The sequence below is a fragment of the Ctenopharyngodon idella genome, chromosome 2 (genome assembly GCF_019924925.1).
Source record: "Ctenopharyngodon idella isolate HZGC_01 chromosome 2, HZGC01, whole genome shotgun sequence".
In the NCBI taxonomy this organism is placed as follows: domain Eukaryota; kingdom Metazoa; phylum Chordata; class Actinopteri; order Cypriniformes; family Xenocyprididae; genus Ctenopharyngodon; species Ctenopharyngodon idella.
The window spans coordinates 23,598,868-23,743,046 of NC_067221.1; the positions used below are offsets into that span (position 1 = coordinate 23,598,868).

The window sequence follows — 144,179 nt, forward strand, 5'->3', positions numbered from 1 at the left end:
GTAAATACCCAATCATGCCACTTAAGCTTTCACTCATGACTGAATTTCTGTGGGTCTATAAGCCAGCATGTGGCAATAAATGAAACAATTTACTTACAACAATTTATGGGATTTTAACAATTTATTATAATATTTCATTTCAGTTATTCTAGTCATTAATAGTATATAGTAAGTATAATTATAAAGATATAATTAGTGGTGTTTTGTTGAGGAATGAATCAGAGTTTGTGAACGAATCGTAGGCATAAGTGAACGAATTATTCCACGTCCACTGGTTTTTGTAATTTGGCATGTACTACACGTGACTCAGACACCGGCTCATGCTAAAGGCGTTCCCATAGCGTCAACACCATGACGCAGCATTGATGTTCCCTCAAAAGGGAACTGAAGTGCCATGTTGGAATTTGCACTAGGTTTATGTTAACAGTAAAACTCGCCTTCTTTGATTTGATTGGCCATCTCAGTCATTTTGACATTGACGAGTACTGTTAGACGGCTAAAGCAGACCAGCCTAAAAAATGTTTTAAAAGTTTTTGTCAAATATTATATTGTTGAGACAATTTGGCCATTTCTAGTAATTGGAGGGGATTTGTCCTCCTCAATGGTTATGGTGGTTACGGCCCTGGTATATTGGGGTCTTTTCATATAGTAGTAAAAATATTGATCATTAAATTCCTATTTAATTGTTTTATTATTATTATTGAACAGCAGTGGCGACTTCTTCTGTATGATCTATATCATGATTGCTGTCAATCAAAGTCCCCTAAATGCTGAAGAGTTAATGAGGAACCAGCATGATCTGCTCCACCCACCCCATCACTGACCCCCTAGTGCCCTAAACCTCTCTAGCCTCTAAACTCTCTCCATTACCCCCCCCTTGCCAGGCTTTGAGGCCTAATTGTTTTGATAGGCTGATGCATAGACATGGTCGCATCGGAGATTCATGTTTGGAGAGAACAAAAGCACAACAAGATGCAAACTGAATAAGGAGTCTGGAAAGAAGCAGGGGTTCTCTAAACCTCCGATAAAGAGATTTCAAAAACAAGATATGCATCGATAATATACAGTAGGAGACAACCAGAGGTGTCTTATCTACTTTGTTGTGACCTGCACTGGCCTCAATAATTCAAACTGATATGCTAAAAAAAAGGAGGGGAAAAAAAGATTATACGTCATCTTGGACATTTATCTAATCATGAGTGGAAATGTTTTGATATGATTTAGACTTTTTAAAATAGGATACATAAGGCACATTCAGCAAATGTTGGATAGGGTCACATAGGATGACTGTTCAAAAATGCTCAGTGCACACTACAATGTGTCTATTAGTGCTGGGTAGTAACTGATTACATGTAATCTGGATTACGTAATCAGATTAAAAAAATTAGGTACTTGTAATTAGATTATATTACATTTTAACCCTTTCACACTTTTAAATATACTTTAAGTAGCATTAGTAAACTTTGAGTACACAATTAGTTTACAACACAACTAGTAAACAACTAGTTTAAGTTTTTCGTTTTTACTGCAACTATACTACAAGTGAACGTATAGGTATACTGATAGTTTACTAGTCAAATACTTGTAGCACATTTATGAAAGTACACTTTGAAGTATACTCTCAGTATACTTTATTAGTTTTATACTGCAAGTATACTCGTAAGTTTTTTTTAAGCGAACATAACATCATACTTATAGTTTACTATTTATATATTATTTTTGTACTTTACTACTATGTTCCTATTTAGGTTTTTTTTTTTTTTTTTTTTTACTTGAAATGTACCTTTAACTGTACTTTAACTCTTTCCACTTTAAAAACGTTATTCTAGCTTAATGTTGTCACAGTGTTAAGCAGGAAGACGAAGACGAACAGATCAGGATCAATAATATTCAAAGTTTAATTATAAAGCTCCAGGCAAGCAGATAAGCAGGGTAAACACAATCAAACATAACGGTGATCGGATAAGGACTGAATGAATGGGAGGAACTTAAGTAGCAGACATAGATGAGGATAATTAATAGAACACAGCTGATATAAATGAACTAATAATAAGGAGCAGGAAAACAGAACAAAGAAACACATGATGAGAATGACAACAAACTAAAAGTCCATGATAATGAAACTAAACAGAACATAACTGAGACATAACGCCCCCTCCCGCAAGGTGCGACCTCGCACCATAACAGGACGAAGGTAAGGCAGCTGAAGGAGGACTGGAGGAGGCTTTGGAGGAGGACGATGTGAAAGTGAGGAACAGTTGAGAGGCTGAGGTGACGTGAAGGTGGTGCTAGGATGATGATCCCCTGGCGGTGACGGTGGATATGGACCACTGGCACAGACCCAGAGCTCCCCAGTGCTGACAGCCTGCAGCGGAGATGAGAGAGAGAGGAGTCCAGGTGGTAATGAGGCTGGCAACAGCTGGGGGACAACCAACGGAGGCATGGCCGATGGATCCGCAGGTGCAGACGGAGAGCCGATGGGAATGAGTGACATCGCTGGTACTGGAGACCCAGGCGATGCCGTGGCGATGACCATTGAAGGCAGGCCAGAGTACCCAAGGGCTGAGGTGGATCAGGTGTGATCGAGGACAGAGGCAATGCCAAGGGGAAGGAGGAACCCGCTGCAGTCGTAGAGGTGGAAGGACGGAGTGCAGCGGACAGACCGCAAGTCCATGACGGAAGTCATGTGACGACTGAGCAAGGGGGAGTCAGCAGGACGAGGGAACCCGGAGGGGCTGCAAGTCCGAGGGTCTCCGGTGGAGCCGAAGGTGGGAGGAGCCAAGACGGAGCCAACAGGTCGACAGGCCGAGATGGAGCGAAGAGTTCAGAGGCCAAGCCACAGGATCCTCTCGCGCTGACGCTGCAGGTGGTAACACGACCTGCGGCTCGACATCAGAGCAGGGCTCCCGCAGAGATGGCGAAGGGCTGTGGGTGGTGTGGCTGGAGGACTGGCTGAGCTCTGGAGTGATAGAGGTGGTGAGGATCTCAACAGAATGACGGTGAGTAAGACACGTTCCATACAGTCATTAGTATTGTTCAGAAACAGTGATGATGATGAAGATACCGGGTGGGATAGGGTGGGATAGGGTGGGAGTTGGTAATTCCTCACTGAAGTTGATCAGCCAGTCCTCATTCATCGTCGTGACTCCCTCGTCTGCTGATGTCACTGGCTCACACCCCTGGTCAGACTTGCGATGGAGCTACACTTCCAGGGCGAAGGTCAGCTCTGTCCTCTTCTCCTCAGGCTCTGGCTGACGCGTTGCGGCGGGTGGTAGCTCTCCATCTGAGGGGGGCACACGTGAGTACTCCGCGGTCGAGAGTGTAGATACGTGGCTCTGGGTCTGGTTGTGTTCCAGATCGGGATGCGACGATCTCCAGACACCGAATGACAGTTTCTCTCCAGTTCAGTCCAGTGGTGTCTGGGAGGTCGAGATGGTGGTGGAACGTTGCCCCGATCCTGAACAGGGTCTTAAGGGTCTCATCGTCTAGGGAGCTGGTGACGGCCAAACAAATAAAGTCCTTCACAAAAGAAAAAAGGTTATGGCTCTGCTGAGCCAGGACGATCGTTCTAGCCCTATCGTCCATTACTGGTGGTCCGATCATCTGTCACGGTGTGTTAGGCAGGAAGACGAAGACGAACAGATCAATAATATTTTAAAAGTTTAATTGTAAAGCTCCAGGCAGGCAGATAAGCAGGGTAAAGACAACAAAACATAACAGTGTTCGGACGAGGAATGAGTGAACGGGAGGAACTTAAGTAGCAGACATAGATGAGGATAATGAACAGAACACAGCTGATATAAATGAACTAATAATGAGGAGCGGGAAAACAGAACAAAGGAACACATGATGAGAATGACAAACTAAAAGTCCATGATAATGAAACAGAACATAACTGTGACACGTATCCTTTTTTATAAACACTTGAATGTGGCAAGTTTCATAAAAAAATAAATAAAAAAAAAAGCTACATTTTAAATTCTGAGTTGTCAGAATTGCGAGAAACAAATTTGCAATTGTGAGGTTATATCACACATTTCTGAGAAAAAAAAAATGTAGAGATATAAACTTGCAATTGCAAAATATATAGTCAGGGATAAGAGATAAAAAGTCGCAATTACCTTTTTATTTTTTATTCAGTGGCGGGAACAAGCTTCCATACTAATCAGCTCCTGGATAAAAAAAAACTTATTTTCTTTTTGATGTTTATACAGACAGTGGATGAGAGATGAGAGGGAAAACAGGATTAGGAAATCTAACTAGTCAGAATCGAACTTGCATCACCCACATGAGCACCATAGCTCAATCAATGTGTCAGCGCATGAACTGCTATCCCACAGCTCCAACATTTAACTGCATGTGTTTTGGTATAAACCATTATTTGCGTGTACTTTCATAATCATGATATCATCTGAACCAAAATGGAACATGAATTGGAACCCTAATGACCTAAGTGCTTTTTTTTTGTTATCGAAGATGGATCACACAATCCTGTTCTCCCTTAACCTTTAAAAGTTGATAGAGCTGAATTGTTCTAAGTTGTTGACAAAGAAAAACAGCATTGACCAGCCATTCTCACCTTGCTCACTTCAAACATCATCTCTAGGAACAAATGGCCTGCTTGTAGCGAGCAGTAGTTCCGCGTACATGTGTTTACCTTTGGTCTGCAAGCCAAGCCAACAGTGGAATTCAAAGGGCACGAGCACTGGAGTGCTCACTCTCCCTGTTACCATTGTGTAAAGCAAACCCCCCTTCCACAAGACAAAGGGCTCACTGGATAAGCAAATGTAATTCTCACCCCAAGCAACCTGAGAAAACAATATGTGTTACTGCCATAGTCTTTCAGTACGTACGTTGAAATCTGTCATGTTTGAATCACCCTCAATCAAACATTTATGGAACTGGAATTTCTTTGCAAGTATCACTATTACTCAATGTTAAATGCCCTTATGCTAAAATGCTGTCAAATTTATTTAAATTTATAATTTTTTTACAAGTAAAAATTATGAATTACCATATTATATTTTACATAATTTAGCTTCTTCTCATTTTGTTATCAGTTATCACATGTATGTTAGGATTTCCTGTGTTACATTTGATGTTATTTAGTTAATTATTTTATATTTTATATTTAATTATTGTTATTTAATTTATGATGAACTATGTTTAACATGTGGATTTGTTTTTTTCCACCTGTATTATTATGGTGGTTATCAGTACATTTTAAAAGAAAAGCAGATTTTGCTACATTAAATATACAATAATAATATACCCACACACAGGCACCAATATGACATCCCATAATACCTGAAATATTCACTATATGTCACTATATGTTTTTCAGTAAATTTCTGCCAACTACAGCTGCCTCTTTTTTTTATTTTTTTACCATAAATTGTATTTAATTTTGTTGTCCTGTTCTTAGATCTGTGGATGCGAGTTACAGCTAATTATCAACCATAAAAAGTATATTCATTGAAATATGATGAATAAATAATAATGAAATCTATTTTAGTTCTATATAAATAATCATATGGTACAAATAGTATATTTAAATAATGAATATTCAGGAATGGTATTTAAGAATAGCCAGGCTCAATAAATAAATACTAATACACAAAACTGGAAAAATGTATGTTTATTTCATTAAAATTTTTCTCCTGTTGAAAAGACAAGGTGATGGGCATGGGGAATGTTCAAAGTTTAAATTTGTTGCTAAGAAGTAATTTACTCATATAATGTTGAAAATATGTAAACAAGTTTAAATTTCAACATCACCCATATGCTTTCAATAAAATGGGTTTAAAAATCCTATATAACTACATATCATGGAGGTATGCAAGCCATATTTAGAACCAGAATATTATAAAGACTTGGAGGTGTGCTCTTTTGACTTGGACCAGTAAGTAACCTAGAAACTATCTACAACATTAGCAATGCACTGACAACCGCTCAGAATGTCCTGGCATTTTGTGGGCAAATTTTGCATGTACAATTGCCACTCACATTTTCTTTAGAAAAAAAATGGCTCCATTTGCTGCCATCTGGTTCCATAATGAATGATGAAAAAAAGTATCACATTCATAAAAATAAACACAATGTATCGCATACCAGTTCTGTCCCTTGAAAATCTAATATCAAAATAAAATCCAGTGGTGCATGATATTTTGTGGAAAACCTTTTTATAGGATGTGGAGGGAGAAACACAGCTGTGAAGAGGCTGCGCAAAATCAAGGGATTTAAGGAGTCACAACGGATGCTCTCAAGACGTGAAATATTCTCTATGGATAAGACAACACCTGTAGAGGACAAGGCCTGGCATCTCTCACGAACATGAGGTGTCAATCAGTAACGTGGTTATATGGGCTTGTTAATAGTTAACGCAGACCCTAGATTTGCGGCCCCCTTAACAGAGTTGAATTGACACGGATTTGCTGGTGGTGATTGCGGAGTGGTCCATCAGAAAAAAAAAAAAAAAGTATTCATAAAGGTAAACATAAACGTAGAGTGAATCTGAGTTTGTTGAGGGCGGGGATGTTTGACGACAACGGATATGGAATTTTCAGACAGGGAGTGGAGATTTTATTGGTATAAATAAGGCTTTTACGAGTATTCAGTTGCAACTGTTGCTCATTTAACCAAAAGTTATGCCACTCCTGCAACTATTGTCATTTAAAACTAATTCGTTCACTCAAAACTCTCAAATGCTAACATGCCTCCCTCCCTCGCCAGGGTCAGGGAAACATGATTAAAGACTATCTATCTCCCCTGCTCCCCCATAATGGCCTTGTGGCTCCAGGCAGCGGGTGAGCAGCGCCATCCTTGACAGACACCTTCAGTAAGCTCTTTCACCCCCCTACCAACAGCCTCGTGCCCCCCTGCTTGCCTGCCTGCGTGACTCCTGCCTCATGCTTTGATAAACACTGCCAGCGGGGCTCAAACACGGGTCAGGATAACCTCCTGATGACCCAAAGGCTCCGTCTCCTGTTGAGACACACACACACACACACACACCGCTGACCAGGTCATCTCTACCTGACGAGCCACTTCACTGTCCTTATCAACATTCTCAATTCAGCAGTGGAGCACTTTGTTTGAAAATTCCACCATGGGGTTGCTAATTGGTGGAAGATCCCAGTTAACAAGGAACGCTCTCAGAACTTTGGCTAACATTCTGGCAATGTTCTCTCAAAGTTATGAACAAATTTTCGTCCAGTATCATTAATAGAACATTCGTTCAAAGTTATGTGATCTTTAATATAGTTATCAAAATGTTAGCACAAAAACGTTATTTATACGTTGTTCATGGAACATTCTTGTGAAACATTTTGGCTTGTCTAATGTTTTTACTACTTGTTTCAGATGGTTCAGAGAACATTCAAACAGAATGTTCCAGTAACGTTTTCTTTAACGTTCACATAACCAACAAAAAATGTTTTTTAAAAGTTTAAAAAACGGGTGCTTTGAATGTTCTTAGAACATACGGTAATAATTTCATAACTGGGATCATCAGCAAAACATTCTTAGAACATATTTTGTTAGCCAGGATGGCTTTTACTAGCAGTTGATTTGTGGGCTTGACTTACAACTATGTTTCATTTTAATTTGTTACAATTCTTAAAAAAAGGGATATTTCACCAAAAAAAAAAAATGTATCCAGGGTGCATTTCCCATACAACGACGTAACTCGCTGCTTCACTACCATAGTACGATGCATCGTTGAACAAATCAACTAGCCAGTCACGACTGTTTCCCGAAACCGTATTGTCGCAAACCTGTCGTTCAAACACGTTGGTTAATGATGTCATGCAGGTGGTGGAGTAATAACTTCTTTAAATGAGTCCTTTTGAGATCGAATTAATGCTAGATTTTTTTGCTATAAATTACGGACATGGCATCAGAGGACTAATTCTCATTTTCCTCGGTTATTTTGCTTTATTTCCAGATTTAATCATATGCTTGTTCTTACGTACTAGAGGACGTACGCACATGCGCACTCTTCAAAAAAATGCTTAAAATCTATTGACAAACTAAAATATGTAAATGACATTTGTATATATTCGAAATAAAAGATATACATTGTACTTAATGTCAGCTTGCTTATTTTGCTCAAGATAACGATTTTTTAAGTCCACATGTCCTAAAAATAAGAAACTATGCTTCTAACCACAGCTCGAGAGCTGTCGTTCCAACCACATAAGTTTGCGATGCAGTTTGCGAATGTGTGTTTGAACTATGGTTTCGGGAAACACCAAATTGCTGAAGTATGTTTGTAACAACGGAAATTGCGATGTTAGTTGGCTACGATGCACCCCTGGTTGACTTTCTTTCTTCTGTGATACATATGCTAAAGAATGTTTCAACTGTATTTGTCCATACAATGAAATTCAGTGGGGTACAAAACAATATTGAACCTTACTGACTTTCATTGTATGATAGAACACATTTGGAAAATTCTTCAAAATTTCTTTTTATGTGTACTTCGAAACAAAAAAAGACAATCAGGTTTGGAATGACCTGAGGGTGAGTGAGGGTAAACTATACCCCAAAAGGTTGAATTCTTTAAATGTGTTCTAATGAGGTGAATAATGAGTCTGAAAATAATGACAACAGTCTAGAAGTGTTGCCTGAATGTAGTGGATCTCAAAACAACATATGGACATGTATGCACAGTGTAAACAGAACCCTACAGGACTGCATCATGGGGAAAAAATCTGCTGGAGTAACTGTCCTCAGCCATAACTGGTTATTGATAACTGAAACTCGGTCCTGGAGGGCCACTGTCCTGCAGAGTTTAGCTCAAACTTGCCTCAACACACCTGCCTGGAAGTTTCTAGTATGCCTAATTAGACCTTGATTAGCTGGTTCAGATGTTTAATTGGGGTTGGAGCTTAAATCTGCAGGACAGTGGCCCTCCAGGACCAAGTTTGGAGACCCCTGATTTAGACTGTTTTAAATCTCTTTAAACTTCCACCGTTCCAAAGTTAAAAACTGAATATGTATAAATTGACACTGGCAAAACAATGTAACATTTTTGTGAATTGCATAAAAGAGAGAGAATGGTTACAACAGCAGAATTGTTACAGATTAAACATTAAGCTCTGATTAAATCACATTGTGTCTGGAAAACTATGACAAAAGCCTATAAAGTAAAGTACACAATACATAAACTGTAATACAGAATTACAATGCTGTAGTCACTTGGATGTGTATCAGATACTTAGATGGTTCAGTTAAGCGGGATGCACAACAAGAATATGCTCAAATCCACCTTGTTGTAAATTACATAATAGTGTTAATGAGATTAGAGAGAAATTTGGGTTATATGTCTTTTTTCTCTTGTGGTTCAACTCATTGCCTCTTTAAAGCAAAAGAATAACACACATATATGAGAAGAAAAATTAACATTTCCTCAAATAAACATATATAATAAATAAATATAAATAATAATAATAAAAAAATACAAAGTCAATATATGAAGTACATTTAGAAAGAAAATGTGTCATTGTGAATGAACCTCAGCTCATGTCTCACAACATGCTAAAAAAAAAAATAGTCTTATAGTTTCACAGTGCTGAAATTTTCATGGTGAGTGTGAAGAACCATATCTGTCTTCTCTGAGATGTGTTTTTTTACTGGTTAAATTACTGGTTATGGTCCCCATACCGAATGTTTTATAGACATATTGATTTTTATACTGTACAAACTGTAGATTATATTCTGCCATCTTTGTGGGGATGTACAGTTTACCATAATGTACAGTTTACCAGGACCACACACACACACACAATGCAGTAGCTTCATTTCCTTATCAGCTATCATGAGCTCAAACACAGTGAATTACGGTTACAGTTTCAGCAGTTCATTCATTCATTTACATACAGTATATCTGCTGTCAAACACATACGATCATTGTTCAACATTAACACGCCACAGTGTTAACACAAACTAGTGCAACTCAACACAAGGCTAAATCAATTTAGATATGGTTTCTTTTCTTGTATGGAAAAAATTAGGCATTTCTGAAGGACAGATTGTAAAAGTAACAGAAAGGACTCAAGAGCAACATCCGTAGATGACAGCTGGATTCTCAACAATCTTACCAGCAGGCAGCACAGAAACCAGAAACACTGTGACCAGGTGTTTCATTCCCAGGCTGTGCAATAACCTTGATGTTAGTACCAAATTTCCTAACCTTCTCATGAATCACCAATGAACTATACCACTACACTCTTGTTTAGAAAGAAAGAAATTATAACTGACAGCAAAAGAAACCAATAGCTTGATTTTTTTAAATTAAATGCAAATTATGTGAAATGAAAAATGTGGAGTTCCTGTGTAATTCCAGATATTTTATTTAAGTATAGTCAAGTCAGATTTATTGGTAAACCTTTACAATAAGGTTCATTAGTTAACTACATTAGTTAACATGAACTAATAATGAACTGCACTTACACAACATTTACTAATCTTTGTTAATGTTAATTTCAACATTTACTAATACATTATTAAAATCTTGTTAACATTAGTTAATGCACTGTGAACTAACATGAACAAACAATGAACAACTGTATTTTCATTAACTAACGTTAATGAAGATTAGTAAATACATTAACAAATGTATTGCTCATGGTTAGTTCATTTTAGTTAATTAATGTTTAACTAATGAACCTTATTGTAAAGTGTTACTGATTTATTTATATAGCGCTTTATACAAAACAGATTGTGTAAACGCAGCTTAAATAACAGTGTCAATGTATAGCAAAATTAATCAATTATGAAACAAATTCAATTTTAGCTGCTCTACAGAAGACAATAGTGTGATTATTATAACTTAAGTCAGTTTAATGTTGATACAGTTCAGTTCAATAACAAGTTCAGAGGCGGAAGCCATCATAGTTTGATAAAATGGTGAACGGAAAATGACGGAAACGGATTGAATATCAAGGCAATGCAACAGAAAGTAAATCTTTGCTAGATTCACAATGTTAATAACTGTGGAAACACATCATCACAGTGTATGTAAAGGGTTCAATATGAAACAAATTCAGCTATAAACATCTCTACAGAAGAAAATAGTTTCATTATTCAGCTCAGTTTAGTTAATTGTTGATTCAATTCAGTTCAAAGTTAGTGTTATCCAGTTTAATTCAGTTCAAATTTTGTTCTCATCCAATAATGTCAGTGTAGTTTGATTGATATTACTGAATATTTTAACATATTTAATTGTTCACTAATTATAATTAAAATAAAAAATACTTATTAATAATTAGTTTTATCATTTCAACTACATTAATATAATGAATAAGAATTAAATATTAGTCACTTCGTTTAATGACTGAAGTGACACAAGCTTAAAGCGTTAACCTCAGTTCTACATAATATTTTCCCACTTGAAACATTTAGTTGTTAAACTTCTAGAAGATACTCTGTACAAGGTCTCTTTACACAAAAGAGGGTTCAAAAAGAAAACAAAGACCCTTTAGACAAGTCTGCATCTGTCAGGTGTTGCTAGCCAAACGCCAGCAACCTTGAAGGGAGTCGACCGGAATGCAGGGGCATTATCTCTTGCGGCAGAAATAAAACTTAAAGCCAAGTTTTCTTATTTTCTTCTCTCTTAGGGTGAGAGAATGGGTAGAGTAAAAATCAATATTCCAGAGTCCATCCATTTTTTCCTCTTCTTTTTTGTGGACCTATGTGAAACTTGCAGAGTGACCCCTGACAGAAGTTAATGGCTAACTGCGTTATCTCTCTTTACAGCCCGGGGTTGAACCCCAAATCAATAGATGATGCACAAATATTCCAGCGCTCAGCATTGTTCATACTCTCACCACATTTTAGATCATAGAATTCTACTGTGTTTAAGAAATTCTGCTATGATTATGCTGCAATGGAGTGGTGCAGGGATGACGTCGAAACATGGAAGACTAATTCGCCACTGGTTCCCTTTAAGATTTTCCTATGGGTTTTTTAAAAAAAATTACGAGTCAAATAAGGTCTAAGGTAAACTTGATGATACTTGGACATAATGTACTACAATGTAAATTACACACCCCAAACGTTCTTCTCTAATTACTTAATAGAAACATACTTTTTAAAAAAAATAAAAATAACAGCTTCAAAATTCACATTTGTTCACAGTTGTTTACCAGAGACCATATTTTACTCATAAATTGAAAAACCCGACAGGAAAATCTCAAGGGAACCAGTGGCGAATTAGTCTCCCGTGTTTTGACGTCATCCGTGCAGTACTCTATTAAAGGGTTAGTTCACCCAGAAATGAAAATTATGTAATTTATTACTCACCCTCATGTTGTTCTACACTCGTAAGACCTTTGGAACACAAATTAAGATATTTTTGATAAAATCCGATGGCTCAGTGAGGCCTGCATATCCAGCAAGTTAATTTACACTTTCAGATGCCCAGAAAGGTACTAAAAACATATTTAAAACAGTTCATGTGAATACAGTGCTTCAACCTTAATATTATAAAGTGACGAGAATACTTTTTGTGCGCCAAAAAAACAAAATAACGACTTTTCAACAATATCTAGTGATGGCCAATTTCAAAACACTGCTTCGAATCTTTTCAAATCAGTGATTCAGAGCGCCAAAGTCACGTGATTTCAGCAGTTTGGCGTGTGATCCGAACCGCTGATTCGAAACAAAAGATTAGAAGCAGTGTTTTGAAATCTGCCATCACTAAATATTGTTGAAAAGTCATTATTTTGTTTTTTTTGGCACACAAAAAGTATTCTCGTCGCTTTATAATATTAAGGTAGAACCACTGTATTTACATGAACTGTTTTAAATATGATTTTTGTACCTTTCTGGGCACTGAAAGTGTAAATTAACTTGCTGGCAATAGAGGCCTCACTGAGCCATTGGATTTCATCAAAAATATCTTAATTTGTGTTCTGAAGATGAACAAAGCTCTTACGGGTGTGGAACAACATGAGGGTGAGTAATAAATGACATAATTTTCATTTTTGGGTGAACTATATACTATATTAAAGTATTAAAATGTTCAAATAAAATAGGCAAAAGATGATGTCTTGACAAATTAAATCCCTTGAAAAAATCTAACCATTATGGAATGACCATTCCAACCCCAAATCCATAAATACTAAGTCTGTGAGATGTCACAAGAGTGTTAAAGCATTTGCTAGTGCACAAAGCATGTGATTGACACTAAATATATCTTATTGAGTCACTACTATCACAGCTTATCACTGACTTAAGTATTGTCTACGTGATTACAGTATGTACACTGAGGTGAAAAACGGAGTAGAGTTGAGAGGAAGTTTTGATGAATGACATGCTGTTCAGTGAACAAACAAGTATCGTCTCCAATCAAGAAATCAAAAGTACTTCCACCAGTTTACTACCCAGGCAAAGGTTGAGCTCAAGGAGGTTTTATAGAATTATTAAGTAAGCAATTATGATAACCCAGCGTTTTAAAGATAATAGAATGATAAGATTCTGCTAGAGGAGCATTATCGCTCACCCCCTCGCGTCAGAAGTCAATATGTTTTTCTTGTTTTGCTTTTGTTTTTCCAATTTCTTGCATCAAATCAGCAAATGTTATGTCTGCAGGGAAAATTTGTCTTTATTTGTGGCGAACATCAGAAGCTCATGGGGACCACAGTGGAACTGAGGGAGGGTTAGCATGACCCTGCTAAGCTAGTGGTATTTTTTATCAAAGCTCATAAACCTTGAATGACTATATATTGATAAAGACTGTTTAAAGTGTCACTGGAACGATAACATTTGCACTGTAAATGTGGCCCAGAGGCTCCAGCTCCAGTCGAGGCCTATTGATAAGCACACTGGCTTGATTCCTCATGGCATCCCCGGCGACAACAACATCCAAACGTCTATCCGTGTTCATCTACTCCGTTCACTCTGTGATTCTGGAATTGCTCGAGATGCTTACTGTGCGAAGGCAATTCCATGGTAAAAACACTAATACACTGAAATGCTTTTTTCCACAGAATATTTATAGTGGAAGTGGAGTTAGATGCTATACTGGCATATGAAAACTGGCACTGCCAATTTTTTGGGTGATTGAAAAAAAAAATACGATAAAATAAAATACAATTTTGTGTGCATGGAGAGTAGGCTATGGGTGTGGGGAGTGACTATTCTTTTGCAAACAAATACTTATGAGACAGAGGAAAAGTCATTTGAAAAATATGCAAATAATTGAGTGGTGTCAATTTGTAAGCTTTTTGGCTTGCTTTCGGTCAAGTCATATTTCATAGAAACAATGAATTATGTAACATACTCCCGATTACCTCAGAAGTGTAGCAGAATTTGTGAATGTCCAGGATGAAGGTACACTACTTCACCTCGCCTCCCTCAACAACTCACTGCTATCGAATTGAGCAGTTATCTGAGATGGCAAAAATTAAACCTTCAGATGAAATAGTAACAAAAATGGGGCCAATATAAACAGCTTCAGCTTTTAGAATAATACCAAATATTTTTATATTCCATATTTTACTTACTGAGGGGAAATAAAGCAAGTCTTATGAAAAGACTTTTTGAACAGGTTGATTCAAACTCCAGAAAAAAAACAAAAACAAATCATGGGCCAAATCATTAGTTTACAGATCTTGAAAAAAAAAAAAAGTAAGGTACTTTTTTTTTTTTTTTTTTTTAAGTTATTAATTTCATCACAGTATTACAAGTGAAAAATAAATTGCAGTATGACTATTTACCTGTAAAATATGCAAAAAAAAAGAAAAAAAAAGAAAAAGAAATACATACACTGGTCTTGTAGACATTTTTCACTTTGCCTTTTAACCTGAAAAAAGATACAAAACAATAACATATTAAATATTAACATTGTGTTGCCAAAAAAAAAGTAAATTATTTAGGTAAAGACAGCAAACACTGCATCAAATTGGGGGGGAAAAAATAATAAAAATTTAAATATATTGATTTTAGGCATTCTTTGCCTTTTTACCTGCAAAACAAAAGATGCAAACAATAATGTACTTAAATATGAACTAGATACAAGATTTCAAAGGAACGTTGGACAAATTCACGAGACGGGTCCTTCCTGAAACTTTGGCACGAGTGCATCTGTTGAAGGTGTTTGTGCATGTGGGTGAAAGCGAGGTGCTTGCGAAATAGAGATCAAACTGTGAACGGGGAACAGTGGACAGTTGCATAAACTGCTTACAATTTATTCATCGGATTCAAGATTTGACATAACTTTTTTAAAGTAAGACTGATTAGCTCTAATTAACTTGGTCAGACTAGTTCTTAAGACAGACTTAAGTTAGCGGCTGTTTATGCAACTGGCTCCAGGTCAGCAGTACTACTATACAGCATGTTTAATCAGCCTATCTCTTTGGCTATTTAATTTTTTTCTGCAGCGTGTCTTGAGCAGAGGTGAGGCAGACACTTTTGTCCAACCTGTACCTTCAAAACAAATTGCAGAATCAGAGACCTGAGATGGCAAAGGGAGGAGAAAACATGGCCTCTTTATGACTTAACAATGAGTTGGGTGGCGTCTGTAGGGTCCGAACTCCAGAGCCCTGTGGCCTACACACTCTCAGCACTCCCAGAAGAGCCTGTCCAGACCTAACGGCCTTTGCCCATGCCTGTCATTAACACCAGGCCATAAATATCCCCTGCTGCCATGAGCGAGGTGACGTGTGAGGACCTTCAGACACAAGGATCAATGTCTTCCAACACACAGGCACAAAATGAAGCAGGTGTGGCATCTGAAACGTGTGCTTGACATGTTCTCAGGTAGATGAGTTTATTGGCAGCTGATGTATTGGTTCGTTCAGTCCAAATAAGGATCTTTTTATAAACTTTTTTTTTTCTTAAAAGAAACTTTGTGTGTGTGTGTGTGTGTGTGTGAAGAATACTTTAATAGTCTAAAGAAAGAACCTTTTGAGCAATGGAAAGGCTTAATGTTAAAGGTTCTTCATGGAACGATTTATGCTGATATAGAACCTTTATTTTTATAAGTGTAGGCCTACATTACCATTCAAAAGTTTGGGGTCAGTTTTTTTTTTTTTTTTGAAAGAAATTAATATTTTTACTCTGCAAGGATGCATTACATTGATCAAAAGTAACAGTAAAGACATTTAAAATTGTTACAAAACATTTTAATTTTTCTATTCATCAAAGAATCCTGAAAAAAGTACCTCAGTTTCCACAAAAATATTTCGCAGCACAACTTTCAACATTGATAATAAGATATGTTTCTTGAGCACTGAATCATCATATTAGGTTTTTATCTCGAAGTTTAATCAAACTATGGCTGCATCTGAAATCGCATACTTCCCTATTATATAGTAGAAAAAACAGTATGTGACAAAAGAAGTATGTCCGATTTCACAGAAAAATTTACCTGGATGACGTACTACCTCCGGTGAGATCCTGAAGTGTGCATAAGATGGACACTTTACTATCCTATGAGGCCACAGGAGACGATTTGTGAATGGCAGTGAAGCGACGCAACTGATGCTGGTAAGTCACATGACAGTGACAACATGGCGGATATAGTACGTCCATATTACATTCATACTATAAAGAACATACTATTTTAGCGGTCCTGATGTAATTATTAAAAATAAGTAACAACTCGAGAGTATTTCAGATGCAGCCCAAATGTTACACAATGTCATTCTCCTCAGGCAGTGGCTCTGATATGTGTCAAGAGTAGGCACTGCCCCCTTGTGGTGATTCCTGATACTTTCACTTTGGGATCACAATCAATCACACCAACACCTCTCTCTGTAATAGCTGTCTATAGCAGGCAGCCAAGCAGAGGTGTGATCTCTGTAAAGATAAAGTGAGGGGCCCGAATCCCCCCTGAAGCCGTTAGTCATCTATCTGGCTCTCGTACCCCACAGTCTGGTGTCAGTCACTCTCAGCGGGAGACTCCGTCTGTGTCTGATACCCAAGGAGAGAGTGACGGGCCCCAGCGTTCACTCCGTCTCCCTCAGTCACTCTTTCACAAACTGAAGGCCTGTAACCACTGAGAAGATAATTGCTTCCTAAATCTTCTAATCTACACTGTCTCTGCTAACACACAACACTGAAATGTAGGGAAGAGTGGAGAAATATGTGCCGCCCCCTTAATCTGGGAAAGTGCAGCACAATACCCATGTATTCAGAGTGGGGACATCATATACAGTGGCCTGTGATTGAGACACGCATGAGAAAATTGGGAAAGACTGTATTTAAAAAAAATCTTTTCACCCCCAAACTTTTGTACAGTAGTGTATGTTCAGATTAAATGCCACCTCAGAGGTGTCAATACAATCCTAACACATCCTAAACAAAACAGACACTACTCTGTGGTGCAGTGACCACGGGCTTGCAGTCAGGATGACAGATGGCCAACTAAATGTCAGCAGATTCCACCAAGGCCCATTTCACTAATCAGCTCTATTAAGCTCTTTTCTCAGTCCAAAACACTCTGACGACTTGTTCGCTGATGCAGCGCAGCTCAAAACACACTTGTGCAGCAAGTGGGATATTAACAAGAAGATGAGAGCCAAGAATGAAATTTCAGATGTTACAAATCACCATTAAAGTACTGTGCCAGAATCAAGGATCTGCAGGTTTTTGGACGAAAGATCAGAGCTAGCTGAGTGGCTTGGATCTTCCTCAGTAAGAGGCCGCTCTGTTATCAGAAGAGAAGCCATGGTTATGAATGAATCGGTTGATAGGTGGGATGTAAAAGCTCTCAGTAACGACCATATCAAGGCTCAAGAGATGTGTCGTGCTGCCTTTTCCCATTACATCTTTCTCTACGGATGAGTTAAGTTTAATCTTCTAATGTTTTCAAGCATGACCACACTGGCCTTACATGGATCATTTTGTCTAATTGGATTATTTCAAATGCACAAGACCCCAGTCAACCCACACAGCAGACTACCTGCCATTTTTCTATTTTCTTGTGAAGGATCATCTCTGGGAATAGAGGGTATGCACATGACGTCAATGTCGACCGTTATGACTGCGGTTACACCCACTGAGTGGCAAAAGACTGAGTGACAGCATTGGTTTTCAGCGTGAATGCCACGAAAAACACACAAAACACATCCAAAACGGGAAAAACCTTTGCGATTGACTGTACAAGCAGCTTTGACACAAAATCTGAGGTATATTTTTACAGACTGCTGAAAGCTACAGAAAAAAGAAGCAAATAGGTTGCTGCAATTCACAGAAACAGCTGGACTCCAGGCAAAGAAACATGTTTTGCAGTTATCATTTTGTGTCAAAATGTTGGATTTTGGAGTAAAATCATACCCTATATATACATGTCATAAGGAACACTATCAAGCCCAACCTTTAGTTGTAATCGTTTGTTTTACTTGCGTTTTCGCAGTTTCCCCTATTAAATCCAATCATGCAGCAGGTTCTTTTGCCACTCAGTCCAGCTGAGGGAGCGCGTTCCGGCGGGAAATTGACGTCTATGCCCTCTATTGTAATGATATCTAATGATGAAAATCCAACATTAAAGGTAAAATATGTAACTTTTGGCCCTCTAGTGGTTAAAAAAACTAAACTCAATGCATTTTTATTTTTTGCGGAAGAACATTGTTTTGGTTGTGCTTAGGCTCTGTGTGACTGCGTGGATGAATATGGTTTGTGGCAAATGGATGGAAATCCAAAAATGATGAGCATGTAAGTGCAATATTTATGCTGTTATGACTAATTGGAAATGCTGATATATATATATTTTTTAAATGATGTTACAAAATTGATTATCCTACTGCTCATAAAACATTTAGGGGAGTGCGGGGCACAAGCTAACGCGGGGTTAGTTGTAACACACATGGTTTAAATACTTCCACACACGCTAGCATGAAGAAACTTAGCATATTTACTAGTTGCCATATCTACAATATATAGAGAAAAAAATTGTGCCAAAATTCAAAAATCTTTGGAAGATATCACTGAACATTTATTTAACAATAGCAAAAGTAAATTTCTTACTTAAGCTCATTTTTCATCTATATTTTTTGTTTTTATTTAAAATTAGACAAATCTGATAATATTTTAATCTCCTATCTGTTGTTTAGCAGTTTGGGTAGTTCTTTAATGCTTTACTAATTAGCAGAAGACACTAACCAGGTTTAAATTTCAGTTGCGCAGAGAGGGTTCGTTGTAACACCGCGTTACAATGTGCCCCGCTACTAGAACTATACTATTCTATACAGTTGCGATATAACTGGCATAATTAACTTTTATGAATTTCTGTTGATAAACTACGGGGGGAAAATGAATAAAGACTGAGAGGAAGAACCTGAACATCCAGAAAATATTATTTCAAGAAATGTTCAGCATTTGTACTGGCTCGTCTATTTATCTCATGTTCTGTAAGAGCTGAGTGGAGGGAGAGGAGTGTTTTGTTCAGCACTGTGTTTTTCTGAATGTCTGAATATGTTTCTTCATCTTTTTGCCTGTATTGTTTTGACCAGTGCTGTATAGCTGTGTTTTGCAGTGTTCATTGTCAAACTTCAAAATTATTTAAATTTTAATTTCTAAAAAAATGCTATTAATTTATATGAAAAAAATAATTATTGTCTTTTATTGACAAAATATTATTGTTTGTCATGTATATTTTTTTTAATGAAGTCTTAAATTTTTAGCTGTCATATGGTCATGTTACAATGTGCCCTACCTATGGGGCATGTTGTCACATTTCACTTCCCTTCTTTCGGAGTAAATAAAGAAAAAAGTATACACTGTATTAATGAAACAAAGCCACATATTTGTACTAGACGTGTGAAATTAATGTGGAACAAAAGAAATTCTCTGAACCCTAAGTACATTTACACAAACTGAAAAAGTAAAAAAAGCGTTAGGTTGTGCCCCGCTCTCCCCTACTACAAGATTTAAGATGTATAACCTTTTTAGATGGAAAGGATCTCAAAAGACTAGATGGAGACGTTACTGTATACCCATTAATAGACACAGCACTTTCTTTAAAATAATTTCTAGCACAGCGCTACAACAACCATATAATGACCCACAATATATAATGCTTTACAATGAACTCTGTTAGAGAGTTACATACAGCAATTTATCTGTTCAATAAAATACCTTACTCACCCCTTGAGTAATAAAAAGGCTGAGTCACTTTTACAACGTTTCAAATCCCTCAGTTCTCGCCATCTCCGAAAAGCCAAGACAATGTTGATTCTTGTTTTATTACGAGCTCTGTCACGTTCTCTTTTTGCCAGCAGACTCTCCTGTTCAAGGTTGTGTTGTTGCAAAGTGCCAGACAAGCAGAAAATGGCAGTATAACGGAAACATTTGAATTGGAGACGATGGAGACGACAGCATGGAATAAAGCCACTCATACCAGCCTCCTATGGTTCTGCTGCAGCCTAAGGCTACGTTTAGACTTTCGGTCCAAATCCAAATCCGAGAAAAAAAAATCACATGAAATGCACTTTTTACAAATCCGTTTCGAGCTACATTCATATGTGGTTTGAAATCCTATTCAAATCGCATTTCTGGAAATCCGTTTCAGTCTGACTGCTCTGATCGGAATTCGCATGGTTTATTGTGACTTTTTCACACCATGTCAAACATCAGATGTTGTTAAAGGAAATATGCTGAAAGTCGCTGCAGAAACAAGGTTGTGTTGTTGCAAAGTGCCGGACAAGCAGAATATGACAATATAGCTGAGATACGTTTTGAAACCGGTGGAGACGACAACACGGAATAAAGCTGCTCATTCCAGCCTCCTACGTTTCTGCCACATCCTTATAAGACACAGTAGTCCAGCGCAGCGGCTACATATTGTCATGTTGTAAATAAGACAACATCTGTATTGCAAACCCCTCCATGTTGCGGTTGTTGGTTTTGGCACAGCCTATGCCTACCAACACAACATCATTGCCATAGAAACCAATGCAGATATTCCGGAAAACGAAAGAGCGGCATGGACACACAAATCAGATCTGAACAGTTGAGATACACAATGTGGACAGTCAATAATTTTAGATCAGATTCCAATCAGATACACAAATAATCGGATTTGGACAGGACTGACAGTGTGAACGTAGCCTTAGAGAATTGAGATGTCCTTCAAGATAGGCTGAGTTCCATCGGTTTCCGGGTTACGGGCTGGAGGACGTAAGAGCGAGTGAAGAAACATCAATTTGGCTCCGTCTGAAATCGCATACTCAGGTACTTATTATGAAGAAGTAATTACTTCACTACCACTAAAAAAAGTATGTTCTATATAGTATGAATGTAATCCGGACGTACTACATTCGCCATGTTGTCATTATCATGTGACCTACCAGCATCAGTTACATTGCCATTCATAAATACTCTCCCATGGCCTCATGGGATAGTAAACTGTCCATCGTATGCACACTTCAGAATCTCAACTAGGTCATCCGGGTAATTTTTGCCTACTATGAGTACTGCGAATTCGGACATTCTTCTTTTGTCACAGTGTGTTTTTCGCCTACTATATAGACCTTATTTACCAGAGAAACAAGTGTGCCGCCATCTTTAGAATATTGTCTTTGAACTTCGGTTTTTGCGGTAGATCTGTATATTTCTATGGCATCGCTGTTGAAGAATAATTAGCTGGTGAAGTGGATTTACCTGTTGTAGAGTTAATGAAAGTTATCATGAGCATTGTTATGTTTAAAGCAGATGTCTTAACAAATGTCAGTCGACCGGGAAGATTTTAAAATGAGCAGTTCTTTCATAAATACGTAAGATCGCTGTGGAGATACAAGCCGGGAGTCAAAAGACAACGAGCGCAGCACTGAAAAGGGGCGGGGCTACATAAGGTCTATAGCAGGGGAAGTACACGATTTCGGATGCAGCCTTTGATTCTCAAGAAACACCCTGTGGCACTCCCACACCATACACTCGTCAAAGTATAAACTTTTCTCGATTTACGTACGTGACGAGAGATGCACAGGCGAGTGACGTATTTACGCAATTTCCAGCGTAAATCATCCCCACAGGTCTAAAATATAAACACTTATCAGGGTAAGGAAAAAACATGTTTTGGAAGAAGGATTTATGATGTATTTAAATTTTGAACAAAGTTACATAGTGTACCTTTAAATTCTTTTTTTTTTTTTTCCTTCATTTTGATCATTTTATGGTGACATCTGAAGTGACTTTTAGAGTCTTGTAGAAGTCAAAATTAAAGATGAGAATGCAATATCTTTTGCAAAGTACTGTGCTCCATTTTGTTAGATCTTTATTCGGCAATACATATTCAAAGCAAAATTCAATACAATACAGGGCAAAAGGAATTTCTCCTATGATAAATGTTGTACATCATACATCAAACATTCATTCATTCATTAAAAAAAAAAAAAAAAAAAAAAGTATCAATGTTTTTCTTAAACCAGGGCAGTTTTTTGTGTACTGAAAATAAGGTACAAAACAGACTGTTTGAGTAACCATGACAATATATTTCTACCATTAAGGTATATTAGTGCATCTAGTTTTTAATGTTAAAATGACAAAAAGACTGATACTCAGAAAAAAAAATAAAAAATGATGTGAAAAATGATACAAATCTTTAAAAGGTAAAGTATGAAACTACTTTTGCTTCCAGTAAAAATGTCTGCTTCACAATGTTGAGTCACACTGAAATGAAACATGCCATCAAACAACAGTGGAAGTAACTTTAGACCTCATCCATGATGGGAACAGGCCACACGGGGGAAAAAAATACAGGTCTTCATAATATATTTTGACAAGCACAGAAAGATGCCAAATTGTTAATGAAAGACTATTTTGATGAACAGTCCCCAGCTACAAATTCTTTTTGGTCAGGCTTTCTTGTGGCCTAATTAATGTAAGGCCCCAGTTAACAATTATAGCTGACAGGTGATATTCTATAGTATATTCCAAGTCATTCAGATTCAGCTGAAAAAGGTAAAAATACATAAATTAACTAGTAAGGAAAATGATAAACAGCATCTTATTCCCAAAAGGTAATGAAATGTTTTCATGTTTTTGGAACAATGGCACAAGACCAGCAGTTTCTATTCAAATCCTTTTTGTATTAAATATCTGGCAGACAATATGGTGCATAAAGTAGGACTGCTGGAGAACAATCCAATAATGATGCTTGTTATGTAAATGAATATCCGTTTAGAGACAACAGGGATCAGTTGCATGGAAAGCATGCACTTTTCAGCATTGATCAGATGACGAGCCAATCACCACCATGGGTGTGACAATAATACTCTGTGTATATACTGTAGTACAGCAGCAATTCAAGAGAGGAACATGCAATGTTATACTAACAGTACTGCTAAAAGGTGAATGTTTTTTATTTCACTGTTTGGACAGGACAAACTTTAGTCTGACAGTAAATGCAGACGCTTTACATTACACGTTATTTGGAACCGAACGCTACATCACACAAAATGAGACTTCAAAATGAATTTCCAAAGCTTCAGCGGGACTCTTTTAGTTCAGTCATGTCCTAAATTCACCATGCTGTATCATAACCTACACAGATACTGTAGATACAACTGTTTGCATCAGGATATATAAGCATAATACAATGACATAATAAAATATGAAACATTAGCAGACCCTGACAGTGTCAGTTCATGTCTTGTAGGTGGTGCTGAACTACTCACGGCAGAAAAAAGTGGGCACCTGCATGAATAAAATGGCAAGATGGAGTAGTTAAGCAAGTTTCTTCCTCCTTGCGGTGAACATAATCCAAGCAAACAGAAAACTGAAGGTAACCGGACAAATATTGAGCCTAAGAGATAAAATAAAGATGGATGGTGTAACACTGATGTCTCTTATAGCTTAGCGTGAGACACGGAGAACCTTGCGGATACAGAAAGGTGCTTATGAGAGCAGCAGCACACACTGTGGCTGAAAAACAGGAGGTTGCGATGGCCTGGCGCTCTAGTAAAGCAGGATGCGACGTTCGATGGCCTTCCGGCAGATGGGGCACTCGCTCATTCGGTCTCCGCAGAGCTGACAAGTGCCGTGACCGCACATGAAGATCATATTTTTTAGGCGATCCAGACACACGGGGCACATGGTCTGAGTGGAAGGCAAATACGTTAAATGAGTCATTACTGCATTTAAAAAAAAAAAATTGCATATTTCTGAACACTAGGAGTGTGAATCTTTGGGTAGACAGCGAATCAATTAGATTCACAGGTTTTCGACTCGTTTCAAGAACAATTTATGCAAATTCACAATTTGATTTCAATTAATGATACAATTCTGTATTTTTAAGTGCATTCATAGCAAGGGTGGGTGATATGACCAAAAAGTTATTAGTAATTTTATTTCATTTTAACTATTTTTGCTATAAAACATTGAAAACACAGAAAATAAAATTGTAACTTTAGATTTTAATTTTACAACTGAAATTGAATAATCAAACGCAAATTAAAACTGTTTTTCTTTTGTTGTTTGATTAACATTAAGAACAGACAGTAGCAGGCCATTAGGCTGCTGTCATTTTAAGACCTAACACACATTATGCTCACTTAAGACAAACTGTTAACGTGAAAACTTGTAATAGACCATGAACAACGCCACACTAAGGTTTCATTAATTAGCACATCTAACTAATTTAATGTTCATATACTTAAAAGACTGAATGATACCGAATTGTGATTCATTAAAGGCAGCAGCTATTTGCACTAAGTGCAAATAGCGACAGATGCTATTTACACTAAGTAAAAATAGCATATTTTCTTAGTCATAGATGCTATTTACACTAAGTGAAAATAGCATATTTTCTTAGCGATAGATGCTATTTACGCTAAGTGAAAATAGCAATATATTCTATTTACACTAAGTGACGATAGCAGCATTTTCTTAGCGATATGCTATTTACACTAGGTGAAAATAGCGATAGATTCTATTTACACCATGTAAAAGTATCAGTTCTTTGCAATAAGAGTAAATAGTAATTAGATGCTATCTATACTTTAGTATTTTTGTACATTAACAGGATGCAATAATATCGAAGATTGTAAATGATTTATATTTATTAAAATTATTAAATGGATGCTGCCTTATTGGGAGAATAAAAACCCTCCCTACATCTTCCCCTAACCCTACCCAATAAATACTTTTAATATTATTAAACACTTGTTAGGCAGTTTATTTCCACTTTTAGAACATTATTTTCATTTTTTATTGAAAATAAATGCCTTTCTGGTGTGATGTGTGATGGGAAAATGGAGAAGAGTGAGCTTGGCAAAAGGCAGATTCGAACGAGTGTCGATCGCGTTAAAAGGCAGGTCTGCTGTGCCACTGAAGACGTTGAATTATGCGCGTCCTTTTTAAAACTTGAGTGGCCCACTTAGTGTAAATAGACACTCTGTTCATTAAATTTTTAGCATTTTAAATCTTTTTTTTTTTTTTTTTTTGAATTGTGAAAATTCACAATTAAAAAATGTAATGTTTTAAGATTGGCAGGGTTTGTTGTCAATGCATCAAGAAAATGAGTGAATCGCTACAAATGGCGACGCCCACCTGCTCTTTGATATCCTGCAGTTGCTGCTGTAACTTCTGTACATCTGCATTGACATTTGTGTTGTCTTTGTCCCTCTGCAAGGCTGGGATATTTCCACTGGCTGAAAAACAAAGCAGAGGTCATTGAGAAAAGTTTCAGCGGGTCAGCAGCCAATCATACAGTTGGTGAAAGTGGACCCCTGGGCCTCTGCATTTGCAGACCCCAGAGTCTTCTAACTTTGCAAATTTTACAGAGGAATAACTTGATTCTAGAAGTTTTGTGCCTGTTCTGACACTTTACATAGCTTATATGGGGCACTGGGGTATGAAATCAACTAACAGCACTGAAACGCAGCAGGCCGCAAGCAGGCTTATGGTCCCACTTGCCGGCCTCTCCTATTCGTAAAGTGTAGGCCAGAGAGAATAACGTATGCTGGGGTGGAGATATGGACTTTGAGCCCAAAGGAGCAGGAAGAAGTTGAGGCAGGAAGAACTTGGGGTGATGAATAAAATACTTACACCAACTTAGTGCCAGATTGTTGGGCTGGAGAAGATCCTGCGACCCCCCTGCCATTGAGTTAGAGCTCCCTGCTGAGAAGCAACCAGTCACAGTGTTACGTAATGCATGTACCCCTGCTGTTGGCTCAGGGGCCAATTCAGCCTGGCCTGTGGCATATGCTAGTTATAAATATTCATTAAAGGGAGCAAAGGGAAGAGCAGGTTAACGCAAGTATTTGACACATGGGAGGCCTTGTTCATCAAGGTATCCAATTATGGCTAAAGGACTATCCTCAAAGAAAGGTTTTAAGAAGGGATGCACTGATATTTAAAATTTGCCTGATATTGATATGTCGAAAATTACTTTCATATTATGAGGATACTCCACTCAAAAATGAAAATTCTCTTAATTTACTGACCCTCGTGCTATCCCAGATGAATATGACTTGCATTCCTCAGATGAACACACAGATTTTTAGAAAAATAATCCATCTCTGCGAGTCCTTATAATACAAGTGGATGGAACAGTCAAAACTGATGCTTCAAAAACACATATCGAACACGACTGTAATCCATATGACAGATGAATGAATGTTTTCTAAAACAAAATGATAGGTGTATGTTAGAAAATTTGGTAACACTTTAGTATAGGGAACATGTTTTCACTATTAACTACAATACATTTCCCTCAATATACTCTTAATTTACTGCTTATTAATAGTTAATAAGGTAGTTGTTAAGTTTAGGTATTGGGTAGGATTAAGAATATAGAATAAGGTCATGCAGAATTAATATGGCATAAATTAAGACATTAATATGTAACTAGTTAAAAAACCCTAAAATAAAGTGTTACCGAAAATTCTAATATTTTAAAAACTTTTAAAGCATCACTTGGCTTGCACAAGAAGTGACCCAGAAGCACAGAGGACAGTTGATTGGAAGTGATGGCGTATAGTTTAAATAGTTTAAAATATTAATATTAGTATTCTTCGTTTCACTTCAGAAAACATTGATTCATCCACTGGGGTCATATGGGTTACCACTGTGTTTGTTTTTTATGGTTTCTTAAGTGTCAAGATTGAGGGTCCCATCCACTTGCGTTGTATGGATTCAAAGAGATGGATTATTTTTCTAAAAATCTTTAGGTTACACTTTATATTAGGTGTCTAAAACTACTATGTACTTACATAAAAAACACTTAATTTTACATTGTCCGTTACATACGTTACATGTACTTACTGTAGTAATAATAGTAAATTATGTATAATTACATGTAACTAATCCTAAATCAAACCCTATCCCTAACCCTACCCTAAGGTAAGTACATGTAGTTAATGAATATTACTTAAATGTATAATTACACTGTAACAAGGACACTAAAAATAAAGTTAACAAAAAAGACAATTGTTAGGTACAATGTACTTATTGTGTTCATGTTGTATTGCAAAACACTTGCAGTTATTGAGGTGAGATACGGGTAAGGTTAGGGACAGGTTTGGTGGTATGAGTAGGTTTAAGGGTGGCTTAAGGTGTAAGGGAAGAGTCAACAGTGTAATTATAGATGCAATTACAGAAATTAATTACAGAAGTAATTGCACGCAGGTATTTTAAAATATAAGTACAATGTAAAAACATGTATTTACCCAATAAGTGCATTTGATCAATTTATTAATTTAAATGTTAGTAAAAAATGTTAGCAGTTAAAGATACGTAATATAAAGTGGGAACAATCTTTGTGTTCCACAGAGGAAAGTAAGTCATACATCTGGGACTAGAATTTTCCTCAAGACCCAATAATAATCAATAAATGGAAAATTCTACACCAGTGGTTCAATCCTGGTCCTGGGGACCCACCGTTCTGCACATTTTGTACATCTTTCTTATCTGACACATTCATTTCAGTTCATGGAACTCTTACCCAATAAGTTGATGATCTGAATCAGGTATATTAAATAAGGGAGACGGGTCACCAATAACACGATTGAAAACCACTGTTCTACACAATTTAAATAAAACACCAAACAAAAAATTAATCATTTACATGTATTATAATGTACAGTATGGATATTTATTTAGAGATTTGCTGAAGATTACATTTAACAGCGTTACTAAATTATTTTAAAGTGAGCTTTATAAAATGCCAAAAGGTAATCTGTGTAAAAACAGGGTAAATGAGCATGCACATTTAAATGTCTAATATCGTCCAATATATATATATACACAATATTGAAATTTAAACATCTCTAATAACAGCCAATGAGGAATATGGTATCGTGCATCCCTAATTTTATGGTTTTCATTCAGTGGGGAGAAAAAAAACATTTATAGCAAAGGTTTTAGAGACCATGGGTGTTGAGAGGCCTGAAAGGGAGATTTTTATGATGGATTAGTGTGAAAGAAGACAGACTGGTTAATTTTGAGCCCGACAAGTTGGAAAAAATTAGATGGATATTCACTAAACGGGAAATTAATGGTGGCATACTGAGAAACATTTCTTGGCTTCAGGGGTCGGCTAACAACACTTGATCATATCCACTGGGTCATTTCACAGTCCCCCACTCTTATTTCAAAAATGATGTAGAATCTGTCTAACAGCATGATTAGTGGATTTTTCCTGTGTTCATATTCGAGTTCTCTTCAGTGGAAATTAAAGTTCTTGGCACATGTGATTGACCACAGCCTTCAGATGTCAGTTTATCACGTCCTTTTTTTAAAGCGAGGAGCCTCTTGTATATGGGGACTGAAGTGCTTAGTCTTCAAAGTGACTGAAGCAGGAGAGAATCCCATCTATGGTGGCATTTCTCTTCTACATGGAGAGGCGGGGGGTTGGAGTGTGTTAGGTCTATATGAGATGCTGCTTGGGTTTTGTGTGTGTGGAAAAGTGGCGCCTTACAACAAACAGAGCTCAGGCACTAAAGACAGACCAAGATAAGAGCTAAAGGCTACATTCCTCTGTTGACTGGACTGTGTGCGAGTGTGTGTGTGTTTTTGTGGATCAGCATGTCTGAGGGTCAGCAGAGATGTCAGTGTGGATGGATGTGTTGGACATCTAAGCGAGGATAAAAAGAAACAGATCCTCCTCTCTATAAATAAACACTGTAAAAAAAGTGAACTTACACCAGTATCCCTTTGAACTCAAACTAAACCAACATAAAGAACATGGGCAGTGTCATGATCACATACAAAGGAATGATGTTGTAACAAATAGTAGTGAATTGCAACTTAAAAAAAAGATGGGACTAAAATAAATCTCGCATAGCCCCTTTGGCATGTCCAATTATAGAAATATTCTCTGTTTTCTGTGAAAAATGAATTCGGGGGATGCATTGGAGTGGCTTCCTAAAAATCCTCATAACTTGTAGTGCATGTTACGAAGACATTCCAGAGCAGTTACGAAGCTCATTCCAGGGTGTTGATATTATGCATTAAGGGGAGGGGCTACACGTCTGATTTGAGTCATAAAAACACATTTGGGAAATAACAGATTAGTCATAACAATGGAGAGAGAAATGAGCGTGGGCAATAGAAACAGAGAAGCACCAACCAAAGCCAACGTAAATATCAAAACATGAGAGACATGAGAACGAAGGAAGAAAGAGGAAAGAGAAATAAAAAACGGGAACGTGTGGAAGTTCACTCACTAATGTCCTCATCATCAGTGGGATCCTCCATACCTTTCCCTCCACAGCACAAAACGAAGGGAGTGCGGCGCTCCACCACTGCCCGACACTGTACACACTTTTTCATCAGGCTGGCACAGTCTGCGGGAACACACACAAATGCAAACACACGCACAATGTACAAGGTTATATTCTTAATCCTTTAAAAACTACTGTATCATTGATACTTTATACTTTTTTAGCACGTAAAAGGCCGTTTAGTACAATTCTAAAAATGTCCCCCCCTACAGGTCATGGCACGCATCTTTTTGCTGTGAAATCTTTAAACATAAGAATTAAACATACGAATACCTAAGAAGTAAACATAAGAATAACTTTTATATTGTTATTAATACTTCAAGATGGACACCTACTGGACTGGTTTTTCCATCCTTGATTATCCATACATTATTTTTTTTTAGAAAAATGATGTTAAAAATTGAGTATCAAATATGATACATCAGGTATTTGAGGAACATTTATTTGTACATCTCTCAGTCATCATACCATTTTTGCAGTACCGGTAGTACCGGGAGAGTACCAGGTATATTTGGTACCCGCTGGTAGATGCTGCTTTTAAATACTTTCGTTCGTGTTTGTTTGAGTGCTCTTTTGAGTGTCAAATGTTTCTATTTACAAGCGTTTATTATTTTTTTTAACAAGCGTTGAGCATTGTGCTGGAAGATGACATCACTGTTTTCTGGAGAACTGCTTTATAGATAAAATAAACTAATTTAATAATTGAGAATCTACAACGGAACTGAATCAACACTGAACTGACTTCTGCTGAACAATGACACTATTTTCTTTTAGAGCTGCTGTACAGCCAAAATTAACTCTGCATAACTGAATCATTTTCCTGTTATCAGTGTAAAGCTGCTTTGAAACAGCTTTTATCTGTATTGTATAAAGCACTATATAAATGAAGGTGACTTGACTTGAATCATTTCTGTTGAGTGCGGGAAATGGCCTATCAGAGGTGCTGGTAAATTAGTCAGTGCCCGCTTACCACTTAAAACGCACAATCAGAAACGAGTGATGGAAATCCATGAATTCGCAAAAAAGTTTTTATGCTCGCTTGAGGTGGTTTCTGACCTGTGCGAAAAAGTGTTAATGTGAACAATGGGAGATGGAAATGCATTTGCTGAATAAATTCTGATGTAGCGAACATTAAACCCATGTGAATTGTAATCAGCTGTTTCTGCTGATGGTGTTGTAACAGAAAACTTCATGCTTGATTCTGTTATGATGCATTAATTCTGGAAGTACTGGCACTCGATGTGTGCATGCAATGCATTTTCCCCTTTGGGGCTTGTCATGGATAGGGTCATGTGCACTTTTGTACTGGAGTGTCGCGGGTTTTTCGGGCTTATCCTCTCACATGTGTGTGACGCTTAATAAAGTTGAGAAGAGTTCAGGTGGCTCTCGTTTATTGTTTTCTTATTCTTAATTCTTATTCATAAGTGTTTAGGCGAACCCTTCATGAACACTCGGTCACAGTGTTTTATTTACTGTTGGTTACTAGGTTACCAATGCCACCGTCATCCGCTTGAACAACTTGATGGAAACGCACCTAATTAGCATGTCTTTTTTTCTTTTTTTGCTAACTTTGAAAATATTCGCTTCACGTTTGGATGGAAACCCAGCTACTGTGAGCTTCAATCAGTGTGGGATATTGAATACTGATACTGCATACTGAAAAAGCCTGACTTAGTACTATTAATATTTTTTTTTCTCCATTTTGACATTCATAAATGCATTTTAACATTCATATATATATATATATATATATATATATATATATAAAAAAAAAAAAAATATCTGAAATAATGTAATTATTATTGTGTGAATTGTGGTTAAATGCCATAAAAGTGTCACATTTAATAAAATGGTCCTAAAATGCTAATTTTCTTCTGATTATGGAGTAAAAAATGACTAGGATGTGTTCTAGACAAGTTTTGCGATATTCACCCATATCTTAAGCTCATCCTGTGTGTGCACACCTAGATGTCTTTATCTGTATCATAGTCATGTGATGTGTGATGTTCTGACAAGTCAGATGACAGAATGAGCTTTTTTGGCTGGATGAGAGACAAATCACATGGGGTGATGAAAGAAGAGGTGTGGTGTGGGAGGAGAGAGAAAGCTGACTTACTCTCACAGGCGCACATGTGACCGCAGGGCTGGAAGAGCACGGCTGCCTTTTTGTCAGAGCAAACCACACACTCCTCAATCTGTGGTTTAAGAGAAAAAAAAAAAAAAAAAACATCTTCACTACGGCACATAAGAGCACATGCATGCACAAAAGAAATTAGTGAGGCAGGTTTCTATACCTTGGTTCTGGACTGGACCTGTTCTTTGCAAATGAGACACTTCTTGACACGAGGCGAGCAGAGAGAGCAGGTGGCGATATGACCGCAGGGGCCAAAAAGCGTGTCCCTTTTCATATCCGAGCACACCATACATTCCTCAAGAGTTTCATTATTACTGTTTAGAGATGGGCTACGGGAGCCAACCTGCCCACTGAGGGCAAGAGAGTAAGTGGGAGAGAGAAGACAAACATTGACTGAGATATAAAGTGCAGAAGGAGAAAAGCAGTTAATGCATAGCAGGCAACACATCATGAAACCAATTTCAACTGTCCATAGTGCAAGCTTCAATAGATCCCCTACTGGTTGGGAATAGATGTGCATACCTGGTCTTCTCTTTGTGGCATTTAGCTAGAGCCTTGCAGAGGCTGGGGTCAGGGCACAGGTCCAGAGGAGACTGGCCCTTCTTATTACGGATGGTGAGGTCAGCTCCATTGGCCGCCAAAAAGCAAGCAATAGAAGCTGCGCTCTTCTTCTCAGCCCCCTGAGTGCCCAGTCCCATGATTAACTGTGAAGATGCACCACAGAGCCAAATACTATAGATTAATATAGGTTATCTATTAAAGAAACTCACAATTACTCATGTTGAACTTTAAATAATTACACTACGCCATTAAAATGAGAACAGTGCATGACACCATTTTCCTTTTAACACTTCCCTTAACCATTTAAATAGTACAAAAATCATCATTTACTCAGCCTCATGGTCATTCCGTTCATCACCCATGCATTAAATTTTTTTTTAACAAAACCTGAGAGATTTCTGTTCCTCCATTGAAAGCCCATGCAATCAAAAGACACAGTAAGTATAATCTGTATGATTTGTGTGGTGCAATCCAAGTCTTCTGAAGAAGCAAAATTGCTTTACATTATTTAATTTAGGCTTTTATTCACATATAAACATTGATCAAAGCACACAGATTATGGCAAACGGAAGCTAAACCATACTTGCTTGACGTGCAAGAACAACCTCGTTCGTTCTTATGGAAGCTCAGACAAGCTCGTGAAACAAAAGGACAAACCTAATTGGTTCTTGCGTGTCAAGCAGGCATGTTTGAGTGTTTAAGCTCAAAAGTGATTGTGTATCGACCTGGATTAAACAGCTCAATTCATATGGTTACATTTACTATGACTTTATTAAATTTTGGTTGTGTGGACTTTCAATGGAGGGACAGAAATCTCTCAGGTATCATTAAAAATATCTTCCTTTGTGTTTCGAAGATGAACAAAAGTCTTATGGATTTGGAATGAAATGAGGGTGAGTAATTGAAGACAATTTTCATTTTTGGGTAAGCTAACCCTTTAAGGCAAACAAAGTTAGGTTTTTGTCCTAATACCAAAGAAGAACATATCAGACTAGCTCATTATCCTTATAAAATTATTTACATCATTTAGTGCATTTAGCACTTATATAAAAGTGCCAAATGGGAGTTATAGTTTTTAAAGAAATGCTATTGTGGGTGGTTGCTAGGGTGTAACAACAGCATGCTGTTCTGGGCATATATATTTTTAATAGATTTTTATAGATATTTAGAGATGTTGCTATACAATTGTTCAGAATTGTTTCTTCCTGGCCAAGTCAAAAGTGTCAACACCCAAGTTTTTAGATATGGCTCTGGTTTTTTTTATTCAGAGCAAGATTTTGTTCATTTTACCATTCACCAGGTAAAAAAAAAAAAAAAATAACGTAAAGGGATAGTTCACCCAAAAATGAAAATTCTGTCATCATTTACTCACCGTCAAGTTGGTCCAAACCTGTATACATTTCTTTCTTCTGTTCAGTACAAAGGAAGGTATTTTGAAGAAAGTTTGCAACCAGGTTGCTTTGGGCCACCATTGACTTCCATAGTAGGAAAAAGAATACTATGGAAGTCAATAGTGGCCCAGAACTGTTCAGTTTCCCATGTTCTTCAAAATATCTTCCTTTATGTTCAGCAGAAGAAAGAAATGCATACAGGTTTGGAACAACTTGAGGCCGAGGAAATAATGACAGAATTTTCATTTTTGGGTGAACTATCCCTTTAACTGACATCACTGTTAAGCAATACAAGCAACACTGATGCTTGACTTAAATACCATCAGTAATTGACTTTTGCTTAAAGAAGCACAAGAGCCCCACTCATGTCCATGATGTAATGTTGGTATAACAGATTCATCTGAAGTGATGAAATGCTATGGACTATATTGAGATGAAAGTGGGCAGACCTCTGCATACTGATGGCTTCAGTGGAGTGTTTTAAATGGATGGCCCGACTCTCTATCTGCTGCATGTGGTAAGTGTGATGGTTTGATAGGGAGAGAGATTTGTCACACTGTTTGTGTTAATAAATGGCAGACTGCTGGCCTGGAAGCAGCCTCCTGTCATACAACGCTTGATTTACGACAGTCGTGGAGAGGCGATGATGTGAACTGGCAGGGCTGGGGTCAGACGTAAGAACAGCTACAAAGGCTATAACAGATAGGGTGCACGGGACCGGCATCGTCAGTCTGTCTGGTGTGAGACATTATGGTGAGACTTTCTGATAGTTGATCCAGTGTGTATTGATAGCATAATGTGTTAATGAAGACAAAGAAATGCTGCGGGATTGGAGGTCACTGATAAGTGCTGTGGAATGCCTAAGAAACAATGGCACTGATGGGAGAATTAAAGTGTAACAGCAGCAGCACTAGAGAGAAAAACTTGCAGATCAGTTGTTGTACTGTGATCTATCAGCTGTATCCTGTTTGCAGAGGGTACTATTGCAATGATTTTTAGGCATACAGAATGATATACTATCTTCCTTTTCTTCCTTAAAACACAAAAGGGGATACTGAATAATGGGAGCTGGACGTTTCAATCTTTAAAAAGTACATAGAAGCAGCGTAAAAGCATTATATATAAACGGTCCATATTACTTCTTAAGTCATACAATAGCTTTGTGTGAAGAACAGACAGAAATTAAAGTCAATATTCAATGAAACCATCAAATTTGAGAACTAACTAAGGGTGTACTCACACTAGGCACTCTGAACCGTGCCCGAGTGCATTTGACGCCCAAAGCCCGGTTCGTTTGACAAGTGTGATCGCTCCATTCCATGCCTGGGCACAGTTCGTTTAGCTGGCCCTGGCCCGCTTAGAAGAGGTGGGCCAGAGTGCGGTTTGGTTGGGCTTGAGCGCGGTTCACATGCAGTGTGAGCGCTAACCGTGCCTGAGCACGGAACAGCTGCTACTTTAGTGTGCGCTACTGTCATCATTATGACGGTAAACATCTTTTTTACTACTTTGATAGTACACTTATCAATTCATGTTATTAATTCAAGTGTATTTGGGTTTTTAACGGGTCTGATTCTCACTTTATTGATGAACAGGAATTGTAGTTTGTGAGTAAAGCTGCAAATTCCTCCATTAACGTCAGCTGCCTTCGTAATTAATCCTCTGATACATGCTATTGAAAATCGCTGCGTGGCATAAATTATAAATAGCCTATATTAGGCAGTATCTCAGTGAAAGTGCATTTCTTCCTGTTTTCTTCCATTTAAAAAGTTGCATCGTATATGACGTAAGCGTGCTCCGGCACGGAACGTTAGGTGCAAGTGTGAGTGCAGGCCAGCGGGGGAGTGGGGAGGGGGGACAATCGCGCTCGGGCTCGGTTCAAGGCAACCGTGCCTAGTGTGAGTACACCCTAAAACATTTTCAATTAATTGGTACAAATTTGTGAACTAATCATTTATTTGAAATCTTTTCAGTTGTTCAATTATGTTTCAGTTATGATTCAGTTATGATCAGCTCACAGTGGTTAAAGGGTTAGTTCACCCAAAATTATGTCGTTACTCACCCTCATGTCGTTCCACACCCGTAAGATTTTTGTTCATCTTCGGAACACAAATTAAGATATTTTTGATTAAATTCGAGAGGTATATGACTCGTACATAGACAGCAATTTAACCACCACTTTCAAGCCACTTCCACCGCTGTTTACATTCAGCGCTTCCAGGTTCTGTGTCAGAACACCGGCTCGGTATTGGCTGACGTTGGTCACGTGAGCAGCACGACGCATGCGTGTGATGCTGACGCAGGAGCCGGTCAATACTGAGCCGGCGTTCTGACATAGTACCTGGAAGCGCCGAACATAAACTGCATAGGAGAATGACACAGAAGAGAAGATATTGTTGAATAAAGTTGTTTTTGTTTTGTTTTTGCGCACAAAAAGTATTCTTGTCGCTTCATAAAATTAACGTTGCAGTCACTTCGACTTTTTTAATGATGTCTTTAGTACCTTTCTGGACCTTGAAAGTGGTGGTTAAATTGCTGTCTATGGAGGAGTCATATACCTCTCGGATTTCATCAAAAATATCTTAAATTTGTGTTCCGAAGATGAATAAAGGTCTTACGGGTGTGAAATGACATTGAGGGTGAGTAATTAATGACAATTTTAATTTTTCGGTGAACTAACCCTTTAACAGCTCGATGCATGTGAAATTCTCTCTCTCTTTTTTTTTTTTTTTTTTTGCTTGAAACCTTTAGTTGCTTTTTATCGTAATTGCATGGAAAAGTACAACTGGTATATTCTTTACAATCCCTCCTGTCATGTTCTGGAGAAGCAAGCAAGCAAATGGCAATTTTAATTTCCAGATGAACTACCCCATTTAAGGGCAGTGTATCAAAAGCTGTAGACAGTAAACCATTAAAGATAACTTTGAGCAGGAAAGTTGTAATGAGTTGTTGGTTGACAGTGTGACATCACATCAAGATTAGCCTCATCATGGCTGGCTTCGCTCACTGATGTTCTGTAAGAAGTGCTCACTCTCTATACTGTCACATTTAGGACCATTTACCTGAGAAAACGGTATTCATTGCATTTTAAATCTGCTCTGATCGAGCTCATAGTCTTGGCAATTTGACTGCCATCATTGTGCCAATGCATTACGGAGAATGAGCAAATAGTAAACGTCTTGAAAAGGCTACTGTCTGCCAAAGCTGTCTTCTTTCTGCTTTCTCTCCTCCCACTCAATTTTCCACAAATATATGCAATCCTACAGAAGGGGAAGGGACAATCAAGGGAGAATGTCTCACCTGAAGGATTGTGTAGTGTAAAGGACGTTGGACTACAGTGGAACTGTGGCTCATTGGGCCAGTTACTCATGTGACAGCAGGGAAATGGCTCTTATAGCAGAGTACGATCTATCATTGTTAACACAGGGAAAAGCCTGAGAGCAGCCCTTAGTTGCTGAGTATCTACAAGGCCTCAGTGTTTAGTACTGATCTTAGGATTCTTTTTTGGAACTTGAGCGTTTGGGCCTGTTTATACCTGGTCACTTTATGCATTTTTACTGATCAGATAGCTATCAGATTTATCAAAACGATTCCATTTACACTTGCCAACATAAATGTGTCTCTGCAAAACAATTCCCACACAATATACAGATTTAATGGAGTTCACGTCACCAAAAGCAACAAATATGAGCTGTATTTTATTGATCATCAGCTAATTTCAAAATCTAAGACCGCAATAGCAGAGATCGCGGCAACAGCACTGGTAAGATCATTTAGTCTCATTATTTTTAATAAAGATAATTGTGTTTTGAGCATCTGCAACTTACTTTCTGTTTCATTTGCAGCAGTTTGCATGTCGGATTGCTGAAGAGATACTTAGCTGCTCATCTGCAGCAATGTGTGTTGCAGTAGTACTGTCACATCTGGCTATAACATGTTATTTAGCATATAACACGCTCTCACACATTTATTTTTTAGCATTTTTGGGACGAGTAAAATTTACATATGTGGTTTCAACAACCAGATGCATTTAGACTTTTTTCAGTTTTGATGAATGCGTTCCAGACCACCTCCTGAAGTGGTTTGAACAATCAGATTTAAATCCGTCTTGAATGCGTTTCGGAGAGCATTTACAGCAGGGGCCTCATTTATAAAATGTTGCGCAGAAACCGTCCTAAATTTGATCTTACGATCATTTCTCCGATGTGCGTACGTGTGATTCACAGAATGAACGTACACACAGAAAACGAGCGTACGCCTCTCTTTCTGATGTGAAATCTATAAATCGCAAATGATCTTGAACTTGCGCGCAGCTGAATGGTTTCAGTTCTCCATGTTTTAAATGACACTAAATTAATGTCATTTACATATAAAAGATCACCAGTCATCGTCCAAATCCTTAGCGAGCTGCAAGAATAGTTTAGATTTAGAAAAAACCTGCAGTAATCTGACCAGGAAAAGTGTGTACGTCTGCTCAGACCCTGATGCGGCTCTAAGCACTTTTCCACGTCAAAGACCGTTTTTATTAATGTGAGCGTTGGCGTGGATTTAAGCGTACGCAAACTCTAAGATTAAATCTGTGCATACGCACGCTTTATAAATGAGGCCCCTGGTCTTTTCACGATCGGATAGCTATCGGAACAGAGAAAATGCATGACGTGACAAGGTGTAAACAGGCCCTTTATTTGATGTAAGAGTTCAGTTAGTTTGGATGGTATGAAATTAGCTTTCCACATTTGGGAAATCACAACTCAAGTCTGCTTAAAAAGAATATGGTTAATGCTCCTGGTCACACTTACATGTAAATTGTGTTGAAACATGATTGGAAACAGAGTTCATGGTGCGGGATGCTGGTTGGGTTTTCTTTAAGATACTAAAATTTGTTAATTTTACGGAAAAAGCTGACAGCATTGCGGAATCAAGTCATAAAAATGGAATTCACAGTATAATGCAGAATGTCATGGAATTGGCTGATTTTTTATGAATAATTAAAAGTAGGGCTGTGCACTTAATCAAATTGGAATATGGACTAGTGTCTATGAATAATAAAGTGTAAAAAAACCCTGCTATTTAAAGGTGCAGTAAGTGGTATTTGAACTACGCTGTTGGACATTGTTGATACTTGAAATCAACCCAAATGAACACACCCCTCTCTTCATTGCTCTGCCTCCAAACTCACACTCCAATTCTAACCACCCTGCTTTGAGCCGGTCTCGAACCCTGGCCTGGGTTTGGTTGACGTTTGTTGTTGGACTCAGCCCGACTAAATTCCAAACAGTGAATTTGAAATATCACTGAGTCCCCCTTTAAATATCAAGTCTGTATGTTCTACATGACGTATGGCCCTAAAAATCTAATTTGTGAAACTTAGCAGATTGTTGTTGTATTTCAATTAATTCAACATTAACATTTTTTGATGACTAAAATTGAATTTAACCATTAAAACAGAAAAAACAAAAAAATTAAATGGAACATATTTTCCAAAATTCATTTAAAACAGATTTCATAGGAACCCTGTAATCTTTAATCTGTGTTTGCTTTTTTAATGCATTTAAAATTCCAATTATTTCTTGTGGATCAATTCAGAATAAAGAAAAATTGTTAATCGAAAGCTTTTATTGAGAACATATATACTTCTCTATACATACTGTGTTTTTGGAGGGCTCCCAGGGTTCCACTTTGCTGACGTCCTGCATGTCCTGAAGTTGGCGCAGCTGGGACAGAGTGTGGTGACGCAGGGCCTCGTGCAGTGGCGTGTCCCCGTCCTTGTCTTGCACATCTAATTTTGCCTCAGCTCGCACCAAGAGCTGGACACAAACACAATTTGAATTTAACCAGTGTGTTCTCAGTAGTGGTAGCAGATTTAATTATGCTTATGTTTATTGATGCAGACGAACAAGATAACAAATGACATCTGAAACACAGGTGTCAAATTTCATCATGTATGTATATAACAAAAATAAGGCATCAAATAGAAAAAGTGTCATATTTGAGGCAAAAAGCATGTTTTTGTTTGGTTATTAATTGAGGATATTTCTCAACAGAGAGTGGCACTGCTCTTATATGACCACATGATGGCGCTTTAGATTCCATTGATTCCCATTTTCCACCCCCGCTCCCCGTACCTCTCCTGGCATAGTCCAGATTGCTCAGGACTAAATGAATTCAATTGAAGGGGATAAATCTGCAGCAGAACTCCCTGCATTTAAATCTTAACCCAGGGCACTTAGCTACATTGCTTCATCAATGTGTTTGTGTTGAGTAGGAAGCCAGATCGCTGAGTGAAGGGTGCAGATGTCAAACATCGAAGGGAAATGAAGGGAACAGAACAGAGGAAGACAGAGCCACTTACTCGCACTATCTGGGTGTGCTGACGCTCGACAGCAAGGTGCAATGCCGTCTGCTGGTTAACGTTCTGTATGTCCAAATTAGCATTTCCCTATGGAGAGAGCAACACAGAGAAAGAACAAACAAATCAATCTGTTGACCTCTGAGAAACATAAATGCTTTAAACTTTAACCATTGTTATATATGCAATTATACAGATACAATTACATAAGATGCCTTACAAAGGAAAACAATATTTGTTAGATTTAGATTCCACAATTTTATTTCCCACTGATGTTCAGTAACAGTCAGTGTCCATATAACTTCTCAACTACTGAAGATAAATCACTGCTCATGAGCATGCCTTCGAGTCCCATAGGTTGTGTTAGGAAATGTGAGCTAATGGTGATTTGTATTCAGATATTCCCTGACTGAACCCCCATAGCAACATCTCTCTGCATTACTGCAGTGCAGCCCTACTGTGGTTCGTAGGCTGAGGCTTAAGTCACTGGTGTGAACCTTTTCTTTGTCTCTCCCTCTCTTCCGTCATGGCAGGTATTTGACAAAGGGCTGCACTGAGCCAGCACAGCATTCTCATAACACTGCTGGAATGTTGCAATAATGTTGTTACTGTGCCGCGGCATAACACTGAGCCACAGTGTCATGCTGTACTGTGGCGTAGGAGGTAAGGAGATTTGCACATTTTGCCAAATTCACACATGCAGAACAAGAGAATCCTGCATTTTTTTTTTAAGACGATGATGCAAGTTTAGGGACAGTTCAACTCAAGACCAATGTGTTCTTCAATTCAAGAATTCAAACAGAATTCAAAATCAATTTTTAATAATCTACATCTGATGATTTCGAGCTTACACAGATTTTAAAGGGTTTAAAGGGCAACCTGTCACACACGAGATTACAGCAGCAGCAAACGACAATGATCCAACAACCCAATCATTTCACGATGGACAAAATCAAGTCACAATAGAAACAAAAAGACTATCAAAACTTCAGTTTTAAAGAGTCATTATGATGCACTGGTCGACCGCCATAAATCGGACCCGTAAGGTTTTTGCTACAAACACATGATCGGCAATTTTTTTTACATTTTGGCCAATCTCCATTTTAGACTTACACACAAACTGTATTGCAATAATACCAAAATTGTCATTTGTGTGGAAATATTGAAGAAAAATATAAATATTGAATTGGGGGTGTTCTTTTCCTTTTACCTCTGTTTAATGCCTATTAAAGTACTGTTTATAAGAGTTGCTTTTTTTTTACAGCGGTAACTGTAAGCGCTGGAGTTCCATAAGCGCCACCTTCTGTCAGAGAGTGAATTTACATTTTCATTGTGCAGGTATGTTTTATGTAGCATAATTTCACAAAGCTAAAGTCAGACCATACTGTTTTTGCTTTAAATCTTGACATCTAATCTTTTCTACAAATCTACAATCTAATTCAAATCAAAAACAACTGCTCATGTGTTTGGATCATTATTAAAATGCAGTGGTTGCCCCTAATTTCAAATGGCTGCAGATATTTTTTTTTTTTTTTTGCAATCAGTGCATCCCTAATTATGACTGACCTAGTACAATGAAAGCTGGGTTACAAGCGAACTTTCTCAGCTCTTCTGCACCTCTAATGACATTAACTGCATCAATTATCCACCTTAATCCTTATCTGCACAAGTACTTGATGCTTTCACACTTAACCTGCTGGAGTACAGGGTCTCCAGGATAGGTCCTTTTCGTAAAGTGCAATGTGTGAGTGTGTGTGTTAGAACTGCTGACCTGGTGGACTAGAAGCTCTGCCACCTCCACGTGGTTGTTGAGGGCAGCCAGATGAAGCGCAGTGTAACCATCATCCTTTTTCTCATCCACTATCCATGGCCGTGGCAGTTTGGACAGCAGCACACGCATAGCACTGCAAAACAAAGATGAGAATACAAATTTTAGCATTTTAGCATTTAAAAAGAACTAATAAACATGTAATTAGTGCACAGGCTTCTGTAGATGTGGTGAGACTGAAGGTCACATAAAGGGCACTGAACTCAGGAACATAATCCAATCAGGGCCATAACAATAAAAACTGAAAGCAAACCACAAATCAACAGGGAATGACAAATGGTTTTCTACCAGCTGCTCAGATCCACAGAGCAAAACAAGTAGCGTGACTTCAGATCAGCAGGTAAGAGCACAGCATATGTCCATAACACAGAGGTAAAAACAGGAAACTGATCAAGAATTGATGCAGTACCAACACGATAGTTTCCATCCTGGAGAAACTAGTGCTCAACGTCAGAAAACAAGTAAACTAGAAAATAGAGAATTAGTGTAGAGAACCTGTGACCACTACAGACTAGCTGAAATACAGGCAGAATGATGACAGTGTGCGAGAAAAAAGGAAGGGACAGTAACTGGTTGCAGTCAAGGAAATTAGAAATCACTTTATGCATTGCTCATCTGGTTATTAACTGTACTCTAGAAGAAATGCAGGGTTAGTATTCTCAAATGTCTTTGAATGTTAAGGGTGTTCTTAAATGGTTAGTTCACCCAAAAATTTAAATTCTGTCATTAATTACTCACCCTCATGTCGTTCCACACCCGTAAGAGCTTCGTTCATCTTCGGAACACAAATTAAAATATTTTTGATAAAATCTGATGGCTCAGTGAGGCCTCCATTGCCAGTTAACACTTTCAGATGCCCAGAAAGCTACTAAACACATTTAAAACAGTTCATGTGACTACAGTGGTTCAACCTTAATGTTATGAAGCGACGAGAATACTAAAAACAAAAAACAAAATAACGAATGTGATTTGGAGCATGAAAGTCACGTGATTTCAGTAAACGAGGCTTCGTTATGTCATAAGTGTGTCGAAATTTCAATGGTTCACCACTGGGGGGGGCGTGACTTTGGCAGTTTGATACATGCTCTGAATCACCGATTCGAAACTAAAGATTCGTAAAGCTTCAAAGCTTCATAAAGTAGTGTTTTGAAATCGCCCATCACAAGATATTGTTGAATAAAGTCGTTATTTTGTTTTTTGGCGTTTTCTCGTTGCTTCATAACAATAAGGTTGAACCACTGTAGTCACATGAACTGTTTTAAATATTAGTACCTTTCTGGGCAATCTAAAAGTGTTAATTATCTTGCTGTCAATGGAGGCCTCACTGAGCCATCGGATTTTATCAAAAATATCTTAATTATGTGTTCTGAAGATGAAGACATGAGGGTGAGTAATTAATGACAATGTTTATTTTTGGGTGAACTAACCCTTTAAGGTATCATTGGTGGGATGAGCAGAAATAAATGAAGAGGCTTCTAAAGAGGAGAGAAGAAAAAAAATAAAAAATTGATGAATGTAATTTCAGAGATGAGGTGGATTTGTGGAAGCCTCTGGAGTGCTGCTTTTTGCTGCAGGGTGGATTCTGGTAAACCCAAATCCAGTATCTAGTTTCTTAGGTAGTGCGGAGAGAGAGCATCAGCTCAGTACACATTTGGAGAGCTGTGCAGCAAAGCAGCTGTTCTGCAGTGTACACAGCATGCACATACGCACAGTCCAGTAACATCTTTACACCTGCAATGCTCATGGAGGCTTGGAGTTTGTGGACATGCTCCTTAAGTTACTGACTGCTGACCATCTAAGTTCAAGTAAATTTGATTGTCAACACAGTGAGGAATGTAAGGAAAATGTTCACACAGAAGAAAACCAAGGTTTCTGTACATCCACCAACAGCCATGAACCTCTTTTGAGTGTATCAAGTAAAGTCGTACAACAATAGATGCACCCTTGGGCAGGACAAGAATTGGTGACGGACTGCACAGGTAGAGACGTCCCTTACAGAAAGGTAGTAGCAAGTACAGAAAATGGCTTGCACTGGTGCACTCTTGTGTTGGCAACAATAAGATGGATCGGTGTCAGTAAGGTGCTGGCATTGTGAGTGGTGAGCAGATGCGGCATAGATTGACAGGCTGCCTGCCACGTTGGTGGAAATGGGCAGGCATTAATATTAATGCAGCTTGCTGGCACTACTGCATTGCAGTCAACTTTTTTTTGTTGAGGAGTTCAAAGAACACTAAAAATATGCAGTCTATGGCACAAACCCCTTGCAATTCCTTCCTGGAAATGATTTGCTTTAGTGTGAGCAAAGGAAAATGCAGATGATGAATGGCTTGTTATTGGTGGCCAACCTTTATATGGTTTTGATATCGACCTGAGGTAGGTAAACAGCTGCCATTTAAGAGGTAAAGAACAAGGCTCAGAGGACACAATGAGGCTGAAGTAGCAGTCTGAACACCAAAATGAACATGGGGGCAAATGTAGAACTGAAAGAAAGTGGAAAAGGCAGGAGGAGAAGTAAGGTGAAGGAAAAGCACGATGGAACTGGGTCATACTGTGAGATACGAAAGTCCCACAGGAGTACGCCAACGAGGCCTGTTGTCTCCGGTAGCCACATGGTAATTTGTCATAGGTCTGGAGCTCACTGTTACTAGGAAGAGAAATGGCTAACTCTACCGTACTGTAAGTACAGTGGTTCTCAACCCTGGTCCTGGTTCCCCATCCTCCGCCTTTTTTCTTCATGTTTTTGTAAGCCATGTCAAGCACCAGATCATAAATAACAGCCCAATACCTATACTAATGCCAACAAGAATAAAGAGAAAGAACAATGGCTGTAATGACAGTATTTGAAACAATTAAGAATAATCAAGAGGGAACGTGGATCTGCATCTCAGAATGTCTGCTGAGTGAAGAGGAGTTTGTTATTAAGTACAGCTTGCATAATGCCTTCTTTTAAAGTGACTTCCAACCAACTTTGTCTTTATTGGACATATGGCTGTGCACATGTAATAAAATCTATTTGCATAAAAAGTTTGGTAAACTGAATTTCTACACTGGTTGTTACTGAAGACTGATACAGTAAAACATCTTGTGAAAATGCAAGATGTTGAAGAAGGTATTGCACAGCATTACAAACCTTCATTCGCTTACTTTACAGATATGTCTGTCTCACACAAATTATCTGAGTCAACGAGGGACCCAACGGCACAGTAATATCCATGACCTAATTATACTGTTTCTTGAGGCATACTGATTAAAAAAAAAAAATGTTCAAATCCGAAATATTGCTGCGCTCACATGGCAATAAATAACATGATCTGCATGCCACAATAAGGAAAAAGAAATATGGTACCTCGAACATGAAATGTAAATCTTTACTTCACTTACACTGAACATACAGTATATGCTATGCTATACAAGTGTTATGTATAAAGAAACATTAAACTGAAAATACTTTAAATAAATCCTCCAGTGATCTTAAAATCATAATAAATAAGAAAACCCATGGATGCATGACTGATTTAAAATTTTCTAGACTTTTTCTAGATAGGAGGGAAGATGACATTTGACAATAAGTTAACACTGAGAATTATTTTCTTTGTGAAGTGATGGAAAATTCTTCGATTGGTGGCTGACTCACTTGGGTGAGTGGTAGACATCAGTGCTATAAATCTTAGGCTTTAAATCACTCCAACCCCAAACTGTTTACTAGAGGTAGGAAAATTCAATCCACTAAAGTAGCTCAGCTGGTGTTCAAGCTCTTCAGATTCAAGCAGCAAAGAAACACTAGACTAACAAGCCAGCAGACAGATGTCTAATAAGCTTGTATTAAAGATACAGTTGGGTGTACTTGAAGTTAGATGCCCATTAACAGCAGTATGATGCATTGCTGACAGGTTGATTTAATGATCCGCATTGGGGTTCTATTTACAGCTTACTCATGCATTACGGTCACAAAATGCATTTATAATACATGTTTGGGTCTTGCCAAGGAAAGAGTTTAATAGTCTAAGCAAGGAGTCGGCAGTATGACCAAAATCTTTTATCACTCTATGGATGATTTTATATTACTGGAACTGTATTTAGGAAAAACTGTTACTTTTTAATGGAAATGCAGCCTCAAAAGAATAAAAAAAATAAAATAAAGTTCAAATTATTTTTGTAGATCAATGCAAAAAAGTGTTATGTATAAGTAAGTAATCTATAAAGGGTTAGTTCACCCAAAAATGAAATATCTGTCATTAATTACTTACCCTCATGTCATTCCAAACCCGGAAGACCTTCGTTTATCTTCGGAACACAAATTAAGATATTGTTTGTGAAATCCGAGAGCTTTCTGTTCCCAACGCAACTACCACTTTCAAGGCCCAGAAAGGTAGTAAAGACATAATTAAAATAGTTAATGTTACTACAGTAGTTCAACCTTAATTTCATGAAGTGACGAGAATACTTTGTGTGTGCAAAAACAACAAAAAAAAAAAAAAAAAAAAAAAAAAAAACACTTTTCAACAATTTCTTCTCTTCCGTGTCAGTCTCTGATGCTGTTCATGTGAGCACCACGACACGCAGGAGCCGGCCAATACTGAGCCGACGTTCTGTCATAGCACCCGGAAGCGCTGCACTGTGTTTACAACGTGAACATCGAAGATTGACATGGAAGAGAATAAATTGAATAAAGTTTTTTTTTTTTTTTTGGCACACAAAAAGTATTCTCGTCACTTCATAAAATTAAGGTTGAACCACTTTAGTCACATGGACTATTTTAACAATGTCTTTACTACCTTTCTGGGCCTTGAAAGCGGTAGTTGCATTGCTGTCTATGGAGGGACAGAAAGCTCACGGATTTCATCAAAAAAAAATCTTAATTTGTGTTCCGAAGATGAACGAAGGTCTGGAACGACATGAGGGTGAGTAATTAATGACAGAATTGTCATTTTTGGGTGAGCTAACCCTTTAAACTTAGTGGAAGTTGGAAAATACCATGAACAGAAACCATTTCTTTTTTAACACAAAGTGCAGATGACAGCTGAATCATGAGGCCATCAATGCTCAACTTCTCCATCATTCTCTTACCTGTCAGTTTAAGTTAAGCAGATACAGTGACCTCCAAGTGACCATATGGGTTTCTATGGCAACCATGTATGAATTATTCAACACTTTAACATGGGTCAGTTATTAACATGGGTGAGTATGCAAACTGTAAATATTACTGATGCAGTTCATATTGGATCACAGTTTAGGTGAAGTCTTCTCAATGTGCTCAAATAAATAATGAATCATTAAAAGGAATTTGAAGCTATTGAAAGTGAGCTCTGAATATCTATTGATGCAATGATTCTTTAGTCATTGGGAAAAAGGAGCATCGTAAAAAGATAAATCCTTGTTGAACAGGGCTATAAGCTACTATTAGAAATAAAATTGTTCTTATTGCAATGGAATGTACAAAGCAACCATAAAACTACATTCATGTTTAAATGCTATACAATTTAACTTTTGTTTGATAAGCACAACAAAGTCAAATTAATTTAAGTATTACTAACTATTCCAGTGCTTCACTAACTTTCTGTACCCACCTCCCTCACTGCAACGCATGATATCATTCACAGTCATGTCTCTTACCATCACGACACTTACTACGACAACGATTGGCTCAGAATCATGACTTGGCCAACCCCCAATACAAGAACAAGCACTTTGATTGGGCAAAAGGCAGTTTGGCTTGTGTCAGTTTGTCCTTGGATAGTCTGGTTTGATTGATTACAGTCCTTTACCCCAGTGGAGGTGGACATATGCATGTGGGGGAAAGGTTGAAATGTGCATTGTCCAAATAGTTTTCCGTTTTTGGTTGCAATGACACCAGCAGTACATCTAGTTGGTTATTTATGGAAATGTGAAAATGCAAGATTTAGACATTTTGAAATCCACTCATACATTTTAAGCTATTATATGGCAAAGCTAGCCACCACTCTTGTTTTATTAACATGAAAGACTAGAAATGATGCAGTCATTGCTCCTTGTCTATATACCACTCCAAGTTTATGATTGTTCTGGTGTACAACTAAAAATCAAATCAAATTGACTACTCTACATTCCGTCTTCTAAGGTCATTGAACAGATTTGAGTGAGAAACAGACATGTAAGTAGTTGCTGAACTTTCTGATTCGCACATCTCTCCATTCGCCGTAATAGCTGGACCTTCTCTTTGTTTACGGACGTGGCGTAACCACGCAAAATCGAATGATGTAAAACTGACATTTCCTGCAAAATCTGACCCAACAGTTTAAATTATGAATCTTTATTATAAGCTTACTGCTGTCTGCCTTTTTTGCCTTTATTGGATAGGACAGTCAAGAGAGTGGAGAGGAAGCAAAGTGGGAGAGAGGGGGAAAGGAGCACAAACCAGGATTCGAACCACTATGTGCAGAAGTGGTGCTAATGAGGCTATCAGCTCCGACAAACAGATTTTCTTTTGTACTTGATCAATCGATTCATCTAAAAAAAAAAAAAGACCTTTAAAGGGAAAAAACAAGGACTGGTAATTCAATTTGCAAGATTCTCAGGTATCTCTAGTATGAATTACCAGTTAAAATGCACTCGGTCACTAGGGGTGCAACGGTTCTCGGTAAAAAGATCGAACCGTACCGTTCTCCACTTACGGTTCGGCACGCACTTGCACCGCGGTTCATTTTTAATGACGACACATCTATAAAGTTTGTTGACAATAGCAACATGTAAAACAGACAGAGTTTGGATAATGTATGTTTCAGTCAGTGAATACGTATTCTGGCTTCCCAAAACGTTACAACAGCGATGATGAAAAAGCGTGGACAAAACTGTCACTCTCTGTAAACTTGGTTCACTGCGAGTGCCGTATTCTCGAATATGAGCAGTCATTTACGGCGTCATCACACGGGTGTTGACCTGAACAGCGCACGTTGCTATCTGTGTTTAAACTAAACTCATTTAAGCCTTGCTAATTTAAACATTCAAGAGCAAGACGCGAAAGAGAACTCGCGCGCGCTGTGAGAAGATTTGTGTGTGTGCGCTCATCCGAAGCACGCACGCCCTTTATCAGACAGCGCGCAAATATGGAGTTCTCTTTCAAGTCATGCGTTTGAACGGACAAATTCACACAAAAAATGTCAACGTGCCTGTCTTGGCATATATCCTAACAAACATAGTCGGTTATGTCTTGAGTGAACGTATAACAGTCGTGCATTATGTCTTAAAGGGAAAGAAGGCTATTCCTGCTGCCTGTGTTTTTAATGTTAATTAAACAACAAATGACAAAGAAATCACTCACTGCTCTTGACTGAATAGCTTTTGTAACTAAATAATGATTAATCTTTATTTAATTTATACAGTGAAGATAACATGCAGTGTTATTTTATATTTGATTTTATTCATTTTCTGTACCTGAAAACTACTGTTAGATACCTGAAAAGCACTGTTTATTTTATTTGAATCTTTGCTGTATTGTATTGATTTGTGCTGTTGCTTGTAGTTTGATTATTTGTTCTTTTTTTCTTTATTTTAATTTTACAGTAGTCCTTTTTTTCCCCTGAACATAGCACATACCGAACCGTACCGAAACCGTGAGCCTAAAACTGTGATACAAACCGAACCGTGAGTAATTTGAACCGTTGCACCCCTACATAGTCTGAATTTTAAATAAAAATGTTGTTCAAAACAGAATTACGTGATAAACCAACAACATGGGTGAAGTGAACTGGGCCCAATGCTGCCCATATTGTGTGGCGTTTCTACTGTTGGGTCTTACAGTAAATGTGTAGGGGGGGGTCTGAGGTGAGAGATCAGAGTGGAGCAGTGGTACAGCCGCAGTGGGGCTGAGTGGAACCAATGGTGAGGAGCTGAGAGACCGGCTGCCACAGGCTTCCCCCGACAGCACTCAGGTCGGCCCTCCATAAATCACTTTTATGCCGTCTGCCGCTCAGCAGCTTTACCCGCTCCATGATGGAATGCATAAAGGACTGAGGAACGAGGGGGGGTGGGGGGGGAGAGAAAAAAAAAAAAAAAGACAGGGTGGAGAATAGTGTTATAAGTACACTGAATATGTAAGGCGTGTTTAGGCAGAAGCACAAGATTGTACAGCGAGGTGAAGGTGTCTTTGATCGTGAAAGAAAAAAACCAATTGTCTTGACTCATCCACCTACTTTTTAGTTGCTGTACAATGCCAAATAAGAAATCAAATCTTGCTCCCCAGACAGGTCTGTTGTTTGTAATCATTCGCATCTAGACTTAAAGAGCTATGCCAAAATTAATCCGACACATAACATTAAAAAAGTCATTTGTCTTTTTGCGCAGACCCCAAGGCCCATAGTAATTAAAACCCCTGCTTAACTCAATACTTATCACCATTCAGTCTGTCAGGTACTAGTGTGATTGATGAGATCTCTTGTTACAGAGGTTCCTGAACTCAGCACTTCCGGGACAGTTTTCAAAACTACAGAAAATTACCAATGGGTGGTGCACCTAGTCAAAGCACTGATTGTCAGACTGAAGCTGAGTCAAAGTTCTCAAATCGTGGATGGAAATCTTAGCTGTGCACCATTTGCAGTGAACTGCAGCAAATGTAAACACACATCAAACATTCCAGTATGACTTTATAGATTCGATTTTAATTGGTTTAACAATAAAAGGTTCTCATTTCTCAAGGTTCTCAATTACTAATATATTTTTTAGGAAATCTCAAAATTAACACACTTTTTTAATGTACAATATAATGTTTTGAAGTCTAAATTCTAGTCACCTCTAGCTGATTTTAGTTCAGCAACTTATTTAGACCACCTTTCCTAAATAAATAGGCTTAACTGGGTGAGAATATGAGCTAGAACATTTTAATCAATCAATCAATCTACATTTTCACAACCACCACAACTTAATCCAGAAGACTGAACCAGGATCTCTACAATGGACACAAACACAGTAGTTTTTTCTGGCACTGTTCAATGTAGAACAATTTGTCTTAAACTACAGAAGAGAAATAGAATACAAGTCATCATCAATTAGTGGCCCTGCTTTCTCTGATCGATAACCTGCTCAACTTAATTTTCACAATTTATGAGCGAAAGAAGGAAATTAGATGGCACATTTGTACAGTATATGCATACTATGCTTCCTTTATCCTAGAGTGAGTGGAATTTAACTCAAAAGACTATTGACTTGAAAAAGGGCTGACTAGACCAATAGATCACCTCACTGATGGAGGCATTAGGCCTAGGTATTCATCCTTATGTCAGTCACTGCAAAGCTTGTCAACCTTTTACTATTGAAACTTAAGCTAAAACACCCATGTTTTCTGTTGACATTTCAATGAGGGGTGGCTTTCTCTGAAGATTCATTTTCTGAAGTCCCAGATTTTGGGTGATGTTTTTAAATTTTCTTGAATTAATGGTTCCCTAACTGCTAACAGTCCCATGAACTATAAATTTGGTCTATTTCAATGGTGTTGTTTCAATGGGGCTGAGGGTTGGGCCTCAAGCTGATGCATTACTCAGAGTGCATTACACCCGGCAAATAGTCAATTTCCGTAATGCCCATAAATACAGACAGCATTTTAATGCCAATACATTGGACTGTGAATGCATTAATTGAATAGTACTTCACAATTAAAAAAAATAAAATAAAAAAGACTTGATTAAAAAAAAGGTTCTGCAAGCATTATACAATCTTGAGGATTGATGATTTTTTTTACTTTTTATCCAAAGATACGTTTTTAGTGATTTAATGAATTTTAGAAACTGTTCCTCAAAGACTTGCCCAACACTGCTGCAAGCTATGGAAGGTGTGAGAGGAGAAGCCTCAGGACAATTTCCAACTAAAGATTTACATTATTTAACAGAGACATTACACTAAATGGTGTGAAAACATTATTTTGAGAGATCAGATAGTACCTTAAGCACTAATTATCTCTGCATGGGGGTGGGCAGACTGCAGAGGTAGCATTGTTACTGCAGGTAGAGAAGAGCAGCAGTGGAGGACATAGCAGTAAGATGAGAGGACATTGTTGGCTAAAACCAGCTCGCCACACTGAATGATGGGAATAAACATTTCCTTGGCTGTGCCTCAGGAAGCCTGAACGTGGCTCTTGAAAAATAAGATAAATAATATGCTCAATAGAAGTTCGACAGTTGCAGATAAGCTAGTGTACTTTGAAACGCTGTAACAGGTTTGATCCAAATTAAACTCTCTATAGACTTTTCATAAACCTTCTTCTCTCACGCCTAACTGCATATGTTACTAAGTATAGTGTCGAGGAGAGGCAAGATCTACCATATGCAGCATGTTCCGGCACTATTTAAAAGAGAACCGAGAGTACGAAGGGGGTGTTTAGATGGAGAGAGTAAGGGGTGGAGAGGCTGGGTGTTAGAAAAGCAGGGGAGGGGAAAGGAGTGAGGGAAATAGAAGTGGAACCATGAGAGACCACTTTATTTGGTGCTACTAAAAATAACACAGCGAATAGCAGGCCAGCAAGCCAGTGCTGCGCTAACGCAGGCTAGCTACTCGCCTTGCTGGATGCACAATCAATAGGTGGAACGCTGGATGGGATACTTCCCAGAGCTTGTAGGGGGACAGCTGCCTTGGTGTGAGGAGGGGGGGGGGGGGGGGGGTATTTATTTGCACTGGTTGACTAAATATGGTCACAGGGAGATGAACAAGATACTAAAGAGGATCTGGTTTTCAAATGCTTCCCATGGTAAAAAGTGCTAATGATTTAGATCTTCAAGGCGCAACAGCTGGCTCCTTTTGTGAATAATGGCTCTTCATTCACCTTCAAGAACATCATGGAGAGTCTCTGAAAGCAAAATAATCACCTCTAGTCACCTTAGATAAGGCTTACCAAGAAAAGGGTAAAAGCTTTAGAGAAGCAACAATCTGCATACTCGGTGGATGTACATTTCTCTTCAAATTAGAACATCTACTTTTGCACTTTATAAATTTGCTTATGAAATGAAAAAGGCATTATAGAAGGCAGCGGCTTGAGTATAAAACTGCTGTTTCAAAATGTAGAGCAGAAATAAACTAGCCAAAACACTAAAGCGCTAGAGAGAGCTCCAGCAGTAATGCACATCTTCACAGAATTCACTGAGAATGCACATGCTAGAGATGGGAGGGAGGAGGGGGTGAAAGTGCTGCAGTTTTTTTCTGCCCGTTTTTAGAGCAGCAGCGACAGCTCCTCGTGTCAGCATGATGTCTATCCCTGCCTAAATGTAAGCCGTGAGTATGCTTTCTTCACCCGGCTCCACCCCTCCCGCTTTACCACTCTTGTTTCTTCTCTACAACACACGTTCAGTATCCCCCCCACCCCCCCGTCAGAGAAGCTGAATCAGCGAGTCAGGCATGCGATGGCTGCAGCAGCTGGAGAACTCCGGAGGTCATTATGGCTCTTCACACACAGAAGAGAAGAAAGAGGGAGGAGCAGAAAGCAGAGGAAACTGAGCTGACAGGTAATATATGCTCCCTGTGCCTTCCTCCCTCCGGACAGGAGTTCGCCCCCCATGCCGGCTGGTCCGCACTGACGTCTCTGTTTTTTCTTCTCCGTTTCGGATGCACTGGGGTTTAAGCGCGTGGCCGGTCAGCCACGGTGTGTGGCGTGGTCTGTGAGAGGGAGTGGAATTTACAGCTCTGCAGCAGCATGAGGAAAAATTACTTCTCTGGGAACACCACCTATAGCAGGATATGTAAGTGCTTCCCCCTTCACAAGGAAAACGGCAGGGATGTGTGAAACAGCCCGACAGACAGGTGTAGGTGGAACGGGGGAAAGTTGCTGTCCTCTGCATGGATTTGCTTGCTTGCTCGCTAGAATACTGTCACTTGCTCACTCATTCGCTCTCGTGCCCTTCCTCACTCTCTCCGTGTCTCTTGCTTTTCCAGTGCTGGTCAGGGCAGCAGGCTGCTGCAGCACAGCACTCTCCGGTTCATTACCTCGTGGCTGCAGCACCGAAGACATCTAAAAGATGGACTCAGTAACTTAAACTCACTGCTCTTGAAACATGCAGCTTTTATCTTGGATCTTTTTACTCAGAGGCACTTTTGTATGGAATACCACTCTAACGGGATGGTTACACACTTTATCAACACTCATTTTTCCACTGGTCAGCTCAAATTACTGGAACCATGTTTGGTGATTCAAGACTGTTTCTGTAACAACAGGGGGACAGGTGTACGCTAGCCATGAAGGGACACTGGTGTCACAGTAGGACGCGAGTTTCAGGCCAGGTGGGGGTGAATCGGACTGATGGAAAAACAGATGTGATGGCATATTAATTCTCCGGGGAGGGCTGCTGATATGTGTGTCAGTGAGTGAACCCACAACACCCAGGGTAGTAACCCAGTTTCTCTCTGCATGCTTACCAATCATTAGGCAGGGGCAGGGCTGTAGTGCTGCAGTGCCATCTCCCCCTCTCAACACACTCATCCCTAAATCTTTACTAACACTGTGGCGCCACAAGAGTCCAGCCATACCCCTCCATCATATCTAACCCCATCAAGCACCACAAACTCACCCAGGATTTCCACCCCTGCTCAGAATAGCCCGTCTAAGTGTTCTGTTATATTTCCACCCATGCGCCTCTCCTTTTGGCCTGGTATTGGATAGGCTCCTGAGAGGAGGGGGATGAGACAGGGCGGTGTTGACTTGTGGAATGTGTGGAGCTGGAGCAAAGATTCATTAGAGAGCTACTGAACATTTCATGCTGCCATGCAAACAGTTATTGATCTCTAGCACGTAGCATTAGAGCTCTAGAGAAGCTTCTAGAATAAACAGACCCGGGTCAACTCAGGAAAAAAAGGGAATTGGGGGGGGGGGGTTTGCAGGAAAAAAAGAAGAGGTTAAAAAGAGAAGAAAAATGAAAAAGGAAAGGAGAATCAGCACACTAGTTCCAAATCACTATTGCTGAGTGGGCATTAGCTCTTGCATGTGACCTCTGGCCTGGTCTGTGTGGCTAAAGCCCAAATCCTGCTCACAATAGCTTCCTGTTCCACTTGGATCAACCTCATTTTTGGACCTCAGCAACCAGTCTGACATACAACTGAGAATGTGGTTAAAGAACAGACAACCGGATGGAAAACGGGCAGAAAGGGGATACATACTCTGTTCAGGACACTGTTACATTAGAAATGCGCCTTTTTTAAGGTGTCCTTTGAACTTTCATGGACAACAAAAAAATCCAGGCTACAAGGATGGAAGAGGACACTTTCCCTTATTTTTCAACAACATATTTTTACCAATTACAGAAAAAGACTAAACTTTTTACCTATGGCACTGTTCTTTGTCAACTTCCCTACGGATACCTCATGCTTTCAGAGGACAGACAAGGTCAACAGAAGACAATACTGTGTGAACCCCAATATGTGTAATGCATACTGGTGTAACAGTGTTGGGATGGGGCAAAAGAAAGCATGACTTAAAGAAACTCTGAAAGTGACCTTATGTATAATGTTAATCCACTGCATTCTGCAGAATGGTTAAAAAATGGCCAGTGATCTACCGACGGTGATTAAACATGCGTTTGGTTTATATAAGGGCTGCGCTAACCAAACATCAAATCAGAGAAGGTAAGGAAACTCAGCTGTGTCTGGGGCTGCCTACTTGGTGTACATACTTCTTTATGTGCCCATATGAACATATAACAGCTATGGAATGTAAAGAAGTATGTATTCTTGGTAAGGCACTGATCCTCAGTTTAAAAACTTTGCCATGATTCTCTGCATCACTGAATTTTGGTACATGGAGACAGTGTGACGAATTCTGAAACTGGGGTGCAGAAACTTACTGCAGCAGTGGATTCTGAGAGAAGTTGCTGCTCTTTCAGTGACTTCACCAGCAATCCACACCACCCCTCCCTAATTCAGCAACTGACATGCTAGATAGTTCAATCTGGCATGCTATAGTTCATTGTTGCAGGTAGACTAACATTAAAATTTAAGTTTGTAGGGCCCACTTTCTTGGTGACAGAACAAGTTCAGTCACTGCAACCTAAAAGATGCAATAACGGCCTGAGACATCGGCATAGGAACAGGAGCTCCTTTCATTATTGTAGTTTGCTGCATTCTAGGCTTCGAATTGTGGCCAGCTGCAACTAAGATCCTGTTCCTGCAGGAGCGGCATACGCCAGAACCATTAATACCTTAATCTTTTCAAACTTGTCTAGAAAGGGTAAATTTAGGACAACTTCACTTTTTTTGACCATTTGAATCTTGAAAATTGAACCTTGCTACAAGGAAGCTGCTGAGGTAACAGTTCCATAAAGGTGAGCAGCGCTTGGCTATTAAAAGGAAGCTTCTCTCACATTGCGGGATAGTACGGTGGTCTGTTTCACCCTGTCACCCGTTCCTGCCCCCATTGTTCATGTTTGCTATGCTTGCCAAATGCTTTGCTGGACCACAGGGTAGTCAGATTAGAGCATGGAAAAGTGACAATGCAGGATCAGAGGGGTCTGCCTGTCAGCTGATTCCATTTGTCCTTTACAAAATGTAAACGGAGGCCTTCAGAAGAGAACATCTAAGCATGTTCTCTTTCATTTTTTGTCTATTTGTGTGCAGCAGGTTACAATAACAATCACTGAACAGAGTAGAACGAATGTACTAGTAGAACAAATGTATTACACAATGCTGAACTTTTAAGCTGATCAACAGGTGATGAAAACAGTTGTGCGAGGGGATAAGGTAATCAAGGACAGTTGTACCTAAGGGTTTGAATGCTTCAAACCTACTCCAAGCCTTTGGCAGTGCACCAGGTCATCTATCTGTTGAGGTAATATTTGATTTGCGGTGATGACTAAAGTTAGAGCGCACCTGCAATTTCTTGCATAATGTCCGATAAAAGCTTCTGTTTTAAACCTCTCACTCATTCACGTTACAGGCCAAGAAAAAATGTAATGGATGCATTGTGTGAAAAGATACAGTAAGGGTTTTTGGTCATGACTGGAGCCTGGGAGAGCTTATGGCCCATTTTTCTGAATGTCAGACACTCCCGTCTGTCCTCTGTAGGGCTGTGCTCTTTCCATTTTTGTGCACCGCTTGCTGTATGGTTCGCTCCTGTCAGTCGTATGGCTGTGTTCCCTCTTTCTCGCCCTCAACCCCAGCCTGAGTGACACCCACAGCAGATGCTGACATTATCAAATGTTCAGCTGCTATCCCTGGCTTTTGCCCTCTTATGGCCAGTGTATTTGGGGGCCGAACTTTGTCCAGAATGCCGCAAGCAAGTGTCTGTGTAACGCAGGGAGGGGGATCTGTGGAGTAAATAGCACTTTACTGACCCCTGTTTAATGAGCGCCATATTGAGCAGCAATGACCCCTTGCTTACACTCTCAGCTGGCCACCTGCTAAGGAGCTAAAGAGGCTTTTTGGCCGCCTCAAAGCTGATGGACAGTCAACTGCGTCTTACAAAACAACGCTTTGGCTTGAGCTCACTGTGTGTCACCGAATTGTCTTCTGGAGTTCATTCTGCCTTGAATTGTGACTGACATGTAGTACAAATATCTGTATTAGTCACTTCCACCACACTCCTTTATTAGATTAAGTAGGCAAATTAGCCCTGCAATGTAGCCAAGTATGACTGAATCTTTTCAAATTTAAGAAAGTGACAACTACAAAAAGCAGCACAAGCTGACATCTTGATCGCCCAAGCGACACTCTGCCCTCGGCAGGCTTAATCCATCAGCAGCTGTTATTGCTACAAGTCTCGCGGACACTCGATTTGAGTGCACCATGATAGATTATTATCTTTTTCACTGAGCACATTTCTCTCTTTTTTTTTTTTTTTTAACGAGAAAGAAAACCTCTGGAGTGCAGTGAAATGTATTATTTGATAGGTGTAGAGAAACAGTCTGAAATGAGTCCATGCGACATTGCTTGTCGCGTTTCGCAAAGTTTAACTGTTTAAGGTCATAAAACAGAGTCACATAAGCTGATCCTTATCAGTCTCATTAATATCAAACCACAATGCTTTGCTAAAGCTGGTAAAATGGAACCAAATCACCTCTTCAATGGATTTGGTCCCCTTCAACCAGCTGTAGCTATGCTTTGATGACAACATGAATTGTTTCTATCTTGCCTTTTTTGCTTCCGCAGGAAACTGAGACAATATATTTCATTAATTTCAGTGTGACAAAGCTGATTTTAATAAACGTTAATACAATGTATTGTGACTGCCTTTTCTACAAACTGATTTTTTTTTTTTTTAAAGAAATAAAATTTTACAAGCATGGGTTTTATAAGTTTGTCTTTTTAAAGAGTGGGTTAAAATATAAATGCATCAGTCACCATTAGAAAGCAGGCAAAGACAAGTTCTGAAAAGAAGGTACTGTGGCGCAATGGGGGTGTAAAGTTGGGCTAAGCAGAGGACTGACATCCACATTACTGAAACGGGGAGCAAAAGAAAGTCAAGAGAGAGGGGAGGAGAGCAGTTGCAGCACATGCTCACTGCGACACATGCGGGAACGGTAGCCTGCGTGTCTCTCGGTAACCCTTCTTTGCCTGCAGAGAAGGGAGTGGAGATGAAAGCCAGATGCTTCTAAGTGTGGGGGGTTGTACACACAAATCATACACAGAGAGAGTCCACCAATTATGGCCCCCTGGCACACTGACGCAGCACAGGCATGCAATGTGAACCCCCTCTCCTCTGCATCAGAGCAGCATCCTTCCCTCAGTCACATGGATGGCAACGCTGCATCATAATTTCACCCATAATTACGCTGATCTGCCACCATGTCATGCTGAACCTGCTCTGCAACTCCATCCATATTCATTATATACAGAGGTAGTTTTTCTTTTAACACCAAGATTTTAGGTTACAATTTATTATGTAACTGGTCACTATTTCTTTTAGGATTTTAAAAATCACCTTTTTGCTTTTATTCTTATATAAATCCTAAATTCTGAGTGTGACAAATGAAATGAGCTCATAAAAGGGTCAATGAAATGACAAAAAAAAGAGAAAAGAAAATAAGTGGGCACAATAAGGAAAAGGTGGGGGAAAAAAAAAAAAACATTAAAACTGTGTCAAGTTCATGCTGGTTTCCTCTATTTAAAAACGATTCTACCATTTTTAATACAAGTTTAAATTTAAGGATGCTAAAAATGTGGTGTAACACAAACAACATTTTTATGTAAATATATATTATATTATATTATATTATATATATATATATATATATATATAGATAGATATAGATAGATAGATATATATAAATAACAAATGAGTCGCACCACAATTTTTTTTGTAAGTGACCTTGCTATGTCAGTCATATCTGCAAGGCTCCCTTTTTTATGTCTGCATGTTGGTCGCACCATATAACTTGGCTTTATCAGGAAAAAAACAGTTTTCAAATATCAGTAAGGTAAAGCAGTTTCTGTCCCAAAAAAATAATTATACAAGATTATACCTTAAATTAATTATGGTTTTATTCAGAAGAATTTTATTCTCAGGCATGTGTTCAGAAAAGGACAAAAATAGAAGGTAAACACAAACCTAATAATAATACTACTACTACTAATTTTATTTTAGAGAACAACAGTAAAATTATACTAATACTAATAATTATGGCTGTCTTAATTTATTTGTTTTCAAAAATTAAATCACAGAGCTTTTATTGTGGCAGAAAACCACAGGGTAGGGCTGCTTATGGCAAAAATCATACAACTATTTTAGTCAATATCGTAATCATGATTATTCAACACTATTAGGGTTGGGCGTTATGACCAAGTAATTTTGAGTAATTTTTTCTGGGTAATTTTTCCACATTGGTGAGATCAGTCAGTAATCAGTGAGTAATACAAAGAGAAAAAAGATACATATGAAGTTTTTCATGTCCAATTAAATTCAAGTCATTGTATATATGGCATTTTTAATGTATTTTGAATTTTAAAAAGGCCCTGTCATTGACCCAAACACTGCATGTATAATAAGTATTAGGGGAAATACAGTTAATTAAATATTGCAGTCAGAAAAAAAAAAAAATAATATATATATGAAGTTGTGTGTCAACTATTATAAGATGAAAAAACAACTATGACCCAGGTCTCTATAAATAAATCCACTGATTGGCTCAAAACGAAGCAGGAAAACGGTAATGCACCTGACAATGTGGCTACAGAAGAGGCACAAACAGCCCATAATAATCTGTGCTGATCATTGGCTTTCGTATTCTACATTTTCTCTATAGACATATAAAACACCTCATTGACCAATCATTTTCATTAGTGCCAAACTCTGTTCCTATCATACCGGGTTCCACTGGCAGCATTCGATAGGACTATTAGCTAAGGCTCGAACTAAGCCGATGTAACAGAGGCAGCACACGGCAGTGCATTTGAGGGTGGGACTTCATGTGGCGGTTAAACAGGTCAGCCCATTTATACAGTAGTAACAGGGACTATGCATCGGCTGCCTCTGCATGGCCTGTTTGTGGACAGTGTTATGAGTCATGGGCTATTAATCATACTGTTTACAGTACTGGAGCACAACTGCCTTCTAGCAGCCATCCAGAGAGCCACTGAGAGGAACCAGTCCTGCTCTCAGCCTGGGACTGTCATAAACACATAAGGAGGAGGAAAAAACAAACAAGCTTATGAACACTTATGACATTCCCATGGTGCAAACTTACAATGTATAGATATGGGGAAATATTCAATGAATATTCAATAAATGTTAAAAAAAAGTAGTGCAGATTTCAAGAATCAATTGCACATGCATTCCAAAGCAGAGTGTTTTCTGACAGTCCAAAAGGCTTGTGTGATTAGTCTGGATGTTTAAAATTCCTGTTTAAGGTTATGACTGTACTTTTCACGCAGCCATCACTAAAGCCCACCAAGGCTAAAACAATTGAGAAAGCAGAGATGGATGTGCATCAGTGTGTTAAAGACTTTAGGAGAACATGCAAGAATGAAAAAACGTGCTCCCTGCTGCGACAGGTTTCTGTGATAAAATTCAACAGCTGGTTAAAATGGTGTAAGAGGAGACAGGCTGCTACCTACGGGTTTTAAATATTTACCGGCTTACTTAAAATATTAATAGGAATATTATGAAACAGTGGACAATACTGAATTCCAGGAGAGAAAAAAAACAAAAAAACATTGCTTCTCAGGTTAGAATCTTCTATGAATTGATTAAAATAATAATTTACTACTACTACTACTACTACTACTACTACTACTACTACAACAAATGTCTTCAATTAGACAAGTCCTGAGAAATACATGTGGATTCAATGGGAAATTAAATATTTTAAAGCAGAGCATGACTTAGAAAAACTAAATTAAATTTTATAAATAAATAAATACAAGTCTTCAAGTCTAAATGCATACTCAGGTCTATGCTACAGGACTGGACTAAAAGTGGCTTTGGTAAAAGAAAGAGTGCTGCTCAGAGAAGACCACAGCGGTGGGAGCTCGTGCAAAAAATACAAGTAAATGGTGAGCTGGAGGAGAGCTATATATCTCTAGGACTTTCTGATGGTGAAGGGAAAGGGTCTGCTCCCAAGCAAGGCTCTACTGTACAAGCGAGCCATAAATACTAACCCGGGGCAGTTCTTCATCCACAGAGTCAATAAAAAAAGAATCCCCATGTTGCCACTTGGAGATTGAAGGCAAGATTGATAATTTCACTGAGGGATTTGTAACTAAACTGTACAGCAATTTTGTATTGCAAAATAAAATCAATTAACACATTAATTAAATAATAATATATACTGTGCTTCTGTGCTACTTTTTATATAAAAGTCTTATATAGATTAGATGCTTCAGAACAATATTTTTTAAAGATGGTTATTTACATATTTAAAGGTGCAGTAAGCAATTTCTGAGAAACGCTGTTGAAAGTGGATCAGACCGAGCACCACAGCAAACCTGTAGCCAATCAGCAGTAGGGGGCGTGTCCACTCATGATGGGGGAAGAGAGAGAGTGAGCAAGAAGAAGATTTGAAGAAAGACTGTAGAAAGAGAGATGGCTGAGACACTTTACAAAAGAGAAATGCTCAGAAGTCGCATTAATATTTCCAGCGCTGTAGAGGCTGAAGCGGAAAGGCCTGAAAACGGATGCAGAGGTTGCATTTTTTCTGCTCCATACATGAGTACATTGGTTTTGCTATATTTGTTGTTGAAATGTTAACTATAGTAACAGGACAGTTTTTAGTGTCATTGTTTGTCTGGAGCTGGTGTGCTGCTGGCAACTAATGCTGGGTTCAGACTACAGGATATCAGCCCGATTTTGGCATGATCCGTTTGACGTAGGGTGTCGTGATGATTCGTAAACTACAAATTCGTAAACAACGACACGTAAACAACAATGACACTTCGTAAACCACAATGACACTTCACGTCACGACAGAAAGACTAGCATATAAAAAATTTTTTACGGTTCTCCACGACAGGTTTCCGTCGCATCTGTGAAGCTGATCAATAGGAGCACGGAAGCTCTTCTGTACACAGTTTTCAAACAAGGCAAAACGAAAGAGTGACAATGGTATTTGTGCTGTCGAGGAAAGGTTTGTGGGCCTATGGTAACAATCCTCCTGCCTTTACAATGTTTCTTTGAGTGACAGCCAGGCGCTTCAGCAACCCGGTGAGTACTGGAATTAGCATTAAGCTATCACGCCGCTTTGGTAGCCATATTTTGTTTACACTCTTGTTTCCGGAAGTAAGTCGCTAGTTCCAACTTCTCGATGACATCACGCATGTCGTTAAAGACAAGTCATGATTGGTCAGGAAGCAACGTGTAGTCTGACATGTTTCCTGTCCACATCACGACAAGAATATAGGAGTCAAAAATCGTATAATCTGACACAGTAACTATCGTAAAATATTGTGTAGTCTGATCCTGGCATAACAACAAACTCATTTAACAAATTCATTTAATTTTTTGTCCTTTTTTGGTGTTTGTTCATCATCTTTGCTTTATATTTGTGAAGCATTATTTTGCTTTGCTTTTGCTATGATAAAGAGATATCCACTTTTACATTGTGTGTTTATGCATTTTGGACGCAGAGCAATGAAGGGAGGGGTGTGTTTGTTTGGGTTGATTTCAAAAATCAACAATGTTTCTCAGAAATCACTTATTGCACCTTTAATTTATATAATTTTCTTTAGTGTATCTATAGGAAATCTCACTTTTAGGTTTACAAACAATCCATTTGCAAATATTGTAATAATCAAAATTTTTATATCAACAAGGAGTCCTACAAAAAAGTTTGGCCCACACAGAGATCTGATCTCACCATCATCGAGTCAGTCTGGAATTACATGAAAAGGCAGAAACAATTGAGATGTCTAAATCCTCCAAAAATTCTCCAAGATGCTTGAAAACATTAGAATAATCTAATGTTGTAGGACATGTTCATACAAAATCTCACTGGATTATTACAATTAGGGCTGTCACTAACGATTATTTTGGTAATTGAGTAATCAGTCGATTATTTTGAAGTTTAATTGAGTAATCGAATAATTTTTGTGGCAATAAAAATAAATCTAAGTGAACAATAACCATTAAAATGACTTAAAATACATAAGTAAAATAATGAGGCAATAATAATTGGTTCAGATAAAGTATCAAAAGCATGTAATTATATGATTTTATTGAACAACACTGATATTAAAATACATAATGTAATATACATAATATAAACAATCAATTGATGTACATTACATATTAAAACCAATGCCTGCAGAGGGCGCCAACAGCCTGGTGATTGTTGTTGTTGTTGTTACACTTTACAGTAGGATCAAATCCTTGTTTAATTGGCCAAACAACATTTCATTCAAATGTCCACTTAATCTTTAATATTTGGCCATTACTTTATGATAGAAATGCTGCAGCCACCGTTATTTCTTGAACAAGAACGTGGACATCAAAACATGCAAACTCAGAGCGAGGGTTTAAACTTTTATTTGGAAATCGTGATGAACAACAGTTTGCATATTTAGAAACATACTGATGTATTCTTTTGTGTTGGCTTAGGTTTATAAATGATTTACAGTACAAATCTGGGTTAGGGTTAGGCCCTGAAACTCACAGTATATATATTTACTGAACTGAATCGCAGCTTTTGTGATTTCACAATAGCACTATGCTATATTATGATTTTCAATGCTCTTAACTTATTGTTCAGCCTTTGAAAACAGTCTAATAATGCGGTTCATGGATTCTCCACTTCCGGAATTTTGCCGGTTAATTGACACGCGTAAACTGCAATTGTGAATTTTTTTTATTTTTTTCAATAAATCGAGCACTCCAATTTAATCGAGGAATTCTGACAGCCCTAATTACAATATTTGCAAAGGAATGTTTAAAGATCTAAATGTTTGGCACACTAAAGCAAAATATATAAATAAAAGTCTTAAAAAACAAATGTTTTTGTAAAGCCTCTGTGTATTTTTTGCTAAATTTATATATCTCAAATCCAGAATGTTATATATAAATAAAAGCATAATTTTATAACAGCTCGAAGTCTGAAATGCCATCCAGAAGGAATAACTCTACTGATCCATTTAAAAAAAAAAAAAAAAAAAAAAAAAAAAAATGAAGTGGAGAAGTTTGCAACTGGTCCAAGAAATGACATGCATGAAAAGAGTTAAAACAACCAAGAGGCATAATTTGACTGCTTGATCTGAACATTTAGGCTGTAGTCGAAGAAATGTGTTAAAGAGGAGGATGATGACAGTAGTGTCTTAAATCCAACACATTCTGCACCGAATCCTCTACAGCTACTAGGAAAATTGAACATAAGAATGCAATCAAAGTGCCTACTGTAGTTTGCATGCAAGTGAGCATCTCCACTTGTGAAGCTACAATGGTGAATGTGTTGCATTTAAGATTAAATGATTTATTTTGTATTTACATACATTAAAATTTGTCCTATACAGGCCCCAGATATGAGCTGAAACCATTTAATAAATTCAGAGCTGCATAATTCTCACTGACCAGAAGCCCAATTTCAGCCCAAGTTACGAAGTCATACCTGGGGTTCCCTCGCAGAGCTGCGTGGTGAAGCGCGTTGAAGCCATTATTGTTGGTAATTGTGACATCTGCACCTGCTTCCAGAAGCACAGAGAGCATGTCATCCCTCTTCTTACTGATGGCATCATGCAAAGGTGTGTCTCCCTCTGAGTCCTGCAGGAGGCAGCATAAAGTTACACAGGCTTTAGTACAAGGTGCAATGCAAATAAATGACTAGCAGTTTAATTTAAGTCTCTTTATAGACAGACAGCAAATAAAAGAGTACAGTTTCAGTTTACTGAGGCTGTGATGCAGCATGATGTACTGTTACCACAGAACAGACAAAAATATGCTAAAATATACAAATGCTAACATAATAAATGCTGGAATTCTATTGCCATGTTTAGTGTGATGGCATTTCCTTAGCTCTTGAAATGTAGCTGACCAAGCGGTGCTGAATCATGGTAAAACGGCAATATACTGTTTCACTGCTGAACAGAGGAGAAAATGTCTAAAGTTCTGCAGAGTGTCAATCACCTGGGAAAGCACCATCTCTCTATCATCTATTTGTCTAGTCTGCAGTATAAACAGCATATTAATCAAATAACCCTTTCAAAATTGCAACAATAGCTTAGGACAAATCAACATTTTCTGGGACAAATAAAAAGGAAATGTAAGACGATGTCAGTCATTCTGGAGACGACTGCATTTACTGAACTTCCTACAAAATATAACAGATATAAACAAATATAAGTCAAGCCAATACTTCATTACTGCAATCAGTTATAGGCAAAATATCATTTGTGATATCATTTATGACATTTTGGTATTTTGAGATTTTCAGCATCGCCCAATAACTATTACCGAACTAGGATCCAAAATCTGCCAATGGCCTTTATCAAATATTATATTATATATATATATATATATATATATATATATTTGAAAGTAGTCTCTTCTGCTCACCAAGACTGCATTTATATGATCAAAATACATTAAAAACACTAATACTGTGAAATAATATTACAATTTAAAATCTACTGTTTTTCATTATAATATATTTCAAAATGTAATTCATTTCTGAAATGGAATTGAATTTTCAGCAACCGTACTCCAGTCCTCAATGTCACATGATAATCCCACTGAAATTAAATGTTGAATTTGGTGCTCATAAAACATTTCTTATTATTATTCATGTTGAAAACAGTTTCCGATGTTTAATATTTTTGTGAAAACCATGATATACTACCATTTAAAAGTCTGGGGTAAGTAAAATTAAAAAAAGAAAAGTGATCTGAACATGTGTGTGTGTGTGTGTGTGTGTATATATTATATATATATATATATATATATATATATATATATATATATATATATATATATATATATATATATATATATATATATTTATTACTCTCTAAACTGAGAGGTACTGAGACACCAGGGGCTAAAAATACTTGAACAGATGAACTACCTGCAGACTAGGGTGGCAGCCAAAGTCAAGCAAAGTCTTCACCACTTGTAGGTGGCCCTTGTTGACAGCGATGTGCAGGGGTGTCTGTCTACGTTTGTTTCTGGCATTCAGGTCGGCCCCGCCTCGATGCAGAACCTCAATGACGGAACCCTCATCCCCGAAGGCTGCGTGATGGACAGCTCGGTCTCCATCCTTATCCTGAAAGAGTCACACATCAATCACTGTCAGCATCCCCATTTAAACAGAGTCAGAGTTTGATTTCAGTGTCTGACTCTAAAGCTTTTTATAACTAGAACTGGCCTAGAAAAGTAAAAATGCTTAGGAAAGTAGGGCTGTCATTCACAATTATTTTGGTAATCGAGTAATCGGTCGATTATTTTGATGATTAATCGAGTAATCATTTTTTGTGGTAATAAAATTAGGCCAAAGCAAAGACATAAGCCTTTGAAATGACTTAAAATACATAAATAACAACGAGGCAATAATATTTGCTTCAAATAAAGTAGCAAAAGCCAGTAATCATATGATTTTATAGAACAACAAATGTTAAAATACATAATACACATAATACAAACAATCATCTTATGAACATTATGTATTACAAACAGTGTTGGGGAAAGTTACTTTTAAAAGTAATGCATTACAATATTGCGCTACTCCCCAAAAAAGTAACTAATTGTGTTACTTAGTTACTTTTTATGAAAAGTAATGCATTGCATTACTTTTGCGTTACTTTTTCCCACCTGGGCTGGGCTTGCTAGTTTGTTTTTTAATAACAACAAAAAAAAGTTCTAATTTTGGCAAATGTTAAGGCCCTTTCACACCAAAAGTGAAATGAATAAGCCTCAGACTGAAGGAAATGCGTATTTACACCTGTACTGTACAGGGCACAGCTCAAACAAACCTTTTAGTTGTGCTGCCATTCTGGATTATAGAAGAATAGAATACAGGACAAGGAAGTTCAACACTCTTATTTCTGAAATCTTATCTAAAGTAATTTTTGCTTATTAGTATGGTTGAATTACGAAGGTAATTCAGGTCAGCAGCAAAGACACTGGTTAATAAAGAGAGATTAAATACATAAAGTATATTTGTGTAATTTAATATAGTTAATTATTACAGGTTTGCATAAAATTCTGAGATTGCATTTCACTGTTTTTATTCATTTTGAGGAATACTGAATGTTTTTGTGCAAGTGAGATGAGTAAATGCATGTTCACATTTAGTCTAGAACTACAATAACCATCATGTTTACACAGCGCACACAACACCTCTGCAGTTTATTTCTCTCAACATGGGGACAGGAGAGCTGTCAGTCAATAAATGTGAAAAAGTAACTTGTGTTACTTATTTGAAAAAGTAACTTAGATATTTTGTTGTAAATTGAAAAAGTAACGCGTTACTTTATTAGTTACTTGAAAAAGTAATTAACTGATTATGTAACTCAAGTTACTTGTAATGCATTACTCCCAACACTGATTACAACAAATGCCAATGGCCTGGTGTTGTTCTACTTTACAGCAGATCAAATCCTTGTTTAATATTGGCAAAAATGATATTTAATTCAAATGTTTAATTAATCTTTAATATTTGGCCACTTCTTTACAGTTTCTTGAACAAGAATATGTGGACATCAAAACATGCTCAGAGCGAGGGTCTGATGAAATTACGAGGCAATATTACATTCCTGATGAACGTTATAAGTAACCCAAACTCGCAGCATATGCAGAGATGGAGACCAGCTCCACGAATGTAAATGACAACAGTTCATGTGGAGCAGCATTTACTGTGAACGGAGCTGCTCCGAGACGGTTTTTAAATGGTTTTAATACAGCGTGCAGTCTTAGAAAATGGTCTAATAATGCGGTTCATGGATTCTCGTTGTGGAATGCGCCACTTCCGGTATTTTGCCGGTTACTCGAAACAGGTAAATTCCAATTGAGGATTTTTTAAAAGAGTACTCGAATTTAATCAAGGAATCATGACAGCACTAGAGGAATGTTTATGGGTACACAATCATTACTGATGCAACTGCCTTATAATGATGCAAATCTTCTGGCTAATTAATTTGAGGTTAAAAGTGATTTGCAGCCATAAATTAGACTGCCTAATAATCTATTCATTCCTCCGACTGACTGTGGCAATAAGTCCAAACTGCTTTTCTCCACTGAATCGCAATATTTCATTAAGAATTCCATATGTGAAACTAACAGGAAAAACAAACATCATTTAAACTATAAGACATCCTGTAAGGACTAGGATTTCTTAACATACAGTCTGTATAAGTTAAAATCAGTGTTATGTAAGACTAAATTAATGCTGTCAAATGATTAATCCCATTTAATCGCATCCAAAATAAAGGTTTGTTTACACATATATACGTGTTTGTACGGTGTACAGTGTATACTTATGTATATATAAATACACATGCATGTATATATTTAAGAAAAATTGTTATATATATATATATATATATATATATATATATATATATATATATATATATATATATATATATATATATATATATATATACATATATATACACATACACACACACACACACACACACACAGAGTATATGCAAATATTTCTTAAATATATACATATATGTGTGCGTATTTAACTATACATAATTATACACCGTACACACATATATTATGTAAAAACAAACTTATTTTGGATGTGATTAATCTCGATTAATCGTTTGGCAGCCCTAAATTCTAACTAACTAATATTAAAAATGTTTCCTTGGCAATTGACTGAAATAAATAAATTCAAACTAAAGTTTAAGTTAAATTAATTACTAAAACTGAAATAAAAATTAAATATTAAAAAAATTACTAAAAAGAAACAACTAAATATAAAACTGATGTAAAATAATAAATCCTATAATAGTATATAATAACACTAAAATAACACTGGTTAAAGTGAGAGCACAACCCAATCTTTAAGTTATACATGTGACATAATTTAATTACTTTGCAGGGTGCAAGGGATTTTAACAGGGTGCCTTGTTTGGCATGTTTAGTAATATAAAATTTGTATATTTTAAATTATTTTATTTAATATTTGGTAATATAAAAATTATATTACACACAATCATTACCTTCATGAGATTAAAAAAAAAATAATAATAATCTTTGCTGCCATTACAATCCATAACAGACAACCAAACAAAACCAGTGAAAAAGTGATTTGTGGAAGTTTGCAATCAAATCTAACAGCACTCACAACAGCATGTATGATCTTTTCCAAAGCAACAAGCTTTTTTCTGCCCCTGAAACATCACCAGACAACAGAAAATAAATATTCAGGCTTGATTGTGAGTGGAGAACCCTTTACGTGGCTTGAATAACAATGCCAGTGTTCCTAGCGTCCTGTTTTTTCCCTCTCTGAATATCATCCTCTGTGTGTGTATTATTTTATATTTTTGTAATGTTATAGCTACAGTAACAGGACAGTTTAAGTTTCAGAGTTACAGTGTCATTGTTCATCTAGAGCTGGTGTTCTGTTGGCGACTAACAACCAACTCTTGCTTGTATATACCCTTGTGTACTGTATATTCATTTTTTATTCTTCACTGTCGTTCATTTGCCATCTTCGCTTTATTTTATGCGAACCATTATTTTGTTTCGCTTCAGCAATGACAAACATATCCATTTTTGCATAGCATGTTTGTGCATTTTGGGGGCGGAGCAATGAAGGGAGGGGCGTGTTTGTTTGGATATTTGATTTCAAATAACAGAATCAATTATTGCACCATTATCTAGCTCCATGAGGTCTACTTTCGACAAGAACTTCTGCTTGAGGTGTTTGAACTACGAAAAACAAGAAGTGGGTTAAGGTCAGCAAACAAACGACTGCATATTATGGTTCAGCCTGTTCTAAATGCAATAAACTTCAGGGGAAAAACAGGCAACAGTGAGCAGAGGTGGTTCAGGAACATGATACAGGAAGAGCGAAGTACAAACCTCAGCCTCCAGGTCTACATTATGTTTCAGCAGCAGTTTGAGGACGTCCACATGGCCATTTTGGCTGGCTGCCTGCATGGCAGTGTGTCCTGCGCACTGCCCGTTCACCTGAAAACAAAAAGACACGGCTGAAGACATAAAGCTATGTGCAGCTCTCATTACATGTTTGTGCCATTCTTTAAAAGGTGTATGGTGAGTTCATGTGTGTGAGTGTTTAGATGAGAGTCGAATTGTAATCTGCAGTGTTGCGGTAAGCTAAACCAGTGTGCTAAGGCTTGCATATTAATACTGGAGCCCCTGGTGTATTTGCAGGACATGTCTTGTCCTGCCGAGCATATAATTTGGCCAGTCACCCAAGCCAATCTGACTTCCATTCCTGTCTCTCCCTCCCTCTGCTCAAAGCAATTACTTGAGTGAGGGGCGGTTGAGCACAGAGCCAGCCATGGCACCAGCATAAACCAATAAGGTATGAAAAAAGATTATTTACACTGCCCGGCCAAAAAAAAAAAAAAAAAAGTCACTGTTTGGATTTAAATAAGCAAAGAAATGGGCAAGAGTCTATGATTGGATCATTATTGCAGTGATTAGTATGTTTCTGGCATGTTATATGTTTGTGAACAGTTCTTTTAACCCTAATTGATGGAGTGTGTAGCTTTTTATTTCTTAACCATGTAGGAAGATGTATCATGGTCATATTCCAGGATGACAATGTCAAGATTCAAACAGACTCAACAGACTCAAATTGTGAAAGAATGGTTGGGAGGAAGCATGAAGAATCATTTTCACACATGAATTGGCACCTATGAGCCCAGACCTTAAATTCGTTGAAATCTTTGGGATGTACTGGAGTAGACTTTACAAAGTGCTCAACTCTTGCATTGTCAATACAAGATCTTGACCAAAAATTGATGCACTCTTGATGGAAATAATACCCTTTACATTCCACATATCACATACCATTTTTGCATTGTCAACAAGATTTTGTGTTGACAATGCAAAAATGGCATATGGTATGTAAAGGGTATGTTCCAATTAACTAAAGGCATAAACATGGTGTATTTAAAGAATTTACAGAAGTGAGGCAGGATAGATGGAGGATTGGTATTAGAGCTTAATGGCAAAGGTTGTTAATGCTGCTTGAGCATGAGGAACTTTGGTCTCCAAGGGAAAGAAGTTGGTGCTAAACAGTTCTAGTTTTTTGATAATGTTTTTGTAACCTTTGTTTTTATTTTGCTCTTAAGGCCCGTTCACACCAAGAATGATAACTATAAAGATAACTATAACGATAACTACATTTGCGTACACACCAACGAACAATAACGGTCTGTTTATTCTAAGCTCGCGTGCTGCGGTTTCAAAGTGTTTACAACATGTTTTTGCTGTTCTTGTTGCATTTACATGACTTTAACCAGCAGATGTCCTCAGCAGTTTCGAGTGAATAGCTAGTGTAATCGATCTAATCTAACAGTGAATTTAGCTGACAAAGACAATATAGTGGAATAAAAACAACGCCTAATCTTTTTCACTGCAACTTCAAAGCAAGCAAGACAATGTTGTCGAAACTAGCGCTGGATACCTGAGGTAATTTTATGTTACACTGTTTGCTAGCCTGGCATAATAATTTCATTGTTAATACTTCTCACCATTTATTCCGAGGGTATGCTATGACCTATCGTTTTCCATATATCAATTTTCTTTAAAGTATCCATGAAAAGGGGGTTTGACTTGTCAAACAGTGGTGGCTTTTTCTGGACCTCGAAGATTAAGTTCTCTGCAATGTCGTCTGCCATTTTAAATGCGCGAGCCCTTAAATTAGAATAGATTCTGATTGGCTATAAGTGTTTTATCGTTTAACACCTAGAAAAAAAATCATTCTGAAAGTGATCCCAATGATATTGTTTCTCTATATCGTTATAGCTGTGGTGTGGACAGTGCTATTCTTTTATATGTAGAGCAATTTTTAAAACTATATCTTTATCGTTATCTTTATAGTTATCGTTCTTGGTGTGAACGGGCCTTTAGCCACTGTTTTTATTAACCTTTTGCACTACCTTGCTTTTAAAAGCTTTAGACATCATTTAAAACGACCCCTGAACTGATGCCTGGTGTGATTCTCCTTGCAACCACCTGGGTCTATTATCACAATGTTTTATAAAAAAGTTATATAAAAAATATATAAGAAATAATATTATGAATTCCAAGACCTGGAAGTCACAATTTTAAAATTCCCTGACATTTCAGGTCTTCAAAGACCATGGGAATCCTGCTAATACCAAAAACCGTTTCAAGGATCATTGCCATCTCACATATTCATTGTAGACTGCATTCCAGTGTCTAGTCTCACTATTCCAAACAAAACTTCAATTAACTTCCCCTACATTTCACTGTAATCAACATGCTGTGCAATCTTTGGCACAATCATATTATTGTGGTGATTCAAGTTCCCCATTATTATTGTGGCGAGACCAAGAGCTCTGAGACATTTCTGGAGAGTGGTCAAGTGATTTTCATTTCGTTATGTACACAAGCAACTAGGGATGTAACAATATCCTCATGTCACGATTCGATATTTATCACGATACTTAACTCATGATACGATATTATTGTGATACTTCAAGACATATGGTAAAAGGTTAGCAAAAAATTAACTGTTGATTAAAATGCTAAATTTGGCATTATATTGGGGGTGGAAATGATGCACAGGACAATGTGGTATCACTTTACAATAAGGTTCATTAGTTAAACATTAGTTAATGTATTAACTAACATGAACTAACCATGAGCAATACATTTGTTACTGTATTTACTAATCTTCGTTAGTTAATGAAAATACAGTTGTTCATTGTTCATGTTCATAGTGCATTAACTAATGTTAACAAGATTTTACTAATGTATTAGTAAATGCTGAAATTAACATTAACAGATTAATAAATGCTGTATAAGTGCAGTTCATTACTAGTTCATGTTAACTAATGTAGTTAACTAACGTTAACTAATGAACCTTATTGTAAAGTGTTACCGACAATGTTGATACCAGAATAAAAATATTCATGATTCTGAAGCTGAAAATACAGAAAAATGCAAATATGCTTGCACTCTGTCATTGACTAGATATATTTAAAATAATATAGGCCACTTTTTACTGGTAACATAAGACATTTGGCATTATCAGGACCCCAGTGCATTATTATACATTATATTCAACAATATATATATAGTAGTTTAATGTAGTACTGACACTAGAACTCTATAAACTTGGAATTTTTTCCCCCTCACATAGTAATTTTCATTTTCGATGAACTATACACAATACATATCGTCACTATCCACGACATATTGTTGCATTTTTGCATTGCGATATATTGTGACATGATATATTGTTACACCCCTACAAGCAACTGCTCACAAAACATGGTTTTAATAGTACATTTTAGGAGAAGGCACAAACTACCTTTCAGAGTTTGCATGATTGTTTTGTTCAGTCCCATTTAAAGCAATTAATGTGGTCCATGTCTTCATTCAAACGACTGTTGAATATTTTTAGCACGTAAGGGATTTTTTTTTTTTAGCTCCATGTTTCACAAACTGGGTTTCAGGCACATAGGAGTTCCAAAAAGAGCAAAGGAAATATCATACATATAAGAGCAGCCATCATTCTTTGATTGTGCGTTTGATCTGATCGGTGAGATTTCAGTAAAAACTAAAGGTGCAGCAGTTCAAAGAAAGTGGTCGGGCTACAAATTAGAAGTATACTGCTCATTTAAAAAACTACTTGCTGCATAAGTTTCTTAATTCTGACTTACTTCTAAAATGTAAAAATCGCTACCCATATGATCAAGTCGAATAAGGTCTTATAACAAGAATCACACTGAATATGGACAATTTTTTTCTTTAGCTGTTGTTGAAAATTTTGTAATTTGGCAAGGTTTGTTAAATTGAGAGGAGAATACCTCACTCGTACTGACAGTTAAATGCATACCAACACTACTGAAATATTAAACAAACATGCAGGGGATGTATAGAAATTGATGATCCTTTGAATACGGAAATCTAAGCTTTTTGTGGGTGTGCAAATTCAGATATAGTTATGACTTAATAGAAAATACAGTTAGAAAACCTGTAGAACAGACAGTAAGAAAAAAAAAAAACACAGAAAGAGCAAATATGCATTTAAAAAAAACTTTTTGTGTGTGTGTTATGGTAGAACTCTTACGTCTACATCAGGTCTCTTCAGGATGTCCTCTACTTTGGCCAGATCACCATTGGCCGCGGCCTTCACCAGCTCTTCATTAATGTCTCCAGACTCCTGCGTCTCAAAAAGCTTCTTGAGGAGCTGAGACAGACGCTCTGCGGGCATAGAAGGACTCTGTCAACACTGCTATAGTGTCATACAGAGTACACGATGACTGATGGATTGATGCTTGCTTGTGGTTGACTGTGAACACCACTGAAATATAGGTCGCTTTCGTCTTCTGGCAATTCAATTAATGTCAAAATATGTTAAAATTAGGGCTGCATGATATAGTGAAACTGTGATAAAGCTAAGTGCAATTATCCACCAAAATAAAAACTTGATTGTTTAACTTTAGAAAATAAAGAAATGGGTATGAACATTGTAATTTTGCATTGTAACGGTTGTACTTAAAAAGTAATTTATTTTATTAAATACTCTATTTTACAGTAAAATTATTACGATAGTAACACATTTCTTTGTCATTTTTAAAGTTAGTTTAATAATAATATAATTATTACTATAAAATAGTCATACTGGGTCAAAAACTGGGATGGGCTGGAAAGTTTGTTTTTTTTCCCCCCCTTTTAAACTTTTAAACTTCCCCCTTTTGTTCACTTTATGGTTACTCGGAGTTAGTTCTTGTAAAGAGTATTAACCAAGTATAACTGCCACATTTGTCAAGTATTTCCCAAATCATTCTGCCCTAAAAGAATAGTTTACACTGAACTACTAAGTAGTAAATAATTATTACTTCACGATCCATCTGTTTTCAAATCCACATCATTGGAATATCTGTCCAATGAATATCTGGAATATCTGGAATGTCTGTCAAAAAATAATGTGCACAATACACGGTAGTATTTACAAGAAGCAGAGGTCAAGCGAGTACACGCATTACCTGGAAAACCCACACTACCATGTCATCACTTTCCCAGAAAAGGGAGAAAATGGCAGCCTGAGTGGCTCAAACATGCTGTGTGTCAGAGACAATAACATACCTAATACATAAGGCAGGCGAGTATAAATTTGCTCTTCGCTGAATTTGAATGATCAGTGAACTGAGTGAAATACTTAACACTGCATGCTAAAAAGAATAAACGCCAAATCAATCCAAAAAAAAAAAAAAAAAAAACCTTTGCCGGCTTAGCGAACATTGTTCAATATGTGTTGGTTCCTGACGGAAGGATATTTTTTATGCACAAACTACACATTCCGATTCTGACATTCCTGATTTTAATATTTTCAATAATTATCTATTCTTGACTGTTCATTTTTATAATTTTGGCAATGGATGAACTGTTAAATGAGTGATCTTGTGATTAGTCCCTGTAGTCGTTCAATTTGACTCAAATGCTGATGTAAGATTCAGGAACCTGACAGGTGGTTTTTATAAAATGTAGTTTTCATCACTTCTCAGTTGTTTAAAAGATTAAGGCAATTATCAAAGTTTGATAAAAGATTCAATTTTCCAGTAAAATACTTTCCAATATTGTGCAGCCCTAATTGAAATGTAATGATTTAAAAAGATCTGAAGTAAAATACCCATGTGCACCATCACTCTGTTTGAACACACCTACTCATTCTACATTACAATTTTCCACTTTTTTTTCCAATAATACTAGTAAAGTCAATAAAACCATAAAAAATAAAACAAATGGCGTGCACGAGAATAAGTGAACAAAAAAAAGTAAATATCTAATATTATTTACTGTCCTCTCCAGTACATTTATTAAAAAAAATAATAATAAAAAATAAATAAATAAAAACCGTCAAATGTGACTTTTGACTGCTTGTGTTTGTATACGTGTATGTAATACCTCCAGAAGCATTAGTAACAGCAGATCCAGCAGGAGCCACTTTGGTGACAGCAGCTGGATTGTATGTCCAGGATGTCCCACACACCTCAACTTTCAGGTCACTGTCACTGTAAATCTGCTGCACTCTGCCCACCTTTCCAAGGGTCTGCTCAGGAGAAAACATCGGCATCTTAGTGTGTGTGTGACTGTCCTAAATAAAATCTATTGCATTTACCACACTTTCCTTTCCCTCAAAGCTCAGAAATGGCTGGAATGCTATACAAGTTTGTGTGCAAACTGTGTGTTATGCACAGGTACAAACACCCCTCTGAGAGCAACATCCTAAGTACTGTGGAGGGAGAGAGAGTGATGTGGTGGTCGGAGGAGAAAAATCAATAAGTGTAAGGTTTGGCTTTTAAAATTGAGAACTGAGGCTAATTTAAAAAGAATACCCAAAGGCTCCTAAACTTGCAGGACCATTTCTCATCTATATAGCTCATAACTGAAGCTAGTGGAATTCTGTTAAGCTTTGTCCATTGAGGACAACAAAAGGGAGGTGTTCCAAGAAATATAAACCAAGCACACAGGCCCAACACCACTCATAGCATCTCATCAACTGCTTCAGAAGGCAGAGCTGCTTGAAACAGCCTGTAGATAAAATAAAACAACTGTGCTATTGGTAGTGGGCTGCCAGCGCCTGCAATTTAATGCTCATCAGCTTCTTAAACTCAGTCAGACTGGGTCTTTATGACAATAATGAGGTCTCATCAATGCCTGGTTTTACTGGTCGTTTTATTTGTGGGTAAAAGAGAGAAATTTAAGATGTTTAGAAGTAGTAAACATCCTTCTGCATTATAAACTTTGGAGATCACTCCTGCTTACCATGAACAATTGACTAGGCTGTTCATTAGTCTCAGATATTTTTGTGCAGACTTGGGTCAGATGTCTCAGTATGAAAAAAAAGTCATTAGGTTCATTAGATAAATCTATTACTCAATACTCTTTATAAAATAAAAAAGCTGTGGCCTAGTGTCAAAACAGGTGACACAGGTTTAAAGGGTTAGTTCACCCAAAAATTAAAAATTCTGTCATTAATTACTCACCCTCATGTCGTTCTACACCCGTAAGACCTTCGTTCATCTTTAGGACACAAATTAAGGTATTTTTGATAAAATCCGATGGCTCAGAAAGGCCTCCATTGCCAGCAAGATAATTAACACTTTCAATGCCCAGAAAGGTACTAAAGACATTTTTAAAACAGTTCATGTGACTACAGTGCTTCAACCTTAATGTTATGAAGCGACGAGAATACTTTTTGTGTGCCAAAAAAACTAAATAACGACTTTATTCAACAATATCTAGTGATGTGCGATTTCAAAACACTGCTTTATGAAGCTTCACGAATCTTTTGTTTCGAATCAGTGGTTCGGAGCGTGTATCAAACTGCCAAAGTCACGTGAACCATTGAAATTTCAAAACGTTTCGAAACACTTATGACGTAATGAAGCCTTGTTTACTGAAATTCCATGACTTTGGCAGTTTGATAAACACTCTGAACCACTGATACGAAACAAAAGATTTGTAAAGCTTCGAAGCTTCATGAAGCAGTGTTTTGAAATCGCTCATCACTAGATATTGCTGAATACAGTCGTTTTTTTGTTTTTTTGGCACACAAAAAGTATTCTCGTCACTTCATAACATTAAGGTTGAACCGCTGTAGTCACATGAACTGTTTTAAATATGTCTTTAGTACCTTTCTGGGCATTTGAACCTGTAATTATATTGCTGTCAATGGAGGCCTCACTAAACCATCGGATTTTATCAAAAATATCTTAATTTGTGTTCCGAAGATGAGCGAAGGTCTTACAGGTGTGGAACGACATGAGGGTGAGTAATTAATGACAGAATTTTCATTTTTGGGTGAACGAACCATTTAAATCCTGCAACATTTCCTGATTCTGTTCTACCCTCTCTCTTTCTCTCTCTTCATACTTGATCCTCGCTCTTATTCTAAAATAAAATGATTAAAAAATATCCATGTTCTCATAACAAATGTCATGTAATCTTTAAAGGGATAGTTCACCCCCCAAAAAAATTTTGTCATTTACATACAAACCTATATGACTTTCTTCTGCAGAATACAAAAATGTTGGTAACGATTGACTTCCATTGTATAGACAAAAAATAATAATAAAAAAAAAAAACATCTCAAAATATCTTTTGTGTTCCACAGAAGAAAGTAAGTCATACAGGCTTGGAATGACATTAACGTGAGTAAATGATAACAGAATTGTAATTTCTGGGTGAATTATCCCTTTATGGATGAGGTAGGTGACGCTCACTGGCAGCATAGCTTCAGCCCACTCTCCATGTCCTCTCTGGAGAAGTTTGATGCGGTCAATGTCATAGCAGATCTGGACCAAGTCTCCCACCATGAACTGAGAGCTGCCTCCCTCAGCACCAGCCGCCACCTCTCCACTACGTACGACATTTGCCTTGGTTAGCACTGCTGGGTTAAACGTCCACCTAGAACACACACAAGGGTTTGTGTTCATTAAAACACTAAGGTAAATTCATGGACCCTCAACAACAGCAGTTTCCCAAAAATAAGGCAACAATTAAATGGAAAAAAATAATCAATCTCCTATTGTTACATGCATTTTGCAGCAGTTGGGCATTAATTATAGAAATGTCCATTGAGCAATAGTGAATCAGAAAAGATATTAGCTAAACTTCTAAAAGTTCCTTGAAACTTTATAAAAAATGCAGAGTGAGAGACAGCTTCAGTGATTATACTAGGATCATTTTAACACTGCTTATTTTGTGTGTTTGTTTTTTTTTTCTTTTCAAAAAGCAGTTTCATGCTACTAAGAAGACTAATGTGAAGTGTTATATAATGTTATGTATATTCTTGATCCACTGATTTACGAATTCAGAAACAGCTTGTTTTGGATGTGTAGAATGTGTATATACAAATTTAGAACTGTAATGTATATTCTATTAATCAACATTAATAATAATTAATATTCATTATGATTTGCCATAATAGTGAGGTTTGTGTCTGTCACAATGAAACAAAGGCAAAAAAAGATGAATGAAAAAAAAAAACTATGAAAATATATGGCCCATGAGGATTTAAAAAGTCTTTTCAGAGGTGCTGTGTGACTGACCTGTTTCCACTAGGATACTGCACAACAATGTCATGGTCTTCATCAATGCCACACACAGTGCCTGTGGTGGTGAGCGTTTCAAACATGCCATCAGTCCAGCCTCCGTGACCATGCTGCAGCGACTGAACGATCTCCAGGTCCAAATCAATGTTGACCAAGTCTCCGATCTGCAGGCCTCCAGGGTTCCTGTTTCCATTCTGTTCACCTACAGAATGTCACAGAGGAATGAGTTGGATTATCAATAGAACAACCAGGGACTTCTCATGGTCATTATCATCTGAGACCAGTATTCATAATTCTATTGTGACTAACGGTTTTTTTAAAAAAAAGAACTGAGCAAAATTCTGCAATGGCCCAGTCATGCTTAAAGGGTTAGTTCACCCAAAAATGAAAATTATGTCATTAATTACTCACCATCATGTCATTCCACACTCGTAAGACCTTCGTTCGTCTTCGGAACACAATTTAATAAAATTCGATGGCTCAGTGAGGCCTCCATTGACAGCAAGATAATTAACACTTTCAGATGCCCAGAAAGCTACTAAAGACATATTTAAAACAGTTCATGTGACTACAGCGATTCAACCTTATTGTTATGTAGTGATGAGAATACTTTTTGTGCACCAAAAAACAAATAACGACTTTATTCAATAATATCTTATGATGGGCGATTTTAAAACACTGCTTCATGAAGCTTCAAAGCTTTACGAATCTTTTGTTTCGAATCAGTGGTTCGGAGCGTGTATCAAACTGCTAAAGTCACGTCCCCCAGTGGTGAACCACTGAAATTTCGAAACACTTATGATGTAACGAAGCCTCATTTACTGAAATCACATGACTTTGGCAGTTTGATGCATGCTCCGAACAAAGGTCTTACAGGTGTGGAACGACATGAGGGTGAGTAATTAATGAGAGATTTTTCATTTTTGGGTGAACTAACCCTTTAAGGACATCTATATGTGGTCTGAATTACACACTAGACAGTGTGCATCACCCCAGTACTTCAAGAAGTTAGACCAAAACTAATGTGTTTTTTTTTATGTTTTTTTTATGTTTTTTTTGTTGTTGTTGGTTTTTTTGCATTTACTCACTCTCAACTGTGGTTGTTACAAGCTTGTTTGTGGGTATAAAGTGTAGTAGTTGCAATGTAACTATGATGATTAAGAGTTTCAAATGACAAATCCAATAACCAAATCACATTTATTTTCACAGTAACCATTCCAACAGCCATTTACATATCATTTATTTATCATTACCATTTTGCATTCCTGTAGTTTAAATAGGAGAGCATAGCGCTAGTAGCCACCAAGGTCATGGGTTCAATCCCCAGTTAATGCAAGGACATAACAAAATGTATACCTTAAATGCAATGTAAGAGGGAAATGAGAATTTTTTCTTGTAAAAATTTATTTGAATCAGCAGTTGAAATTGTTTGATATTAGAATAGAGCTACATTTTGTTTAGGTAGCAATGTTGTAGCAGGGGTAGGCAATTAAGTTTGGCATCGGGCCAAAAAATATTTTCACCACTAGATGGTGGTCCAGAACATAGTCAAACATAGTTAGTTTGAATTAATTAATGAAAAATGCAACTAGAATTGCCTGTGACAGACTGTTACAGTGTCTTTTGTAACTGGTATTGAGCTGGTATTTAGTCATTAACAAAAAGCCACATTTGTGTGGCGGTGTCCAGGTTTTACACTGGATAAATTAATAAAGTGGAGTAGTGACCTGGCAAGTATCTTCATTCACCAACTTGCAAAACAGACCGCCTTGCTAAAACACACATATATGGGAGATGCGAAATGGATAAAAATAACTCAGAAAATAAAAGGGGACTTGAATAAGCCCATTAATGGCATGTTTGAGTCATACTCTTAACGAACTATGATTTATTTCCTCTTTCCATATTGTGAATAATAAATGTGTATCATTTTAATTTGCTTGTTACACAATGGAGCCTAACTTATGTAATATATATGTAATAATTATTTGATGTAGCCTACTTTTACACAGAATTATTCCTTGGCATCCTCACGTACTAAACTGCATTCATTTAAATTGTTTGTGTGCTGGACAGCGAAGTTGACAGCGAAAATAGGGCATACAAAGAAGAATGGAAAGACAACTATGCGTTCTTACCTAGTTTTGTGAATGCAAAGCTGGTGTGTCTTATCTGCAACAAAGTTGTCGCTTTTAACAAAGAATATAACACCGTGTCTACACCGGACGTGAGCGGCGCGATGCAACGGCTCAAAAGATAATAGAACCCATTATAATCAGTGATATTGACTATACACTGGATGCGGCGCAGTGCGACGCGAGTCACACGACAACACATTCCCAACAATAAACGGATTCCCCATTCTGTTTTTGACGTAGTCCAAGTGCTTTGCAACGGTCGGTTTGTCGCGTTCAGTGTAGACAGCTTTTAGCTGTTGCGGCGCAACACGACACGAAAAAAGTCGTGTCTGGTATAGACACGGTGATAATGTTAGACGGCACCACAAGACGAAGACCTATTTCAGAACCAGCCACTATCAAACTAACATGGCTGCGGGTGCGGGCCAGATATTATTGCTGGCAGGCCAGTTTTGGACCGCGCGCTGCCTATTGCCGACCACTGATCTATAGTAACGTCCTAAACTGTATAATGAATTTTAAAAACTACAATTTAAATTTACAGTACAAGTTCTGACAAAATGTTTACAGTTAAGTTTACAGTTTAAGCTTTGACAAAAACAAAGTTTTATAAAATAAACCTTACACTTCAGCCTAATAAATGATTATGTATGTGATATATAATTTGTCTGAACAAAAATGGCAAACAGGCTGAATAACTTTCCTCTCTTCCAACAAACCCCCAAAAAAGGATTTGTGCGAGATGTGAATGGCCTGTTTCAATGTCAGTAATTTTCCAGGTTTTATTAATTAAATTGATCATATTAAATATTTTATATAAATACAAATGGACGCATTACATTCATGTGCAAATAAATATTAATTTATCTACAAGTATATCATACATCGTATCGTAACTCCAATATGCTTGACTCAAGTTTTGTGAGCATTTTGTCTGCATTACAGTGTGTTTCAAATGAATGCATTTTGGTAGAGTGAAGTGAACTTCAACAGATAACCCTTTCTTAGTAGGGAACATTAAACAGAGACCCTGTGAATTGGAACACAGCTTAAGACTGTTTGAGCTATGTGGGACCATGCCTTAAGGTTTCAAGAATAATTAATTTGAGCTAGGCCATTATTGTATAGAACCTTACGTTATTGGCTCGGACAGCAAAGAGTCAATTATGGACTGGGGCCAAAAGAGCTTTTAAACTGGAATGTGTCACTGTAGCTATGAATGTTTGAAGATCACAGCATCTAGTGCTGACACCTAGTGGAGGCATCTCATACAATACAATGGATTAAGATGCAATGGAGTACTTCACTCAACCACACTTTACTCAAATACATTCATATTAAATATTGTGTGCCTACTAGTATGATATATTTGTATAATATTAGACATTTTAAAGCTTACCCAACACTGGACAGTGGTCTCTGTAAAAAGTGCCTCCTTTGGCATCTTGCACGCATTTCAAATCAGACTAAAAAAAAAAAAAAAAAAGAAAAAAAAAAAAGAACAAGACAATTATGAGAGATTTGTTTTGTGTGCCTAACAAAATCCTAAAGTCTAAACAGTCTCAATGATACAGTTGTCTGTGATTCGTCCTCTTTATCCAAATCTAATTAATAATTCCAGCGGCAGATGGCTGCGCACACCCTCCGGATATATTACAATCACAGACAAAAGCTGTTGCCCAACTGCAAAACGATTGGCTGAAATTCAGATGTCGCAGAAAGTCTAACAGCCAATGAATGGGCAGCCTATCACTTCAATAACTGAGGCACGCTTTCTGCAGACCACGCCCATTGCTCTCTTTGGTCTTCATGTTGATTCTCGCTCTCTTGTGAAGAGACAGAAAGGGAACAGATTTCTTTTATCATGCAGATAGCTCATCCAGCTGCCCCTCACAATGGCTGCCCTGCACATGGCTCTTATAAAGAAGCCCAGCTTATGGGATGACTGGTCTGTGTGTGGTGCAGTGTGTGTGCGCAGGGGGGTGGGTAGCAACACAAAGGCCAGTTAACTGCAGTCTTTTGTGTATGTGTATAGTGATGGGGGTGGCTCACCATGCCCTCGAATCCCACTCGGTAGAGGTTCTTGGCCCCGTTGTCCCAGAGGACGTAGGCTGCGCTGTGGGGGCTGGCAGCACTCCAGTCCTGGATCTCAGTCACCTGAAACAGAGGAGGATGGTAAAGGAGAGCAAAGAAGAGGAAGTAATCCAGACAAGACAAGAAATTCTAAAAGTTACTGAACATCCCTCACTTTAGTCACATGACAGTCTGATTAATGCAACTAACACACAATATTCAAGGGCAATAATGTTGAAGGACCTTGGACATCCCAATATAGACATTCTGTGACACTATAAAATTGTTTTTTAAAGAGTTGAAATTAACATCTTAAAATAAAGGTCAGTTCTTAAAAAAAAAAAAAAAAAAAAAAAAAATGCAACCGAATGGTAATTATATGCTTATTTTGAGCAGCTTGTCTTTGAATTGACCTTAAAGTCATGATGAAACGGAAGTAGTAACTGATCTTTTCTACCATATTGTGACGGGAATAGTATAGGGTGAGGACTTGGTTTTATGCCTCAGTTGTTGATTGGATTTTGAGATGTGGCCGTGGCATGCAAAAGTGGAGGCAGATGAACGTGAGCTTGCACAGGCGGGTTTAAGCAGACTAAATGATTGGGGAAGTCCTGCAGGAATGGTGAAAGAACATTGACATTGTTTTTTGTCTTTAAACAAAACTTAGGTCTTCAGCCGGAAAAGTATAAATCCCGTCTGGCAAGTGCACTTCCCTTAAAGGTGGGGTATCCATTTTTTCAACTACAGTTTGGAAGTTAGTCGGGCTGATACCAAAAACAAACGTCTAACCAATAAGCATTAGGGGGCGTATGACAGTCATGGAGACAGAACAAGCAAGAGGGTGATTTGGAAGAAAAAAAAAAAAAAAAAAAAATGAAAAAAAACACAAAGAGAAATGATGAGACAATACAAAAGAGCTCAAAAGAATATCAGTGGAATGAAGGTTTATGACTGGGCAAGTGCTTTAGGACCCGCGTTAATATTAGAAAAGCTTTCCAGCGCTGGGGAGAGCTAAGCGGGAAGGCCTGAAAACAGACGTGGAGGTTGCTTGAACCCACTTTTCATGTGAGTAAAACTGGGTTTGAATGTCAGGATTATCTGGGTCTGCTGTGCTGTTGGCAATTAACAACAAACTCTTGTTTGTATTTACTCTTGTGTACTGTATATTAATTTTTTATGCTTCCTTGTCATTCATTCATCAACTGCGCTTTATTTTTCGTGAAGCATTATTTTGTTGCATGTCAGTTGTGATACACAGACATCCACTCTCGTACTGCGTGTGTAACAGTGGCTAGATAGTGAGAGTTGTTCAGGTAAACCACTGCACACTGACGATTGCTAGAGAATGTGGTCTTTAGCATCATTGATAGGGCACTCGCTTTGCATGCCAGAAGTGGACGGGCCGGGGTTCGAGACCAACTCAGAGTAGGGTGGTCAGGATTGTAGAATGAATTTTGGAGGCGGAGCAATGAAGAGAGGGGTGGGTTTGTTTGGGTTGATTTCAAATATCAACAATGTCCAACAGCGTTGTTGAAAAAATGGATACCCCACCTCTAATTTTTATGCATTAGGTCAGTAGGCGGTCTTTAGTAGCTGTTCGAACGCATTCAACCACATGAGCGCCTACACTAAGAAAGCAATCCGGTTGAATGCGTTTTTAACTACCTCTGGAAGTGATTGAAAGTGGACAAGCTCAAAACATTTTAGACCCTGTTTACATCTGTATTTAGTGTTGTGTGTCCACTTGCGATTGGATTGATGAAAATGCTTCTTAATACCAGGAGTAAACAGGGCCTAAGATCCATAACATGTATTAAGAAAATTGACAGTGAACTTTCATTTCAAGCTGACTTTAAGCTGTCAGCTTGAAACAACAGCAACCCCAACTTGCCTCAAATGTCAGTTGTGTTTAATGATCCAGTGTCAAACTAAGATTTCCTCCACAATAATGTACCATATGAAACTTCAGGTCACAGAATTTAACAAATAAATACAGAAAACATTAGAATAGTCTGAGTCGTGTAGAATTGGATCATTACAATAAACATTAGCAATTTGTCTAATGCAATTTGCAAACCACTCTTAACCTCACAAAACATTACAAAAGCTATGAGTTTGAAACATTATGTAACGGTAAAAAAGCTAAAAATAACAAAAACACTAAACCAGCAGCAAGCACACAGAGTCCCAAGGGAGTAAATGTTTCCACCACCAGACATGCCATTCAAAATGCCAATCGGAGTGACAGAAATGATGCTCTAATTACAAATTGTGGATTTAGTGGTCAAACTCCATGTTTAAGTTGAAGTAGGCTCTCGCTTTAAAGGAAGTGTGTTTGAAAGCACTCTTTAAATACACTTAACTGGAGTGGCCTGAAATATCTGATAATTCAAAGACCAAATGAATAGTTGACTTACACAGTACTGTCTGGCATCACTCTTAGTGGAAAATATGCCATTAAAAATATTCATGCTGAACTTATCGGAAAGATTACAGAACAGCAAATGGCCTTACAGTCTTAACAAAAGTACACTGACTCAGAAACCTACACAAAAATGGTTTCCTACTGGGACAATGTGTACAAATTAGGGTGGCTCTCTAATAGTCAACGAGAAGTGGCTTAGTCAACCAAATTTTAATTAGTTGGTTAGTTGCAGAAAAAAACAGGAATTGGCGAAGTCATGCAGTCCGACAGACAGATTTTTAACACAGCTGGTCCATTTGGTAGCTATGTTGGAGAGGAAATCGAAATGTTCGCCTTTCATTCATCATCATCAAACATGGCTTATCATTTGAAAAATTAAAAAAGTAGTAGCCTAACGTTAGGCACTTTAAATGGTGGCTCGCTCTAACATTAATGTTCGCCTTGTGCACTATTATTAGGCGCATATCCAAGTGTTCGTACGAAGTTCAGAAACTAAACTATTACAGCGCTTACTGCATGACTTTAACATAACATGCATTTCTCTCTATAGACGCATCCATTATACTGCGGAGATAAGAGTCGGCATCGTCAACTTCATCTTTGCTGCCGACATTGACTCAGAAAACACTACTTTATTAACAAATTAGTCAAATGTTCAGACAGTCTTTTCTGTTTTCTCCGACACATTCATAATCATTACTTTTGTGTATAAGCTTTGTGTGTGCACTTGAACACAATTTATATTTTAAAGGCTCATTATAATGGTAATGTAGAACAATGTTACTTATAATATTTTTTCCCAGCCCTAAAACTCAAACCATTTTCCCGATGCCATGTTTGATTAATATCACGTGCGGCTACTCAACTAATAGCCTAAATTAACCACTACTAGTCGACTAGAAAAATCTTTAGTCGGGGTAAAAATAGCCCTTGTACAAATACATTTTAAAAATTGCTGTTCTGTTGTACAGAAAAAGGTTACTGAATAGACTTAAAAGGGTCATGAATTGAGAAATAAAAATTTCCTTGATCTTTTGACAAATAAGAGGTCATTGTACTATAAAAATATCCTGTAAGTTTCAGAACTCAAAACTTCCTTATTAGTCCAAAAACAGCTTTTATTGAAGCCAAGCTTTTTTGAAGACTAGTTTCAGATTTTGTCATATTACATCATAGTGCGACGAAAGACCACCTCTGCAGAAGATCAACGCCTACTTTTACATCATTGCCTCTTTAGCCCCGCCCACAGATTTGTGCATGTCATGTAGTAGTATATATGAGACAGACAAAACGATAAAGATGGCTCTGAGGATTACAAGACGTTTTGAAGTGACAAGTTGTGGAAAAACACAGTCTTTGCATTGCCATCCTTGTGATCCTAACATTAAGAAAGCATGAATGAACTTTATTTTTAATTAAGTTCCAGTCAGATTGCATCAGTAAGACATTGTTCATTTGTTCACTTCCTTTTTACTGCTGATTCATTTTTAAACAAGAAACAAGAAGCGGCGCAACACGAGCAACAAATCTCCAACAGTAAACTGATGCCTCGTTCTTTTTATGACGTACTGACATGAAGGACAAATGCTTTGCAACAGGCGCTTTGTCGAGTCCAGCATAGACAGATTTTAGCTGTTGTGACGCGTGCGATAACTGGCGTCCAGTGTAGACACACCGTAAGACATTACAACACGTTTCATTTTAATTAAAACACGACACTGCAAATGACAATGACACATTTTTCAATTTATCGAAAAGGATGAACGATTAACAGCCTATAAGAACGACACTGAGACAAACAATGGTACATTCACTCATAATTTCGTTTACGTCTAAGTACTAAAACTTCATTTGCCACAACAAAGACTTATAAAGCATATGTAACACGCATTAATGTTTCACATTGTTGGCAAGTGTTTCAACTATGTAATAAGATATTTTTCAACATCGGAAGTTTTCAAAACAATTCCACACGCATAATGGCGGGGACATTGAAAATCATTTAATATGCAAAACTGCTACCCAATCATAGCAGTGGGTGTTTACTTCCAAGTCTTGAATGTGACACGCCCATCAAAACGGAGTGTTTGAAAGAGAGGATCAAAAACAGGATAGAAAATAGCTAAATTAGGATGCTTTTTGATATAAAAATCTTGATAACATTATAAGTGGACCTCACAGAACATTATAAAATTAAAAAGAAATGCAGTTCATGACCCCTTTAAAAGCATGTACCAAAGGTAGGGTAAACACTTTTAAAATGCTTTTAAACTGCGGAAAAGAATTGGTTTAAATGTCATATCAAAGGGCTTTGCATCAAAAGTGGCACTAAAGTTGAACAGGAAGAAGGATTTCAGCAACTCTCCAGTTCAACCCTATATATGCACTTGCAGTATATTTTAAATCATTAGGCTAGATTTGTCATATTTTTTATAATTTATGGTTTAAGTAAAGACTAGTTACTGTGTTTTTTAAGCTGCTTTGAATAATGACATCTGCTAAATAAATGTAGAATAATAATAATGTAACAGGCTTTTCTGGGCACCATCTCATTGCATAACACACAATGTATATACTTGATAGGGGGAACGTTTTTCATCTAATAAATGATGCGCAAAGAAGGGTGAGCATAACCAAACATGTTGAGGCATTACCTTCCCTCTCCTTCCATTCCCGCCATCCTGATCCTCCCACTGCCAATCCACTCCCCGCACCACCCGTCCTCCTGCAAAGATGCCCCGGGCTGTGATCTTCTTCGACTTGCGACGAGATTCCAAAAGAACTCTGTGAAAAACATACAAGCATGTTATAAAGCAAATGGCAAGAGTACAGAAGTTATGCTTTGGAACATTAGAGCATAGGTTTTGTTAAAGAAGTAACTTCCTGCAATTCTCTAGCTAACAAAGACGCCACTGTAGACTTGTCATTATATTGTTTAACTCAATTTACTTTGAACCCCTGAAACCTGCAAAGCACCCAGAATGAAAAGTCCTTATTTCTGATTCTAGAAGAGAACTTGTCTGCCATCTGGAAATTGCCCCATGCTGAACCACAGTAGACAATCTTTAATTCTCAAGCTCCGCTGACATGTGTTAGTTTTTCTTCACTCTATTCCCCTAACTAACTGCAAAAAGTTCTCTCAATACAAAACATGACATTGCCAAAACATATTTAGGTTATGTATTCATAAAATGTCAATATTAAGATGATATGCACACTTAAAGCAGCTGGAAACCACAGCATGAGACGGCAGCTGCCAAAGGAAACACCCTGCAAAAAGGCCTGGCTTCACTACTGTCTTTGTGTGTTGTACTTCACTAACCATTCTCACTAGGGGAATAGAGTCACACTTAGTTGAAAGGAGACCAGCTGTTGAGCTGACCTATTGTTTCTTTGAGCTCATGTTGAGGGCAGTTATGGATGGCTGCCACGAGAGACGTCTAAACAACTGCTAGACTTCTTAATAGCCTTACCATATGGAGACACTGAAAGAGACGTTACTCAAGCCATTAAAAAGGAATAGACGGCAACTCTAAAAACAAAACAGCAGCTTAAATTTCTATATTTCATGTAAAAAAAAGTTTACTAGGCTATTCCAGCTCTATTAAGAGTTTTTTTCATCTACTTGGGCCAGCAACCTATAAATAAAGGCCTGGGTATACGTCATTTTCAGTGTTCTGCTCAGTCTTGCGCACAGTTGCGTCCACACAGCTTTTAAAGTATACTCAACCGTGTATGAGCATGGATGGATGAGTTCGACAACTGATGATTACTTAACCACACCCAGTCGCCCACTGCTGTTCGAAGGCATTGGGCGTGCTATCACAGGTTGGCTCGCTCACTTATGTATCATTGCACAAAAAAGGCACATTTTTGTATCTGGTTGTTATATTGAAACTAAACATAACAGTAGAAAATGTCAATATTTATGACATGCTGACTGTCCGACTTCTTTACACTTGCTTAGATTTCCATTTGTGATTTCACCAAGGAAAAATTTGTTTTTTGTGCATTTTTTATAAAATAAAGTTACCTTTGGCCTTTTTGGCCGTAAATTGAACAAAGGTCAACGCCATTAAGAATGACAAATGCTATTAAACCAATTATTCCCATTTCTAAAAACATGCACCATACTGTATTCTGCTATTTTCTACTACTGTATTCTACTAGTATCTTGGTGCAAATGTAGAGATGTTTTGCTTTTGGACATCCATTTAAAATTTGCAAGTTGTGTTGTTCAATGCGGTCTAACACGGAGTCTGATCCGACGTTTGTATTTTTCGAGCTTACTGGTTGGATTCGGAAATGTAACGAACCAAATTCCATTCACTAGCCGCTCTGGATACAGTATTCCAATTACATGCACCATAACAACAACTTTTTACTAAAATGTTGGGAATTTGCCAAAAAACGAGGTATGTCACAGACGAACAAAATAGTGGATAACAATAAGGCTTATCAGTGCAGCAATTTAAATGGCTATTTGTCAGTAATTTATCTGTCATCATAAGGTCATTTGCGAATTATACTGCTTTTATACAACAGCTGACAAGTAATTAATATAGAGTAACTTGTGTATCACACAAAAACTGTCCAGTTAGTTCATATACCTCCAAACAAAAGCATAACAAAATTTCAATGAGCTGGAGCAAACATAAGAAAACTTGTTTAAAAACGGTAAAAAAAAATAAAAAAAAATGACCAAACAAGCATGGAAGACAGTTTGACGGGAAGTTTGACTGGATTTCAGCTATTGAATTGGATCAAACCTTGAAAACGTGTTGTTCAAAAGAAAGAAAAAAGTATTCTGAAATTGGATTGGACCCACAAAATCAAGTCTTGATCAAACCTTCAGTAGATACTGTAGGTAGTAGAGATTTTAATGATTTTAATGTGATGTCGGCTAATTCATGGCCAAACACTATAGTATGTGTTGTTCAAAACTTTTTGGTAGGATAGGGATACCAACCTGGATTCAGGATGGGTTTGCTAACAAAATGTAATAAAACATTAAAATTGATGAAATAATACAACTTGTTTAACCGTTACAGTGATAACGTACTGTAGATAAAGTAGGCTATCTATGAAGCCTTTCAGCAAAGTAAAGAAAAAAAATCCAATCAAGATGGATTACCTGATCCTGGATAGAAAAATTTAGGATTTCCAAATCTGGATTATCCTGCTCCAGAGACTTTTAGTACAACTGGACCCAGGTAGACACGACAGTACAATGTCCCTTCAGTCAAAACAAACAAAATCAAGACCAGTGGACCAGCTTTAACGTCATGCACTATGCAACTGAGACCCAAAGCAGCTTGTATATAGATTTTGAGCTTACACAAGTCTCCCAAGGTGACACACTCTCCGACCAACGATGCAAACTGGTCTGTACTAATTAAAGGCTGAACTCCCTGCAGCAGAGGAGTGGCCTACCTGTCACTGCGCAACATAGCCTATAACTAAAGAAAATGTTGCAGGCTGGGTCTGAAATTGGCCAGAGAAGCTACCTCATCCACAGAGGGAATAATGTCAAGAAGTGAAGACCACAGGGAGAAAAGCCACACTCACCTCTCACTACCAGGGGTGGTGATGCGGTAGAACCTGTGGCGCAGGTGGTGTTTGTCACCATGGTAACAGGTGGTGCAGAGGTCATAGTTGGTGCACTCTGCGCATTTCCATCGGATCCCGATGATGGGCTGCTGCCGACAGGTGTCACACATGGTGCCATCGTGCTTGATTCCTGTAACATTGTAATTACACGCATATGACATGGGAGTTGACTTTCACCTGAATATATACATATTAAGTACTTGTAGTCAGATTATATTACATTTTAAAATACTCATCAGATTACAATTTCTTTATTGATTCAATGATCACATATTCACACGATGGCAGTAAATTATTCATAATATATTGATTCTCCAATGTTTTTAAAGGTCACTTGACATGCAGTTATACAAATAAAATATTTTACTTAAGTGTTGTATTTAAAAAAAATTTATTATTAGCTTTTCATCACAAATCCCATGCAGTTCCTCCAAAAACCCAGTTTAATGCACTTCATGTTGATATAGAACATTTTCTTTTTTATATAGATTATTGTATAGTTTCTATTTTTTAAACAGAATATATTTCTTGTTGTTGTTTTATTTCAATATGGTACAAAACCCTTTTCAAATCTTTGTAATAAACGAATTAGGTCAAAAGTAACCTAAAATATTTAAAGTTACATAACTTGAATGATTTATTAAGACATTAAACAAGAGATATTGTTAATTAAAGCTATTTTATAGTAATACCCATGTTTGATTTGAAGGTTCACATCAACGTGGTCTTGTTTAGGTCAGGTGACCAATGCACTGGATTAGTACTACACTAGGTTAAACAGTCTTACCTGTGGGCGCACTGTCTAAAATCCTCACATCATAGGCTCCGGAACAGCGGTAATTGGCGGCGGTGCCGTTATCCCACACCACCACCACCTCCTCCGGACTCTCAAAACTCCTGACGGTGCCGACGTGCCCCTCTCCTCCATCCTGTTTACCCCACTTCCAGTCAGGCCCGCGGATAACTCGAGCACCCACTCCTTCCATCATGACTCTGTTATTCCTACCGGTGGTCATTTACAAGCAAATATTGCAATAAAAGGTACTTTTAGCTAGACGTTAAGCCAGCTCAGAAAATATGAGGTTTTAAATGAACTAATTCGTCCCGTCTTACATATGGGTCAATGGCCAGTAGAGGACAATTTAGCGGTATGGACAAAAAAAAAATAAATGTCCTGGTTTGCTTAATTCATAAAATTAATGTCTACTGATAACCTGACGAAACATTTTATCAGTGAACTATTCAAAACTGTGTACTTTGGCGATATATAAATGTAACCTAAGTCGTTTTCGTTAAATATCGTTTACGTAGAAGAGAAAGCAAATTTACTTGGTAATTCTCAATTATACTGGAAGCAATGTTGTGGAAAATTTGGCAAAACGGTGAATTTCAGTCTCTAACGGCCCGTTTTTTAGCAAAGGCCAGTTAGCTAGTCTGGGCTAACGTAACCAGCTATAGCTAACCTTCCTAAAGTTGTGAGCTGTTACTTGACGTTAGCAAAAATGCAACACAAACTTTCAATTTAGAAAAAAAAGAACTGCTGTTTTATCATGTAACATAACAAATTGTTTTGCGAACTTTGCTGTGCGTTCGCAAACGATCAACAGATGGTCCAACTTCGCGTGACGCGTTTCAGAATGTCTGTGCGAGCCGCTGTCCGTGAAAAGCGTCTGAAAAAAGCAGCAGAGCTTCCAGTGCAGCTAAACCACTTTCACAAAAGCTTCCTGATTTTTAATAGCAACAGGATTCCTAAATGGATGGCTGTAGGTGCAGTAATCGCAGTTCTTCATGCCCGAAACAAATGCGCGCACGGGTCTGTAAACAGCAGCCACATAGCCAGGATGAAGAGACCTTTGTTAGTGCTTTCCCAAGAAACACACTAGCAGAACTTAATATTTCCTTATCGAAAAGGATTCGGAGATCGTTTCTGAAAGATATCCTTAAAAGCGATCTTTAAGCCCAGGTAATGACAAAGAACTGCTGAATATTCTTCGTTCTTGAGAGATGTTTCATTGAGGTGCAACTCAAGACGATCGCGTCGCCATTATTGTCAATCAGAGCTCGAGCCAGTGGAGGTGGGACTGTTTGGGATCCAAGCAGTTCCCGTGGCGTAAATGACGTCACGTCAGGATTTAAAGTGAGCAGAGCCCAGACACAAAAGAATTAGTGGGGTCTGTCCTATTGTTTCACTCTCAATATTTGCCATGAACATATTATATTTATAATATATAACAGTAGATAATTCATAATTAATAATCATGTTAACCATTTATGTCACATCACAATATATCATTATAAATGATCTGTATGGAATTATTTTTTAATTATTGTTATTATTAAAACCTAAATCCTAGATGCTGGATGTAACTTCAGAATAAAATATAAAATGTCAATCTCTCAGTATCACTGACTGCAGTGTAGTCCAAAGGTTCAACTGACATGCACAGCTCAGGCATGCATTTCTTCATTTACGACCAAATATTAAGTGTAGGCGGAGACCGGGGATGGTAGTAACACTTTTTGTTTGAGCATCAGTAACTCAGTGCTTGTTTGTGCTGGATCTCTCAAACTTTGATACATGGTAGCCACATGTGTCTACTACAGATAAAACTTGGACATGTACTACACAATCACAGACTGTGAGATGTCAAATACAAAGAGTTCCGTTGTTAACCTACCCCGGGTTGAATGGGGTGAGTTGTAACACTAGCTTGGGAAAGATGTAACAATGAGAGGTGATTTTCTGAAATAAGATCCACACTATCTAATTTATGCAAGAACTTTATTGAAGAAAAAAAGAATAATCACTTTTGAATAAAGTGAACAATTTAAAGTGACAAAAACATTATATTGAAGTCAAATTATTGTATCTATAATACAATGATTGCTAGGCAAAATATAATCTTGATTAAAAAAAATAAAAAAAAGTACTTTCCTTCCTGAAAATCAGTTTTTTGGTCATAAAAGCTACAGTGTTGCTCACAGTCACATGCCACTTCTCCTGTGAGCTCAAAAAGGTGATGGGAGTGTATGACATTAATGACATCACCATAGCTCTTTTCTGACTTGTTAAACTGACAGTGTTACAACTGACCCCATAATACAACATTGCCCGGTCTCCCCCTATTACATATTAAGCCAAATTTAACAAATGTTTATAACTGATTACATGTAATCTGGATTATCATATTCCAAAAATTAAGTACTAGCGTGTAATTAGATTATATCACATTTTAAAATACTTGTAATCAGACTACTGTTACTTTTTGATTGATTACATGATTACATTTTATTCATACAAAGGCAATAAATTATCCATAATTTATTGATTCTCCGTAATTCTTTCTTGTTCATCTTTTTAAATTTTCCTTTCTGAAAAAGCCTACTGCTTATATACGTTCAGAAGGTCTTCCAGGTTTGTGGAAATGCACAAACAGACCAGCCATTAGTCATGGGCCGATCACTGAAAACGGAGCCCCACACAGCATCTGGATTTACAGAAACCATTTCACTTTTTTTTTTTTTTTTGTTATTATTAAATATTTCAGGGATGTCAGTTCCTGGAGAGTTTAACTTCAACCCTAATTAAACACATCTAATCCAGCTCCAAGTCCTTCAGGCTTATTAGAAAACTACAGATATGTGTGTTGGAGCAGGTTTGAAATTAAACTCTGTAGGACTGTGTCCCTCCAAAAGCTGAAGTCTGAGATGCCTGTTTTAAGGTAATAAGTTAATAATTAAGTCAATAATCTAACAATGCATTTGCATGTTCATGGTTCTGTGAAGGGCTACATAGCATGCAGTTAAACAAATAAAAATCTTTATTTTGATTGGTTTTTTTTTAAATTATTTATTTATTTTAATTTAACATTTTTATGATTTAATTAATTATTAGCTTTTCATTAAACTCACAAACCCCCTGCAGTTCAAATTTTACTTTTAAATCTACTTTTAAATTAAAAGTAATTTAAAAGTAGTCATATTATGTTGCCTCAAACATGTAATTTAATGGATTACGCTACTAAGTATATTTTTTGTTATGCAGTTCCCCCACAGGTGGCTGTAGACACTGCAGTTTCGACAGAGGCTGCCGTAGACACTGCAGTTCCCCTAGAGGTGGTTGTGGGTACTGCAATTCCCTCAGAAGCAGCAATCTCCATGCCATTGTCCCACCAACGTAAGCAGAGGAAGAGAAGGAAGGCTTCTGTGGATCTCTTCGCAACGGAAGAGAACTCCCACTGCCAGACATATTTTTCAAAGGAAACGGATGCGCTTGCCCAGAAATGGCCTGCGCCTTTATGCCTTCCCTCCTGTAGGCTTGGTCCCACAGCTCCTCAGGTGGATTAGGGAAGAGAAACGTTCAGTCCTTCTGATGGCACCACACTGGCAAAACCAGTCTTGGTTCCCAGAATTGATGCAGCTGCTGTCAGCACCTCCATGGCCCATACCGTTGAGGAGAGACCTTCTCTCTCATGCGGGGGGAGCAATTAAGCACCCCTGTCCGGAGTTATGGGACCTGCATGTATGGCCCCTTGTCAGGAGCCATCAGGCTTCCCCTATGAGAACGATCTCAGAGGCAAGGGTCCCCTCCACGAGGCACCTTTATGCCCAGAAATGGTCTAATTTCACTAGCAGGTGTTCAGCTCGGAATTTAGACCCCTCTAATTGTAAGATTGTGTCAGTTCTCATGTTCCTGCAGCAACTGCTGGATGGTGGACGTGTCCCCTCCACACTCAAAGTGTATGTGGCAGCCATTGCGGCGAATCACATTCCGATGTGTGGACAATCGATTGGGAAACACGACCTGGTCATTAAGTTTCTCAGAGGGGCTAGGAGGTTAAATCCTTCCCGCCCTTGCCTCTTCGAGGCCCTCCCTTTGAGCTGCTTGAGTCAGCTGACCTTCAGTCCCTCTCACTCAAGACTGCTCTCCTGCTGGCTTTAGCATCAGTCAAGTGAGTTGGAGACCTGCAGGCTTTGTCTGTGGAACCTTCCTGCTTGGAGTTCGGCCCTAATGACAGTAAAGTTGTCCTTATATGATGAAAAAAGGTTATGTGCCAAAAGTGCTTTCTACCTCATTTAGAACGCAGGTGATTGCGCTGTTAGCTCTTCCACTCGCGGAAGACGAACAGGCACCTCATCCACTCTTTCCTGTAAGGGCTCTCAGAGTGTATATTGAGCGCTCTAGCCAGTTTCAGCAATCAAAGCAGCTGTTTGTCAGCTTCAGAGGCCACACTAAAGGGCTGATGGTTTCAAAGCATAGACTTTCCAGATGGATCGTGGATGCTATAGCGCTGGCTTATAAGTCGGCGGACTTGTTGTGCCCCTTATGAGTGAGGGCCCACTCCACTAGAGGTATGGCCTCCTCTTGGGCTTGGTCCAACAGAGTCTCCATTGCAGACATCTGTGCGTCAGCCGACTGGTCATCGCCATCCACTTTCATCAGATTTTACAACCTGGACATCCCTGCTCTTCAAGCACGGGTGTTGTCAGACTAATATACTTACGTTGCGGGCTCCGACTGCAGTCTGAGCCCCTCTCTATATGGCTGTTCAAGGGGCCCTCAATTTGAGCGCCTCCAAGCTGTTGGCTCACAGCGAGACTTCCATTCTGCGCTTGTAGCATGGCATGCTGCAATGTATTCCCCATAGCATCAGCTAAACTGATGCAATGTGAGTGAACGTATCGAAAGGGAATGTTATGGTTATTCACGTAACCCTGGTTCCCTGAGATAACGGGAACAAGCATTGTGTAGCTTGCCATGCTGCTACGCTGCTAGCAAGTCATGCTAGGCCCTGTTCAGTAGAAAGATTCTGACTGGTGGCATTCCAGTGTGACTGATAGGCAGTTAACCCTGCCCCTTTTGGCGGGCTAAAACACTATTTTTCTGTTTGCAGTTGCACAGATGTGAACCAATCAGATTTCAGAATTTAGAGAAAACAGGAGTTTCCCCATAGCGTCAGCTAAAATGATGCAATGCTTGTTCCCGTTATCTCATTGAACATTCATTTTCATGTAGGTGCAATCTCGTGGGCAAAAAAGAACGTGGCAGCATATAAAAATGAAGTATAAAAACAATTCAGTCAGGTAAAGCTTTGTGTACCAGTGTAAAATGCTCATGGTTGTAGGCTACCTGACTTTACAAATATTTGACATATTAAATAATTAAATATCATTCAGTGTCTATTTCAGTGTCCAACAGCTTTTTCCACAAAGGTCTAATGTTGTTTTCACACAGTTAAATGTTCTCTAATCCAGTGGTTCTCAACTCCTATCCTTGGGACCTTACTGCTCTGCACATTTTGTATGTCTCCCTTATTTAACATACCTGATTCAGATCATCAGCTGGTCCCACATATATTAGGTGGCCTTAACTACTACTATGTTTCATTCTTCAGAATTTCCATTAAGGCAATGTAGTGAGCATCGATACTCCCTGGTTTTCACGGATTGTGGGACTTTTTATGGAGAAAATGTTTCAGTGCACTGGAAGGATTTTGCAACTGAGACAGCCCTTAAAATGGCCGACTCCCTCAAAACTGGTAGTAATAGCCAGCTAAGCTTTTCATCAGGATCATAGATAAAAATCAGTTCATTTTCATATTAATGATCATTTACTCTGAATGTCTCTGGAAATAACTATTGATCTTTGGCATCACATAAATGTACAAAAACAAAGAAATGTATGCTAACATAAATACTAGTAAAGATATTATACTTCTACTTCTTCGTGATTGTAATCAATGCATTTTACCCAAATAAAAGGCACAAGTATACAATTTCAGCATGATTTGTGAATACTAGTATTTCTAAATTGAGAGTTTATGATTGTATATCCAGACACATTAGGCATCAGTTAGATATTAATTAATTCGTTGGTAAATTCATTTAATTAATTTAATTTAATATAATAGGCCTAATTCATTATTAAAATAAATTGACGTACCATCATTAAAAGCAAAGAATGAACAAACGTATAAATTAACATTAAACTTAACCCCGATATTAATTCTGCAGAAGAAAGAATTCATAGAGATTTGAAGATAAGTAAATTATGAAGACAAGCAACAGGATAGTAGGCAACTCAGCGGTTAAGGACTTTTATTTTGTCATCCTCTATGCCGGATGTTGTAGACTGTTTTGTAAATGAGTCTTCGCAGTTTCAGCGAAGCTACTTGTACGAAAGAGGACATCGGTGGAGGACATTACATGTAACTCCAAATCATTAAACTCCGTTGTCCAAAAGAGTTTGTCATCAGCTAATCGGAAATGTTTTCTCTTTCTACTTCTCTGCAGCCACAGGTATAAAATCTGTTTAAGACCGCTGGTTTTATAACTTTCCATGTACGCATGCTAGCTGGTTAGCTAGCACATACAACAGAACAGTCTGTATTTAATCGCAAGATTTGAGAAAATAGTTTTCGAGCCTCATGTTGAAAAGTCAACGTCATGTCGTCTTATGTTATTAGTTCAGTCATTGTTGTAGCTGACTAGATTACAATGTTATTGATAGGTCGTGTTTATTAAACTACTGCTTGTAAAAACATTGGTTTACATTGACAACTGTGGCTAACCATACATTACAGCAGAAGTGTGTTTTTTCATGAAAAGTCATGAACATTTAATCCACCAAAATGAGTCTCAAATTAGTTGAATTGTATAATATTATGTTTAACAAATTCAGTTGTGGAAACGTTTTCATAGCCGACTTAAATTTAAATAACATCTTGCTAAGAATAATTTCATAGCTATCCTAAGTGAGTTAAATAATATTTTAAAAATAATATACTATTTACAATTTTTTTTTTTTTTTTTTTTTTTTTTTTTTTTTTTTTTAATACAGCTTTATAGGAAAGGACTCGCAATATTGTTCACCAACACACATCTCATATATGTTTTATACTTTACAGTTAACGTTATTCCACTCAGTTCTACTGATGCTGTTGCCTTGAGCACACTAGCTTTGGATAAAACTTTCATTAGGGGCACACCTGTATGTGAAATCGGTTGTTATTAGGGCTGGGTAAAAAAAATATCGATTTCTCGATTTTAATCGATTCTCATTTTTACGAACCGACATCGATTCTTAAATCCCAAGAATCGAATAGTCTAGTCTGTTTTCAGTTGATGAATGAACAGAACATGTAGCGCGCCTCCCATCCAATAAATTGCAATAATCTTTGTGCTTTGTTACTTTTGATATGAAGCGAAGTCTTAGATTTCATATGACGTCCATCTTATTATGAGATTCAAAAAATACAAACCGTTTTGGCGCTGTTAAATGTGGCATGACCGATCGCTGTAGCGCCTCAGTTAAAGAGAAGCGGCAGCACGGAGCGCATGTGAACATCCTCTCCTCTGCGTTAATACCAGTTACAGCGCGAAATAAACATGACTAAACATTTGAAGGTATGTTAAAATATACAGTACAACTTACCGAAATCCGTATCATGTCTTGAGTAATAGCTCAATCAGTGTTTCAACCTGGGAAAGACGTCAATAAAACAGCTTGTAAACAATGTCACGTATCGTCACCTTTACCTCAGAAAAACCATATGGAGTGACCATAAACTCATTAGTCAGCTAGAAAAATGAACTCTAGAGAGCAGCATTCTGATAAAAATATACACCATTACATATTCATTATAATTTCTAATGTGCTTCAATATTTAATGCATGTTTGAATAAATCAGTTGACAGCCACGATTTAAATCTTTATATTTCAAAAAAACGAATTGGAGTAGAAATATGATTATGTAATTCTAAACTTTATTTATTATAAAAAAACACCATTGAGTGTAATTTAAGTGTTTGTATAAATAAGTTAATTTTAACCTTCAATATTATAGTAATAGTAAAATCGAATCAATTCGTGAAAATTGTCAATACCCAGCCCTAGTTGTTATTGTTAATTAAAAATATGAAAAACATTTGTTTACTGAAATAAAGCTGAAATGAAGTAAAATAGAAATATTAGTTGAAAAACTTAAGCTAAATGAAAATTAGAAATGTTGTCTTGGCGATAAAATGAAATAAATTTAAGTTGAAGCGCTAAAATGATTAACTGGAAATAACTAAAATTAAACTAAAACTGAAATAAAATAAATTAAACCTAAATATCAATATAGAAAAAAAAATTAAACTAAAAGTAACATGAAAACTAAAATGACCTAAGTCGAGGGTAAAACTATAAAATTTAAACTTATAAACGTCATCTGAAAAGTATGTTGAAAGCCTGGTTAAAAGCGTCCTGGACAGTTATGATGTTTTCCTAACATATATAAATGTTTTTAATAAAAAATGTATTTCCCAGGACATTAAAGAAGAAATGCTTTGGTTTTGTTGTTGTCCTCTCAGGTAACAGTCCAGCTAAGTCACCTCATCAATGCCCTGCAATCTCTGGCGGGTTCATTGAGCAGCAATACTTCAGTCAATCACAAACACAGAGAGAACACGCCAGAACAAGATCTGACCAGCACAGAGGTAATTACATTTAATTACATAATTAATTACATAAATATTGTACACGTGTATGTTATTGATGATTTGCCTCGGTTCCTTCTGGTTTATGGAAATGTGCTCATAAAATGGATCAGTTGAATGTTAGCTGCTTTTAAATGAAGTTCTGAAGCTTAAGTGTTTTTCCTCTTTGAATTCTGCATGTGTGGTGTTGTGCTGCGAAGCCGTCACTGACGCTCAGGGATTTAGGTCTGACAGATCTAGGAGTCGGTCAGCTAGATGCGCTGGTGGAGAAGCTTCTTCCCTGTGTTTCTCAGCAGGACTTGAACTCACAACTGAGGACTGAGCCAAATATCTGGAGGACTTCCCATCTCTCCTCAGATTCTTTCTTTCACAACAAACATGGTGAGACACAAAAGGATTTTTCCTTCACTTTCTTGATACCTGAGCCAAACCTTTGCTAATGTTCTTCTATTTTGTAATCTTGTTTTTATCAATTTCATATAGTAGAAATTACTACAATTTTGTATTTTGACGCCATCACATTATAATATGATGAAGTTCCTTGCAAAGGTTGCTGTTTCTTCAGTGCTCTTCAGCATTTTCCTGTGTCAGACTGAAAAGTCAATCATAAAACACACATTGGTGAATCAGACCATAGACTGGAAAAAAAAATATGGACGTAGTGTCCGTGACGTCACCCGTAGATTTCTGAAAAGAGCATTTTTGAAGCGAAAATGAGGCCGCTGCCATCTTAGCAGTGCGTCACCGCATGTCACTCCCGAATAACTGAAAATGGGCAAAGAGGCGGGACGTGGTTGGAACTGAGGTGCCTGGTTACTGAAACCACGCCCGCCTGGCGTGACGTGATCTTGTTAGCAGGCAAAGGAGCTATCTATCTAAGATACTATCTAAAATATTAATAAAGATAACAAGTTATATCATTTGAAAATTCTAAAGGTTTACTGTCAATCTATGGTGTATTTTTTACGATTTAGATGCTCCAGCACCAGTAATTGTAATTCGTGTCAAGTGTGCAAATAACAATATGAAAAATCAAACGGGACTTCATACCTTTATAATGAAATAGCGATCGCGAGATGCATCCGTGGCACATGGATAAAATGTCCATGAGTGTCCATTGAAAAACAAATGCGTTAAATCCATGAAATATTGATATATTATCCATTGTTTGCATCACATTTCTTCTGAATGATCTGCTCTCCATCATCGTTCTTCAAGAAATTATGCAACCTGAGCAGCATTATTGTTGTAAAACTGTATATGATCGTATATATCTCACAAACAAATGAGCCCGCGTCCAAAGTATAATTTTTCAAAATGCAGCAGTTTTAGTTATAATATTCAAGCAGTGCTGTCTGAGTTTTATATCCTCCTGCCATTGTCATTGTAGTAAATCTCAGGAACAAAACATTTAGCCAATGCCGCGATCCAACAACGTGTGTTCTGTTTATCTTCCGCATGCGTGCACATCTACACAGACGCGCATCTGTCTCGAGTCTCGACCATTAACGCAGCAAGCCATATTATTTTATAATTGTATATATTATTATTTTATAATTGTATAAAATAATCCCGAAAAAAAAGCACAAACATGGCAGAGATGCCAAATTCAGTGGCTGGAATTAGCTGAGGTAAAGTGACGGCTCACAGACAGCAGCGGCAAACCTGTCACTCAAGTGACCACGCCCTTAATTATGCAGAACTTTAAGGCTTAATATAATTTAAATGGATGAGTTATAAAAAAATTCACCCCCCTCAGAGTTGTCATGAAGGGCAAAATTAGCTGTATAGACCAAAACCACAATTTGATCCAGGCTGTAAACATGTTTTTTTCTTCTGTAAAGGTGGCCATTTTAACATAGGACTCAATGAGATTCTGCTCTCTTTTGGAACCTGTCCCTAGCGGCCAGTCGATAAATTGCAGTTTAAGTCACTTCCGTATTGGCTTCAAGAGAAACTGTGGGAAGTTGCCACTTGAATCAGACTGAATAAACCTTAACCTCTTAAATCCGAATCGGGCCACCACTATCATGTTACTTAACCACTTGCTTAACTAAAACAAAATAGGTGTTGTTTGACCACCATATTCACATGAGTGCTGATGTGTAACCTGTACATATCAGTTAACATCTCAAAAAATGTGTTTTGGGGTTTCATCATGACATTTACCAAATTCCTTTTATTTGCCATTGCATTCATGCACTGAACAGACATGTCTGTTATGGGTTATAATTCTCATTTGCTTCCAAACATAAATAGAAAAGTTTTACATAACAGGATTCACAATAATTCATTGTTTGAGCTGTAATTAAACCTTGAATATTTATTTATTTCATTGTTCAGCTTTCTCATGTTCTAACATTAAATATACCACATATGATGAATATCCATTTTTTCTCTCTTATTCAGGGTTTTCCAGAATGGGTGGTGTCTCTCCTGTCTTCTCCAGGCAAAACAAGTCACCTCTCCAAACACTATGTACAGACCTCCAATATTTGCCGTGTAAAGTGTACAGTTTATTATTCAGTTGTCACACACATCATTATTAAAATTATTAAAAATTATGATCTGTGTTGGCTGCCAATGTTCATCAAATTATAATCATTTTTTCTAGTGTTGGTCCCAAATCGAGGCTTTAAAACTCTGAAGTCCAAAACACGGCGTCTACAGGGAGGCTTTGACAGTTCAGCGGAGCCTGAGGGATTTACGCCATCATTTATGAAGGTCACCCACACAGTAATACAGTGCTTCCTTTTGAATGATATTAGCCTAATGTGTTTATTTACATAAAGAGATGCACCCAAAAATTAAAATGGTCATGATGTTCTCTCCTTCATATCCTTCGAAAAATGTATGACTTTTTCTTCTTTTTCTTCAACTTAATCAGGATATTTCAATTACATGACCACATGAGACTCATTCCCAGCAGAAACCTATGTCTTAACTCCCCTAAACAGCATAAAGAAAAACAGTGTTCACATTTACATGATGTTTCAGAACTGTGCTTTTTGCACAAGCCGTTTTCTTAATTGCAAGCAAACCATATTTAAAAGCCCTCTTTTTTGATTTCCACAGAAGAAATTAAGTCATACAGGTTTGGAATGGCATGATGATGAGTAAATGATGACAATTTTGATTGTTATTCCTTTAAAAATTATGCTTTAGTATGTTTTCACTACTTTGTAAATGTCTTGTTAATATTAGAGGAGTTTATATTGATATTACAATGTTACTTATATTTTTGTCCATTAGGGTCTCCTCACACGAGACAAAGGGCCAGATGTTGAAACTCTGGACAAGCTCCTTAAAAACAAAAATATTCCTGATGGTCAGCATGATGCTTTTAAGACTGGTTTTGCCGAGGGCTTCCTCAAAGCTCAAGCCCTAACACAGAGAACCCAAGGCATGTCCTCTTAGATTAACAACAAATTATGAATTGTGAATGAATGATGGAAGGTTTTCAACTTGATATGGTTGTATCCTTTCTCATTTTATTATTGTATTAAAACATATGTCATCATCTTCAATAGAATCACTAAGGAGGATGCGACTGATACTATTGGTGCTTTTGCTGTTGGGCTTGTATGGACTCTCAAAAACACCTTTCTTATCAGGTAAATGTTCCAAAGAAACTTCTGCATGTCTGATTTGTCTCTCTAACTAAAGGCTGAAATACACTACGCAACAGACTTTTGCCCTGATTTGCAGTCTGGATGTGTCAATTTTGAGCAGTCAGAGTTGACAGATTTTGCAGAAAATCAAATAGTTTATGATTGGTACACACTCCAGTTTTTAGCTTCAGACTATGATTCCATCCAGTTTTGAGGATATCAGTCATGTAATATGTTTAACCGATTTTGTTTTCATTCATCTCTTGGTATTCTGTGATCCTCAGTCATTTAGTGTATGATGCCCAGTTTTTCTCTGTAACCATTTACAAAGTCGACAAGTTTATGAATGCCTTGTGTTTTAAAATCCGTCATGTCAGATTTTAAGTCATGTTGTGTATTCCAGCCTTACAGTTGTGTATCCATTTAAGTCTGACATCATCGTTTCCGAGTCCAAACGCTCTATCAGATGCCGAAAGCAAACAAAAAAATGGTGCTAAAATACACTTTCGGTGTGCTGTAATACAACCAAAAAAACATGATCCTATTCCTGACCTTTATCTCCATACCGAAATCTCAGATGACCAGACAATGATTCATCTTTTATGAATCGTTTAAATATTGGTGTCTGGGACGCCATGAGCCCAGAGACTGTAGTGTACAATGTACATTTATAAAAGCTTAGCTTAAATGTGTGCTATAAATAAATAGTGATCATAATGATTCTTGAGATATTGTTCTTAATTGAAATGGAGTGGAGGCTTGAACCCGGAAACAGTATTCAATACATCAAGACTTAAGTGGATAGATTATGTCGTGTGTGTCATGTCTGCCAGTTGTTTGAATATAAAATCTGAATAATTTGTGAAAGGTTTCAAGTTTTGGCTTGGATTTAAAACTGTTAATAATGCTTAGTTGGCTGGCTTGCCCCATTTGTGCCCTTGGGAATGCTCCGTGTAGTGTTGTGTGTGTGTGTGTGTGTGTGTGTGTGCGTGTGTGTGTGTGTGTGTGTTTGGAGTGTGAACTATAATGTAACCGTTCTGGACAGTGCGATTCCGAACCACATCAGGCCTGGACTCAGCAGTGGACCCTGTCCAGATGAAGAACGTCACCTTTGAGCATGTGAAGGGTGTGGAGGAGGCCAAAAATGAGCTGCAGGAGGTGGTGGAGTTTCTTCGGAACCCTCAGAAGTTCACTGTTTTGGGAGGAAAACTGCCTAAAGGCAAGAACACACAGAAGACACACAGAAGACACAGAAAGACACACTTTCAGAAAGGCTTCAAGCCAGATCCATTTAAATGAATAGTTAAATTTAAATTCTACATTTGTTTACTTACCTTCAGGTTGTATCAAACCTGTATGACTTTTTTTCTGTGGAATACATCTTTTCCATCTAGTTGTAGTTCATAGCGAACATGCCTGTCAAGCTTCGAAAAGGACAATAAAAAAAAATAAAAATGACTCGTGCACTAAGCTTTGCTATTTTTTATGTATTTTAATTCATATTATTAATAATTACAAAATATTCATGCTTAAAGGATTAGTTCACTTTCAACTGAAAATTAGCCCAAGCTTTACTCACCCTCAAGCCATCCTAGGTGTATATGACTTTCTTCTTTCTGATGAACGCATTTGGAGAAATATTAATAAATATCCTGACGCATCCAAGCTTTATAATGGCAGTGAGCTGGATCAACGAGTATGAGCTGAAGAAAGTGCATCCATCCATATCCATCCATCATAAACGTGTACTCCACATGGCTCTGGGGGGTTAATAAAGGCCTTCTAAAGCGCAGCGATGCATTTGTGTAAAAAAAAAAAAAAAAAATCTATATTTAACAAGTTATGAAGTAAAATATCTAGCTTCCCCTAGACCGCCTTCCATATTCAACGTACGAAGAAAACTCTTGCAGTTCAAAAAGCTTCCCTATTCAACTTTCAATGGAAAAAGTGTAACTGACACGACACCAGTTTACACTTTCTTCGTAACTTGAATACGGAAGGCGGTCTGGCGAAAGCTAGATATTTACTTCATAACTTGTTAAATATGGATTTTTTTTTTTTTTTTTTTCGCATCGTTTCGCTTCAGAAAGCCTTTATTAACCCCCCGGAGCCGTGTGGAATACTTCTATGATTGATGGATGTGGATGGATGCACTTTCTTCAGCTCATACTCGTGACCCCTGTTCACTGCCATTATAAAGCTCAGATGCGTCAGGATATTTATTTATTATTTCTCCGATTGTGTTCATCAGAAAGAAGAAAGACGTATACACCTAGGATGGCTTGAGGGTGAGTAAAGCTTGGGCTAATTTTCATTTGAAAGTAAACTAACCCTTTAAGTCATTGTTAATTTTCCAATATAGTTCATTATTTTACATTAAGTGGAAAGTTTCATTCATATTATTGGCCCTGAAAAGTATCAGTGATTTATATAGAATAAAGTAAAATCAGTTGTATAATTCTGACCAAATTCCACAATGATTCTATTTGGCAGCTTTATCTTTACATTTACTTGTGTGTGTTTTTCCAGGAATCTTGTTGGTTGGGCCTCCGGGTACAGGAAAGACTCTGTTGGCCCGTGCTGTGGCTGGTGAGGCAGATGTGCCATTCTACTATGCATCTGGCTCCGAGTTTGATGAGATGTTTGTTGGTGTTGGTGCCAGTCGAATCAGAAACCTTTTCAGTGAGTGCCTAGCTTACATAGTGCCACTCTAATTCCAGCATGATTGTTTATAGAATCATATAGGTCATACTATTTGCTCTATTCTGAGCTCTGTGAATGTGAAAGTAGCCAAATGCCTTCTCTTATGCCTAATTGGTGAATGAAGGATTGTATGACTGCTACATATGTTAAAGCAATTCTCCTGATTTGTCCTCTAGGGGAAGCTAAAGCTAATGCTCCTTGTGTTATCTTCATTGATGAGCTGGATAGTGTTGGAGGAAAGAGGATTGAGTCTCCCATGCACCCCTATTCTAGACAGACAATCAATCAGCTTCTAGCAGAGATGGATGGGTGAGCCATGCAACTTAAAGAATTTATGACTACACTCTGTGTTTGAGTGGAAACGTTGTGATATGCCTTCACTAAATTTGGTGTTTAACATCTGCAGGTTTAAGCCAAATGAAGGCGTCATCATAATTGGAGCAACAAACTTCCCTGAAGCTTTGGATACGTGTGTAGATTTCTTTTAAAACATCTAAAGCTTGGTTTACGATATATAATAAGATATAATTGTTTGAGTTTGTTGGGGTTTTTTTTTCATATAATGTTGCTGATTGGTCAGAGGATCTGAACACTGTCTTTTTCCCCAGTGCTCTGATCCGGCCAGGCCGTTTTGATATGCAGGTCACCGTCCCCAGACCAGATGTGAAGGGCCGCACTGAAATCCTCAAGTGGTACCTTAAAAAAATTAAAGTAGACTCTGGTGAGTGGCTTGTAAATACTAATGTCTTAAATTTACACACAAGATTCTCAACTGTTAATGTTTTAAAGTAAAAAAGTTATAATACAGTAGGTAATGTAGTTGTTCATAAGGATTATTGTCTTTTCTGGACATTAGCTGTGCAGGCAGACATCATTGCTAGAGGAACGGTGGGGTTCTCTGGTGCCGAGCTGGAGAATCTTGTTAATCAGGCTGCACTTAGGGCCGCTGTGGACGGTAAAGACATGGTAACCATGAAGGAGCTGGAATTTGCTAAGGACAAAATACTGATGGGTAAGTGGCTCGAACTCATTTTGCATGATAAAGCAAACTTTGCTGAAGATGAATGAATACCTTGAGTTTTCCATTCACTTTATCCCTCCATAGGCCCAGAACGCAGAAGTGCAGAGATTGATCAGAAGAATAAAGAAATCACAGCATACCATGAGTCAGGCCATGCTATTATTGCATACTACACAAAAGACGCCATGCCCATAAATAAAGCCACCATTATGCCGAGAGGCCCCACTTTGGGTCACGTGAGTACACAAATGTGTTCATCATAATTGTGTTCTTCATCAGAATCTAAAGCTTGAGAGGCCTTACGTGTTCACCTATGGGTTTAACTTTTCAGGGTTCAACTTCTTAGAGATATGAGCTCTGAGATTTAATTTAATTTCTCAGTTTAGTCTTCCTTGATTTAGGTCCAGTTTTTCCTCTTCTCTGTAGGTGTCCATGCTTCCAGAGAATGACCGCTGGAGTGAAACTCGGGCTCAGCTTCTGGCTCAGATGGACGTCAGCATGGGCGGCCGAGTGGCTGAGGAGCTCATTTTTGGCAGTGAATATATCACTACTGGTATGTAGTAGTACTGTTTGCTTTGGTATTGTGGTGTAATTCAATTATTGATTGCATTTGAGTGACCCGGATATAAGTATATGGAATGTTTATTGTACTTCATAATATGCAAATATGTAAAAGGACACAGCATGAATAGCCAACATGATGCTTGTTTCTTATTTCTGTTTGTTTTATCTGTGTAATGTTTTGTTGTTTTCACATAGGAGCATCAAGTGATTTTGACAGTGCTACAAAAATAGCAAAAATGATGGTGACCAGATTTGGAATGAGTGAAAAGGTTTGTATTATTTATCTGATCATCTCTGGGTACTGAAATATGGTTTCTGCCCTCAAGCCAGACTTTGCATGTATAGTTAATAAATGATAAAAGGTGCAGCAATTTTGTAAAACTAGTCATAGTTTTACATACATATGTAGATAGTACAGACCAGAATTCTTTTTAATACCTCTGTTCCAAAATCATCTTCAAAATCTACCTTCTATAAGGTAGTTTATGTTAGTGATAACGATGCTGCCTTCAAAGATTTGTCCATTTGACACAAACTCCAAGGCAGCCTAACATGTAGCCTTTATGGATAACTTTCAATTGCCAGAATCCATCAAAAAAAAAAAAAAAAAAAATCTTTATAGAGCTGCATGATTAATCGTTAAACGATTGTGATCTTGATTCAAACAGCCACGCAATCTTATTCCCAAATGACAACGATTCTCCTGTCTATTAAACCTCTGATAAGTACAATCCCAGCAGTTTGGCTCTGCCACTGACCAAGAGAGAGCAGTTGTCATGTATAGGTATGAAATGGCTTCACAAACAGGCTTTTCAACCACATAGTATCATTATTTCTGTCTTTCAATAATTCATATTATCACAGAAGTACTGGAATAAAAGTTTATAGTTTGGATATAAACACTGATGTCTACAATAGTGATCAAAATAAAAGAAAGAAACATTATGCTTCTAATAAAGATTATATCAATTACATTGTTAAACCAGTAGGTGGGGACAAGTATTAGTATTTGTCATTGAATCATTCATTCAAGACATTCATTCAAAAACGCTGATTCATCCAGTAAGGAAACAAGTGAAGGCTGCATCCAAAATCGCATACTCTCGAGTAGGTACTTTTTTTGAATAAGTAATTAATTCACGACTGCTAAAAAAAAAAACGAGTTCTATACAGTATGAATGTGTGTAGTATGAAGGTAATTCAGACATACTACATCCTCTATGCTGTCATTATCATGTGACTTACCCAGCTCAGTTATGTCGCTTCACTGCCATTCACAAATCCTCTCCCGTGGCCTCGTGGGATAGTAAATTGTCCACACTTCAGAATCTTGCCTGAAGAAGTAGGTCATCCGGGTACTTTTTGCCTACTCTTTTATGAGTACTGTGAATTCGGACATACTATTTTTGTCATATCCTTGCATTTATCCTTGCCTACTGTATAGTAGGGAAGTATGCGATTTCGGATACAGCTGAAGTCTTTATGAGTGAGTCATTGAATCATTCATTCAAACCTTTTTTTTTTTTTTATTTAACAATTCAAATTAATATAGTAAAAACTAATTTTGTTTTTAAATAGACTGCAGCAATTAATATTTTGTCTAGTAAATTACATGTTATTTTGTTTAGTTGTCTATTTAGAATCATAGGCAAATCGTGATTTTTCTATTTTAAAGGGGTCATGAACTGTGTTGTTTTATTGTTTTATAATGTTTCCTGGGATGCACTTATAATGTTAATATGCTTTTTACATCAAAAATTGTCATAATTTAGAAAAAAAAGGCATTTTTCCTCTGAACGCTCTGTTTTAAGGGGCGTGTCTGCTGTGAGACTTCAGTGTAAACGCCCACTGCTGTGATTGTCTAACATCTTTCCATTTGAAATAGCTAAGTATTACTCTCTCGAAAACTTTTAGCATGTTTTTACTATAACAGCTCTCAAGGTTAACTAATCGTGACAAGTGTTGCATTACATTTAGATTTATGGCATTATATTTAGATCGTGGCATGAAAGGTTGCAGTTATGAAGATTGTAGCCGATCACAGACATGTTGAGCGCATAAAAAGCAGTGATCTTGTCATTGCAACTCAATTTCTGCACATTAACGAATGTAATAGTGAAAAGCATTGTAACTAAGAGATTCGTTGAATAAAAGGGGAGTTTTGGTGCGTGTCCAGAACTCAGTCACTGATAGACTCACACTGTTTGATTGACAGCTACGGCGCACGCTGTTTGATTGCAAAGGGAGCGTTCTTTGATTGCTTTCTTTATATAATTTAAACAGTTTAAATAACAGATTATTTTCATTCTACTAAGAGAAGCATTGTGAAGTTGCTTGTTTAGTCACTGGTATGATTTACTGACACACAAAGAAAGAACATCTGACTGTACGTGAATCATTACATATATGATCAGGCATTAGAATGAACAGTTACTTACATGTTGTTGCATTACTGTCGATTCCATATCGTAACAGTCTGTTTGCAAAGCCTGTGCCGAAATGCGATTGATTTTTCCAAAGAATCCACAATAAAATTGTGATTAAAAAATAAAGTTCAACTGAGACATTCACATTGTTGAAAATAACTATATTCCTAGCATTAGGATCCTTTGAAAGGTAATGTTATTTTTGTCCTGTATCGCTATTCTCTTCTCCTCCATCTCACTAACACGCCAATGGGCGGGGCCAGTGTTGCAATGATAAAGTAGGCGTTGATTTCTTCTGAGGAGGCAGCGTTTCACCTCATAGATAGGTACATTACAGGATCAGTTGTTCGATGGGCCTTGTGTCAATAAAAGCTTTTATTGGACTAACAAGGAAGTTTTGAGTTCTGAAATTCTTATAGTACGATGACCTCTTATATATCAAAGGCTCAAGGAAAAGTTGCTTTCTCAATTCATGACCCCTTTAAATAATAATAATAAAAAAAAAGATTCTCAATTTATGCAGAATCGTGCAGCTCTACTCTATATTGTAAACTAGTATTTTTATATAATACTGTAATACAGTATTACAGTACTATAATACATTTGTAATATAGTACCTATAGTACAGTTGAAAGCACTATCAAATTGTCTGTTTTACCCATTTTTGTGTATTTTGCTGTGATTTATAATTAATTTATATAATAGGCTTTTATATTGTCACTGTACTAAAATTAAAAGAAATGGTTAAAATAGTATCTGTACTTGTCTGTCTAAAATAGTTGTGATTAATCTCATGATTTCCCACCAGTCTTCATAAAGCAGAATGAAATGGTAAAAATTGTTAAATAACAATGTTATTTACATTCTTGTTTTTTTCAACGGACCCCTTAGCAACCAACCAACCCAACCTAGGACTTTCTGTGGAACCCTAGTCTTAACTTTTGTGTTTGAGCATTTCATTAATAGCTTAGAAACATGTTAATGTAATACTACTTGTTGGACTTCTTCCCTTGTGTAATAGTTGGGTGTCATGACATATGCTGACCTCACCAAGCAGAGCCCAGAAACGCAGGCAGCCATTGAACATGAAGTCAGGATACTTCTGAGGGTAAACTCTGTTCTGATCTAACTCTGTCTCAATCTATTAACAAATCAGTAATGAAACATTGGATTCATACTGACTACCAATTTTTCCAGAGTTTTTGACTCTTATATTTGTTTGCTTGCTCCTAGGATTCCTACGAGCGTGCTAAAGTGATCTTAAAGTCCCGTGCTAAAGAGCACAAAAATCTAGCCGAGGCTTTACTGCGGTATGAGACGTTGGATGCCAAAGAGATCCAGCTGGTCTTGGAAGGAAAGACATTAGACTGTCACGGCAGATGAAGGTCACCAGGACGGCCAGGTAGCAGGGAAAGGACAATGTATCCCTAAAAGACATGAATGTACATATGCAACCAAGAGCTTGGTAGGCCTACTCTCCCCATTGCTAAAATTGTATTGTTTTTTGAGCCAGATATCTGAAATTAGTTTCAATTTTACATGCTAATAAGGAAGGTGTAACACAACTCCTCCTTGGGATTTTTCTTTCCAAAGAATTTGTTCATGTGAGAATTCAACTAATTTAGTATTTATGTCAGTGTTTTTCTGTACCATTAACTATAGGTTCTGCCTTATTTGTAGTGGAGCAGAAGCTGATTTAGAATAAATCCTTGAGCTGTAAGGGGAAGTCCAGTTTACTGTAAAGGAATAAATCACTGTTCGCCATTTTTGAACCAGTTGTCTGAGCCAGGCTAAGTATATGTTTCATGGTGGCCTTTGAGAAATGTAAGGGGATGTATTTTCTTACTGAGGGATTGTGGAATGTTTCAAAGCACTTTGTTACTGGAACATGTTTGTTTGTTTGTTTGTTTGTTTGTTTGTTTGTTTGTTTATGTGATGCATATCATATCTGCTTGTGAACAATGCTGCATCAGAGTACATTTAGTCACAGTTTGTTTATACTTCAGAACCTCAGTATGTTATTAGATAACCTTTCTGACAAGATGTTTCCTAGATCAACTTCCCAGTGGTCCAGTGATCAATGAACTCCTGTAGTTCTTGCTCTGTTTCTGCACTTTTATGAAATACACAAGACTATTTAAACAATCTGCAGTATCACAATCCATATTATAGGTTTAAATGCTCCCTGTCTTCCATCAATTTGATTATACACACCAATTATAAAACAAACGGAAGACCAAAATGTAATACTTTTTCAGATTTTATGTTTGATGTTCATTTCTCGGGTTCCAGTTACATTGGGTTTATTCAGCTTTATTCTACATATTATTTATTCATGTACAGCAACTCTACATCTTTGAGTTTACCTTGCCTCCATGTATGTTTGCCTTTTACCCAAGCTCATTTTAGTTGTGTACATACAGTATATATTTATAATCAATAAAATTAAAAACAAAAACATTGTAGGATTGTATATAAGTGTATAAATTGATTTCAGTCTGATTTTTGCCTGGTTTGTAATTTACATTTATTTTTCGGTTGATGCAATTACGCATTTAGTAATAAACGGGAGCTGAACTGAATAAAGGAAACCATAAAACTCTGCAAAACTGTTATTTTCATGTACTATGACAACCTCTGCATTGCAAGAACATTATACATTTTACACAAACAAACAAATGCAAACTAGGTTTTTTATTTTCTGAAGAATGTGCGAGTGATGCAAAGGTTGGTGCCACAATATAGTATATTGCTAGGTAGTTTTTTTTTTTTTTGTTTTTTTGAATGTTGCTAACTGGCTTACTGGTTGCCTACTGGCCAAATTAAAAGAGCCTCTAGAATCCACATGATTTCTCAACCTTTTGGCTCCAAGCCCCCCATATTGTCTGAGACAAATGAAGGTCCCTTATGTAAGCCAAGATATTTCTGGTACATCTTTTTTTTAATGACGTGTCTGTTTTTGTTTTGTTTTATTTACATAACAAATTGCAATTTATGAGCAGATTCTACCTGATAAAATATTTTGGAGCTTGACATAACTAGAAAAATCTTTATCATCTCAAATTTCCTTGACTTTTTAAGTTTTTATTAATTTGCATAGCTTTTCCAGGTCTAGAAATCACACTTGTTAAAGGATTAGTTCACTTTCAAATGAAAATTAGCCCAAGCTTTACTTGCCCTCAAGCCACCCTAGATGTATATGACTTTCTTCTTACTGATGAACACAATCGTAGAAATATTAATAAATATCCTGACACATCCGAGCTTTATAATGGCAGTGAACAGGGTTCACGAGTATGAGAAAAGAAAAAGAAAGTACTTCCATCCACATCCATTCATCATAAACGTGTTGTACACATGGCTTTGGGGGTTAACAAAGGCCTTCTGAAGCGAAGCAATGCATTTGTGTAAAAAGTAAAATAGTACTTTTAAAAGTAAAATATCTAGCTTCCGCCAGACCGCCTTCCGTGTTCAAGTTAAGAAGAAAGTGTAAACTGGCGTCGCGTCAGTAAGTTGAATAGGGAAGGCGTAGGACGTAGCGTAAGCTTTTTGAACTGCAAGAGTTTTACACTTTCTTCATACGTTGAATACGGAAGGCAATCCGGTGGAAGCTAGATATTTTACTTCATAACTTGTTAAATATGGATATTTTTTTACACAAACGCATCGCTTCGCTTCAGAAGGCCTTTATTAACCCCCCTGAGCCGTGTGGAGTACACATTTATGATGGATGGAAGCACTTTCTTCCTATAGTTTGAACAAGCTTTTAAGATCTTTAAAAAGTAATTTTTAAATAATCATGTTGTTTTTTTCTTTTATTCAGTAAAATGATAATTTTACAATTAAATTAAAAATTAGAGAGGAGATTTGAAGAAAATTAGTTTAATATTTAAATTCAGTGCTGCTGCAACTTGTGGCAAAATCCAAAGAAAGTAAGAAATACTGGAATAAAAGCGATACCATGAAGCAACCCAAAAGTAATGACTAGCATCACGATGGTGAAGAGGGTTCTGAATATGTAGCTACTGGAAGCTGAAAGTACCACCACACCCACAATTGTAGAAAGAGCCCCTTGAAGTATGGGGTAGCCCAGGTGCGTCAGTGCCTCCACAACTCTCTCGTTCACATCGGGCTTAGTACTGGACACGAACGTATAGGAGATATGAGCAGAGAAGTCCACGGAGAAGCCGATGCTAATGACCAAGTTTATCATGGAGATTGAATCAAGGCTAATGTTTAGCAGTGCCATGAAGCCGGTGACTCCCAAAATAACTGAAGCAATTGCAAAGGCCACCCACAAGGCGCAAAGAGGATTTGGAATCAGCACAAGAGAGATGGCCAGCATTACTGCGGTTGCCACCGTGACGGTCTGAAGAGTGATATGCCCTATTACAGTATACTGATCGTGGTATATAAACGCTGGATGGTAGACCAACAGTGGACACAGGCAGCTCTCTGCTCTCTTCCGTAGTGAGTTCAACATGTTCTTCTCTGTGAAGTTCTGAACAATTGTCTGAAGAAACAGACGTGAAGCAACTATGTCATTATTGGTTATGTTGACATCCTGTTTGAGCACTGGATGGTGGTCCAAAAACTGATACAGATGTGTTTTAAATGTAGCTTCTGTGCTGATGTTATTACCATGTTCCTCTGCATGCTTTTCGAAGGAATGAAGCCAAGATGTGGACAAGTTCTTGACAGAATTCAGTTCCTGAAATTGCATAATACAAGACTCAAGTTGATTACGTTCATTCTCCTCCCAATATGGAAATGTGCCATTGATGGCTAACATTACATTTGGGCCATGATAATGAAAGTATGTCTTCTCAGCCTCATAGTATTGGACAATGTAGGACTTATCAAGTGCTAGGTTCTTGAGATCAATGCCTTCCTTGAGCTGCAGGCAGCCATAAACACTAACAGCAATGTATACTAAGTAGATAAAAACTACTATTGCTTTACTCCAAACTGTTGTCAAAAATGGTCCATAGTACTTCCTGAAGAACAATGTCATTGGGTGCTCTTCCTCGGTTCCTGTGTCATGGTTGTAAGATCCTCCGAGACAGCAGACAGCGTATGCTTTAGACCGTCCTGGTGGGACCTCCTCTGGGACCTTCATGCAAGTTAACCAGTGTCTGTTCGCCCCCTCCCTTCTGCCATTCAGAGCCAGACAAGCTCCAAAGAAAGTGATGTTATAGAAGTAGCAGAACAAGATGGCCGTGCCCGCATAAAAACAGAAAGACTGAACTGAGCCAAAGGGGTTACCATAGCTGAGGTAGAAGGCTAGCACGTCAGTCAGGGTGGTGATAGTAATGGAAATGGCTGCCTCCCTGTAGGTATCAGCCATACGGTCTGGCACTGTGTCTTGAATGTTGGTTCGTTGCCAGCTGGAGATCATGATAAACATGTCATCGATACCGATTCCTAAAAAACAGTTTCACATTTTGAAATGAAAATGTGTCAGTTGTGGAGAATATGAAATGTGGTGCTCTGTGTGCATTTGCATTTATGCCTTTGGACCATTTTATCCAATGTAACTTACAGTGAGTGGGGTAAGATGTGCCACCCAGTTAATCTAGCAGATTTTTTTTGTCACATGTCCATATATTTAGAACTATACAGAACATACAGTTGTATGTTCTATATGGCATTTAAAATCTATCCAGGTCTCAAAATATAAATCTCAAAACAGTAGCGTTTGGGTGAAGTGTGTCTGATATTTTGATATAAGCTATACCAGTGGGTCGTCAAATAGTGATAGTGAGCTTCCAAATGCAGGAAATACCAAAGTTAAAAAGTTGTTTCACAGTCAAATATTGTTTCATTTTTTGAGTGCAATATAAAATATAACATAAAACGCAAATAATGTTCAACAAAAATAAGACTAGCAAACCATAGTGCTATGCTGTACCAAATGTAGGGATGAATCAGTTCAAAATTCTAAAGATAATAAATATTTCAGAGTGGATACAGTATCTTACCAAGAATCAGGAATGGAGAAGATGCCACAGTAATAACAAATGGCACATTCATGAGTAACAGCAGCCCGAAGCTGGACAGCACTGCTTGTGCAGTGGAAAAAACTCCAAGAGAAGCCACCCACGCTTTATTCCTCACATTGTCAAACCTGTTGAGTAAAATGTATATGAAACAATGTTGAGCAATATAAGACTTGCAATCTATGAAATATATTCCAGCTCATGAAATAAAATACACAAACCTCAGGCAAGATATTACTGAAAATGAGATGGCAAGAAAGTAAGTAATTGCAAAAAGTTCAGTGACAGATTGGGTACTCTTCTCAAACTCCTGTTGTCTTGACATGGAGGTAAAATAGGATACCTGAGAAGAAAAATCGTTAAAACCTTTTAGTCACATATACTGAAAAATCATTGATTATACTAAGAATCACAGTATGCAAAACCTCAAAATACAAAATAAATGTGTTCATGCCCAAAACAATTGTCCATCATTTATTATAAAGATAGCACAGCACAAAACATTTCATAAAAAGTTTGCAGATGGCATTTTATGTTATATGATGATGTGTGAAGTGTCTTCTTTTTGGTGCCATAGGGGGTTAAGCACTTTCATGTGCAATTATGCAAAAATATTTGAAGTGTTCCATATTTTAGAAAATTGTTAGAGCAATTTTATTAAGTTCGTGACTGCCATTTTAGATTTTACCAAATTAATCTTTCATAAAGCCTAGTTTTTTATTTAATGTGTGGGTTTGAATTGCATTTATTTGAAAATTTAAAACTGGCATGGTGACTAAAATGACTAAAGAATTAACACATTGGTTATACAAAGACTCAAGCAAATAGGGACTACAAAAACATTTAACACGGTACTTACTTCTGTTGCAGAGGTCGTTACATTCGACAGAAAGTCTATCAACTCTTGAAGCCAGGCTTCTCCCAGTGTTTTATTGCTCTCTTTTAAATAATAGAAAAGTCTCATTGCTTTGGCACTTTGAACAACTCCATTGTGATCCACCTCCACCTCACTGATGACATTTCCCATGTGGAGACATTTGAATTCGGACGGACAGTACTCAGGATACGTTATGTTGACAAAATTAATGTTGCTGGCATTATAATTTAAAACATCAAGCATTACGTTAGAGTTGCATGTTCCGTTCACATTCGCGCAAATATCCGAGAACAAAAATTGTTGTGCGTCGTAAGTTGCGGTGATTCCTCTGACTTGTCCATCGATGCGGATGACCTCCTCTAGTGCAGCAACACTGAGTATGTTTGTCTGACAGGAGAATATCAAAGATGCAAAAACCCCGTCAGTGATTAATCGTATAATTGAAAACTGTGAGTCAATTTGTGGAAAAGTTTCTTGAAAGAAACGCCTCTCCACTTTAGCGCGGCCGTTTTTCGGAGTAAACTGCTCCACTATGTCGTTGGATTTCAGGTCATTCAGAAAGTAAAATCCTCCTCCGAGACCTGCGGACACCACCAGCGGTAAAGTGACAAACCACCACGGGTGAAGCCCTACGAACTTACCGAAACGTTCAAAACACATCCGTATGGGCTTTTCAATGCAGTCTGTGATGTAGGACACCATGACTACTAAAGAGTTGTGCACTCATCTGCACATCTGGTGGCGAGGAGATGTGCGCTGTAACATATAGGCCTAATATAAAAAGAGCAGGTCATATTTCTCCAGGGCTCTTATACAGAACAAATAAGAACACAGTGTTGACACAAATGATCTCTTGAGGCTTTGTCTTTTGTTATCTTGATTACTATTTCCACTAGAATTACCTCTCAAACCTATAATCAATAGGCTGAGGTTCTTCTGAAAGGGAACAATTTTCTGAAGCAGTGATCCAGGTACCTCCTGTATATGGAGCAATTAGCTCCCAATGAAACAATGGACCTCTGAAGTAGCAGACAATGGGAAAGCTCTTTAGAAAATGGATAAAGATTCTGAGAAACTGGATCTTGAGAAAGAGTAGCCTATTCTTAAAAGTAGATTTCCTTTGTGCTGGTTGTTTCAAACCTCACAGTACACACATCTTTTAGGACCTACACTCTTAAAAATTAAGGCTCCAAAAGGGCGTTTTTGCAGCAATAACCTTTCAGTTAACAGTTCTTAAAAGAACCCCTTTTCTTAGTGTGAGGTACATTTTAATAATCGGAAGAAGCCTTTTTCACTATAAAGATCCTTTTGTGATGTGGAAAGATTCCATGTAAAGGTTCTTCACGCAACAATAGATGCCAACAAAGATGCATAGATGCATGTGTTTTTAACCAAAGATGTGACCAAACGAATCAGGGGGTTGGCAGGTCATCACTCATTACCATGTACTTTTTAAAAAGAGTACTTATAACAAAAACAGTATACTCTAAAAAATATTAAGTGTGAACTGAATGTAATGTAATGTTTTTTTTTTTTTTTTACACTTAACTGCATGTTACTTGCAATTAAATGAAAGTTTTTTATAGTTTAAATTTATAGTAAATGCAATTAGTTGAACTTAAGCGTGCTTTTTACATAAGTACATTATAAGTACATCTTTATATGTAATCTTTATATGTACCTTCTTTGAAGGTGCACTGTCGAATGTACATAAACGTTTATGGTACTAAAATTGAATGTAATTTCTATTGAAACTTGTATGTAATTACACATTTGCAATGATGAAGTTGCAATTTAGTACATTTAAAATATATTTATTTTTAATGTATTATTGAATAATACACTACAGTTAAAATTATATTCTTTTAATGTGTTATTGAATAATACACTTCAGTTAAAATGATAGGCTAATCAGGTACTTTATTAACACATCAAAATAGGTGTACTTCTTAAAAGCATGACAAAATATTAACATAATGATTTAAAATGTACTTAAAAGTTTAATTCGAAATTTCAAAGTGCACTTTTTGCAAAGTATACAAGTGTGTTAAGAAAGTCATGAATGTACTCTATTTAAAAACACTTAAGTGGCCTTTTATTTTATTAATATTATATTATCTGCAAGTACAATTTTTTAAACATACTTTTGAGATTGGAAGTACATTACAAGTGCACATACAGTACAATTTAGCACACTCCTTTTTCACAAGGGTAAACACACACACACACACACACACACACACACACTTACATTGGGTTTCCACGTTTTAACGTTTACACGTTTTAAGCTGTTTTCCTCATGGGGACCAAAAAAAAAGGATTTCGGTGATTGCCATCTTTGTTAGGAGATAATTTTGTCCCCATAACTTGGTTTACCAGGACACCCACACACACTTGTATTTCAAAAAGCATAAAAAAGACCTTAGTCTGAACAGCAATAAATAAATATAAGTGCTATATATATATTGGATTTGTTTAGGATTTAGTTTTTTTGTAAATTCCTCATGATTAGTTATTCCACCACCTATCTCTTATGAACACTATTTGTCACATTAGAAGTAGTCCTATTACATATTACAGTTTTTTTCAACTGCTTACACACAAAATCCTTACTTGTCACACAATTTCTGAAACCTGACACTCAAACACCAGAACCACAAACCAAATCTGCAAAGCCATACACTAATTCTCGGCCTTTGACTCATTTTTCAATTTCATAAAACACTTTTTGCAAAACACAACACACAATAACACCTCACATGTGCAAACACGTATTGCTTTACTTAACACCAACCAATCATAGCTTTAGAATAGGCCTATAAATAGGCCAAAGGTCAATTTATAGGTTTTGAACAACTTTTCTGTTACTTGCTTCCATATTCATAATTTCTAAACCCTATTGAGGATTTTTTTCTCCACATAGTGCTGGAAAGTGCATGATCGTCATCCCTTTGTCAACATAACATTTCTCCAGGCAATGGAGGAGGCAGGTGGAGACATTCATCCAACACATCACACACATACCTCCATCCAAGGATACACAAGAGAGAACATAGCATGTGACGTGAATGAAGTATTGTGGCCGGACCCAGCCAGGAGGAGAGATGGAGCCTAGATACACCCAACCATCTCGCCCACCAACAAATACACACACAACACACACATGTTGGGTTTCCATGTTTTATGGGGACATTCCATAGGCGTAATGGTTTTTATACTGTACAAAGTGTATATTCTATCCCCCTACACTAACCTTACCACTAGACCTACCCATGACAGAAAACATTCTGCTATTTTAGATGTTCAGAAAACATCATTCTGTATGATTTATGTATAAGCTTTCTCCCCACAAAGTCAAAATGCACAGGTATTACTTTACTTGTGGGGACATTTGGTCCCCTACCAGGACACACATACACACCATTCCTTGGAATATTCACCTTTTTCAAAATTATGCTATTTTTTTTTGGCTCCTAGTTTTTGTTTTGTTTTGTTTTGTTTTGTTTTTTTGGTCCAACTACACATGGTTGATGTATTTATTTTCTTTCATACTGTGCAATACTGTATTCACAACCACAAATGCTTACAGTAAAAAAAAAAAAAAAAAAAAAAAGAAGTTTGGTTTCAGTCTTGCTTTCACGCTTACCATGAATTTTTCAACATCTCTCTGCAAATTACTTTCAGTCTTGTACAGAAATGTACATAGCAGCTTATGAAAGAAGAACTTTAGGCTTTTAATAATTGTGTGTATATGATATATCCGAAAATAGAATATTATGGCAAATGTGTTTGCAAAGTAAGACAAATGTTTGCTTTTGAGATGTGTTTGTGATATTTTGAATGCAGAGTTTCATTTTGCAAGAGATGTGAGGCATTTTGTATTTTGTGTGTGCAATTCTTGGATTTGTGTGTAAAGTTTTGAAAAAAAGAGACAAGTTTTGAAAATGTGTGTAAGCAGTTAAAAAAAAAAAAAATGTAAATAATGGTACACCATAGATATAGTCTATGTTAATAGACATTTACCTCACCTTGTATGTTGTGAAAGACTTTCTAAGTAAGCATGCATATCAGTCAGTGTGATCAAATGCTGACTGCTAATAGCCTATTTTACAGATGATTTGGGATTTACCCTATTTAATCCACCTCATATCTCCTGAACACCATTTATTACATCGGAACTAAAAGTAGCCCCATTGTCCTCGGTCAAATTTTATTTCAACAGTATTGCTTGGACTTCTTACGCAACATCTAACTTGATCCACGTGACGTCACGCTTCAGTCGGAAGTTCCAGCGCAGCAGCAGCAGCAGCGAACGCGAGTTAAACCAGTTTTAGTGTAAACAGCCAGAACATGGACGACGACGTGTTAACGACTCTAAAGATTTTAATTATCGGAGAGAGTGGTGTCGGTAAATCAAGGTGAGGTCTGAATGTGCTGTTTTTTGCTTTGTTTTGTTTTGTTTATTCTTGTCCGCACAGTAGGATGAGTTGTTAAAATAGCGTTAGCCTCGTCTGAACGAGCAACAAGCTCCGCTAAGTTAATGCTGACTGTCTACTGTGCCCAGACTTTGCCAATTCAATTCAGTCATTAAACTTCACCTGTAAATGTTGTTCTTGGCTTAAGAACAGAAGGAAAAGTGGTATCGTGTCCTCTTCGTGGTATTTTGAGATGTGATGTTGATTTCTTTTTAAGCTAAGTTGCTAGCATTACAATAGTAAAACCTAGGGATTTAATTATTTTGACTTTTTAAAAATATGCTGGTAATGAATACTTTGTATACTGTTACTGTCGTCGCATCCCTTTAAATATTTAATAAGAGCAGAGCAGCAGTGTTAGCTGGCAGCTGTTCCTTTAGCAGTCATGCTATTTGCTAGTTGTGTGGCAGTTACCTCTAGAAATACATACAGGCCTTAGATTGAGTTTATGGAATGGTCAAATACTCACTTATGAACAGATGACGTATGATGACAAAGTGATTTAGCTAAATTGGTGTTCCAAGTAAATTCAAAGCATCTTCTTATGCATGTAGGAAAGTAAATGTCCTCTTTATTATTGATTTTGTCATGTTTTCAAAAAAAAAAAAAAAATGTAATTGTATAAGAAAACAATAATATGATAAACATATGTATGTAATACTTTATTACAACAATATTTTGTCATTTTAATGCTAATTTGCTTATCTTTATCTGTTCTGTCCACAGTTTGCTCCTGCGTTTCACAGATGACACCTTCGACCCAGAATTAGCTGCAACCATCGGTGAGTCACATATGAGTGCTTGTGAATATTACAGATAATAACCACACATTGTTAACAGGCCTGTAATCAGTTAATGCTCAAAACTAATGATCTTATATACTAAGTCTTACTGAGCAATGGAGTCATGTTGTTAGAATATTTAGTTTTACCTCCATAACAAATGTAATTTAATCCTTGTGGAAATAGAGCATAATTTAAAATCAGCATTTGATATTTTTCATTGATTGATTTAGGTGTGGACTTCAAAGTGAAAACTATCGCTATAGATGGCAACAGAGCAAAGCTGGCCATATGGGTAAGTGCTGTAAGACTGTCTTTTATAAATATGAATTTTATAAATGCTTTACATCTGGTAAACACTCAATAAAGGGATGTAATGGCTCAGATGTGTGTAATATTTTAGTATTATTTGTCATGTCCATTGCTGTTACAATTGTCTTTCCTACCACTAGATGTCACTATCACACTTTGTAGAATTAAGTGTTGTAGATCTGTTTAGAAAGCTGCTGAAATCCTCATGAACATCTGTTTTAGGACACGGCGGGTCAGGAGAGGTTCAGAACTCTAACACCAAGCTATTACAGAGGAGCCCAGGGTGTCATTTTGGGTTAGTGTTTTTGCATAATTGATTTTATTATTTATTACACAGCTCTCTGGAAAAATTTGACACTGATTAGTCAATCAAGAGTTCTGCATGCAGATATTTTGTATAATGACTGATTTCCTACATAGCTGTACTAGTTTCATGTTTCCTCTCATGATAAAATAATTTCTACTTGATTCAATTTTCTTGTCCATTTATTTATTTACTTGGTAAGTAGCCATGAATAAGTAGAATAATGTTGGCCTACAGTTAGGCAGTCAGTATCGAGTATATATTAACTCTCAAACCACACTAGTTGCTGAATGTGAAATTTACACTGTTGTGGTTTTCTCTTCTTTTAGTGTATGATGTTACAAGAAGGGACACGTTCACAAAGCTTGAGAACTGGCTCAACGAGCTGGAGACATATTGCACACGCAATGACCTGGTTAAAATGCTAGTGGGGAACAAAATTGACAAGGTTTGTTTGATTAATATTCTGAATGTAAACCTGCTTCATACAATGTTTTGATGTAAAGCTGTAAAGGTTCTTAATGGGGTAGAAAAGGGGAAAGGGATAGTTCTCCCTATAATGAAAATTAAGTCATCCTTTATTCACCCCAGTGTTGTTCTAATGCAATATGCCATTCTTTCTATTTCAAAACAAAAAGAGATTTTTTTTTTTTTTTTAAAGTGTCCTGCTCAAGGCTTTTAAAAAATATGCAAAATTTTCACAAATCGGTCCCATTCAACACATGTCATATATTCCAAGTGTTCTGGGGATTTTGGTGTGAAAACAAACAGAAATTTAATGTATGAAGAATCCTGACCTTGGCTGTTGATCTTCTGTGCATGGCTGCCCGGTCATGAGATTCTGTTGGCACCTCAGTTCACTCTGACTCACCCAAAAAAAGCAAACAAGTTGTGAGAAAACAAAATTAATAAAAACGCGACCAACGCTCAGTGAAATCGCCTTGGTCCCAAATCCTACTCCGCAGTAGATGTCAACCTTTTTGAGTTGAATCAAGTTAAGTGTTCAGTTTGGCTTTGAAGTCTGACTAACATATTATTAATAACTATATTATGTAAACTTACAGCCCTTAATACTAATTTGGCAGGGATTCCAACTGTGATAAAATATTTAATATTGTATGCCAGGGTCTATTTTCTGGTGAAGAGCTGGCACTTACTGAGTTTGCTTATATAAAAGCAATTCAACAGTTTAAAAACATCATAGAATGTGAACCTAAAGACAAGTGTTTAAGCTACATGTGCTGACATTGGGAGTTTCCTCTTTCTTTTTTTGTTGCCTGGTTTTGGGGTGAATCAGAATTATAATTAGAAAGCCCTTTTCTGTTTCAGGACAACCGTGAAGTAGACCGGAACGAAGGCTTGAAGTTTGCACGGAAACACTCTATGCTTTTTATCGGTATGTTTCCTCTTTATCATCATTCCTTTTGTTTTCAGTTGGATTGAATGTTTTGGACGAGTCTCTTTGGACCTTAAGCTAATTATCTTTCTTGGCACCACAGTCCCCTTGTTAGCCATTAGAGAATGTGGATGAGCATGATGGTCTGTCTTTGTCCAACCAACACTGTCTTGCCAGGATTTTCTTTATATTTTCCAGGCCCTTTGAAATAAAGTTACAGATGTCAAAATAGCTTTCAGTTATAAGAAGTGAATTTGGGTTGAACAGATGCTTCGAAATAGCCATTGACACTTTGTTCCTGGATAGATCATGGAACATAAGAAGTAGAAGTCTTGTGCTTGAATTATCCTTCCTTTTGCCTCAAAGTAACTGAACTGAAAGTAATATCAGCCATTTATTTGTTTATAGTTTATATAGACTCATTCTAGCTGCATCCTAAATCGCATACTTCCCTACTATATAGTAGGCGAAAAAGTATTTGACAAATATCCGAATTCACAGTGCTCATAAAAGAGTAGTCAAAAAGTATCACTACTTCCGGTGAGATTCTGAAGTGTGCATACTATCCCATGAGGCCACAGGAAAGGATTTGTGAATGGCAGTGAAGCGACGCAACTGACGCTAGTAAGTCTTATGATAATGACAATATGGTGAATGTAGTACTTCCAAATTACATTCATTCTACACACATTCACATTTCACACTATATAGAACATACTTTTTTAGCGGTCATGAAGTAATTATTTATTAAAAATAAGTACCTACTTAAGAGTGTATGCGATTTTGGATGCAGCCAGTATTTGATTTTGAGCTCCATATTCTTCACACAAACAAAAGCAAATTTTCCTTTCTGAGTTAAATGGATGCCACTTGCAGGACTTTATATTTGAAATCACCAGTGAAATCTGACAACAGCTGTCTCATAAATTTTGTTTCTAAACGCTCAAATCATGACAAAAAACTGTATTTTTCAGGCTGGATCAAGCTAATGCGCATGTGCAGTCCTAAAGTGCGCGTCTCTTTTGTCTCATTTCGGAGGCACGCGTCTGACTGTTTCTATAGCTTCTAACGGCCGCTGTAGTGATGCAATGACTTTACCAATTGGTGATTGGCTCTTATTTAGAAGGCGGGACTTATTCCGCCATATTGTACGTTGCACCATTCAAAACGAGTGACGCGTCTTGTGTTAATCTATAGTCTTTGTCTAAATAGCATATGTCAGATTTGTATAATCAGATTTTTGGGTTTAATGGATTTTTCTGTTGAACAGCCCACTAAACTTATTATATTGTGCTTAGTTTGGTTACGTTATCAGTGACCTCTGATGTCATTCTTCTTTTGCAATCTGAGGCCATCATTTCACCTTTATACTCTTAAACTGAGACTGAGTCACCTTACCACTTCTCTTAATCTCTCCTGTCCATCTCAACACGTGTGGTGCCATTATCAGAGGCTAGCGCAAAGACGAGGGACGGAGTTCAGTGTGCCTTTGAAGAACTAGTGGAGAAGATCTTGCAGACGCCTGGTCTCTGGGAGAGCAGCCTCCAGAACCACGGTGTCCTGCTGACCGATCACGAACAGCAGCGTCCGGGTGCCTGTGGAGGCTACTGCTCTCTGGTTTAACATCCTCACCTCAACCCAGAACCACAAACTGAGATGGAATGCACCGTTTTCTTTCTTCTGAATGAGAGCTTCCTCTGAGGGGGAACGGTCTGCTCCCTTAGGGCTGGTCAAAGGGACCTTTGCAGTTTGCACACTCTCTGTCACACAGTTGTTGTTGAGTCCCAGTATTCTGTCATGTTATTTTCAATTAATGTATCACAGAGCTACATTAACTATAGCCTATGTAAACCTTTTATGTAAAATGAGTCCTGTTGAAGGTTACAGCCTGAGCATGTTGAATTAGGCCAGGGACAGAGCTGACATGCTTCCCCCTCAATGGGAGCACCACCTTTGACCTGATGTGTGTAGGCCAATAGGATTACTGGAGGGGAGGGGCCGAGAAACGGCAGGATCTGATGATCAGTGTGGTGAACTCATTCAACATTATAGTCATCAAATGTCCTTTGTACCTGTACTACATTTCATGTGCTTAACATATTCTCTGCTGCTGTTTAAATTCATATTCTTTATCCCATGTTATTATTTTTTAAATAATATTTGGCCTTAGAAATATTGCTTAACATGATTCTACCTTTTTAAAAAGTTGGAAATATTCTTTTGTAAATAATACGTCTTTAGTAGCTGTTCTGAAGCGTATCTCACACAATTGTCTATGGAATGCTGTTTAGCTGCAGCTCTCATGAGTTGAGATACGTTAAGCATGTTTAAATAATGTAATCTATGATGACTTGAGTCTGAATAACACATGGGACGATCCATTTTACTTCAATGTGTTTTAATCTTTGACTCATTTTTTTCTTTCTTTTCTAGTTTTCTTTCTTTTCTAGTTTGTGAATGGATACCAAAAAGAACTGTGTTCATGGTTGTTTTTAAATTACAAAGCCTTCCTGTGACTTGTTCTTGATTCTATTCACATATTGACTTGACATGAGGAAGATTTTGTTATGCCTTAATATTTATTCGATCTGCATGTTTAACATGATCTCCACTACTGGCTTTCACTATGATTCTATAGAGAGAGTGTTATTGTAGCCAGTCAAAATGGCCAGTGGTACATGGTTAAATTGGTCATTTAATTTAATTATAAATGTATCTTGGTCAAAACGTTTAATATGTTTGACTTTCATTTCACCTCTAATAGAGGTGTACGTTCTGCTGCCCGAGAGATTTATTCATTCGTGGTAAGAATTGCTTATGATATCCTGTAGCCAGAAAACCAAACACTGACCAGACCCCTAATTAGGATCTCTTACAATTCATGGGTATTAAATTCACATACAACAGTTCTGTGTTCATAAATTCTTTATACTTAATTTTGTAGGATTTTTTTTCTAGTCTGTATGTCATTTTCCATTATGTAGTGGAAATTAGAATTATGTCTTACAAGCTTTTTTTCATTAAAATATCTAACTTGTAGAATTGTTTATACTTTGTTTTGCCACAGAATAGTGTCTTTTGTTGAAGCCTGTGTGAATGTGTTCAAAGTTATATCTTCATTATTAGCATGTAATTTCTAGTAAATGAACTCCAGATGAGCATATATGTCTGTGGCAATCACATAAAGGCAGGAAATTCATACCTACTGCAGCTCCATATTAGTTTAACAGGCCACATATGAAACATTTCTATACTGTGCACTACATACACAAACTCTGAAATATACAATGAACATGCTTGTCACAACAAATGTCAAAAGTTTGCACACTGATGTGTGGCAGTTCAGGTCACTCATTGGTATCATGGTCATCTTTCTCTCCTTTCATCAAACTGATTATACAGAGCTCTGCTTGTCAGAAATAAACTAAAATTGCATGTCATTTTTATGGATTTTTGTTTGTAAAAGGGTAATTGTCTTTAGATTGTCCTAGACCTTGTCATATTGAGTGCTTTTGCTCTAATAATGATCTTTAGATCAGCTTGAATGCAGGTGTTTTTTTTTTGTTTTTTTTTTCAACAGTTTAATAAAGAAGTTAACTTTGAGTGACACATATTGCCCGTTTGCCTAATGTAATTTTGCCCCCATGATTATAGTAGTGGCATTCACTACATGTTTGAACGAATCGGTTGAGTGTATGATTCAACGACTTATTCATATAATCTTATTCAAATAAACTTTTCCCATTCACATATTCATTTACATGCACAGTAGATTCCTAACAACTTGCACAGTACCCAGTCGCTGCATTTAGAACCAGAGAAAACCATCGCAGAATATCAGCAAAATATTCAGGTCTTTTCCACTGGCCAGTTCGTTAGACATAAACATACAAGACTTAAGAATCACAGTACAGTGCATGTTCACCAAGCTTATTATAGTTTTGCATTTTTCATTAGTTTTCATTTTTATTTCGTTTTGACATTTTGTTTTCAAATTCAGTTTAGTTTTAAGTAGTTTTTAAAGTGGGTTTGCTAGTTTAGTTTTTTTTTTTTTTTTTAAATGCTTAGTTTTAGTTTAGTTTTTATTAGTTTAGTGTTAGTTTTAGTCTTTTTTTTTTGTAATTTGGGTTATTTGTCAGGGGCAAGATTCAAAAAGGTTCAGAAAAAGTATTGTGTAATAATAACTCTACAAAAACATCATACAATTTTAGAAAATATTAATTTAAAAATAAAACCAGTACATAAAATGTACATATGGGCACAAATATGTAAACAGTCTCAACACTCCGCAGTAAGTGTAAATGTGTAAGTGACGTGTGCCAGTAAAAAACCACAACAGCCACAACAAGACATTTCTGTCAGATTGTCAGGGAGCTCAATCTGAGAAAAGAACATGACAAATAACAAATAAAAATAAAAAAAACCTTTAAATACAGCTTTTCAATTTTTTTAGTGTGCGTGACACACAGTCATAGACTCTGCCGCTTTCTTCCAACTTTCGGTACCGCCATGATGCCATGGAATGTCGGAATTTCTTGTTTGGGGGGGAGAGGGGGTGATCAAAATAATTCCTTCGTTAATAATTCGTTACACAGAACTTTATTATATTAAATATGATTCACACCTTCACAAAATATACACATTTAACACCCTATACAAAATTCACACCCCATTGAAATTCCTTTACCTCTTACAAAATCCACACGCCGTACCAAAAATCTACACATCTTCTATACAGAATTCACACCCTATACAAATACCACAGCTGTACAATTTTCACACCCTATACTAAATTTACCCTATACAATAGCCTACTCATCTGGATTGAAGCAGCAAACATTCAGTGTAAGAGTAAACAAATGACATAACATTATTTAATATTTGAATCACAGCTTATATAGTGTTTTGACATCGACAACCCATGTGCATTTTACCTCAAACTTGCGACTAGTTAACTTTCTAAAGTAGCAATCGCTTCTCGGGTCGACATTAACATACTGACAAAATTATATTCAGAATTAAAAATATTTTTATACCACTTTTTAATGTGTGATTGTGTAAAGGTGTTCACGAGATACCAACCTTTCGCGAACTTGCTTTCAACGTCGAACACTCGTTCTCATGGAGACGCGGTGTGCACGGAGGGGAGGGGCTGTGTGTGTGTGTGTGTGTGTGTGTGTGAGAGACGCGTGAGTGAGAGACTCAGGGAAAGGAAATTCAGCTGAACGTTATTTGCTCTATGAAAGACATTGACAAAGACGAAAACTAAGGACATTTAATCTATAATTTTATTTTATTTTAGTTAGTTTTGCCAAACACACATTACAGTTTTGGATAGTTATCGTTTTTTTGTAATGCCTCGTTTTTATTTTTATTTCAGTTAATGACAATGTTTTTTCCCACCTAGTTTTCGTTTTTTCGTTCGTTTTCGTTAACGATTATAACATTGATGTGCACAAGGCATTTTTGAATCCGATTGAGAAAATAGATGTATTAAAGTGTTTGCCTGCTTATTATTATTATAATTTTTTTTATTTTTTATTAATCAGATTATTTTTAGATGTACACCTCCCCTTCCAATCTGATCAAAATTGCATTGGGATTGAGCTCAGTCGAATCGACTGAAGTGGGTACATGGTTTTTCAGTCTGACTGATTCCCCAAACTGTAGAAAGTCACTAAAAATAAATAAATAATGAAACAAACAGACAATTCTTGCCGCCCATCTCAAGTTCAGCATTTGGACATTGATTGGTGCTCTTTTATATGTTAAAGACATTAATTAGGGGGCTTTACAAAGGGCCTCTAGGCCTATAGACTTTTAATGCAATCAGCTAAACTAACCAATTGTTTTTATTATTGCCGTTTTATTCAATTTAAATATCTAAATGTTAGTGAGAAGAAGAAAAATAAAAAACTTTTAGATATCAATCTGCATATGTGATGGACATCGGTTACATGCTCATGTTTGCTCACTCCTTTGAAGGTGTCTTGAGTAAAATGGCTATTTAATGAAGCACATACAAGCGATGCGATCTGTTTTACAGAATACAGACGTTTGTTGTGCATAACCCCCATTGCTGCTATCTTATGTGAATAAAAAGTTGCTGTAGGGGAGAGGATGAGAAGTTATTGTCTCACCCTCACTAAGATTTTAAAATAGGCCTGTTGACTAATCTCCATTAGGCTGTAAGAAGAAATAGCCTTAAATCATTTTGTAGGCTAGATGTAGCCCTTTAGTAAATCATTTCTAATTGTGATTTTGATTTCAGGTGTCTGATCCGTCCAAAAGTTCAATGCACTGGTAAAGAAACAATCAGATTCCACTCTTTGATGTGACATAAGCACTGAACTAAACTTTTATATAAATATCTGTGGCCATCATAATGTCTGGAACTAAAACTACATCAAAATCAACAGATTTCCACCACTTTTTCCTGCTCCTTCTCCATTTCAGTTAGAGGTGTTTTACTATTTGAATTGGGCTCTTTGTGTTGATTCAGCAGGTACAGTTGACCACTGAATGATTCTAGATGAGAATAGGGCCAGAAGAATGGTGAATATTATGTTTTAGTCTTCCTTGAAGCATGGGTGGGGAGAAATAAGGCTGGAGAGCAAAACACAGAGCATGTGGTCAGGTCTGTAAGGAGATACAACAAGGCAGACTGTATATTCAATTCCAAATTCTTGCTGCTGGCTGAACCGTTTAAATGCGCCCAGCAAGACTCAAACATAACGGACTGTTCAAACAGCCTATCTAGAAGAGCTATCAGGTACATAACTGAAATGCAAATGCTTATCCAATATGGCCTAGTACAAGCAGCTGAGCTCTGTGCAGATGTCAAGGGTAACTGTTTCGGCATGGGTGTGCTATTTCTTTATCAGATTGGAGTGCTAGTTGCTTTTATCAAAATGTGGCTCTGACTCTATATACTGGATTAGGTGAAAATTATGGCGGTCCATTTCTGCTTCACAGTAAATAATAAATAAAATAAAATGGTAAAAAATAATAAATTAATAAAATACCTCTAACTGAAATGGAGAGGAAGCAGGACAAAGTGTATATATATATATATTTCATGTAGTTTCACTTCCAGGCATCATAATTGCCATAGAGATAGTACAGTATTTCTTGCAAGTACAATTTGCAATTGTTTATTTCTCATAACTGTAATTTTATATAATACAGTGTGATAATTTATCCCATTATGCGACTTTATTTCTTATTTTAAATTTTATCTCACAATTACCTTTTCTATTTTTCACTCCAAGGAAATGGGCGTCCAAAGAAAACAAGAGATGAAAGGAGCAAATTTTATCAAAGCGCCAATGTATTTTATTGAGAAACTTTTATTTGCTCTCAAATGACTCTGTTTTGCATTATAAACTTGGCAATGACACATGAAATTAAAAGAAAAAAAGTTGCTTCACTCATACAGAATTTTCAAAAAAGTAAAAAAAAAAAAAAAAAAAAAAACTTCCTCTATATGCCATACTTGCCAAAACAAAACACAAGAATCCACATTTATATGCCATTGCCATAGGATGACAATAATCCTGTGTCAATTAAAATTAAAATAACATAACTTAAGAAATTGAATACATACATGATTAATATATTACATTTTAGCCATGGACAAAACTGCATTTTAGAAATTATGACAGTATAAATCAGAAAGAGTCAGATTTTTGTGCTTCTGTGTTTAGTGGTAGTGACCGTCCACACAATAAACTCTCTTTTCTGTGTCATTTTTCATCAGACAGTGGTAAAAAAAAAAAAAAAATAGGCACTCTGGTCAATCAACATGTATTTTTCCTCTCTGAAAAGGCTGTTGTGGATCATTTTCAACTAAATTATTGCATGTAGTACATAGTCAAGTGTTCAGGTAGTCTTTTAGCAATTATAACCTAGTACAGACCGCTGTCCAGTCTGTTAGCCACTAATGTCGGGGTTGTACGGGCACTTTGACAGTCTTAATCTCTGCTATATGGGAAGACTTCTGGATGATACAGCTGGTGGTGCCCGGCGCTGCGCTCTCCTTCCCTTGGGCCAGGTTGGTCAGGGCCATGGCGGCATGGAGCTCTTTCCAGTAAGTCTCATTATTTCCTCCTCCGCCACCTTTACAAGCACCGCTGTTGCCAAATTGAGAGGAAATGGTTAATGAGGAGTTTTAGCAGTACCTACAAACCTTATGATTCATCAGCATTCTTACCTATCACTCTGGCGTGTACCACAGTCCAACGTCACTGAAAAACACAGTTTGATGAAATGAGTTATAAACTAGATATTTAAACTGGATTTTAAAAAAAGCCCCAAAAGCTCCTTGGCTAAACGTTGGCACATTATTTATGTGGCTAATGAAAAGTCCCTGAGCTACTCTCTCTCTATATCGATGGAATTGATGTGTAAACGTGTTTTCACGTGTGCTTGTACATGGGTGAGTAAGAGGGTGTTTGCCGAGCTCAGGGAGATTTAAGTGGAGCTCTGCAGGCTGTGCCTACAGCCACATTCATGCGCTCTGGCCAAAACAAATGCAATTATGCTTCCCCTGCGCTCTCGAGATGGAAAAAGGATATCTGCTCTGTGTCAGAAACAGACACGTTGTTCCAGCACTCTGCAACCCGATTTGCATTTTTACAATTATTACACCTTTTCCTTTTCCTTTAGCTAATGACTATTTAAATTGTTGTGAAGTTGCGTTAAAGTGCCCCTATTATGCTCTTTTGAATATTACCTTTAATGCAGTGTGTAATATAGCTGTTTATGAATGTAAAATGTCTGCAAAGTTTTAAAGATCAAAGTGCACTACAAATAAAGTTATTGTCACCTAAAAGAAAAAATCGATTATGAACTGCCTGAAATGAGTCGTCAGTAATTTTATTTTATCACTTTGTTACGTACTTGCTATGTAACAATGTAACAAATTTGCATAATGCCAGCCTATGGTCTTCACTGGTTGCCCGTGAACAACGTCTACTTTGACCCTCAAACACTGTAGTTGTAGCTGCCTGGAAGAGTTTGGTTTGTGTTTTCGACATGTCGAAAAGACGCTGTTTTGGGCACTGCGAATCCACTTTGTATGCATTTTAAAAGGATGAAGACTTGTGCTCAAAGTCATACGATAAAACCGACACCATTATTACTGTTTGTATCACTAGCACCTTTCGCACAGCAATCCCGGTAAATTACCATAATGAATTACCAGAATTATGCATAAGGCCCTGTGTCCACCAAAGCATTTTTAGCCAGCTGAAAAGCGCTAGACGCTCTGCTTAAAACGCCTATCTGTGAGCGCTTGAGAGCGTTTTGGCAGCGCAACGTTTTTTTCAGTTGAGACGCTTTGTTGCTATGGTACGGAATATCCGTGGCACTGTTACTTATAACTGATTTTGCAGGTAATTTGTTTCAGACTTAAAATGTTGACGCAATGTAGAGTACTTGCTATGTATGTTCAGAGACCAGCAATATTAATTTCTCATCCATTTTGTTTCTGTTCTCTGCTTGTTGATGTCGTTGTACAGCAAGAATGTTGTGACAGTTGGTCAGTGTTGTATTTGTCCTGCCCCTTCACTCTGATTGGATGGCTGAATAAAAAGTGACAGTGATGAGCGCAGCGTTTTACTCAAAGTTGAACATTCTTCAACTCGAGACGACCGGTAAAAAATGCCGAGCTCTCAGCGCTTGAGCGCAAAAAAGATGCTCGGCACCTCGTTACGCTCCTGGCATTTAAAAAACGCGGCGCTTCCATTGAAAACAATTGGAAAAGTATGCTAGCAGCTGGAAAAAACGCTTTGGTGAACACAGGGCCTAATAGTATCCAACTGCAGAGACTCAACAATGATGAATGGAAAAGAAGGTAGGGTCTTGAGCGAGACACATTGAAAAGCTGCTAGACGTGGCGCAATGGTCAAAAATGATAATCTAGTGCATATTTAAATAGAAAAACTATTATAAAGCTTACTGTAAACAGCGTGGAGTAATCACGTCATCTCCATAAGAACTCTGATTGGCCCAAAGCAGACTTCTTACATCAGCGCATTCTGACTTTGAACGTACTCATACTGGTAATCTTCATTCTGCGTTCTCACAGAGCATATTACGGGTAATTTACTGGTAATGTTACAACAGACTGGGCCATCTGACCTGTTAACCTATTGTAGGAGACCTCCAAAATAAAATTAGGAACCTTTAAAATAGCATAATAGGGGCACTTTAAAGGAACAGTTCACCCAACATGAAAATGAAGATTTCAAACTATCCATCTGAAACTATTTATAGGCACAGAATGAACAGCTACGGTTAAGAATTGGTTATATCATATAGCCTGAGCAAAAGTCAAACATAATATCTCTATTTAATCTTGTTATTGGCTCAGACGTTTATAAACTCAGAGCTAAGAGTCATATATATCCTAGACCTTGAAACCTTTCAACTAGAAAATAATTTACATAAATTATATTTGCAAGTGTTGCTTTCATGTTGTTCTACTCATGTGTGACTAACAACATTAGAAGTAAAATTCTGTTCTTCAGATAAAGCTTCAAAAGACTTATAGGGCATGAGTGGTATAGACTACTTTCATCCCACTTATTATGGATCTTTTGGGACCTTTTTGAAGCTTGACAACTCCATTTCCTGTCTGACTGAACGACCAGTATATACTTTTAAATTTCTCATTTTGTGAAACATGGAGGAAAGAAATATGATTTTAGAACAACATGAGGCTGATTAAATGATGACAGAATTTTCATTTTTTAATGAATTTTTAGTAAGAAATGAAACACTGAAAAATACTAAGCAACAAACTAGAATTTTCTGTACAGTTAAACTACATCATGTCTTCAAACTAACCATTCACAAGCTAAACACTTTCAGACTCTTTCACATTGCCGTTGATGCAAAATGAATGACAGGAAAGATCATATTTGGTTAGACAAGGGAGGACACCTCAAACAAATTGAGATCCATCCATTAAACATTCATGGACGTCATATACTTATTTTCACAGTCATCTTTTGGAATCAGTTTAAATTAATATCTTGCCTTTGTTCTTCATAAATCTGGTTGTAATAGTGAAGCTGTCTTTCTTTTCTGCTGAAAGCAACGAGGTCAGTAAAGAAAAATCTTTCTTATGGGAGCTATGAGAGGGAAAATTGGACGACAGGCATGAGCACACGAAATGCTATTTTCAATTTTCTTTGCCTAAAACATCTCCAACTCGGATTTCTCAAACAGTATTTGGTGCCAAGAACTACTATAAACCATTAATAAATCATTTGGCTCTGGTTCCTGTGTGCTACTGAATGTCTGTCATCTTTTTAACTTCACTTCTATTGTCCACAGATGCTTTGGATTGACTTAACCTAAGGAAAAACACCAATTCCTCTGGTTAAAGACAGGAGGGCTCTATTAACCAAAATCAAATTAGCTATAAACTGAGATCACACCATATAAAACAAAGATAGAAAAAGGTTGATAAAAATGTGCTGTGTTTTCTTAACAAATCTGTCTCTTAATTGAATTTTAACTGGAAAAAATCAATCTCCTTAAAATTCCAAAATATTTAAGATATGTGGCAAGGTAATCTATCCATCTAGCATGTGCCACAAGGTGGTTTTATTCTGGAAAATTCAACAAACTCACAAAGTCGACATGAATAGCTGTTCGCAACCCATTTTACTACTGTAATGTTATTTATTTTCAAGTAAAACAGGATATTCAAAGGAAAAAAGTCTTTATCTGTCAGAAATTGGATTGAATGCAAAAGCCTGAATGAATGTGGAAACATTGCCTGAGTAGACTGTTTGAGTTTAGTTAACATTATCCAATGGCCAAAACAACCTAATTGACATCTGCTATTGTTTCAGAAGAAAAAGATCATGTTATTACATTATGATTAAATATTACGAAGACAAATACACCAATGAATTGTCCATAATAAGACAAGCAACATACATTAAGAAAGTAAATAGGGTCAGTTCTCATTTCAATTAGACTTTAACAACTGAAACAACTGAACTCTAATCACTCACAGCAACTCCAAGTCCAACTAATCCGATTTTGCTTATTTTTACCCTGTTTTTTGTCCTCATAGAACTTACTGCCATGTGTGTGACTCACAATGGCCAAAATACATAAATGTTCCCTCGTGTCCTTTAAAATTCTATCACAAACTTTTGAGCACCATTCTCACAGCTATCAGTAGCTGAGCATACGATCCGTTCCGAACTACAGAATGGAGTTACGATGTGAAAATATTGACCTTTTTGCTTTATGATATTAATGTGGAAAACCACTTGTTTTCCATCAAAGGGAGCTGCGAGGTGTGTCTCAAGGTCACACGCACGCTTCACTGAAACAATGACATTTCAGCACTGACTGATGTAAATATCAGTCAATATTTACAGCTAATCAAGCAAAAGTTTTGGTAACACTTTATTTTGACCGTCCCCTTTAGACATTCTGTTGACTATAAGGAATGTTGCACCAACATGTCAACTAACTCTCATTAGAGTATTAGTAGACTGTCTGCTTAATATCTGCTAACGCTTTATTCTGATGCTCCCCCAAATGACATTCTCTTTAATATATGTATCTTTGCAAGTACATGTCAACTTACTCTACTTAACTCAACTTAATCCCTTATTCTACTAACCCTACCCCTACCCCTAACTATACTCAACAAATACTCTAATTAAAGTTAGTTGACATGTAGGTGCAACATTTTTTATAGTAAACAGAATGTGAAAATAAAGTGTTACCAAAGTTTTAATGTCAATGATGGCATCACAATGGTACAAGTCTACAAACTACAGAAGCTGAACTGCTGCTTTCTTGGTAAGAAAACATTTATTATGGCAGGATAGGAGCAAGCTTATTTGAAATATCTAAATAACTGCCAAAATTACTGAACTGTAATTTTTTAAAATTAAAAAAAATTAAAAAAAAAAATTAAAAATTAAAAATTTTTGTCCATGTAGGACACACAAGGAAATGTCAGGCAGGATTGTCACACTGCGTGTGAAATAATAATAAACACAAATGAAAGTGAGTAGTGACCAGGGGCTTTCAAAAGTATCAGAACAATAGTCCAAACGAATGCGATGCAGTTCTCAAACCTCATTAGTGCATTACACACAAATTTGAATTATGTTATGATAGGTTATGAGAAACACAAGAATCAGCGACATTTGGCATGAATGTTGGTGTTGACAAATTTTTAACATGCCATATGAGAATATACTCTAGGGAAGGGGAAGATTTTCAGTGAATAATTACACAAATTTTCATCTGTTCCTCACACAAAACTATCATGAAAGAAGACAGGTTGTATAAATACTATTATTATTATATACTTGACAGAACTTGGTTACCATTCATTTAATTGTATGGAAAAGCACAGCTTGAACATTCTCCAGAATATCTCCTTTTTATGTTCCATGGAAGAAAAATCATAAAGGTTATTGAATTTTGGGATGAACTACTTCTTTAACATTTTGAGATCTATTCATTGAGCAAATTTGCAATGACAGTCTTTAAATGAAATTGTACTCTTGGTACTGTTTGTACTGTCTTTGTACTGTCATGTTGACCAAGAGGCATACAGAAAAGCTTTTCTGTTTTTTTTTTTTTGTGTTTTTTTTTTTCCTGAACAGGGCACATTGATCAAAAGTCAGTTAATCTTATGTCTCAAATGTTGGCAACTTTTGTAATCATTTTGCAACATTTTTGACACTTCCAAGTCTGTACTGAACCCATTCACACATGCCTATTTGATCAAAAAGGAGAATTTAAAAATACATTTCCATATCAAAAACGTATTAATTGTCATAAAACATGCAATGCTCTGTAGTAGCCAATAAATGCAACTAATGTTGTCATGCATTGTTAGATCGCTTATGTTCATTACAAACACCTGCATGTTTTTATGCACTCATGCAATACTTCATCATAAATGAAAAAAGCAGAGCATTCCTTAATTTTCCCAAAATGAGACCATTCCAAAAGGGCACAGATGCAAAATAAACATAGAAGTAGAACATTTTGAAATGTTGAGGTGGAATTATGTTAATGATGAATTAGACTCAACTCCTTTGGCAACACTAAAGCATTTGCTTTCATGAGGCATCAGCAGGTGTTCCTATAAGCTACGAGAGAACAGAGTCCAGGAACGTTCCACTCACCAATCAAACCAAACAAAACCACAGCTTTACATTCAATTTTATTTTTAATTCTAATGGGATTCACAAAATCTTTCAATGCATTTGTCTCCGTTTCAGTTATTTATTTACTTTGTCCATCTTAACACATAAAGCTTAGATACAGTATAGCTTGATATTTCAGCAAGTTAGTCAGAGCAAACTATGTTCTTTAAAACCTGTGTGATTTTCTTGTTTTCGCGGAATACAAAAAGGAGAAGTTTAGCAGAGTGTTGACGCTGCACTTTTCAATACAATGGAGCTGAATGGTGACCAGGGCTTGTCAACGTCCAAAAAAAAAAAAAAACATACAAGTACTGTAAAAGTTGTCTTTATGACTGTAGTTTATTCAAATTCCCCTAAAGTTAAATAAGTTAAAACAGTTTTGTCAATGAGACGGCCATATAAATTTCTAGTTCAGTCATGGAACACAGTGCGCAGGCTGATACATGACTGTGTTCCCAAACAGCAGGATTCCGTTTCCGAAAGCAAGATAAATGACTGCATTTATTGCGTTTCATCCATGCAATCTTGGATGCAAGTAATTTATTATAGGCTATATGAAAATTATTATATAAAGTGGCTTCTCTTATTGCAGCAACTTCCATTTTTCTTAGTGATAATTAGCGCCAATTTATCAGGAAGTGTTGATTTTGTTAATAAGTTAAAGTTAAAGTTGATAAGTTAAATTCGCAACTTTGGATTGAAACATAGCTATTCAATAACATGCTAAAATGATTCCTTGAGTTGTCATGACTAAAATAAATAGAGTATGAGTTGTGTCAACTAATTTTTTGGTGCTTTTTGCTTTAAAATATAGAAAAGAGCAGTATGAACATGATGCCTAACATCTTTCAAAAGTTATACAGGTTTGCAAAGACATGAAATTGTTTAAATTACGATAGTTTAATTTTTTGTAGAATTATCCCTTCAACCATATCAGACTACAAAAGTACAACAGCACAGTTTTTTTAATGTTTTTTTTTTAAATACTTTTGATTAAATGTAAAGCTGCTTGCATCAAATGTCTTGCTTTTTTTGACAACCTATATCCTCTTTGAATTCTTACAATCTTGAAGCTTGAAATTTTGTGGCAGCTCTTACCTGTACGGTAGGTGAAGTTTGCCTCAGCTTCTGATGAGGGTGAAAGCAGATCATCCTCATACTCGTTGGAGCTAAACGATCCAGAATGGTTCCTCTTCCGAGAGTCTATAATTTTTTCGGAAGCCATTACATGCCGTAGGGAATCATTTAGGTAGCGGTTTAGCAAGCTGTTCTTGTATTTTGGTGGAGACACATAATCATCACAAACTGAGGGGTCTGTGCTTCGCCCCACACCTTTGCCTCTGCTGTCCTGAATAACGCTCTTGTGCGTGGGTCTCTTATAGTCTGATTCACTGGCCTGCATCTTTAAAGGATTCTCCCCATCTGTGGAAAAATAACATATCAAACTTAAACTTTACATAACAAAAAGGTTAAATTACTATATTGCTGGGGCAAAGATAAATGCAGTAACTACAACTTTTGTCAAAACTGAGTTTGGCTATGCTTAAATGAATATAAAATCATTTTGATCACAGTTTTAGTGTTGGCACAGTTACTGCATTTTGTCTGAATACATCAAAATATGTCTATAGAATAGGTATATCTCACACATCCACCCGTACCGTCCGATGTTGTGTCATCACTGCTAATGCTGAGTCTCTCAGCGTTTCCTTGTACATATTTATTGTACAGTTTTATACGTAGAGCCCAGCTCAAGTCAGGCTGTCGAACTGTGTTCTTGAGTCTACGTCTTGCATTCGCAAACCAATTTGAGACCTGAAAAATACAAATGCATAATTGTTAAATCAGGAACAGCTTTTGGTTTATCTTGCTTGCATTGTCATGTGTAATGTTTCAATGAATAGTTAAAAAAGACTGAATACACAGTCATATTGTTATCAGCCAAGTTAACTGTTTTCATCCATATTTCACTCTTCAGAGGCGAGCTAGTTTTTTTTTTTTTTTTTTTTGTCCGCAGTTTGAAGATTTGCCATATTTAGACTTTATTTTCTTATTTATATAATATGAATAATATTTGCATACAGATGAATACAATTAAATAATTCATTCCTGCTTTTCACAATGGAATATTTTTATCCTTCCGATATGACCTCTTATACCATATAGAAGGGGTCATAAAAACACTTGTCACCCGTTATACCACTGATGCATTCATAAAGTAAACTTACAGTTAAAATAGTGTGTCAGCAGCAGAAATAAGGTTGCAGGCAATACTTATAAAGCAGCAAGGTTACAGTCAAACCAAAATTTATTCAGACACCTTGAACATTTCATTCATTAATACAGTTTATTCACATAAATGGTAATAAAATATGACAAGATCTCAGAGTTAAACTGTGTCAGAAAAAATAATCTTAATTATGTCAGATAACACTTAAGCAAAACATGGTCAGGTCAAAGTGTCTGAATAATTTTTGGTTCCAAATTTTTATCAGTATATATATGTAGGTATAATATGTCACAGTTTACTTTATTTTGCTATCCTCACTTACATAAATGAACTAGTGTCCTGCACCCACTAGTAAAAATATATAAAAAATATCAAAAATGTTTGATTCATTTTTTTTTTTTTTTTTGACTGTATATGCATAACTATTATTCAAGCAAAAACTCTGGCCTGCTTCAGTTGCAGAAATGTATTGCATCTAGTTACTCTGTAAATACAATGTGTATAGTAATGTTGACATTGGCTTTGTCAGGATTTTTTTTATTTATTTTTCCTTTGATAAATGTAAATTTAAAAAACTGCCATTGCAGATATCTTGGACTATAAATTAATTATTGTCTTTTTTGTCACACAAACCTGCCTTTCATGAGCTGCTTTACTGTGCCATAAATACATTGGACCAATAGTTTATACAATTAAGACCATCAATGAAAAACACATGTGACCCTGAAGGATACTAGATTCAGGTATTTCAATGCATTTAGACTGACCTGCTCTGCAGTATCAAAAACCCCGCTCTTTACGAGATTATTCTGTTTATGTGTAATATAACTCAATCAAAAGAGATTTCAGTAGACCTCAGAAAGAGACTTGTTGAAGTTCATAAGACTGGAAGGGTTACATAAGAATTTCCAGATTTGGCCCTCCATCTATACATAATCAGATGATAGTTTACAAATGCAAGAAATTCAGCATGATTGTTACTCATATGAATGGGCTTTAGCAGACAACCAGTGCACTTGATAATGTGTGTGACTTTACCATCAGAGAAACACTAAAGAAGAGAGGAAACCACTAATGTGCCTGTCTCACAACTGTAAAAGAATATTCCACAGCAGCTAGTTCTACACAGCCGTATGTTTGAGCATGCCAACATCAAATCTTCATCCTATTTGTGAAAAATGAGGGTGGGAATATAATGTTGTGGGGGCTGTTTTGATGCCTCTGGGCTTGGACAGTTAACAATCACAATGACTAATGAATACCGAGAAATTCTACAGCAGAACATCAGCACATCTGTCTGTTATCTAAAACTTGAAAGAAGATGGTTCATGCAACACAACACTAACCCAAAACACTGACGCGAAAAACAATAGAGAAAGAATTTGGTATTTTATAGCAGCCAAGTCAGAGTCATTGAAATTCAGCTGAAATTCTGTGGAGCGATATAAACAGACCCTTCAAGTAGACATTACTAAAATACAAATGGTCAGAAAATGTTTAATACATTTGCAGATAAAGAATTTGGTTAAAGCAATATAAAAGTTGATATGGCCATGCCTGCAAGACACTTAATGTAGGGTTTATGTACTTTTCCATTCATGCCACTGTTTATACCAGCTGTTTTTGCCCAGATTTGACGTTAAACATTGAGTGATGACTCAACGTATACCAAAATTATTTATCATATAAAATTAAGCAAAAATATCCATACTTTTTTTTTTTTTCAAAATGATCAAGAAATGCACAGGCCAAACAATTTGCACAGTTGTTAGTTGTTAAAAAACCATAAATTAACAGTTACAGTTATTTTTATAAATAACAGCATAAGAGCAGTTTACCAACCTAACAAAATGAAACAAACTGTGTTATATATTGTATCAGTATTAACAAGTGACAGATGAATTTGCAAAAAAAAAAGAACTGTTGTAGAGTTTGATTGTCAGTGTGGCCTTTAAAGTCACCATGAAATCAAAATTGACAATTCTTTTTTTTTGTGGAATATTGCAGTAATTAATATA

General features: G+C 37.1%; 5 protein-coding genes and 1 long non-coding RNA gene across 12 annotated transcripts in view; 3 read left to right on the top strand and 3 right to left on the bottom strand.

Moving 5' to 3' along the window:
* Positions 1-22,205: 22,205 nt before the first annotated feature.
* On the bottom strand, positions 22,206-93,863 carry mib1 (MIB E3 ubiquitin protein ligase 1). 6 transcript variants are annotated; one of them, XM_051918111.1, is made up of 22 exons: positions 92,565-93,863; positions 91,736-91,907; positions 88,822-88,951; positions 83,722-83,826; positions 83,069-83,135; positions 79,529-79,733; positions 78,701-78,884; positions 76,380-76,524; positions 74,542-74,675; positions 70,329-70,436; positions 66,355-66,552; positions 64,903-65,054; positions 41,876-42,008; positions 40,108-40,194; positions 39,404-39,562; positions 32,329-32,510; positions 31,967-32,156; positions 31,789-31,867; positions 29,649-29,735; positions 25,996-26,064; positions 25,498-25,598; positions 22,206-24,045 (listed from the first exon to the last, which is right to left on the bottom strand). In XM_051918111.1, exons 1-22 carry the CDS (start codon positions 92,791-92,793, stop codon positions 23,905-23,907), a joined length of 3,057 nt encoding a protein of 1,018 aa, XP_051774071.1. In that variant the 5' UTR covers positions 92,794-93,863; the 3' UTR covers positions 22,206-23,904. The 6 variants fall into 6 exon arrangements, with proteins under 6 accessions (XP_051774071.1, XP_051774063.1, XP_051774054.1 ...); XM_051918103.1 differs by having other exon boundaries at positions 25,996-26,067; XM_051918094.1 differs by having other exon boundaries at positions 29,616-29,735.
* Positions 52,950-58,158, top strand: LOC127525528 (uncharacterized). The gene is made up of 2 exons (XR_007933362.1): positions 52,950-53,628; positions 53,822-58,158. It is a non-coding gene; the product is annotated as an uncharacterized LOC127525528 (long non-coding RNA).
* Positions 93,864-98,876: 5,013 nt separating the features above from the next.
* yme1l1b (YME1-like 1b) lies at positions 98,877-114,045 on the top strand. Of its 2 annotated transcripts, XM_051867499.1 has the most exons (18): positions 98,877-99,076; positions 101,132-101,257; positions 101,458-101,638; positions 103,667-103,759; positions 103,872-103,981; positions 104,510-104,660; positions 104,788-104,871; positions 105,914-106,087; positions 107,398-107,550; positions 107,748-107,880; positions 107,978-108,040; positions 108,180-108,292; positions 108,428-108,583; positions 108,677-108,828; positions 109,019-109,145; positions 109,352-109,425; positions 112,604-112,690; positions 112,816-114,045. In XM_051867499.1, the coding sequence occupies exons 1-18, from the start codon at positions 99,044-99,046 to the stop codon at positions 112,963-112,965; spliced, it is 2,160 nt and encodes a 719-aa protein (XP_051723459.1). In that variant the 5' UTR covers positions 98,877-99,043; the 3' UTR covers positions 112,966-114,045. The 2 variants fall into 2 exon arrangements, with proteins under 2 accessions (XP_051723459.1, XP_051723468.1); XM_051867508.1 differs by lacking the exons at positions 98,877-99,076; positions 101,132-101,257 and having other exon boundaries at positions 103,667-103,766.
* Positions 114,046-115,477: 1,432 nt separating this feature from the next.
* On the bottom strand, positions 115,478-117,898 carry LOC127498472 (patched domain-containing protein 3). The gene has a single exon (XM_051867826.1). The coding sequence runs from the start codon at positions 116,987-116,989 to the stop codon at positions 115,478-115,480; it is 1,512 nt and encodes a 503-aa protein (XP_051723786.1). The 5' UTR covers positions 116,990-117,898.
* A 4,804-nt stretch (positions 117,899-122,702) lies between these two features.
* On the top strand, positions 122,703-129,167 carry rab18b (RAB18B, member RAS oncogene family). Its single transcript, XM_051867838.1, has 7 exons — positions 122,703-122,876; positions 123,660-123,715; positions 123,949-124,010; positions 124,250-124,322; positions 124,661-124,779; positions 125,661-125,727; positions 127,178-129,167. Exons 1-7 carry the CDS (start codon positions 122,809-122,811, stop codon positions 127,348-127,350), a joined length of 618 nt encoding a protein of 205 aa, XP_051723798.1. The 5' UTR covers positions 122,703-122,808; the 3' UTR covers positions 127,351-129,167.
* Positions 129,168-132,288: 3,121 nt separating this feature from the next.
* Positions 132,289-144,179, bottom strand: part of mkxb (mohawk homeobox b) — a 14,562-nt gene continuing 2,671 nt past the window's right edge. Inside the window, exons 4-7 of the mRNA XM_051881624.1 lie at positions 141,593-141,746; positions 141,030-141,353; positions 133,940-133,973; positions 132,289-133,859 (exon numbers count right to left, since the gene is read on the bottom strand). Coding sequence (XP_051737584.1) covers positions 133,667-133,859; positions 133,940-133,973; positions 141,030-141,353; positions 141,593-141,746 — 705 coding nt within the window. The 3' untranslated portion in view covers positions 132,289-133,666. The remainder of the gene's footprint in view (positions 133,860-133,939; positions 133,974-141,029; positions 141,354-141,592; positions 141,747-144,179) is intronic.

Coding starts and splice junctions, on each gene's coding strand:
- mib1 (XM_051918086.1), bottom strand. CDS start 92,793: ATGACCACCGGTAGGAATAACAGAGTCATGATGGAAGGAGTGGGTGCT. Junction 78,885..79,528: donor CAGTATCCTAGTGGAAACAG/GTCAGTCACACA, acceptor TGTGTGTTCTAG/GTGGACGTTTAACCCAGCAG. Junction 32,157..32,328: donor TGCCACAAAGAGAAGACCAG/GTATGCACATCT, acceptor TCTTGCCCTCAG/TGGGCAGGTTGGCTCCCGTA.
- yme1l1b (XM_051867499.1), top strand. CDS start 99,044: ATGTTTTCTCTTTCTACTTCTCTGCAGCCACAG. Junction 101,639..103,666: donor TTTCTTTCACAACAAACATG/GTGAGACACAAA, acceptor TCTCTTATTCAG/GGTTTTCCAGAATGGGTGGT. Junction 108,041..108,179: donor TTCCCTGAAGCTTTGGATAC/GTGTGTAGATTT, acceptor CTTTTTCCCCAG/TGCTCTGATCCGGCCAGGCC.
- LOC127498472 (XM_051867826.1), bottom strand. CDS start 116,989: ATGTTTATCATGATCTCCAGCTGGCAACGAACCAACATTCAAGACACA.
- rab18b (XM_051867838.1), top strand. CDS start 122,809: ATGGACGACGACGTGTTAACGACTCTAAAGATTTTAATTATCGGAGAG. Junction 122,877..123,659: donor AGTGGTGTCGGTAAATCAAG/GTGAGGTCTGAA, acceptor TTCTGTCCACAG/TTTGCTCCTGCGTTTCACAG. Junction 124,780..125,660: donor TGGGGAACAAAATTGACAAG/GTTTGTTTGATT, acceptor TTTCTGTTTCAG/GACAACCGTGAAGTAGACCG.